Source organism: Vulpes lagopus, chromosome 9 (assembly GCF_018345385.1).
Source record: "Vulpes lagopus strain Blue_001 chromosome 9, ASM1834538v1, whole genome shotgun sequence".
Classification (NCBI taxonomy): Eukaryota; Metazoa; Chordata; class Mammalia; order Carnivora; family Canidae; genus Vulpes; species Vulpes lagopus.
In genome coordinates this window covers 7945075-8089253 of record NC_054832.1, presented here as the reverse complement: position 1 = coordinate 8089253, position 144179 = coordinate 7945075, and positions in this window count along the sequence as shown.

Genomic DNA, 144179 nt, shown 5'->3' with positions numbered 1-144179 from the left:
GGAAAACTGTGTGGAGGTCCCTCAAAGAGTTAAAAATAGAACTGCCCTATGACCCAGCCATTGCACTGCTGGGGATTTACCCCAAAGATGCAGTGAAAAGCCAAGACACCTGCTCTACATCATGGCTTCTAATCTCTCTCCTCCACCATCCTAAATAACTGATCCTACTTGATTAGGAAAGAGAAAGGAAATGCAAAATGGAAATAGTTCCAGCTCTGCATCCAGTGCAGAACACTGTTTATGTTTGCAGAACCCCAAGTAGGGGCAGGTGACTGAGAGCTCAGTGTGTGGCAGGGGATGATGGCCAAGAGGTGGAGAAGGAACACGAGACTGGATCGTGGAGGACCCCATGGGGCATGTAAGGTGCTCAGGTGTCCAATACCAACCACCAGCCAAATATCACACCCAACAGAGACATCCAGGCACCCTGCTTGCACTTGTCCCTACTCCATCTTCCCCCACTTTCGTCCTTTCGCTGCCAGACTCCCTCTTATTGCTTTTCCCCTTTAAATCTACCTAGCAGGGGGCACCTGGGTGGCCCAGTGGTTGAGCATCTGCCTTTGGCTCAGATCATTATCCCAGGATCCTGCGATCTAGGCCAACAACAGGCTCCCCGTGGGGAGCCGACTTCTCCCTCTGCCTATGTCTCTACCTCTCTTTCTGTGCCTCTCATGAATAAATAAATAAAATCTTAAAAAAAAAAAATAAATCTAGGGCAGCCCCGGTGACTCAGTAGTTTAGTGCCACCTTCAGCCCAGGGCATGATCCTGGGGACCCAAGATCGAGTCCCACATTGGGCTCCCTGCATGGAGCCTGCTTCTCCCTCTGCCTGTGTGTCTGCCTCTCTCTCTCTCTCTCTCTCTCTCTCTCTCTCTCTCTCTGTCTCTCATGAATAAATAAAATCTATAAAAAATATTAAAAAAATAAATCTACCTAGAAGAGTGATTTTAGTGGCATTTCACTGAGATCTAACTGTCAGAGGCAGAGGAATGCTGTAGACCTAGGCATCATCCCCATCCCATCATGTCACACAAGCAGAACACGGCTCCAGGCCAGAGTCCAGGCAGCTTTTATAGCATTAGATCATTGGCGGTCTGAGTACCCAGTAATTTAGGAATAATTGGTCAAAGAGGCCCAGGGAGATTGGGTAAAATCTCCAGGGCTCCTCTGGGTCTTGGTGACAGAGCAAAAATCTCGACAGTTTTGACTCCAATGCTGGTGCACCCACTGGGATGAACGCTGATGCAGACATCCTCATCCTTGCCCTTGGCCAGACTCTCCTGGAACCCGGGCACTATCCTCCTAGACTGAATGTCCCGAAAGAGCCAGAACTGGTCTTGGGCTTGCTTCTTCTTGAGGCTTCGAGCCTCCCAATGTGTTCAGGGAGCCCTAAAGAACAGCATGAAGTCTCCTGGTTGACTGGTACTGGAAGGTTGGCTGGTAAGAGACAGCAGAAGCCAGAGGGCTTGTAAGACACCTTGCTTCTTCATTCCTTATCTTCTTCTTCTTTTTTTTTTTTTTTAAGATTTTATTTATTTATTTATGGCAGACAAAGAGAGAGAAAGAGGCAGAGACACAGGAAGAGGGAGAAGCAGGCTCCATGCAGAGAGCCCGATGTGGGACTCGAATCCGGGTCTCCAGGATCACACCCCGAGCTGAAGGCGGCGCTAAACCCCTGGGCCACCAGGGCTGCCCATTCCTTAGCTTCTTTACCTGTAAAATGCAGAGGTTGGACAGTCTGGTTCAGCTCTGATTGCTTGTGGTGTCCACGATCTTAGAAACCCAAGGCAGAGAAAACCCGTAGGAAGGTTAGTTCCTGCTTCCCTGAGTCCACCAGTGGGCTTCTATCATGCCCAGTTTCTGAGCTGATATGGGCCAGGGGTCCATCCACATGGTGATGCGCTTCATCTCATGGGAACTCAACTGGTGGATTAAGGTTGCACAGAGAGTGTACTGATAGAATTTTGAGGCTACGTGGTGGAAGGAGTTTATCATATCTAGAATCAGAATAATTTTGATTCCCATTAGCCTTGAATCAGTTCTTTCACAAGTGAACTCTAGGTCTCCTTTTGCCTGGAAACCATACTTCATGGACAGATACGATGAGTCCTTTCTATATGAATAAAGCAACGCTCAGAGAGGTTGGGTAACTTGCCAAGGCCACACAGCTGGGGCTGGGACATGATGCATCCAGGACTCAAATCCAGATCTGTCCAACTCCAATTTGTGTTATTTGCATGCATTAGTGCACTCTGCCCCTTATGTTCCTCTCTGGCAGATGCGGGGTTGAAAAATGTGCGAGCGTGTACGTATTTTTTTTTTTTTAAAAAAAGGCTCAGTAAATAAAAATTAACTTGAAACTATCTTTAAAAACATTTCCCAGCTAAGGATAATACTTCTGATTTGAAAATTAAAATCGTAAAACAATTACAGGAACACTCATAAGGTCCTTCAATATTTGTTCCTGAGTTTGAAAAGGAGTAGCTCTTGAGAGCTGCTCTAGATGTTTGAAAAGGTGACCTCAGGCCTTTCCTGAGATTAGCACAAAGCAGATAGGGATAAAGTGTTTTCATTAAGGCTATTAGAGCTGGCAGGGAACACTGCCTCTGGGCCACTTTAGCCATAAGCCATTTGACAGCCACAGTGCCTTGAGGCAGAGGGAGGGTTAAGTTTGTCTCCTGCCACAAGGCAGGAAAACCCAACAGTGGATCTGGCAAAGAGTTCATCTTCCACGGGTCTATTTTGACATCACACACGATTTAGTATTTTTATTCCTTCCCAGCGTCTAATGTATGACATATCACATGGTGAAATGAAAAGCAAGTAGAGATGAGAAAGGCATTAAACACTGCCCAAGAGTTCATAGTCCTTAAACTATTCCCTTCTGCAACCTTCCTCTCTAAGGTACATTATGTGGGTCTCTGTTTTCAGAGGTGATCTGGGTGTGGCAGGTGACACATCTGAAAGGGCAGGGGCCCTGGGTGCTGTGTTGCAATTACTGGACTTTATTCTGTGGAGAACAGGGGGTGGACAATGTCAGGTTCTTACCATACACAGGCCGTTCTCGCCAAGTGCGGAGTGTGGAGAAAAGGGAACAAGGCTGGAGGCAGGGAGACCGTCAAAAAGCCAATAGAAAAATGTCTGACTTTTGCTCAACTGTCTTTAAAGAGCAGGGGTCATGCCTGACTTGTTCGCCACAGTATCTCTCAGGCTCAGAACATTCTCTGCCGCCTTATAGGCCCACGGTAAACACTGGTTCAAGGACCAAATTATATAATTTCAGTCATTTTTTTTTTCCCCCAATGAAAATGTTAAATTTCAAGCAGAGCCTTGGTAGAGGGAACTGAGAGAAGAGGGAGGATTTGAGAACAAAGGGATGAAAGTCTAGAGAGCTTGGTAAGTGATAGAATCTGGATGTGAGGGCAGAAAGGAGTCTGAGATATCTCCAGCCTTCTGCCTTGGAGACTGGGGGGCTTTCACTCAGTGAAGTGGGGCAGACTTGGGGGAGATGATCTTGGGTCAGGATAAGGTTGAGATGCCTGTGGACATGCAAATGGCGGTGTCTTAGAAGTGACCTCCCTGAGCAGCTGCCTATCCCGTCAGCGCCGGCCCTTTGCATTGCTGCCCCCTCTAGACCAGAAGCTCTTCTTTTCCTTCATCCAGTTACCTCTTCCTTACCTTGGACCCCAGGACAACCTCGCTTTCGCAGGGGAGCCTTCTCTGGATCCAGGTTGGCCAGTTGGGTTGATTGGCATCAGACTCTAAGCCCTTTCCTTCCAGCCATGCCTCTCAATTAGCAACTGACTCCCACGATTATCGATAATAGATTGATATCTGTCACCCTTCTGCAGGGTCAGCTTCATAAGAGCCAGGACAGTGTCTCTTTCTGGTCACCAGTGAATTCCTAGTGAAAAGTACTATGCCTGGTACATAGCAGACGCTCAACAAATAAGTGTGGGATGAATGAATAAATGCTTTGATAAATGAATGAGTGCATAAAAGGACAAGTGCCAGGGCTCTATCTCTTAACACCTGATATAATTCAAGTCACAATTAGCTTTCTAAATGGAATGGAAGAGACAGATTTGTAGAGCAGGAGTGACATGAGTTCCTGGGCTTGACTCCATGTGTCTGCCATACAGTAGATTCTTGGTAAATACTTGTTGAAGTATTCCTGGCTTTTCTTAGCATCTTTCTGAATATCTTTAGGCAAGAAAGACATTTGGGGGGGGGGGCCTCGATTTTCTTATTTATCAAAATGGTGGCGGGTACTGAGGTGGGCACTTGACGGGATGAGCACTGGGTGTTATTCTGTATGTTGGCAAATTGAACACCAATAAAAAATAAATTTATTAAAAAATGAAAATAAGAATATCTATCTCAGTTTGTTTTTCAAAAAATGAGAATTTGATAGGATAAGTTACAGCAACACCATGCAGGTTAAGACACTAAATGAATGCTTATCGTCATCAACTAGGGCTAATTGTGTAATGAAAGTACCCAAGAGTTTTCAGAGGAAAAGAAAGAAGAAATGAGCACCACACCAAGAGGCCCCAGGTCCTTACACACACACACACACACACACACCCCTAATCCTCCCTCCCCATTTCTCATCAGCTTTCTATAGGAGGTCACACTCCTACAAAGAAGCTAGCTTTCTTGCTGTGAACAGTTCACAACTATTTTCAGCTGTGAGTCAAGCAGAGGAGTATCTGAGCCTGTGAATCTGTGTGCGTGTTCAAGTGTAGTGTCCACCCCTCAGGAGACATTTAGGACATGCTTGCTTCCTGCCTGTCGCACTGACCCCAGGACTCTCAGCAACTTGCCCATAACAAGTGCCCTATGCAAGTTTGGGCCAAGGATAAAAGGAAAAGAAGAGGGAGGGGTTGGTATTTGTGTTCGTGTTGTGCTTTCTTTCCAGGCACATCAGTGCCACCAGTACGGGCTTCAGAAGAGAGGGAAGCCTGTGGGACAGAGTGGGTTCATTGTCTCAAGTAGGCTCACACCTTTAATTTACAATAAACACTATGTGGACCCCCCAAATGTTGGCTCAGGCGGGCTCCATGTTGCCTGCTGTGCCGGAATGCTGATCCTGCAGCTGTTGCTAAATCACCAGGGGATCCAGGCCACCTCCCCTCCACTTGCCAGCCTCCCTTAATGGATGCAAGAATTCGGTGATCTTCCAGTGTACGGTAAGACACGCAATGACAGCTCTAGAGTTACAGATCTCCCTCTGCAGCCCACAGCTCTCTCCTGAGCCACCTCCTGGACATCTCAGCATGTACAAAACGGTCTCTTGTTACCCATGAAAAGGCTGTTGTGCTTAAATTGGCAAGGTTTAAGGAAAGAGGAGTGCCATCTTGACTCCTAGTGACTATAATCATGGTACTCCTAATTAAAGGCTGCTGCTGGGAAGGCTTTCCTGGCATCTGAAAACTCCCTCTGGGACAGCTGCCCAAATGCCAGCAGTTGGTGGCTGGAGCTCTGAGAGGAGAGCTCCCTGAGGATTCCTGGGGAGCCTCGTTCTAGAAGATTCTTTGTAGTTGTAGCGCCTGATCAGCCTCAGAGAGCTGTAGGGGGGGAACCAAGGGGTTTTCAGCATTTACACCCCTCTGCCTCCCGGAATCTTTTGAAGGTAAGTTGTGCTCCTTCATCATCTTCTCTCCTGCTCACACTCACAGGCAGGTCTGGGTGGACATGAAGTCGAGGTGAGGGCTGCAAACACAGGTCCCCAAGCTCAAGGTGCAGGTTCGATTCTTACCCTTGCGTTGGCTATTAGATGTTTCATGAGCATTAAAGAAGCGACCACAAAATCCTCCATATGATTTCATTTGCTGCCTATTTAAAAGGTTTCTTGTTTCACGAAAGCTTCCAGAGAGCAGTAAAAGAAGAGGCCTGGGACTCAGAGAGCCAGGGCTGGAGTCCAAGGCGGCACTTGCCTTTCCATGGGGAGGCTGCTATAGATGGAGCCAGCCTGTCATCCCCCACTCTGCTGTCAGCAAGAGGGACGCCCACACCTAGACGGGGAGCAGAAGTGAATGGTCCCTCTGCTCTTCCGGCAAAACAACTCCAGCCATAACTCGAGCAGTCATCTAGAAATACAAAAATAAAACAGGAGATTATGTGTGTAGCTCCTTCTGTCTGGGTCTCAGCGGCTGGGTAAAATGAGGTCTCAGGGAAGGTTCTGATTGTATTCTCCTGATAGTCCCTTGCCTTTTTAACAGCAGGGCATGAGGCCCACTTTCAAGATTTCTCACCCCTCCTTGGACACCTCATTAAGTGGTTAAGATATACAAAGGCCTTTACATTTTGTTTACTTGTTAATTTATTTCTATAATTGAGATAACTGACACATAACGTTGTATTAGTTTAAGGTGTACAGTGTAATGAGTTGAATATATATATAATGAGAAATGATGACCACCTTCAGTTTACTTAACATCCATCCCCATGCAATAGTTACAAGTTTTTTTCCCTTGTGATGAGAGCTTTTAAGATTCACTCTCTTAGCAACTTTTTTTTATAAATTTATTTTGTATTGGTGTTCAATTTGCCAACATAGAGCATAACACCCAGTGCTCATCCCATCAAGTGCCCCCCCCCAGTGCCCGTCACCCAGTCACTCCCACCCCCTGCCCTCCTCCCCTTACACCCGCCCTAGTTTGTTTCCCAGAGTTAGGAGTCTCTCGTGTTCTGTCTCCCTTTTTGGTATTTCCCACTCATTTTTTCTCCTTTCCCCTTTATTCCCTTTCACTATTTTTTATATTCCCCAAATGAATGAGACCATATAACGTTTGTCCTTCTCCGATTGACTTCGGAGCAACTTTCAAATATACAATACATATTGTTAACTATACTCATCATGCTGTACGTTACATTCCCAGGGTCGATTTATTTTATAATTGGAGGATTATACCTTTTGACCATCTTCATCCATTACACACACAGTCTTTTTAATTTCATTTATTGTATAATTGCACCCTAAGGCTCAAGGTATATAAGATACACATACATATACACACATAGGAATACACATTCTATGCATATATACATGTATGAGTGTATATACAGGCATATGCATATACACAGTTCACTGACATGCACATGTATTTCTATATATACATATAAGACAATATGTATATTATTATATATAAATATGTACATGTATGCATATATCTATACCTCTACACAAATGCATATACACAACATTCAGCTACATACACACGCATATACACATACAAATACACATATACATGCACACACATAGATATACACATGCACATATACACGCATAGACATACACCCACACACGTGCACATACACATATGTGCAGATACATACACATGCATTGCACACACGCGTACATACACACACACATGCATGTGAACAGTATATGATCCGGAGTCGCAGGTGTACTGCAGGTGCTCTGAGAGGTCAGCTGGGCTCCCAGGCCGTCTTTTGGGCCATCACCAAGTGCCCATCGGCGGCTGATGTCCTTGCCACCACTGGCTTCCTGCCCCTGTCACCTGCTGCCTCACCTGCTGCTCACCTCACGGCCGCAGGTGATGGAGAAAGAACAATATGTGCCCTGTCTCAGTTGCTCCTGACTCGAGAGACCCCACAGCAGAGCAGTCTGGGTGATGAGATCAGCAAGCAGCGTTTCCTTTTCTCCCCAGCGTGATGGGGTGGGAGTACGGCAAGGTAATGTACCCCTCACTTTCCACCTTGGGCTGTGGCTGAGTCCCACACGTTAAGGACCTGCTGAAACCCCTCCCTGCGATGTGCCTTTCCCTCATGTTGCATCATCTCCCACCCCCATCCCACCCCTGCGCCACAGAAAGTCACAGGTGTCTACACGGGCCTGTGGGTGTTTGCATCCTAATTTTACCTCTGTTATTGGTTCTCTCCCTGGGAGGTTCCTTGGCCTCCATTTCAGGGGGGCATGGCAATCACCCCTAATGGAGATACAAGGACAGCTGGAGACAAAGCCTGCAAGGTGCCAGGCATAGCGTGGCAGGACCATAAATGAAGGGGGTGACACTGTTGTCCCTGTGTTACAGTCTAAAGAACAGAAGTGAGCTCACGTGCCTTGTGTCACCCGGCTGAGTCAGTGGAACACTGGGAATGAACTTTGAGCTTGCCCGTCTGGCTCAGAAGCCTGTGATCTTGTCTCTGTATGGCCTCTTGGTGTGGTGGCTGAGCTGGGAGGCTCCCCTGTCTCCTTTGGTTCCAGACCAGTGTCCTCTGTGGAATGCTGGTCCTCTCTGGGTTGAATCCAAAAGCTTGAAAGCTCAAAGCTTGCAGGGCCCAGGTTGCTGATGGTATTGGGAGCCAGAGAGACCCCAAGAATGGGACCAGCATTGAGACCAGGCCCAGGGACATGGAGAGGCCTGGCTGGCTGGAAGGCTCACACCCCACCTAAAATTAGGGCAGCTGCTCCTCAGCCCTGCCCCGTGAGCCGGCTGGGAGTGAAGGCCCAGAGTTGCTAGATCTGTGGATGCCTTAAGGGAAGCCATGCATTGGGGATTTTAGGTAAAATTTCCCAAGGGTCTGCAGCTAATTCAAGTACCGTGTGTGTGTGTGTGTGTGTGTGTGTGTGTGTGTGTACGTCCATATTTTACTGGGCAGAAAAAACCCACATATGTTAGCAGAGTCTTGCTGGCAAGCACCACTCGGCCCACTCTATGAGCCATTTTATAATTTAATGAGAGCATTTTGGATAAATTATTTTTCCTTTGCAGATGAATCTAACAAACCTACCTTGGCCACCCTGAGACCTCTTAGGACCAGCTTCCGATCAGGGAGATGGAGGCAAAAGCAGCCTGCCCTGTTATTGGGAAGGGCCAGGGTGGGGAATGAAGGCGGTTGGGGTTGGGGGGCCCTCTACTAGCCTCTGAAGCCACACCTCACCCCCCAGGAGTGAGCTGTTTGTAGAGCCACTTAGGAGCTCTGCCTCCACATCTGAGAGCACCACGCTGGTAATATCAAAGGGAAGTGTGCAGGTTTGTGTCTGCAAAGTGCCTAGGTAGTACCGGGCACAGAGGGGCTCCGTAAATGGTCACCACACGACCGGCTGCATAATTTGTGGGGCCCAGGGCAACATGAAACACTGAGGGCGCTTCTCAAAAAACTATTAAGAATTTCACTACAGCAACAGCAGAGCATTAAACCAAGCCAGGGCTCTGCTAAGTGCTGGGCCCTAAGTGGCTGCCGGGGCACAGCCCCCATGTCGCCCATCCTGGCCATCAGCATTATTAGCTAGCAGAACTGGTATTTGCTGAGCACTTACTGTGTGCTGGGCACCATTCTAAGTGTTTGTCATCTTTTTATGTAATCTTCGAAGGCAATTGGTGATTACTCCCATTTAACAGGTGAGGAAAATGAGGCACAGATGGGTTCAGTCCCTTGCTCAGGATCACACAGCTGGAGGGTGACAGAGTCGGGTTTGACACAGGCAGTCGGGTCCCAAAGCCCTGCCTTTATCCTCATGGTTCCTCTCTTCTGGACTTGAACAGAGAGCTGGGTCTGTTCAGGAGGGAGTGCCCAGAGACGCCCTGGTCCAGGCACTGGGGGGTCCTATGCTCCCACCCCGCCAGACAGGTCCAGGCACAGGTGGCAGGGCAGGTCCTCCCAGACCCGCCGCCAGCGCAGTGCTGCTGGGAGGTCTGGAACCCGAAGAGGAAGGGAAGAGGGTTCAAATGAGGACACTCCTGCTATTCATCAGACCAGAGGCCTCTGCAGGAGTGAAAGCTCTGAGCTTTATTCTTTGATCCAAAGTGTGGGTCGGAGCTGAGCAACTGCAGGGCAATTACTCACCTTACAGCTTCGAGCTGACTCAGCACTCCGTGAGCCCTGGCTGATAGCAGATGTCCCCCCTCCACTGGCATTCAGTTTCCAGGGAGTGGGGGGCGCCCTACGACATTGGAGGCTGCAGCACGCTCTCCGGAGACCAGACCTGTGCCTGCATCTGCCCCGGAGAAGAATACTTTCCTCGGCTGCTTTTCCTCCTGCCGTGGAGCAGCGAGCAGAGCCTGGGTGGTCTCATCTTTCTCAAATAATCTCCTAAATTTAAGATTTTAAGTGTTAAGAGAAAGGCTGATGTATCCATAATAGTCATGAAAATGTTAAAAACAACAACAAAAAGTATCCTGATTGTAACGATTCTTTTTTTTTTTAAAGATTTTATTTATTTATTCATGAGAGACACAGAGAAAGAGAGAGAGGCAGAGACACAGGCAGAGGGAGAAGCAGGCTCCATGCAGGGAGCCTGATGTGGGACTCGATCCTGGGACTCCAGGATAATGCCCTGGGCCGAACGCAGGCGCTAAACCTCTGAGCCACCCAGGGATCCCCTGTAACGATTCTTTTAGAGTAATGATTTCATTTCTTGCCCAGGAAATACAAACCACTATTTGTGTTTGTCCTAATCCATGGAATTAGGATGATGACAATAATAATAATAATGATAGGGAGCATATATCGAGCCCTTATGATGTCCCAGGCGCCGTGCTAAGTACCCTGTTCAAATTATCTGGTGCACGCATAGCTACTTGACACAGGTGTGATGCTACTGTCCGAGCCACTTAGCGTCTTTCTCAAGTCACCCTAAATTACAGCTCAGGCAATTTGCATGCACTTAGTCTCCTTAATTGAACGTTTATGGTTGGATAATATAACCAAGCTGTGGATGAGTGATAATTCAGCCACTCCTCTGCTCGAGTTGGATCTGGCCCATGCTAAGGGGAGTCAAGTGGAAGGGAAGGTCAGAAAAGGAGGCAGGGCTGGCTGGCTGACCCATTGGCAGGGACCCCCGCCTGTCCCTGCCACATCCCCTGCCACTCCTCCATCACCCAGTTCCAGACACGTCATCTTTCGGTCCTTCTTTTCTTTGTCCCTTAAATTCTGGGTGCTCCTCGGGGCCTTTGCAAATGCTGTTCCCTCTGGCTGACCACTTTTTCTTCCCTTTGTGGAGGCAATACCCTCTCCTCCTTTAGGTCCTTTGCTTGGTCCCCCATGGACTGTGGGTCTTCATGCTGTGCTTCCTTTCATGACACCCGTCAAAGCTACAGTTGGACATTCTTTTGGCATCTTATTTACCAGTGCTTCTCATGCATTAGACTCCTTACACTGCTAGGACGGAGACCACTTTTCTATCTCTATTTATTATTGTTTTTTTGTTGCATCCTTACCACCTGACACATGGTATGGATTCAACTAATGCTTGTTGAAAGAATGAATAAGTAGAAAGGTCTGTTCAGGCAGCAGGCAGATGTGGGCGAATTGAGCTGGACCCTAGTCCACACCTGGGGGAAAGCTAAGGTGTGGTGGCCTCAGCTAGAATTGGGGGGTGCAGAGATGAGCACATCTGCTACTGAGCCATCTGCAGGTGGCTGGAAACATCACAGGATCTGATCTTTCAGGGTTGTGGGGCTTGTCCTTGCATGGCCTGGATTTGAAGCTGGAAGGGGAGAGGAGCTGAACTTGGGTATTACACCACCCTGGCTGCTTCCAGGCAAGTGACAGGTGCTACACTAATGCCCCTTCCCCCGTTGCTGTCGACCCAGAGTCTTCTCCTGCCCAAAACACTAGCACTGTGCCCTCAAGGTCCATGCCAGGGGTTGGCAAGTGTTCTCCATGAAGTAAATATTGTGGTCTTTGCAGCCCATCTGGTCTCTGTTGCAACTACTCACCTTTGCCACCGTAGCACAAAAGCAGCCGTAAACAATGCAGGAGTGAAAGAACAAGACTGTGTTCCAACAAAACTTTATTTATGGACATTGAAATTTGAATTTCATTTCATGCGTCACAAAATATTTTCTTCTTTTGATTTTTATCCCCAACCATAATAAAAATGTTAGGAACCACTTTTAACTGGTGGCCTGTTGGATTTGGCTCACGGGCTGTTGTTGTTTACCAACCCTCCCTGGTCTGTATACTTTTGTTCCAGATTCCACAGTGTCTTTTCTGCCACTTTGCAGGATGATGGCTGGGTTCAAGCCCTCACTCTGTCCTTTACTCCTCATGTGAGGCAGGGAGCTCTGCTCCATTGCTCAGGGCCCAGGTTCCATCAACGGATGGGTGATAGTGATGTCAGGCGTCATGTTGGGGTCTCTGTCATGCAGTGGGGGCTCCTGGAGGGACTCCATTCAGCTTTAAGGAAGACTCTGAGCTCAGCGTAGGATCATAGGGAGTTACTAATAACTGGAGAAACAGATACCAGACCTCTAAGCTGTGGGTGCCCTCTGGGGTCTGGCTGACTTCCCATTCATCTGGAAGCTTCATATTCACACTTAGGACTGGATTTCAGCCACGTACTCATTCACTTGTCCTGCCAGCAAAAGTATCCAAGATTACGAGGAATCCGTCCTTTCTTTTGCACACTTTGTTATCATGAAATAGGATTTGCCTCCATCAAGGCTGTGGAGATAAGATGTGGAGTGGGGTAAGGGATGTGGATAGTGTTACATCACACAGTGCGTGGGTGAAAATCACAGAGTACAGCTGATTTTAAAAACCTAACCAACCTGTTTTTTCTCTTATAACCCTGTTCTCATAAATGACCCCAGTATGAACCCAACCAGGAAAGGTGGGTTTAGCCTGGACTCCGTTGCCTTCCTCCCACACAGATCTGTGCATTTTGCCCAGGACCATACTACCTCCCCTACGCCTTCTGCTTCGCACTCTGCCTTCCCTCACTTAGGTCACATTTTACCTCCCAAAGTCATCTCCCTAAAGTCATCTACCTGCCTATAGACATTCCCTAGTTTTTAAGTTATGATTTTTTTCCCCATAAAAGAAAATCTGATTGTATCGCTTACGTAATGGAAATTCCTCAATAATTCCTTAATTCCTTTAGGCTTTAGATGGACGTAGGGATGTTTGCACAACAGTGTGAGTATGCTGAACATCTCTGCACTGTGCACTTAAAGATGGTTAAAATGGTTGATTTTATCTATTTTTAATAGATCCCACCGATCAGAATGCCCTTCTTGTAAAGTTTAGAGGGACCTCAGAGAACCTCGCATCCCCTGTGATGCCTGTTTCATTCCGTACTCACTGATCTTAACCCTCACCAACCTGCTGATCCCATTTGCACCTTCTTGTCTAAATATGCATTTAGCTGATGCATATTTTGTTTTTCCCTCTTTCCTGCTTCCTGAGTAAACCCAACCTTCAAGATCCAGGTCAATCAGATCCACTCAGCCTTCCATCAACTTTTTCCTGTTGACTTCACTCCCTTTATGCAGGTAGAACTAAATGATTCATTGTTTAATGATAATATTGAATACTAGACAAGAGTGGGGCAAAGACTATTCATAAGCTGTATGTCAGATAAAAAGAACCACAGTGATATAAGCACCTGTATGGCTGCCACCTGGTCCAGTAAGTGACGCCATGACTTTGCATTCTTCCGCATGACCTTCTCCAAACTTCCACCCCCCCTCCCCTTTCACGTTGGAACCTTACTGGAAATTTTGCAATTGCCATACTGTTTACTTATTTTTTTTTAGGCTTTTACCATGCCCATTTGTTTCCCCTCCAAATATGCTATTACGTAGTTGTACCTGATTTTGAGCTTTATATAAATGGAATCATACTGCATATTCTCTGTGGCTTGCCTTTTCCCCCTTGAAATGACTCTTCACTTAAGTGAAGAGACTCATTCACTTAAAAAAAAAAAAGATTTCATTTATTTATTTGAGAGAGTGTGGGAGTGATTAGAGAGGAGAGGGAGAGGGAGAAGCAGGCTCCCTGCTGAGCAGACAACCCCAAGCAGGGCTCGATCCCAGGACCCTGGAATCATGACGGGCTAAAGGCAGATGCTTAACAGACTGAGCCACTGAGTCACCCCTAAGTGATTTGTTCATTCTTTTGCACTTTTCTGTAATTCCTTCATTTTCACTGTTGTATACTTTTGAATTATAGCACACTTGAGAAAAAAACATTTCTGCTGGTAATGGACATTTCTGTCACTTCCGAATTTCACTATTAAAATCTGTGCTGATGTGGCCGACTCTCTACAGGTGTCTTGTGGCAATCGCAAGACTCTCCAGTATCTACCCAGAAGTGCAATTGCTGGGGTAGACTCACACATTACCTACAACTCTATCCATGACACCAAATAGCGATCTGGGAGGAGGGATTGCCCCATTTCCTTACCTCATTTATTGTCAGGCTTTAATTTTTACTAATCTGGTGGTTGTGAAATGACATCTCATTGTGGTTTTATTTTATCTCTCCTTGATGACTAGAGAGGTTGGGTTTGTTTTTGTATGTTGATCGTTCATTCATTTTGCCTTTTCTATTGAATAGAATCTGTTTTGCCCATTATTCTACTGAGCTGTTTGTTCTTATTGATTTGTAGTTTATCGCATATTCCGAAAAGCAATTTGTTGTCAATTTCATATGCACAAATATTTTTCCTAGTTTTGGCTTCTCTTTACACCTCCTTATAGTCTCTTTTGATAAATTGAAGCTCTTCAGTTTAATGTAGACAATTTTGGTTTTTTTTTCCCCTTCATTGTATGTGTTTTTTTTTGTTTAATTTGAACAATATGTTTTATTTAACCAATATATCCTAAACAGTATCATTTCAACATGTCATCCACATAAAGCAAATTGTTAACAAGATGATTTACATTTTTTCTTTCACACTGTTTTTGAAATCTGGTATATATTTTATATTTAAATTAGATCTTAATTTGGTCAGTAGCCACATTCCAAATGTCCACTTCACATAACCTACGTTGGAGAGTGTAGGTCTAAGCCCTTAACATAATCTCTGGATCTCGCATAATATTGGTTGATAATGGGGTTGTACAAAAGACTATAGCACAAATTTTATGTCTTGTTTAATAAGTCTATTCCTAGCTTGAGGTCATAAAGTGACTCTTCTGTGTCATCTTCTAAAATTTCTATAGTTTTACCTTTACTCTCATAGTCTCCAAGCCTCTTGGAGTTGATATCTGTACATTATGGGACAAGGACATCTCAGCTAAAACATTTTCCTATGTGGGTAACAATGATCTTGGAATCTACTCTTTCCTCTCAAACAGCTATACTGTTTTCATAGATGGAGGTTCTGATCTCAGGCTATCCATTCAGTTCCAATGTTCATCCGGTATTCATTCAAAGACATTGCGCTGTCTTTATTCCTAGAGCTTGATACCAAGTCTAGATATCTCATAAAGTAAGTTATATCACCGAATTTTCCTCTGAAATGTCTCAACTGTTTCTGTTTCTTTGCTTTTTCATTCACATGTTATAATGTGTTGAGTTCCACCAAAAAAACCAACCCCCCCAAAAAAACTTATCGTGATTTGAATTATACAATCCTAATCGTTGCTCTCGTAATGTTTTATAGGATGTACATAAATCCATGTACACTCATTTATTCACAGAATCCACATCTTATCCTTAAAGCTTTTCATATTGCCTTATACGTAGCAAGTTTCTTGAGTAAATGAATACATGAATGAATGATCAAAGTCCTCTATTCAGCTGAGGTTCACTTTTAGATAAAATCCAAAATTCATAGCACCATGAATTATTCATCTTTCGAAAGGACCTTTCACTCTGTAAAAGGTAAGGGAAAGGAGTATCTGTCATTATGTGAGCACCTACTATGTGCCTGGAATGATGCCAGGGACGAAGAGCCATTTTGCAATCTTGTAAAAAGTCAAATTCCCTCAGTGCTTTGAAAATAAGAGACAGTTTTCAAAAAAGGGGATGTGTAACCATCTTCTCGGGGCTACGTGACTTGTGGAAGTCTCTTCCTTCAGCTTCCATGTGTGTGGGCTTTGTGAGTTACTCCCAGTGCCAACTTGCCCAAAACTTTGTGCTTGAGACCAAGAGTTTCCGAAGTTGGAAGCCTCATTAAACAAGGTTCACAAAAGACTAAGTGGTTTGGCTCTTAACATGTACACAAATTAAAGAGCCACTCCCTTGCAGGAAGTTGGTGCTTTTCTCTGCCTGGGAAACCTTAAGAGAAAACACATATGCAAACAGTTTAAAGAACACCGTGTGTGTCAGAGGGTAAGATTTATTTACAGATTTTTTAGTTCACTTATTGAGTATTTTGATACACAGACTTAATCCTTGGCAAACAAGAGGCCTTCTTGGTAAAAGGCACCGTGAACAAGCCACACCTCAGGCTTCACTCCCTGAGTTTGAAGATCCCTGCTTGTCTGGAAGCAGACAGATACCTGACCTCTGGGGTAGAGTCTTCATCTGCAGTGAGAATGGAATAACCAGATTCATCTTTGATCCGGGCATATGGTGGAGATGGGGTGACCTGGTAAGGAACACTTCCAAGAGTATGTCCCAGAAATCCTAGATTGCTTGTGCATTCACTCAACAAACAAGGGACAGACAGCAAGAGCTATAGGAGGTCAGCAGTGGGGCAACAAGACCTCTGCAGGAGACCTGATCACGCTTCACAGCAACCCCCTCACCCCTCAGACAATTCCTCATACTGTCCAGGTCATTTTTTCACAGAGACTTGGGGGCATCTCCAAGGGGCTCAAATGGCATCTCTTCCTCGGGAAATTTATAAGTGGAAATTTGGGGTGATGTGCTATAGTCCCCACCACGGCAGCTGGTCTCGGGCTGTAAAAGACAATCATCATCCCCCTCCTCCATGGCTCCTTCTAGATTCCCTTCTTCCTCAGACAGCACCTCCATCTCTATGGCTTACCTGCTGAGGTGACCCAGACATTCATCTTTGCAGGGTCTTGAGCTGGAGTCACCATGCTCTGCTTACAACAAGGCCACTGTGCTTCCATTTACAGTTAAAATAAGGAAAAGTATATCGGGAATCAAGGACCCAAATGAGTCAAGCATATGCCCTGCGACCTGTTGTGTAGCAGCAACATAGCACCCACCCCCTTGATTGGTCTGTAGTCCCGGCCAGCATGGTCCCTGCTCTTCTTGCCTAGCTGGGCCCTCGGCATGGAGAACCATAGCCTGTAATTCAACAGTCCTTCTTTGGAGGATTGCCCTGGCTGACGAGGGCCACCATGCCCAAGGTGGTGCCTCCTGCCAGGAAAAGCCTGCACCTACTGGCTGATCACTGGTGAGGTGCAAAGACTGAGTTCCCATACCCCATCTCTGAGAGCTCTGAGGGCTATTGCGGCTTCCAAACTCCCTGTGGGGCTGACTGAGCCTTTGTCAGGACATAATCACAGCTCAGCTGCTCCTTGGGCCCAATTCTTTCCTTACCCATCCTTCCACACATGCACTTTGGTTCTCACATCTTAGAAGGGTCGGTGATAGCAATATATCCATGGAACAGCTCACCATGCATTTGTTCCTTCATTTATTCATCTACTAATTTATGGTGCGGTTGTTTATTAAGCTCCATCTGCATGTCAGGCCCTATACTGAATGCTAGAGGAATTCATCTGTAAGACGTGACCTCCCAGAGGGGATGGATGTATAAACAGAGAAGTTAAACCATGACAGGAAAAAGCTCTCACAAAGTCACCTGTAGAAGTTGTAACAGCCTAGAAGGGGAAGTGATCACCTGCCTGGAGGAGGATCTTCTTAGGTGGAGCATTGTAGGTGGCATGAAAAGGCTCAGGAAATGCAAGATATGATCAAAACAAGACAAGCAGCCTAGAGAAGCCCACTATCTTTCTGCGGCATGATTTTTCCATAATTCTTCTAAGACTGGCTCTGGGGATGCTGGTAAAGTGAAAACAAAGGCCCTCAGGGGGTCTCGGAGGATTGTGTCTAGGAAGGAGACGTGCGGATGACAGGCGAGGGAGAAGGTGCTCAAGCAAAAGGCTGCCTAAAAAGTCATTATGGGCTTTTAAGTAAATTCTCAATTATAATTATTCTAATGGCTTTAATAAGTCTGCAATTTGGAGCTATGATGTTCTAATGTGTCAGCTGTCGTTTGCCTCAGTGAAAAACTCTTTTTCCAACTGAAAGCCAATATTAAGAGGGCACCTGCCATGGTGAATTCTGCCGATTTTTCACTCAACAGAGGTTGGGACCTCTTATACCGTATTTAAACCCAACTGAGCCCCAGCTGTGAGGTGTAGTTCACAGCCCACAACACTCCAAACAGGCTCCCCTGGGCTCTAGACCTCTGGGCCTTCAGGGACAACAGCAGAGATGCACTGGGGGTATCGGTTATCGTTTAGATTTGGATACAAACCCTGCCTCTGCCCCATGGTAGCTAGGGAACTTCAGGCGAACCCATTCCTTTCTCTAAGCCTCCATCTTCTCACCCGTAAAATGGGTGTAAGAGCAAGGCCAACCTCACAGTGCTGGAACAAACAATCCCACAGAGTAAAAGTCTCTACTTGCCCTTTTAGGGTTTTATTTTTTAATTTTAATTTTAATTTTTATTTTTATTTTTTTGCCATTAGAGCCAAACTCTTGTTTTTGCAGTTGAGGACAAAAAGATTGACAGTGTCCCTTAGCTATGAAACTGCTGACACAGCACACCAGCAAGATGTGGTCAGAAGCCAATACAATAGAAAGAGCTCTCTCTGAAGTCAGAGAATGCCTCTGGCATCCATCACCTGTGGGCTTGTGTTTTTTTTTTTTTTTTAATTTATGATAGTCATACAGAGAGAGAGAGAGGCAGAGACAAGGCAGAGACAAGGCAGAGATAAAGGCAGAGGGAGAAGCAGGCTCCATGCACCGGGAGCCCGACGTGGGATTCGATCCCGGGTCTCCAGGATCGCGCCCTGGGCCAAAGGCAGGCGCCAAACCGCTGCGCCACCCAGGGATCCCTCACCTGTGGGCTTGTAAGCAAGGTACTCGCTGGCCCCAGGGCCCTGTCACCTGCTTTCCCATTCCCCGGCAGCTCTTTCTCCAGATCCTTCACGGCAAGTATGGTCAATTTATTCAGGACTCTGCTCCAAAGGTGACTTTATCAGAGAGGATACCCTGAGTATCTTCCTTCAAAGAGCCCCCCCATCGCTGTCTATCTCCCATACCCCGACTTGTGGGCTTTCATCGTGCCCTTTGCCATCTGACCTACCGACTTGTCTATAAATTTATTATCCGTCTCCTCCAATTAGAATGCAAACTCTCTGGGAACAGAGATAACAGGTTTTTTTTAAAACATTTTTTTTAAAGATTTTATTTATTCATTCATGAGAGACACAGAGAGAGAGAGGCAGAGAGAGAAGCAGGCTCTATGCAGGGAGCCCGATGTGAGACTCGATCCCAGGACTCCAGGATCACGCCCTGGGCCGAAGGCAGGCACCAAAGCTCTGAGCCACCCAGGGATCCCCCCAGAGATAACAGTTCTATTCACTGCTCTACCTCCACATCCTAGAACAGCCCCTGGGACAGACTGGGTCCATAACACCTGTTTGTCATTCAGAGGTTCGAGTGGACATTTCTCAATTTCTCCAAGCTTCTGCTTCTTCCTGGGAATGGAAGCATCTCACATCCTAAGGGTTATGCAGGGATAGTTTATTTTAAATGCCCAGCATGGGACACGGCCTGCCATGCAAGAGAATATCAGTCTGATTATGATAATCAGACCCATTCAGCAGCCCCTGCGCTGGCACAGGCCTTCCTATTTGACCTCGCTGCAAAAGCCTTTGTCAAAGAAGGAGGATTTGGGCCAGCATTTCCCAGATCTGGCTGCAGATCAGAATCACCTGGAGAGCTTTGGAAAAACACAGCTGTCCCAGGCCTGCTGCGGTCATCCTGACCCATGTCTGCCAATTGGGGTCAGGAAACCACGTATTTTAAATACTAGCATGGCCCTGACATTCCCCATTCAGGCAGGAGGCGACTCCAGAGAGGGATGTCCTGATGCCAGTGTTTCATGAGAGGTCATTTTCATTATGATAAGGAATACACACTTCCTGAACCAGGGAAGGGCTGCGTACCAAAAGCACGGTTATCAGTAAGGGGGAAAAGGAGTAAAGGGCTGCAAGAACTTGCTGGAAGGGAGATGGCCACATGGTCAGATTGAGAGCCTACCCCAGCCACACCTACAGTCTGGCAGGCACATCTCTGCAGGCCACGCTGTCGGACTCGACCTGATGGCTACACTTCTTTTTCGGTGTCGATGGTGTTAGGCAGCAGGTAGGCAGCGGATGCTTGCAAGGCTGTTTGCATTTCTGAGTGTTTAATCTTTTAATTATGACTCTTGGAGTTTTTACAACATAAAGCTAATAAGCAAACACATGGCCTCTTTCTTGAACTTCATTTCGTGCACAGAGTGTTTACACAACTGTGAATCCCCACGCTGGAAAATACTGGGGCCAAGAGGTAAACCCACTAGGTAAACAAACTGAAATCGCTCCATGTTTATAATAAAATAAGTGTATACAAAAGTAACAGGGTGATATTTTCCTAGTAGTTATCTAGATGCGTGCTGTCCAACGCTGTCACCATTAGTCACATGTGGCTATTTAAATTTAATGAAAATTGAGTTAAAAATCCCGTTCCTCTGTTGTACTCACCCCATTTCAAGTACTCCGTAGCCACATGGGCCTGGGGCTCTGCCGTCGGACTGCGCAACTAGAGGCCGTTCCCATCACCACACAGTGATGCTGACGTACATTTTCAAGAAGTATGTGTTTTCGTCGGATGACAGCCAGGGCGTAGGAATCTATAACACATGGCCTGGGCCCAATGAGTAGTAAAGCCCAAGAAAGGACAAAAGCACAAAATACTTGGGTCATTGAGAAACTTCAGTCTCAGTGAGTTTTTCTAATGTCTTTATTATCTTGGATATTTAAGAAGAAGCTGTCATTTTTTTTTTTTTTTTAATGAGTGGGAAATATCAGAAAGGGAGACAGAACATGAAAGACTCCTAACTCTGGGAAACGAACTAAGGGTGGTGGAAGGGGAGGTGGGTGAGGGTTGGGGTTGGGGGAGACTGGGTGACAGGCACTGAGGTGGGCACTTGACGGGATGAGCACTGGGTGTTATTCCGTATGTTGACAAATTGAACACCAATAAAAAATAAATTTATAAAAAATATAAAAATAAAAAAAATAAATCACTGGGAAGGCGTAAAAAAAGAAAAAAAAAAGAAGAAGAAGCTGTCAGTTACTGATAGGAGAACATTGTGGAACAGATACATAAAAAGTGACTTGAGACAGATGTTTAGAAGTTTTCTCCCAAAGAGTGGCTTTGCCTGTAGAGGTCATAGAAACATGGGGCCCTGGTTCTGTGGCGTCTCCACTGAGAGGACGGCCGTACAGCTCACAGCCCTCAGAGGGCCTGGGCTGGATGGGAAGCATCCAGCATTAGGTCAGCATCTGCACTGCTGTCTGTAGGAAAGAAAACCGTATTGAATTTGAGAGTTCTGATCACCTGACCCCATGCTGTCTCTCTACCCCCCCATAGGAAAGACCAGCTGGAACTGGACAAAGGGGACAGTGTGCCCTCACATCTGAGCCTCAGGATCCAGCATTAAGATTGGCTGCAGTGAAATTGGCTCAGTGATGCCACCTCAGAGAGCTGCAGTTTGCTCGTAGTGATGTAGGGGTGGTCATGGCCTATCTGATGGAGCTGTTTTAAGAGGGAAATGGGACAGTGCATGCAAAGCCCTGAATTCAGCCCCTGCCTTGTAGGACACACGTAATCCATGGTTTACAGTAATGTGTGCTTGCGCTTGTAGGTCAGGTGGTCCTAGGCACCGAGTCTCCACTTTGCTAGTCATTACATTTTTTTTAAAGGATTTTATTTATTTATTCATGAGAGACACACACACAGAGAGAGAGAGAGAGGGAGAGAGAGAGAGACAGGCAGAGACACAGGCAGAGGGAGAAGCAGGCTCCATACAGGGAACCGGATGTGGGACTGGATCCCAGGTCTCCAAGATCAGGCCCTGGGCTGAAGGTGGCACTAAACCCCTGAGCCACCCAGGCTGCCTTTTTTTTTTTTTTTTTTTTAAGGTCATTACATTTTTGTGTTGATTTCCTCACCTGTAAACCAGGAATGGAGCTCCCTCTGTGCAAGCCAGTTATGAGAAGCAAATGAAACGAAGCATGTCAAAGAGCAGCGATGCGCTGGACCCACAGAACTAGCTCCCTCTCCCTTCATCTAAGACACATCATGACACACAACACAGTTTCAGTTCCCGACCTTTATCCCTGTGAAGGTCAAGACTGGGCTGGACCATGGTTAACCGCAGATGAATTTCCCTTCCACTGCGAGCTGCATTTCGTCTCAGCATCCCTTCTACTCCCTGTAGGATGTGGGAGGATGTGGGTGGAGAGGCCATTCCCTGTCAGAGCGTCCCTGCTGGCTAAGAATACCTGAGAACTGCACAAAGATCGGCGGATAAGAACTGAAAACTTGAGTTGGGCTTGTTGCTTGGTCTTTAACTTCTTACCCTGTGAGTGCCTGGCTCAGCATGAGGCTGAGTCCCCGCAGGAGCGGGACTTGCATGCAGGTGGGTGAGGCAGAGAGCAATTGAGAGAATCCAGAGCCGCCAGCTGGAGCAGCAGGTGATGGAGCTCTGGTCTGTTCCACCTTTCACCCCCAGAGTGCCAACCCAGCATATTTCCCTGGGCCTTTCATTACCCATGGGATTTCACTACGCCCTAAGGCTGCATGGGGGGTTTCTAACTCCACTGCACAGGAATGGAAGCTGACCCTCACAAAGGAGGATGACTTTCCAGAAAGGCACGGCTGCTCAGTGGTCAAGCTGGAACGAGGCCCAGGAGGTCAGGATCCTTTGTTGGTTTGTTTCCACTGTAAGCTCCCTCATGCCGTCTCAAACTTCAGGATTCTTTGCAGGCTTCCCCACCCTTCCCCTGTCCGACACCAGCTGACCTCTCCTCACAGAACACCTACCCGCACTTACTCCGCCTTCTCTAATATCTCACCTTTACCGTGGAGCTGAAAGAAATGTATCTTGACCAAAATAATTCTCTCCAAAGGCTTGATGACTAATAGTTACCAGCTCAGGAAGGTTTTGAATGAAAAGTTTGGTTTATTTTAATCATATCCCATGATGGTGAATTCATACACTTGCTGACACAGGTCCTGTGTCAAGAGGCAGAGTACGAGGCACAACTTTGCCCCTCTTGGCTGGTGATGTTGGGGTGTCTTCCCAAACCTGAGTCTCAGTCTCTTCGTGTATGAAATCAGAGTCCTGTGCCTTCAGAGAGCTCCAGGCCTAGGCTTCTGAGGCCCTTGGAGATACAGGCAAGCACCAGGAACCTTGAAGAGCAGGTTATCAGGTGGCTCAGTTGGTTAAGCATCTTCCTTTGGCTCAGGTCATGATCTCAGGGTCCTGGGATAGAGCCCTGCATCAGGCTCTCTGCTCAGTGGAGAGTCTGCTCCTCCTTTTCCCTCTTCCCCCCCTGCTTGTGCTCACTCTCTCTCATGTTCTCTCTCTCTCCCTCAAATAAATAAATAAAATATTTAATAAAAAAGAACATTTTTTGAAAAGCAGGTTATCTTGTCCATCCTCTTCCCCCTAGTTTTATATAAGATGTTCCTGGATTTGAAGACAATAGCAAGACACAGCATGGACAGCCTCCTTGACATCCTGTCTCAACTGCCTCTCTGGGGAGCTCTGGGCAAGCAGACCTCAAGAGTCTTTCCCCCTTGGAAATAGCTAAAAATTCTCTCTTTCTTTATCCTCCAGGGGGATTTCTCATTCTCTTCTGGACCAGAGCCAAAGATTTTTTACTGCTAAAAATCATGAACATTTATCTCCATATCATTTCTGGAAAGAGCCTACACATGTCCTTCTAAAGCTGAGTGGCATAGTGACTCTGTGTGTCTAGCATGTCTTCAGTTTTTGACGGAGCCATGACGAAGCCTTGAGGCGATGCAATCAGCCTATAATGGAGAAGAGAGAACGAACTGTAATGAGGAGGATAAAGCATAAATTAACCCTTCAGGTTCTGTTGTCTGCAGGCGTGTGTGTGTGTGTGTGACAGCCAGGGGCTGATGAGCACAATTCAATACTCTTCAAACACGCATCAAGCACCTCTCATGATAGACGTGTATTCCCACATTGCTTTATGGTTTACAGAGCATAGTTCAGGTTCAGACACTGAATTAGCCAAGGTTCTATTGACAAAAATCTAGAGCCAGTACTGCTCAACTCATTAGAAAAATGAATGTGTGCATGTGTTTCTCTCTGTATGCGTGTATGTTGGGTGGGGTTCACCAGAAGGCTACTGGGGCAGTTCAAAGAAACAACAAAAAATGTAAACATATTAGACACAGAGGGTAGGAGCCGGAGGACTTTGAGATAGAATCAGTCAGACCCTGACTGACCCTGACTGATTCTATGCAACTGGTAGAACCATTCTAGATCTTTATAAGACGGGGTATCGTGACATAATAAGAAATATATATATTTGGTCTCTGCCTCTGGTTCCCAACACAGAGCTTCAAAATCCCTCTGCGATGGCGCAGCTCCACTCCACAGGAACAGAAACTCCTGTGCTCTAGACTCGTCTAGACCTCGCCCTGTGTACCTCTTCCCCTGACTGTTCCTATGTATGGATATTACGTCCTCTCTAAGAAACTGGTCAGTAACTGTTTCCTGAGTTCTGTGAGCCATTCCAGCAAATTACTGAGACTGAGGATGGGTGGTAGAAAAAGCTCATTTCTAGCCAAGTTGGACAGAAGTTGTGGGAACCCCAGGGGCCCCACTGATTGTGGTTGGTGTCTGAAGTGGGGGGCAGTATTATAGGGTTGAGCCTTCACCTGTGGGATCTGCAGTATCTCTGGGCAGTTAGAGGCAGATCGTAGCACACCCAGTCACTGTCCAGCAAGAACCAGAGAACTGTTTGTAAAGCCATCCGCAGAGTTAAGTCTGCAGAAAGGCACATCATCCAGAATTAAAGACTATTGGGGGGAATACCCCAGGAGGGAATTCAGGTTAAGATGGTATAAATATAGCCCAGGGAGCAAGAAATGGAACAGCCTGCTCAGGCATCAGAGTCACAAAGTGTGTGGCCTCTGCTCTTGCTAACAAAGATAGTATCACTACACACATTGCTGAGATGTTTTGCAGACCTGGGCCAGGGAAGGGAAAGACCACCTGACCACAATCTTGATAAAACCAGAAGGACAGGCACCAGAAAGACAAATCAGTCTTGAAGTTTACCCAATCCCTGGCCAATCAGAAGAACCTACAACCCCCAACCTTCTACCTCTGAATTTTGCCCTTAAAAATCCTCACTTGCAAGCCATCGGAGAGTTCAGAGCTTAGAGCATTCGCTACCTGTGCTCCTGGGTGGCACCACACCAGTAAATAGCCTGTCTTTCTTCCCAGCAAAAGCCCAGTGTCAGCTTTTTATTGGCTTAGTGTACATCGGGTGGACGAACTCGTGTTAGGTTCGGTTACGCTTGGTTTGGAGAAACCCACCATTTGGGAGCCAGAGTATTGAGAGTAAAGAATCGTAGATAGCAATCTACTTCAGTATTTAATGCGGGGAATTGGTTCCACCAGGGGTAGAACAGTGGAGAATCCAGAGGGCAATGAGTCCACCTAGACTAATAATAGTGAAAAGCCTACCTCTCTTCTGCCGGGTAGAAAACGGGGAGAGGTGGTGATTCTCCACATTGGAGGTGGGGACCCTGTATCATCAGATGCGGGGGACAACAGGGTGAGAGACCCTCAAAATGCCCACACAAGAGATGAGGCCACTGCCAAAGACACGGCAGAAATAGGAAGGTGCAAGAAATACCCGATCCTCCCCTTTCTCTCGCCCACCAGCCTTCTGCTGGTGTTTCCCAGAGGCAGCTGGCATGGGAGGCTGAAAGCCCAGTCCCCTGCATACAGAGCAGAGGGACAGATCTGGGAGGAGACAGGCACATGACCAGCCTGGAAAGCTCAGCTCTCCCAGCTCCTTAGAGTGACTCTGGTCAGCCTGTCTCAGGGCCTGACTGGTTCCCTTCAAGGTTCAAGTTCCCTAGCCAGGGATGTGAGGGCCCCAGCTTGGTTCAGATGATTTGTCTGGATGCTCAGCTGTGGCCAGGGCCCTGGCGCACAAGGGTTTTGTTTCTGTGTTTGTTTTTGTTTTATTTTATTTTATTTAAATTTGATTAACATATAGTATATTATTAGTTTCAGAGGTAGAGTTCAGCGATTCAACAGTTGCATAGAACATCCAGTGCTCATTGTATCATGTGTCCTCCTTCATGCCCATCACCCAGTTGCCCCATCTACCCCCACCTTCCCTCCAGTGACCCTCAGTGTGTTTCCTAGAGTTAAGTCTCTTAAGGCAGCTGTTAAGACCCCCTTCCACCCCATACAGGGTCATTTGATGGCCCTGGAGATGGCCTTTATTTTCAGCTCTACTTTGCAAAACAAAGACACCGTAAGTCATGGCTTTCTGCTTCACTGGCTGAGGGACCTCAGGCTTACAATGTGACCTCAGTGCTGTCGTTTTGTAAGGAGAGTGGCTATATTCACCTCCTAGCCTTGTTGGGAAGATGCGATGAGAGACGAGCATGCACGCATCCCTGACAAATCTGGTATTCACAATCACCTACTCCCAGCAGAGCAGCTGCTTCTGTTTGCATGCCATGACCCAGTTAATTCATGGAAGGTTTCAGCCAGGTCAACGAGAGCCTCTCCCATCTCATCAAATAAGCCTGTTCTAATGTAAAAGGTCGCCCAGACCAATCAGCGTTACATGGGAAGACAGATTCCAGACCTTCCAATCCATGCACGCTCAACACAGAGTAGAGGTAGAGGGGAAAGTGGTTCTTGGAGAAAGAAAATAAATTATCTCACTCTTTTTTGTGAATAAAGCACACATATACATAGGGACTAGAAACAAATACGAAGTCTACCTTTGACGATACAATTTCATGGTGGGGAAGTGGGGGTTGGGGGAAGACATCCAAAAGGCTCCCTAAGCAGGCAATAAATGATGTGTCCTTGGGTCTCTCTGGATTTTCTAGAGAGTTTGGGAGAGAGGTGACTTAGCCTCTGACCTGAGAGGAGCACGGGGTATAGCGGACTTGGCATTAGGGCTTCCACATTAGATCAAAGCAGTTTAAAGTCCCTGCTGCATGATTTCCAGGGCACACACTCTTGGGACTTGGGGTGGTGATTTCTTCTCCCTGAAGCACAGGAGTGAAGGGAGGTGAAGCCTGCCAGGCCCTGGAACTGGTGTGTTGCTGCCGCTCCTGTCTGCTGCTCAGGTCAATCCTATTTTGCTCAAGGCCAAGTCTGGGGGCTGTTTCCTCCTTCTTGAGTTTCACTTCATGCCCGTCTCCCATCTCCTGACCCTGTACTCCCCTCTCCCATCATGTGCCTGACGACTTTTCCCTGGATCTGATCTTCTCCTAATGAATAAGACGCTCATGGCCTCAACCAGCCTTGTCCAATGCTGGGCCTGGCTTGTGTGCCCCTTGAGCCTTTAGAGGGAAGATTAGACAGTCTGTCTGTCCCCGAGTCCTGTTTACTCACCCTTAGCTGTGACACCGAGGCCATCAACAATGATCTCTGTTGCTCCCAGCAACAATTACCCTATGTGCCTCCATGGTGGTTCTGGCTCACCAGTTCTGAAGCAAGGCACCCTCTCTCCCCGGCAGCCTCAGAGCATGGTGTCTGTGGTTTGGCCCCATCTGGGCTAACTCTGCATTCTCTCATTCTCTGCCTCGCAGCTACCCTTCTGGCACAATTACAAGTGGGACTCTGAGCGAGGCAAGGGTCAGGTGAGCTCATGTCATTCTCCGCAACCACTCGGGATTTGTCTCCTCCACAGATGCCTGCCTCTGCTTTGTCTCAGGTCACCCATTGGCTTCGCCCACATCCCAGCCTCTGAACCTCTGTGGATTTGGTGTTTGCATTCATCCACTCATTTAATCCCTAAGCAAACATTTATTAATCTCCACCCTAATAAAGTACTGCAAAACGAGCAGCTTATATATGTATAGCAGAAATATACTCTCACACCTATGGAGGCTAGAAGTCTAAAACCAAGGTGTAGCAGAGCCCTACTCCCTCTGAAGGAGTCTTCCTTGCTCCTCCCTTGCTTCTGGTGGGTTATTGGCAATCCCTACAGTCTTTGATCTGCTAATGCCTCACACGGCTTTGCACCTCCTTCTTCACATGGCTGTCACCCTGTGGGTCCCTCTGTCTCTTCACAAGGCCTCTGTCCAAATTCCCCTCATTTTAGGAGAGTCGAGTCACTGGATTGAAGCCCACCTTAATCCACTATCAATTTTTTTTTAAGATTTTATTTACTTATTCATGAGAGACACAGAGAGAGAGGCAGAGACATAGGTAGAGGGAGAAGCAGGCTTCATACAGGGAACCCAATGAGGAACTTCACCCCAGGACCCCAGGATCACGACCTGAGCCACAGGTTCAACCCCTGAGCCACCCAGGTGTCCCAATCCACCATAATTCGATGATATTTACCAAGACCTCATTTCTGGATAAGGCCCATCCCATTACACAGGGGAGGGGTTAGGATAGCAAGATAATGGGAATGTGTTTATGGGAACACAATTCAACCTATAACACCGAGGATTTGGCAAGTCTTGTGTTAGGCACCAGCGTGGACCCGATGAGTCTACACCTTCAAGGTACATTCAAGCCACAAGCCTCATCAAATCGACTCTTTTCTTTCTATCCAGTTAGATTTCCCAGGCTTCACTGCCTGGATCTCCGGCTTTCTCTTTCCTCTAGAGCTAAATTTCCCAGGATTCTTTTTATTTTATATTTTTCAAATTACCACAATATCCGTGTCCAATCCCTAGGAAATAGGAAGTTTCGTGTAGTCGTGTATCTGTGCAAACATCTGAAGAGGCAAGGCCGAGCTGCCAGCTCAGGGTTTAATAAGAAGAAACAGGAAAGGAATTGAATTAAAGGGAACAAGAATAATCACCCATCTCAGGTTCTCTTTGAAAAAAAAAAAAAAAAAGATTTCAATCATTTTCAGGGGAATACTTTTTCCAATTCAACAGCTCTACTCAGTTTTCTCCTCCAGAAAACTGGCAGAGGCTACAGATTCCCGGAGAAATGAGTTACAGTGAGGGCTGGCAAACTTTTTCTGGGCAGGGCTCTGTGGGCCATCAGATCTTTGTCACAAGCACAACTACGCAACCCTGCCATGTAGTGAGAAAGAGCCACGGACTGTATATGTAAAGGAGTGGACGTGGCTATGTTCCAATGAACATTTATTTATGAAAACAGGTGATGGGCTGGATTTGGGGACCAGAAAGCACCCAGAGTGGAGCCCGGAGCAAGTGGCTGAACTACATCTGCAGAGCCGGCTGCAGCTGGCACATATCCCGCCAGGGGTGTCTCTGCTTCTCTGACCACCTGTTCTGCACATTCTCTAAGAAAGTCCTCTTTAAAAAAAAAAGAAAGGAAAGAAAGAAAGAAAGAAAGAAAGAAAGAAAGAAAGAAAGAAAGAAAGAAAGAAAGAAAGAAAGAAAAGAAAAAGAAAGAAGAAAGAAAGAAAGAAAGAAAGAAAGAAAGAAAGAAAGAAAAAAAGAAAGAAAAGAAAAGAAAGAAAAAAAGAAAGTCCTCTTTCATAATGACCTGCACTCTGTCTCCTGTGTCCCCACGCCCCCTTATGGGTCCTGGGCCTAGAGCACAACTTCCAACTTTGTCGCACCCAGAAACCCTTTGGATATTTGTGTTCTCCTGAGTCTTCTCTCCTTCAAACAAAACCTCTTGAGTTCTTATGGTGATTCCTTGGCCAGCATGGTTTTAATTTCTTTCCTTTTTCAGATCACCCTTGGCTTTTTTTTTTAATAATAAATTTATTTTTTATTGGTGTTCAATTTACCAACATACAGAATAACACCCAGTGCTCATCCCGTCAAGTGCCCCCCTCAGTGCCCGTCACCCATTCACCCCCACCCCCCGCCCTCCTCCCCTTCCACCACCCCTAGTTCGTTTCCCAGAGTTAGGAGTCTTTATGTTCTGTCTCCCTTCCTGATATTTCCCACACATTTCTTCTCCCTTCCCTTATATTCCCTTTCACTATTATTTATATTCCCCAAATGAATGAGAACATATAATGTTGGCTTTGTGGGACGTTGGCATGGAGTGTGTTTGAGCCGCTACCTCACAAACTTGCCTGCAGGGCCAGGTGACTGGCTTCTGGGAGACTTAGGCTCCTCACCTGGCAGCAGGAGAAATTTGCTGCTCTTTGGGGCTTTCTGCCAACAGGATGCAGGAGCTCTTTGCCCTGAGGGTGCCTAGCATTCTGTGGGTCCTAGGTAAATGATTAGCATCTTATCCTGAGGCACCCCAGGGGAATGGTCAAGGCAGATGAGGAGGGATGTGACTCCTGGGATGGTACAGAGAGTGGAGGAGATCAGCCTGACATGTAGAAATGGCCTTCATAGTCATGATACAGACCCAGGGGAGGTAAAGCCAGGCAAGTGGGAGATCTCTGCTGAGTCCACCTGCGTGTACCTCGCAGGGCATGTCTGGCAAGTATTACCAAGCCGTGCAGACATGCAACAAGCCAGCAAAGGCCGGGACAGAAAATTAGGGCATCGGGGACCCTATTAAGGAGATGGTCTCCTGGCCATTCTTCCTTTAAAGGAATAGAGCAAAATCTCAACCTTGCCCTTCACTCTGGGAAGTGTTAAGCTCACTTGTGTCTCCTCCACTGCGCTTATTCTGATCTTAATGAATTCCGCTTGCAAGGTATATTTGATTAGAAGAGTCTAGAAAGGTCTGAGCTGGGTTGGGGTTAGAGAAGGCCTTGGGTCTGTGTGTGTGTGTGTCTCTGTCTCTGTCTCTGTCTCGGTCTCGGTCTCTGTCTCCCCCCCCCCCCCCCCGCTTTCCCACACAGATCTGACAGGTCTGAAACCATTTATTTTGTTTAAAAAAAAATAAAAACTCTACACTCCCCTTCCACCCTCTGTTAGAACAGAGGCTTTGCAAAACACCTGTCCAGATCCTGAAGGAATCACAGGGACTGGATTCCGTCTCGCATGATTTTAGCAATGGATGCCTTGCATTGCTAATACTCTCAGAACAGGGCTGGCTCTGGGTGATACAAACTGCCCTATTTCTCCAAGAGAAAAGAATTAGTGGCCACTGCCCTAACTTTGTCCCCCCCTCTATGGAAGGAAAGAAAGAAAGCATTAACTGCCCCATGTTAAATCTAGTAAACACCAAACTCCATTCTCCTGGTGCTCCAACTTTGCGTTTATCCTTCTCTTGGTCCCTCTCTTGATAGATAAAATCAATGAAAGGATACTAATTTCATGTATTTTTTTTGTCACTTAAAAATATGAGTTGAGGGAAGCCTGGGTGGCTCAGCGGTTGAGCGCCTGCCTTTGGCCCAGGGCATGATCCTGGAGTCCTGGGATCGAGTCCCGCATCACGCTCCCTGCATGGAACCTGCTTCTCCTTCTGCCTGTGTCTCTGCCTCTCTCTCTCTGTGTGTCTCTCATGAATAAATAAATAAAATCTTTAAATAAAAAAATATGAGTTGAGAATCTACTGTGTGCAAGGTCCCATGCTAGAGATAAAAATATGAAAATATGATCTTGGGCTTATACAATGTTACGGTTTCAATTTGGTGATAGATGCATAAACACAAATTGTGATGTGACAAGGTATTAATGAAGGTAGGTGTTGGTGATATTGGGACCATAGGAGAAGAAACCCTTATTATTGGCAGGGATGGAGAAGCCCGCATGCAAGGCTCCACCCATGTGGGAGGCAGTGCCTGTGCTGAGTTTCCTGAGCAGAGATGCTTGTCAATGCTTGAAATGAGCATTAGAGCTGAACATCCCTGACCTGAGGATCATGATTTTCATGATTCATGTTCTCAGGAGATGCCTTTCATGGAAAATGAAAACCAGACTGGCTCCTGGTTGATCTCCTGATTAGCACTCTGTGGACATGCTGTGGGGTCTGATGTTTAATCTAGATTATCCCCATGCATTCATGATTTTTATTGAGAACTCACAATGCCAGGCAGTGTGGTAGGAAATGGAGATATCCTGATATCCCTTTGGCTCCTCTGGAAGCAGATGCTGAGGCTGAGTTTGGGATCCAAGATATTTATTTGGGACCAACACCTATGAAAGGAAGGGGCAGGAAGAATTTGAATTAAGAGGCAGACAGAATGAAGCTCCGTCCACCTCGGCACTAGTAGCATCTGAGGTCAGATCATTCTTTGCTGCAGGGGGCAGTCCCCTGCATTTGGCAGCATCACTGGCCTTCACTCACTCGATGCTGGTGGCACCTCCTGAAGTTAGGATAACAAAACATGTCTCCAGAAATTGCCAAATGCCCCAGCAGGGGAACTGTGCACAATCATCCTTGGTTCAGAGCCACCGGATGTTGGGCGCTTGGGCAAGAATCATCCATAAAGTTGCTCCAAGGTGGGCTGAAATGTCCAGGGCTACACGGCCTGTCCCTCTTAGTCACTGGAAGGAGTGGCCTGGCACAGAGCTGACAGCCACACTCCCCATGGCCAAGCAGCATGTCCCTCCTTCTGTACAGGGAACATGTGTGGCATCTCTCCTGTCTACCACGGTCCATTCTTGCACTCCACAGCTTTACTCAGCTCCTCCAGGGACTCAGCTTGCCTGTTGTTTCAAGGGGCAATTTGGAAGAAGGAGGTTAGTGGGATGGGCCACAGCCCCTGCCATGGGGGTTGGAATCAGGGCCACAGCGGATACTCATGCCCCTCCCCTGCTGTCCATTCTAGATTCCCCTCATCCTCAGTGACCACCCAACCCCAGCTGGTCATGAGTGATCAGAGGAGCTGCCCAAAGCTCTGCTCATTGTCAGAGATGTCTCTTGTTATTGTCCTTCAAGGTAACTGCTGGGTGGGACCATGGTCCGTGTTGGTCTTGTACCTACATAACAATGGGCTCATTCATACCAAGCTCAGATTTTTTCCCCTCCCCTTCTGCTGGCCATACAGCATCCCTGATGCAGGTGTGCACATGAGAGGGGTGTGACAGCAGCAGCGCCATGGCAGTCTACACCACCTGCTTGAGCTCTCTGGTGCTGCTCCTGCTTGGGATGCATGTCTGGGATGCATTACTTCCATCTCCTAAGACATTGCTGCTCATTTTGACCAGCTTATTATTGACTCAGTGGTTGTGACTGTATCCAGCTCAAGATGGGCGGTTCCATCCACACAGTCACATGGTGTCTCCGGGTCATCATTCTGTCTTTGCCAAGAACCAGTGACATGCTGGAGCTTTTAAAAGACATAGGATTCTCTAGTATAGATGGCATGGCCTTTGACTAAACTCTGGTGCTCTGCCCCCTGGAGAATGCCATGGGATGCAGGTGGCCTCTCTTCCCATCATGATACCCAACAGTACTGGGGCTGCGGGTCCTATGACTCACGAGGCACAGCTTCTTGCACCCAAGCCTGGACCTGCCACAGAACCCCTTTTGTACTCTGTCCCCACTCATGTCACTCAGTCCATGCATCAAAGTACCATCCTACACATGGCTGGTGCTCCAACAAGAATGTAAAGAGGCCCATTAGGTGCTATATTTCCTAATTTGCAGAAGGAGGTGCAAGATGAAACCATTTTTACTTTGTAGATGATGCCCAGGCATGTCCCTGGCCACCTTTTGACCTATAGATGTTATATGATTTTTGGTATTTATCCTATTTGTAGCTATGAGATTATACAAAAGGATGTGCATGAATGTCACTGATGTCCTTGGTGTCAAGGGCACCCCAGGGCTCATGAGAAGGTTCTGATGTCACCAGGGGATGAGGCACTCAGGAGATTGCCAGAACAGCCCACAGAGGGTCCACGTCTCCTGTGTGGCTGCCTCTGCGGGCTCCCCTATTTGCCCTGATGGTTTTCTCTCCTTTTTTCGGAGGAAGTGGGTTGCTATGGTGACAAAGAATGAATCTGAAGGGTCTGTAAAAGTAGAGTAACTGGGAAGAAAGAATTTTAACCAATATAAATTGTTTTCCAAATTATTCCTTTCAATGTACCTGAAAAGTCACATCTCATCACCAACAAAGGCCGCAGCGGAGGCCATGAAGGCGGAAGATGACCACAGGACCGTGGGGGACACATTAGCCTTACCATCCTTCGGTAATTCTGGTGGACCCTGGGATTCTGGGCTGGGATGGAGGAGGGAAGAACTAGTAAGAGCAAAGTCCCTTAAGGGTACACAGTGTTTAGCACCTGCCAATCCCATTCTCCCCACAGGGAACTTGGCGTGATGCTGGCTGGGAGGCATCACCACTCATCCCACCATCTCCCACGGGAATGAGCAGAGGCTCAGGGAGATGCAGTGATGTACCCGAGGCCGGACGGTCAGTGGGAGGCAGTGAGGGACCATTCCCCGGTCCCCAGGCTGCGCGGGCTCATTTGACGACCAGGCCGTGTCACGGGTAGCTTAGGGCCAGAGCTGGGACCAGAAGCCCAACCACCTTGGCATCGTCCTTCTCCCTGCAATGCAGAAGCAATGAGGGCATGCCCCAGATGCCGTCCTTAGCAATCCCGAGCTATCATCTCCAGGTGAGGAGGAAGGAGCAAGCCGGCCCAAGCCCCCGCTGGCTTCAGAGAGCGTGATCTGTTGTCATCTCAGAGAAAAGCAGTGGGAAAGGCAATCTGCGGCAGACACTGTGCTGTCAGCTGCCAAGCCAGAGAGGGGGCCTCAGGAGGAAGCCTGCTGCAGAGCACAGAGGTGCCCCCACCCCAGAACCGTGAGATGGGGCCAGTGCCCAGGGCTGCCCCGTCCCTGGGCCACTAAGCCCCCTCCGAGATTCCAGCCTGGCTGGAGGACAGGAGAGATGGCAGATCCAGAGAGGCTGGATCCACATCCCTGCTGGAGCACTCGCTAAGTGGAAGGAGACGCGGGTCTCCGGGTTCCCGGGCCGGAGATCCTCCCGTCCCAGCCCAGCGTGTCTCAAAGAGCCCTCAGCCCTTTGCTGCTCAGCTGTCATCTCACTGCTGTCCTGTCCTCCCTTCTAGCACCACGGTTCCCTTTGTGGGCAGTGTGCTGCTAACGGGTGCTATGCCGCCTCCGCTGGCCCCATCCCCATGGGCCCGTCCGCTGGCTCTGGGCCCCTCACCCCTAACTCTGGGAGGCTCCCACACCTGCTCTGCTCCCACACCTGCTCTGCTCACAGCCACGCAGGCTGGTACATGTGCTCATCTCTCACTCCCCTCCTGTTCCCCTCGACACCAAGCCCCAGCAGCTTGTACTCGTGCCATCCTGCGTGGCTGTAGCTCTACTTCCCTGTCCTCTGTCCCCTCGGACCCTTGGCCTGCATCACCCGGCCAGCCTCCTTCCCCCACGGACTCACAGACACCGCCCTGTCCTGTGCACACTCATTCACTTAACTCGTAGTGGCCGAGGGCCGACTCTGTGCCTGACGCTGCTCTAGGCCTCCTAGATAAGCCTGTGATTAAAATGGACAAACCCTGTCCTCATGAACCTGGCTTCCCAAAGGTGCAGGCACAGACAATAAACAAGCAAATAAATACAGTGTGTCATAGTGATAAACATGTTACGCAGAAAGAAATGTGTACACACGTGCACACGTACTTGCACACACACGTGCACATATGAACAGAAGAGGGGTAGAGAGTACCTGGCGTGAAAGGTTGACATCTTCAACATTTCGGTCAAGGAAATCCTTGGGACAGGGCATTTGAACAGACACTGAAGGAGGCCAGGCAGGGACCCACACAGCACCCGGGGAGTGCAAAGGCCCTGTGGTAGGAGTTGCTTCTTGTGACCAAGCACGTGGGGGGCCTGTGGGGCTAGGCTGAGGGGGACCCACATGGAGACTGCAGGAGAGGAGGTCCAGGGCTTGGGGGCGTGGGATTGAGACCCAGTTCCCAGGGCTGGTGCAGGGCATAGGAAGGCATTTGGCTCTTCCCCTGAGTGAGGCAGCAAGCATCAGAAGGTTTGGAGGTCAGGTCTGGCACGATCTGAGTCAGGCTCCAAAAGGAACCCTCTGGCTGCTGCTGGAAGACCTGAGGGAGGAGGAGAGATACCTGCCAGCAGCCCCGCAGCCACAGGACACGGGGCAGAGGGACCAGGCCGCCACAGAGCGGGCGGTGGGACACGGTCTAATTCAAGCAGACCATGAAGGTGATGCTGCCACAGTTTCCCAACTTTGGGTGTGGGTGGAGGAGAAGCAGCAGGGGGTTGGCCTAAAGCCTCGGGGGAACGGAGGCACCATTTACCAAGATGGGGAGTATGCTAGGAGCAAGTTTTTTAGAGGGAAATAAAAGAGTGACTTTCACTTCCTCCAAATAGCACAGCACATTTGCTGTTTCAGAGCATTTTCATTACACAGTCTTTCATGGGATTTTGTCCTTACAACAATCCTATAAAGAATGGGGGAGCACACACGTGTTTCTAAATATATCAGGGCACTTAGAGAAAGGGGGCAGATGCACTTCAGAGAGGGCAGTTGCCAAGGCAATTGCTTTTATCTTGTTGCTCTCCTTATTGCAAAATTATGGAAGTTTATTTCTCTCTCATGTAACAGGGCAGAGCTCAATGTTCCCCGGGCAAGCTACTGTCCCCCAGGGCTGGTGTCCATCTCTGTGTTGAGAACGGCTGCCCCACTTTCACCTGGAGCGAGGAAGAGCAGTGCAGGGCCTGCCCTTTTCCTCGCCCCCGGGCCAGCGGTCATCACGCAGCCTTTCCTTGCTGGGAGGTTGGCAGCCGCTGGCCACGTTCCCAGCTTCCCTTGGAGCGAGCTGCTTCTAGAAGAAGATGGGGTTGGGCATGGGGGGTCAGTGAGCAGCCTAAACCACACTCTCCTCCACTCCCACTGAATTTAAAACAGGACCTGGGCCAGGTGACAAATCCCCACATTACGGATCTGACTGCCGATGTCTTGAAGGTAATACTTTGCTGATTTTTTTTTTTTTTTTGTCCCCAGCAAAGGTTGGCGAAAGGAAAATTTTGTTGCATAATGTCCTAGAGAACCTTCTGAAAATCTTCCTTCCCCACCGCGTCTCGCTCCAAAATTTCAGCTGCGGCACAGTTTAGAAAGATCATTTTTGGGCTCTATTGATCTTTCCAGTTCCATCTAATCCAATTGCCAATTAGCAAACGAAAGCCCTAAGACAATCGCTGCAAACAGATGCCAGCGTAGCAGGTGGAGAAGAGGGAAGAGGATGAGTATTTGTAATGAAATGTTCTGTTGTGAGTGTGTGTTGTAACGTCTTGTTGGCCTTTTTACCTCTTGATAAAAGTATCTCCAACCACCCAGCTCCCACGCAGCAGTCTTCTTCTCCCTTCCAGCCCCGACATGCAGGCTTCCTTCTGTGTGTTTCTTTGTCAAGTCAGAGAAGAGGAGCATCGTTCAAGTGGCTTCTGCTGTTCAGACCCCGCTCTGGCCCCCTTGGGAAAAAATACACACGTCGCCTCTTTGGTTCTGCAGTCAAGTTCTATGCCCAGCAAGGAGGAAGCAGAGCTGAGGCTTTGAGGGCTGGGTGAGAATCCAGAGCACAGGTGGGCAGGTGGCATTCGGACATCTCAGTGCAGGGGATGGATCTCCGAGCTGTGCTCCACCTAAGTTCCCCTGATGCACGATTAAAAAAAATAAGAAGAAAAATAAATCTGATGCACGGTTGCTTGGGCCCATGGAACACTCTCTCCTTCTCCTTCCCTCCTATAATCCCCACCAGAAGAGCCCCGAACAACTCCCTTCCCATGCATTCTTGATGCCACCTGGGCCTCTGCAGAGGAGAAGCTGTGCTGGTGGCCGATCGTGCATTGAGAGTGGGCCACACAGTGGCTAGAGCACCTGCGCGGTGTCCCCGCTGAGAAACTCGGCTCCCACCTGAGGCACCACCCTGTAAGCCTGAGCCCAAGGTGCCAGTGTGGGGACAGTGTGTGTGGTCGGTGAGTTCAGATGGAGTGGGGTTGGAATCAGGGTTGGTGCAAAGGGGTACTGGGCAGGGGTGGGGCCCCCCGACGCACAGTGGGGTGAGGAGGGGACACCATGGGGGCAGAGCTGGCAGAGGGTGTGAGCCTGCTTTCTGCCTCTGTCACCTCACTCCATGTGTCCCTCCCCTGCTCCTTTGTAAGCCTGCACCGTCCTCCTCTCTCTGGGTCTCTCATTGGCTTATAGCATCTGCTCTTGTCCCCTCAACCCAATGGCTCCTTCCTGCCAGGGCTTGCTCAAGGCAGGACTGGCGACATACTTCATGGGGCCAGTGTAAAACGAAAATACAGGGCCCCTGTTCAGATAGATTAAGCACTGGAAGATTAAGCACTCAGGATAGTGAGTGCAGTGAGGGATGCTTTTAAGTGCTAGGCACCACCTGTTCAGGTGACATGCCAGCAAAGCTCCCATCTCTGTCCCCCAGCACCAATCGCACTGCCTGGTCTGGGACAGGGGTTTCACAAATATTTATGGAACTGAACAGATCGTACAGTTCCTCATCCGAGTCACATCTCCCTTACACTGTTATTGTCTGGATTCCACTTTGCAACAACAGCGAAGGGCAGTGTTTGGCACCTGGTACAAAATCGCCGTTCCAGAAATACTAGTTGCCATTGGATAGAATAAAAATATCAGTAATTACTTCTTCCTAGGGCTCACAGGGTGCCAGGCATTTGTGGAAGTGCGTCCCATAGCTACCAACTCACGTGGCGCTGTAATAATGATGCTCACTGTACAAAATCGAACTTGCATCCCCGGACAGTGAGTGAGGGCACCGAGATTTAAATGCAGGCAGCCTGAGCCCAGTAAGGACTCAACCGGTAAGCCACTGTCTTCCTGGCGACATGGTGGGAGCAAGGGCTTCCTAGGTGGGCTTGCTACCTGCCGTGGTCCAAGCCTCATTTCTTTATATACTAATAATACCCTTTAAATTATTTAAAAAATTTTTCAAATTAATTTTTTTCAAATTGTGGTAAAAGGTACATAACATAAATTTTACCATCTTAAGCATTTTAGTGGTCTTAAGCATATTCACATGGTTGTGCGGCCGATCTCCAGAAAGCCTTTCATTTTGCAGAACTGAAGCTCCGTACCCACTAAATAACTTCTGATTTCTTCCTTCCCCCATCCATGGGCAACCACCATTCTACTTTGTATCTCTTTGAATTTTACTACTCTAGGTACCTCATATAAGTGGAATTTTTTTAAAGATTTTTATTTATTTATTCATGATAGTCACACAGAGAGAGAGAGAGAGGCAGAGACATAGGCAGAGGGAGAAGCAGGCTCCATGCAGGAAGCCCGACGTGGGATTTGATCCCAGGTCTCCAGGATCGCGCCCTGGGCCAAAGGCATGTGCTAAACCGCTGCGCCACCCAGGGATCCCATATAAGTGGAATTATACAGAATTTGTTCTGAGTTCATTAGCAAAGTGTCCTCGAGGCTCATCCATGTTGCAACTCGTGTCAGAATTTCCTTCCTTTGTTGAGGCTGAATGATAATCTGTTGTACAGATGCCACATTTTGTCGGTCCATTCATCTGTTGAATCCTTGGGTTATTTCTCCCTCTTGACTATAATGCTTAGTGCTACCCTGAGCACGGGTGTACATGTGTCATCGGTTCAATCCCCTGCTTCAATTTCCCAGATGTGGAAACACTGGATCATATGGTGATTCTGATTGAATTTTGCGTGTCAAACCATCCTTGCATGCCAGGAATAGATCCCACTTGGTCTTGGTGCAAAATCTTTTTTAATGGCAACATTAATTTTGCTGGATGCATATGGTGCGCTGCTACTAATATTATGGGCAACTTATGAACATTATTTCTACTACTAGAAGTAACATTATTATTATTATTATTATTAACACCTTATGGGACATGCATAGTACCTAATAGCAATTGATACTATACTATTGCAAAGATTTGATCCTCTCAGTTACAAAGAATAGAAAGCAGTATTATCTCTGTTTGATAGACGAGAAAACCGTGAGACAAGAGACGCGAAGTCACTTTCCTGGGGTCAACAGCAAAGACTGCCAAAAAGCTGCATATAGATATGGATCTCTGGCCAAGTCCCTTCTGTGTGGCCTACAAAGCCAAGCAGGAGCTGTTGGGTATATGACATGTGAGGACAGACTTCAGTGAGAGAAATTATAGCTCTGTGATTGTCAGAACTGCCTAGCGACAGACTGGACCACACTAGGCAGTGTGGCCTCCACTGTAGGGGGTTCACCTGCACAGCTGAGGAGCTTTCTGCCAAGGGAAAAGCTGCGAGGGAGGTGGCTCAAACATCAGACAGGTATTCAAAATAAATGCATGTTATTTAAAAGCCCCTTTAGCTTCTAAGACTTTGTTATCTGTGGTTCTTTTCAGCACAAAGCACGAAAGATAAGCACAATTTTGGAATGACCGCGATGTTCTGAAGCTGCACCTATATCCTGAAGAAGTATTATTTAAGTGAAAAATCTAGAATCTAAAGATAATTCTTCCACTCTGGATATTCTTAAGGACAACAGCTTTGTCTTACACATTTACCTTTTAGGAGCACAGGATATGGTCCATGGATAAATACTTAGTGGATGAAAGAACAGTGGAATGAATGCATGAATGCATGAAATGAAATGAATTTTCCTGCCCCCAAAGCAGATTAAAAGGGGCATTTGTAGCTGGTTAGGGAAGGAAGGGACCGTAGAGATCCCTGAATCCAGTTCCTCCCTTTGACACTGAGGGACTCAGAGGCCAGCAAGGTGCAGAAGCTTGCCCAGAGTCACCTGATGATGTTGTGTTCCTCACCTTTCCGACTATAGCTTATTATCAGCTAACACTGATGTCGCTTCCATATTCTAAGATCTCCTGTAAACAGCAACAATACAACCACATTTCTGTAGGATTGCTGAGTGTATGTACAGAGGGATTGCTCTAGGATACACAACGACCTCGGTTTCATGGCAAAGATAACGTTCACAGTTAGAATCATCTGCTTTGGAAGGAACTTGTAGGGCTTAATCTGCCACTGGGGTCCCCCTCTTAGCTGACCCAAGTCTCTCATGCTGTAATGTGCCAGTTTCTGAAATTAAGTGGACTCTTTTCTCTGGGCTCTCTCAGGACTATGCCTCCCTCTGCTATTAGAGGCCTTAAACTATGTTTAAGATGCAAGGTGTCTTGTGCTGCTGCCCTCACGTAAGCACAGGCCGGGCACACAGCATATGCTCAGGAGATAGGCTGGATCCACACCCTGGACACCACAGAGCTCCAGGCCTTCATGTTACAGTCAAGGACCCCGAGGACCAGACAACATCAGTGAGTTATTCAAAGTTACTTTGCTGAGTCTTGGCAGGGCTGGGCCTCCAGAGACTTCGCACACTTAAATGACAAAGATGGTGACTTCACCAAGAAGGACTGGGCCAGTCGCAGAGTAGCTGTGTTTCCAGGGCAGGTGGCCCCACAATGACTTTATGGTTATGATGAATCAGACAAAGTCACACCCGACACTCACGGTGCGCAAGGGTTGTTGAGGGGAAACCCTTCTCAGACTTGACTCCCCCATCCTCCGTTTCCCTGAAACTCCTGCCCATCCAACAAGGAAACAGTAGCCCTTCTCGGTGGCATGCACCGAACCTCCTCCTCTGGGCAAAACCAAGTACCCCCCACATCTCTATCCTCTTTCCTTTCTCTGCATCCATTATCCCATACTCTCACTTAGAAAAAAACCTCCAGAAAGCATTCTCCTCTCCCTCCCCATTAACCGGATTTCATTTACCGAACTTTCCAGTTCTTTGAAGATCATCTTAAATGCCTTCATGGATTGCCTACAAGTGTAAGAACCTAGCCTCCGCTTAGTAATAAAAGGTAAATATTTTATTCATTTTCTTGCATGACAAAGTCAGAAAACGACCATCTCCTGGGAATTCCATACCTTGACCACGTTCCTTCTTTAATCGCTGTCTTACACTCTCTTTTCTGGAGCTGCAGATCCAGAGTGAAACCCTCACTGTGTCCCTGACCTGGAGTGGGGCAAGACGGGGACAAGCAGCCTGTCCTGCCCATATGGGTCCACAAAGACTATAACATACTTTGTGATGAGGAACAAAAATGCTGCCCACACTTTTTGCACACATGCATATTGAGGACTGATGTAACTGGCCAGATGCCCTGGGAAGAGACACCGAACTTGTCGCAGGTGGAAAGACAGGAGGGGGAGAAAGAATGCATTTGCTCTAACTGCTCCCACACCTTTTCCCTTGATGAGGGAATCCCAGGAGGGAATGCCAGGAGGGAATAGGGATAATGCCTGGCACCTCAGATTCAAACCATTAAGCCACACTGGGCGGCCAAGGAACAGAAACCAAGATCCTTCCCTCTTCTGCTCTCCACTGGATGTGCCCCCTGGGATGTTATCTGGGAAATCAATGGACTTAGCAGGGGAGGGATTTTGCACATGGACTCCAGAAACTCTTCTTAGGGGAATGTGACTCCTTTTATTATACAGGGAGATATAAAAATGCATATGAATAGGCAATTTTATTGCTTGATTTGAGCATTACATTTTATTAGCGTAGTGGGTGGGTTTTGTCAAACCATTAGCGACTGTTGGCAGTGAGGATCAGAGAGCTGGTGCGCATGAGGAGCAGTGCTCTGGGGGGACCTTGCAGAGCCCCACTGCTTCTCTGGAAGCACATCCAGCTCTGCAGGAATGACTGGACATAGTGATCTTTGAAGGCAGAGGCCACTTCTTACTTTATTCTCTATCTAGAGTGTTGCATACAGTCGGTGCTTAATAACTTTCCTGATCTATATTTTCTGCTTTTAATTCTGGTTACATTATTCTCCCCTCTGCCCTGTGCTGTCCTTACAGCCCTTCTGCAGGCTGAGTTCCAGCCTGGCCTGACAGATTTCTGGGTGACCAGCCTAGGAAATGAATTGGCAAGCAGGTGAGGAAATGTTACAAAATGAACGGTCACTGATCACTCCATCAGGAGCTGGAGCCAGAGCCCACAGAGAAATCTGTCACCAGAAACAACAACACTAGGACTCGGTGACAGGCATTCTCAGATGCTGGCTCCTGTCCTGAGGGCTCCTGTGAGCTGTCCCAGCCATGGCAAGAGACGTACCTGCAGTCATAGAAGATGTGGAGAGTGATTGCAAGTTTTGGGGAGAAAACAAGCCAGGAAGCCAGGCTAATCTGGCTTAGATGTGACCCCTCCACTTACTAGGTGAGGTTTGAGCAAGTTGTGAAAGGTCTCCAAGTCTCAGTTTTTTCTATCTGTAAAATGGGTATACGGACACTTTGTTTTGTGAGGTGTACATGATTAGCAGAGATTTGTACATAGCTGGTGATAAATAACCTGTTGGATGAGTCACCGAATATGAGTCACCTTTTCCAGTGACTGGCCCATCATTTATGCTTTTAATAAATGACTACATGAATGAAGGAGTATAAATTTCCTACCATAGTGCATGGCATATAGTCTGCTGTTAAAAATAAAGTTAGCTCTTGGGGTGCCTGGGTGGCTCAGTTGGTTTAGCATCCAACTCAGTTTTGGCTCAGGTCATGATCCCATGTGTCATGGGATCGAGCCACAAGTCGGGGTCCACACTCAGAGGGGAATCTACTTAAAGATTCTCTTTCTGCCCCTCCCCTTATGTCCATGCTTTCTCTCTCTCTCAAATAAATGCTTGAATCTTTTAAAAACAATACAGTTATTTCTCTCGCCTATCAAAGTTTCATCCCCTTCCACCTGTTGGCTTTCATGATTTATACATGCTGGCCCAGAGAGGTGAAATGATCTCGTCAAAGTTACCGAGAGACAACGAGCCAGAACTCCTACCTACTGCCCCCCATTTCGCTGCCCCATATGGCTCCAGCTGGCTCACCCTCCACACTGATTCCAGCATCATGCAGATCAGTTGTCCAATCTCTCCTAAGGAGATCTTCCACACCCACGGGGGTAACACTGAGCCGGGTCCTCCAACCCTGCTTCTGCTTAGCATCACCTCCCCTCTTCCCATCATCAATGGTTAATTTTATGTTTCAACTTGGCTAGGCCACAATACCCAGATATTTGCTCAAACAGTATTCTAGATGTTTCTGTAAAGGTGGTTTTTAGATGAGATTAAAATTTAAATTATTACACTTTGAGCAAAGCAGATTATCCTTCACAGTATGGGTGGGACTGATCTAATCTGTTGAAAGCCTGAATTAAAAAAAAAAAAAGATGAACCCCTCCCCAAGGAAAGAGGAATGCTATTGGCAGATAACCTCAGCTAGGTGGTCAAGGTGAAACACCAACAGTCATAAATGATGTTGATTGTGTGCACTCTTGATGTCTGATGAAAATGGCACTTATCTCTTCTTCCCAGAAACTCATAACTCCAGTCTAAGCATGAGAAAAACATTAGACAAAGTCCAAGAGTGAGGCATCCTGCAAAACATCCTCAGAACTTCCAAGGACATGAAAAAAAAGTCAAGTCTGAGGGATGGGCTAGAGGAGTATAAGGAGATATGATGAGTAAATATAATGCGGTGTCCTGGATAGAATCCTGGAATAGAAAAAGGATATTTGGTCAAACCTAAGAGAATCTCAATAAACTGTGGACTTTGTTGACAATAAGGGATCAAGACCAATTCACAGATTATAAACCAATGAGCCATACTAGTTTGAGAAGTTTGTGCAACAGCTCTCTTATCTGAGCTTTTGTTTTCAGTCCTTTCTGTTAACTGCAGTCAATCAAGGTCCAGAGGCACATGGTCCTCCTTTGTAACCCATTGTCAGAAGGTCAACCGTAGCTACACCACATGCCTGTGTCATTCCTCTCACTCCATCTGGTCACATGGGTCTTTCCTCATCTCACATCATCCTAAGGGTGAGCACAGTTCAACAGATATTTGAGAGAGACCACATTCACATAACTTTCATGATAACATATTGCAATAACTGTTCTATTTTATTATCAGTTATTGTTAATCACTTACTGTGGCTAATCTTTAAGCTTTATCATAGGTGGGTATGTGTGGGCAGGAAAAACATGGTCTATGTAGGATTTGGTCCTATCTGAGGTTCGGCTACAGGATTTTATTTTCTTTTGGTGCCCATGGTTCTTGGTCACACCACTTAGAAGAATGAAGAGGTGGACCAGATGAAGAGTGGTGGGCAGCAAAGACATTTTTTGAGCAATTGTAGAGTTTATTGAGTGATAGTACAAAGCTCCCAAAGAGGGAGGGGACCTGAGAGAGTTGCATCGGAGTTTTTAAGTCTAAGGGTTATCAGCTTGTTGGTGGGCTGTTTTAATCGGTTAACCCTCCCTGCACCTGTCATCCAATCAAGTTTTTGTCATCTATCACGTGGGAAAGGGTGGAGGGCTCCTTCCAGGGTGGTGTAAAATCCTTTTAAGGGTGATTTCCTCTTTGGGGGGGGGGGGGGTTGTCCCTGCCTGTCTTTCCAATCATCCTTGATCAGTTTCAGGCATCCACTTGGGGTCTTGCATTGCACCCTTCAAAGGTAAGGGGGGACCGCTGTGATAGGGGAAATTGGGTGTGGAGCACATAGTATCTTCTCAATTTTTCTGTAAATCCAAAAGTGTTCTAAAAAATCAAATGGGGAAGTTATTAAACATCAACAAAGCTCAATATCTTGTTCCTACTCGGATCCCTACTCACAAAAAACAAAGAGAAAACTGAGACTCAAACCTAGGGCTGAGCCTTTACGGAAGGTTTTTGCAGATTACCTGGGACACTGCGGAGGGGTTTTTGTTTCTTTCACTGATTTACCCTTTTCTCACAGAACAAAATCCCCAAACTTAGTTTAAGTGGGCAACTCCCCCCAGCCTTAATCTTTCGGGACTGGGATAGTTACTTCTCAGGAATTCATTTCTCCCCGTTTCCCCCCACCCCAAGCCCAGATCATAATAGTGACCTGCATGCTGAAGAAGGAAGTCAACTAAGGGGATTATTCTGGTGGGGACAATCAATATGCAGGTAGCAGGTACTCATTTGTCAGAGCCGCCTACTTCTCGCCTGCCATGGGCAGCTCGTGTCTGCTGTCTAGCTCCACCTACTGGGCCTCGTCTAAACCATGTTGATAAATGCACACGCTCTGCAAGACCCAGGGCGAGTCTCCCAGGAGAAAGAAAAAATCCATTACATCAGAGAATACTGGGATTGTAGAAAACTCCTAAGATGAATGTCTTCTCTTGTTGAAAGGAAAACCAAGTGTCAGATGCATTGGGCATTACCAGGTGTGTAGCCAAACTGACCAGGGTTTGAACCCCCGTCCTGCCGCCTCTGAGTAATGACACCCTAGCAGGTCACTGACTGGCTTTGGTGTTCACTTTCCTCATGTAAGATGGGGATGATGAAACTATCCTCCATGGCTGTTGTCAGTTTAGTTCTTTTTGGTTTTTACTTTTAAATTCTGAATACGAGGACAGAAATTTTGGTAGATATTTCTTGGTTGATACTCCAAGCTATAACCATCATGTTTAGGTGTCCTACTACATACACATGTGCATGCACACAGGCACACATATGCTTAGATGTATACAACCGTCCCTGGAGAGGCTGGGAGAATGAACAGAGGGAAAGAACCAGAACCATTTCAGTCAGGGCCAAGTGAAGAGGCAAAAGGGAGGAGAAAAGGAGCTGGGACCAGTAAGGTTAGCAAAAGGGAACATCTGCTCCATCCTGTATCATATTCCATGAAACCCATTCCTCTGTTCATCCACTCATCCTTGCCAAAGCTGGTTACTTCATGCTACTTTGTACCAGATGCTGGAGAAGCAGCAGCAATCTCTGCTCTCATTTCTCCTCATTGTTAGCTCTTGACTCTGACCTTGTATTTTCTTTCTTTCTTTCTTTCTTTCTTTCTTTCTTTCTTTCTTTCTTTCTTTCTTTCTTTCTTTCTTTCTTCTTTCTTTCTTTCTTTCTTCTTTCTTTCTTTCTTTCTTTCTTTCTTTCTTTCTTTCTTTCTTTCTTTCTTTCTTTCTTTCTTTCTTTCTTTCTTTCAATAGTTTATTTATTTATTTGATAGAGTGAGAGAGCACAAGCAGTAGGAGTAGCAAGGGAGGGGGAGAAGCAGGCTCCCCAACTCCCCAATGCACGGGAAGCCCAATGTGGGGCTCAAAGCTCAATCCCAGGACCCCGGGATCATGACCTGAGCTGAAGACAGACACCTAACCGATTGAGCCACCCGAGTGCCCCTCTGAACCTTGTACTTTCACTGACAAGAAATTCCTAAAAGAATGTCTTTGGTTTCTCTGGTAATAACCACGGGAGATGGGTCCCCAAACCTACCCACACATATATCTGGTCAACTGAGAAAGTCAATAGCAAAGGCAAAGGTGGTGTCACTTAGTCTACCATTGTTCCAAGTCCACAGTCATTAAAATTACCCGACTAACTCCCCTCACTCCAAATCCATGTTGGCAGTGATATGCGGACTCCTAATATGGACAGAACTTTGTGTAGTTTTGTTTTGTTTTGTTTTCAGAAAGCAGTTGTTCTGCTCAATGGATGCACACATTCTGGTCTTCCTCTTGGAGTCTGGCCCTTGTCACATGATAGGGACATTTTCATTTATACATGGTAGGAGCTTAATCGATCTCTGATGAATAAAAAATGAATGAAAGCTACAGCCTCTAGGGGATCAATTAAATGTAATTAACAAGAGATAGGTTGCCTACCCATGCACTAGTCAAGTGGAATTTCTAACTTACAGATTGCACCTTGGGTTTTGCTAACAATACCAAGACTTCACCCTTTTGTTTGTAACTGAAACACACAGACAGCCTCATTTTCTTATGCCCTAATACAATGCACACAGTTTATTATACACCTTTGAAAAGTCATACTGTAATTGTTCCCTGTATATGTGACTTACATTCCTAGCTAGATTGTGGACATGTTTTGAGAGTAGAATCCTTGTGACGCTTTCTCAAGGTAAGTCACCAAAATTCCTGCCCTCCACTCTGACTCTTCCCTATTTCCCTTTATTCGGCACTTACCTACTGAGAGCCTGCTGTGTGCCAGGCCTTGTGCTAGGCTGTATGAAATAAAGATCGATGCTGTCTATCTTAACACTATCTCCTCAGATTCTCGCTCTAGGTCACTACAATTAATTAGGTGGCTTTGCCTTCCAAGCATATAAATGTATCTGACAGAGGAAAACCTTGGCTTCTCTAAATTCTAAAAGTTCAAACTCTAAAAAATGCATCCCTTTATTACTATCTTGGACTTCTCTGTTGCATCTGATTCCATTTACTTTTCTTTCTTCTAGAAATCCCTCACTTTTCTCTACCTTTCCAGATGTGGTTATCTCTCAGGCTTCTTCACTTTCTTTCCAGAGCTTTGAACCAACATATCCAATTGTATCTCCATTTATAATCCTCAAGGATTATAAATTCAATGTATCCAAAATTAAACATGTCATTAGGGTTCATCAAAGAGGAATACTGAGGGTCACAGAGGGTTTTCTGACTTGGGCATTTAAACTGGGGAGAGATACACATGGTTGTATTCTAAAAAAGGTTTTAAAGGTGAAGGTGGTATCACAACTCCAAAACCAAGTGGCCAGTGCAAGGCTCTAGATGTAAAATGGGACCCCAAACTGGAGGAGATGTCAACACAAGGGGGAAAGCAGAAGAGGGAGGAGCAGCTGAGTAGTGTTGGAAGGTAGTGAGAGAAAAATATGAAGTTGATTTATATGAAGCTGCAAATGGAATGATCTTTAAGCTGGTTTGGATGGATGCATGAAGTTCATTTAAACGAGTAGTCTAGGGGGGCCTTGGTGGCTCAGTCCGTTAAGCACCCAACTCTTGATTTCAGCTCAGGTCGTGATCTCACTAAGCGTGGAGTCTGCTTGAGGTTCTCTCTCCCTCTCCCTCTCCTACTCGCCACTCCCCCACTCACACACTCTCTCTCTAAAATAAAAAAAAAAAGAATAAATAAGTAATCCATCTGCCTTCAAAGCCCATGACCTTTTAATTACTAGAGATCCCAAAGAGGAGAAGATAACACAGTCAATGGGAATGCTATCTATGGGAATCACAACAGAGTCATCCTTGGAATGGACCATGCAAACCCTATTGGAAAGGGAGCTTAGAATTCTCAATGCAGAGAGAAAAGCACATTAGTAACCATATTCATGGTCTTTTCCTCTTCCAAAAAAGAGTTTAATTCAAGTACAGAGGTCTGTATAGCCATATGCTTCAGACTTGTAAGAGGTGGGATCAGGAAAGAAATTATGACAAGAATTGTCCTACATGTCGAACGGTTTTGCTCTAGGGGAGGGAGAGAGAGAGAAAGACAGAGAGAGGGGGAGAAAAAGAGAGGGAGAATCATACAACTGTGAAAGGTTAATTAGTATTTAAACACACAATTGTGTTTTCTATTTGGTCTGACTGGGAAAATAAATTATGTTTTTCAAAGCACAGGCTTGCAGGCTATAATTGAAAACGGGCATGGGGAGTGCAGCTCAGCCAATGTGGCAGAAAACAAGAGAAATCTAATGGATGCAAGCAGAGGTGTTCCCTCCCCCTGCCTGGGGCTGAATGAGAAAGAAGGGGCAGGGGATGGGGCTATGGGGACAGAGAGAGCTGGCTTCTCACCCTGCCCCATCCCTGATACTTCACCCAACTCACCTTTGCTTTTCTGAATTCCTGGGTTTTCATTTGTAAAATGAAGCTAAGAATAGTGTGTTTCAGTGTGTTTTTAAAGATAATAGGATAATGTTTGGGAGAAGGGCTGGTCTAGTGTCTGACACAAAACAGGTGTTCAATAAATGCAAATCTTCAATAAATGCTTATTCAGTCCACTTTAATCTCTCTCTTCTCTGAACATCTATAATATTTCTACAAAAGCCAAGAAAACAACCCTTAATGAGATGGTGTCTTCCATCCTATTCTAATTATATTATGTTTAGATTGTCAATTCAATCCCCTTTCATTTCATTTACTTCAATTAGGTAACATTTGTTAAGAGTGTTCCTAGCCCAAAACTAGGGAATACAAAGATAAATAAGATCTAGCATGTGTCCTCCAAAAGCTGAGACTACATTGAGCAAAATAAGAAACAAAGTTGAGGGGTCTCTGATCAGTATTTGGATACTTATTATTGATTAGCAGAGAGCTCCTACAAAGGGGTGATCATGTCCATTATCATATGTGATTTTTCTAGTAACCTTGTGGATTGGTGATTTTTCCAGATGAGCAAGTTGAGGCTCAGAGAAGGTAACTGACTTGTCCAAAGCTGCTCAGCACTAACAGACAAGAGGATGGAGCTTGGATCTACATCTGCCCACCCAAGCCGGCTCTGTACTTTGGTCTCCCTAGGGCCCCCTATACCACACCTACCTGGCCCCACCCATGGCTTCCCTTCCAGTGTTCACTTTTGTCTGCATGTTAAAGCTCAATTATTTGCCACCCCTCAGGTTAAACCCATGGGAAGAAGACATGTGTCATATGTCAGGTTAACCGCCAAGGATTGTGAACAAAATCCCATTTCTGGATGACCAGCAAGATCTTATTTACAGTTTATATGAACCACCTATTTCTGGAAAGAAAATCTGAAGTGGGTCTCAGGATTGGCACAGACGACCAAGGTTATTGTGGGAACACATTTCAATTTAAATGAATAAATCCATGTGAAAGGAGACTTTTTTCTCCTTTTCTTCTCTGTATCATCAGAGCCTAGAAGAGGGCTACCCCCAGAGGAGGTGCATGATTGGTATTTTATGTATTTACTATGTGATGATGAATATTTCTATTCTTTGTGTTGTTAATCTTTATTTCCAATATTAATGCTCAACACATCATTTTTCCAAGTTCTAAATATATTCTTTATGTCACCCATTCCCGTGAGGCACAAATTATCTCAGACACATTACATATCCTTGTATTTTCCTTCTTATCATTTCAATACTACCCGTTTTAAAACACAAAGTGGAAATTATTACTAATTTCTTACAATTAACTGTTAAATAGATTTGGCAATCTGGTTTTCTCAACCCCTACCCATCCTCTTGCAGATTTTGTTTCCCCACGAGAGCCAATGGTTAATAAAATTCTTTGTATGTCTGAAAGTCTTTATTTTATTTTCATTGATGATTATTCAGTTGAGCACAGACCCCCGGGTTACCATATAAAGTGCTCAGAAGTTGGTTCTTATTATTTATTATTATTTATATTAGATAGAAGTCTCAGTACCTTCGAGATGACACACTCTCCTTCCTGGCACCTGTCCTTAGGATGACAAGTCTGTTGTAAGTCTAATTGCCATTGTTTTGTGGGGACCCTTTCTTTTCTCTGAGGACTTTTAATACTACCTAGTTTTAATTTTGATGCTTTGAGGTGTCTCTCTTGAAAGTCTAGGCAGCAGGAGGGTGGTGGTCCTTTGGATTCACCCTTTTGGCATTTCATTTGTTCTCCCCACCTGTGGGGTCCATAGGCACATGCTCCCAGCACTCCTGTCTAGGGGCTGCAGTCATCAAAGTCTGGTCTCAGCTCCCCAAATCCTCTGTCCCTCATACCATGCACCCCTTCCTTCAGCTGTACCGAGGGACCCACTGCACCCAGCTCTCAGACCTTTCCAACAATCCTCCTCAGGGCTCTGGCTTCAGTGAGGTGAGGGAAGAATCGAGTGTGCAATTTGAGGAAGTTCTCACCCTCAGGTGCCACCCCTGCACTCAGACAACCCTAGGAGTGAGGTCCATCTTGGGTTGTATACCCTCAGCACCTAGCCTGCCTCATCCTTTCCCAGGACCATTCTTTACAGTTTTAGAGTCTGATCCCTAAGCTGAGAGGCATTATTGTATGGTTGGTTTTATGTGTCACCTTGAGGGACCACAGGGTGCCCAGACATTTGGTCAAATATTATTCTGGGTGTATCTGTGAAGGTGTATGGGGATGGGATTAACATTTGAATTGGTACATTGAGTAAACAGATTGCCCTCCCTAATGTGGGTGAGGCTTGCCCAATCAGTTGAAGACCTGAATAGAACAAAGAAGTCTGAGTTTTCCATGAGTAAAAGGAAACTCCAGCTTTACTACTTTTATTGGAATGTTGATCTTTTCCTGCCATTAAACTTGAGTCTGAAACATGGCTTTCCCTGAGTCTTAAGCCTACTGACTTTCAGACTGGAATTTAGCTGGTAGCTCCCTGGCTTCTCAGACCTTTGGACTCGGACTAGAACTTACACCATTAGCTTTTCTGGGTCTTCAGCTTGCCACCTGCAGATCTTGGGACTTCTTGGTTTCCATAATCACATGAACCAATTTCTTATAGTGAATCTCTCTCTCTCTTTCTCTCTCTCTCTCTTCGTCCCACCTGTTCTCCATCTTATTGGTCCTGTTTCTACGGAGAATCCTGACTAATACACTTACTCTTTTGCTTCTCTGTTGGGAAGACTTTAAGATGGCCCCCTGCCCTCCTCTCTTGGTATCTGCACCCTTCTGTTGTTCCTTTCCCTTGGGTGTGGGCCTGGCTTGTTCTTCTAATAGATATGGCAAAAGCATTGATAAGTCATTCCTGTGATAACATTACATTATACAACCATATAATCCTCTTCATTTAATCACCCAGAATCTATGATCACAAATGACCCTATGACAAATGACATAGTAACTACTCAATAAAAAGTTATTTTCTGAGAGAATCAATGTATTTCACATCTCTATCTCATCAGTCTATGATAGCATATTGTTCAATACTCTTTGTGTGTATGCCTGTGTCCACACCACTTAGCTGTCAACAGATACCGGCTTCCTTCCTGATTCCGGAAGGAGTATCAGGGGCTCTGAGCCTACATAAAGATTACACAGTCTAAGCTTGCAGGGGGTATGGACCTCTTTCAGGCGGCAACACTCCACTCCACTTAATTGATGGAAAGTCTCTAGCACCAGGCAATAGTCCCACTGGGGGTTTTATTTGATGCAGGAATGAAAGTCAAATTGTAGCTAAGCAAAGAGCAGCAGTGTGTATGCATTCATGCCCATTAACCCTCTGTATGCTGTAGAAGAAATGGGGAGACCAGGAGCCCTCTTGCCTCTTCCTGTCTGCTGTGTGATCGATCACCGATCACGGCCGCGGCAGCTATGCCAGCCTCACTGCAGCAAGCAGGGACTGGATAACGACTTGTGCACAAGCATGTTAGAAAGAATACGGATTTGGGCTGTAAATTGATTGGGCTTTAAATCCCAGTTTTGCCTCTGACAAGCTGTGAACTCTTGGGCAATGCATTTAATTCCCCTCTGCTTTTGTTTCTTTATCTGTTAACATGCGATGACAGCAGCTCCCTTCCTAGGTTAGTATGAGGATTAGAACACAGTGTCAAGCTCCGTGAAGACTGGTTATTTATCTTAAGACCACTGCGCTGTCGTTGTGAGGCTGTTGTAAGCCTTAATGACTGTTAACCATCTATCTTTGTTTCCCTACTTCCAGTTTCTCCTCCCTCCTACTTGGTGCTACCGGATTCATCATCTTTTTTTTTTTTTAAGATTTTTTTTTTTTTTAATTTTAGATAGGGGCATAAGGGGTAGTGGGAGAGGGAGAGAGAAACTCTAAGCAGACTCCACGCTGGGCATAAAGCCTGACATGGGGCTCCATCTAATGACCTTGAGATCGTGACCTGACCCAAAACCAAGTGTTGGACACTCAACCAACTGCACCCCAGATTCATCTTCTTAAGTTCAGGTCAATAATGTGGTTCCTCTGCTAAAAAGATTCCCTGGCCCCCTATTGCTACTTGGTTATATTCAGATGCTCTGGCATGACTCACAAGCCCATCTGTCTGGGAGATCCATCCTTCATGAGGCTCTTCCTAACCCCCACCACCCTCCCGCCCCAGCTAAGGAGAAGCTGGATGCTACACGACTCAGATGTCAGAAGTATTGTTGGCTGAGTGCCCATGGAGGAATTGCTCTTTGCTTTGAGAGCAAATACATGCAGTCACTCATTGAGATGAAGGAACAAAACCTCTGTTTTTTTGCCTAAATATGTGATGTCCTCAGAAGGCCCTCCCAGCCTCAGAACTCCTAGGAAACCAGCTAAGACCTCTGTTTTCACTATGCTGCAGGCCAACCTCACCCTCTGCCCATTTCGGTGGACTTAAGGACACAAGACAGATAAGACTACATTTTGCAACAGGAATTGACCAAGTAGCCTCACCTCCATGTAACCCTCCTGCTCCAAAATTTCCAAAGCTTTGTGGAGCACCTTAAGATGGAAGAGATTGACTCCTATCTGTCTGGAAGGCTTTGAACCCTGGCATTGGCCAAGGCAATACTGTACCGAAGAGTTAGAACTGCCCCTCCATACAGGTGCTCCAGTTTGCTCCATTGGCACCTCTCCCATTCCTTGAGTGCTCCTCTGTTCACATCTGTCCACACTTGGCCTCTTCTTACTCACGTGGTCCACTTGGGCTCCTGCCCTGGTGACTATGTCCACCTCATGCCAACCTTGATCCTCAACCTGCAAGACTTCCGGCTTTCTCACCTGGCCTCCTGAATAGACCCTTGCTCTGGACTTTGGCCAGCCTGCTCCCCCTCTGTCTGCCTACCAGCCCAGAGCACAGGTTGTGAAGGCCTGGAAGGCTCACAATGCTGCCTTATTTTATGACATTCCCAGTCTGAATTTCTAGCTTCAGACTCCTAGGTCCTACTGACTGCAGGGTATCTCCACCTGGTGGATCCTCAATGGGATACCCCCAATTCACTGTGTGCCAGCACTTCATTTTCTCCTCTCACCAAACTTTTGTCTTCAACTGTGCTTTGCGATTCACTTGGGATGATTTTTTTCAGTAAATTAAATGCCCAAAAGATGTTATAAAACTTTGATTTAGGTGTATGTTGCCTTTTCTAGCACACACGGAGTGTCCATTATACATCAGATGATGCTGAGGAAAGGTGTGGACCTGTCCCTTGAAGAGGTCAGAGTCTAATAAGGGGACCACGTGGTCAGCAGCACCGTGTGCTCATCACCCAAGACCGAATCCATGTGCTTTCCTAATTTCCTTTTGCTCCTTCCCTGCCTTCACCCACCGTGCAACTGTCATGTCCTGTATTGCAGACCACCTTGCAAAGCTCTCATATGCATTCCCTGTCTCCAGACCCTTCCCTGCTACCCTGGCAGGATCCCACAAATGCAGGGCTAATTCCAGGCTGTTCAGCCACGCTTAGAAGGTCCTTTCCTCATTGTCTTCCCTTTCTGGCTCCTTTGCATGTAAAACTCAACAGTATAGAACTATTTGGCTTCACAAAACATGCTAGACTCATTTATTCTTGTGCCCCCCTCTGGAATATCATTCTCTCCGCATGGAATTTTCTCCCTGACATGACCACTGGGCAAAGTCCTCTCTTTCCCTTAAGCTTGAAGTTAAACATCCTGTCATCTGTGAAGTTTTTCTAGAACCTTCTAGGAATGGTTGCATTGCTCCTTTATTCTTTGCTTGACCTTGCACACCTGTCTAATGCCCAGATATTGCCAGGCCCTTGTGCACGTTTGTGTCTCTAAAGAGACTCCAGGTTCCCTGCAGGGTGGGCATCCTTGGCACCCCACTGAAAGACTGCCTATACAAACAAATACACCGACATAGAACTCTTATCTAAAACTCACAGCAACACATTATCAACAATATAGCCCAGGAAGCCAGCCTGCCATAAGTCAGATTTGTAGGAAGTCAAACCACTATCTTTGGCAATAATCCAGGGAGCTAAACAGTAACCCCTTTAACAATTGGCCCCAAACAACTGGCACTTGATTAATAACAGCTTCCCTGATTATTGTCCTCAATTCCAATTAGAACCAACTAGAGAAAGCCAAATAGGCATCCCTAACCCATCATGAAGGATGGCCACTAGCAGCCCACCTGCAGCTCCCCCTTGCCAACAGCCTAAAGTCAGGGCTCACCTGAAGCCTCCCCTTTATTCTGCTCCAAAGCTTTCCTGCTTGTCTGCCTGCCTTTGAGTCTCTGCAAAATGCAGCTTTTGTTCATTCTTACTTGGTTGGTCTTTGTTTATTCCCATACAGCACATTGAAGACCTTTGATGAAGTGACCGCTGAAATTTTCCCTGTTGCATCAGAGACATGAAATGATATTGAGTGTCTACTCTCTTTCCGAGGCAAAAGTTGCATGAAGCCAACGCACCAGCCCTGTGCATGTTCTGGGGCACCTGCCAATCTGTCTCGCGTGCCTGCACCTCTACCACCATGTGGTCAGAGCCCCAGTCTCTACCTGCTGCTTCACGGCTACAGGACCCCAAGAAATTCAGGATCATTTTGTTCCTCAGTTGTTTCTTAGGCTTACGCCAAAGTCCACTGCCCATAAGGCAGCTTTTGTTCTTTCAAATAACTTGGGAATAGTTCAGTTTTCACAGTTAAATGAATATAAACCTTTGAAATACATAACATAAATAGAATGAAAGGGCAGCCCATCAGATTTGGCAGCTTCACAGAACTGTGAACCTTCTTGTGACTCTTGGATTCTAGTTTCCAGCTTGAGGCAGGGAACGGGAGACACGCTGATGTATTTAATACTCATGAGAACCACTAGAAGGTGGGGAGGGTAGCCCAAAGTGAAAGATTCTGGGAAGAAAGAGGAGGTGAGAGGGGAATCTTTCTGCCCCCTGAAACTTAACATGCATAGAGAGACTGAGCTTTAGTTTGGAGCTATTCTGCGTTTCTTCATGGGACAAACTAAAGAAAGAGGTTTCGGTTGCATCCATTCCCTGGATGATAAGAGTGAAACACTCTCTGATACCTGCTCCCTTCCATCTACACTGCTGCCACGGCCTCAGGCAGCTGTAATCAGATCTCTCTGGGGTCCAGCAGAGCCTCTCACTTGGCCTGTCTCTCTCGCTCTCCTTGGATCAGATAACTCATCTCTTTCTTGCATCGGGGCTGTGGACCCAATAAAATGGAGACTTCCTGACCTGGTCCCCAGGCTTTCTGAACTGTGGTCCCCTCTTGACACCCCATCACAGCTCCAGCTTCCTCTTGCTGGAAGCCTTCAGCAAGTCAGTGACTCTCTCTGCATCTGTGTTCCTTTTTAAAATGGAGACATAAGATTGCTTTGAGAATCAAAGGAAATAATGGACATGAGCATTTGTAGATTGCCAAGTCTTAAAAACATTGCTATGGTTATTATTATTGTTATAAGAACTCAATGATACATGTTAAAATGAGTTTCTTGGTTGGATAGTTAAATATTGTAAAAGTTACTTAAGAGACACGTAGAGCCTCTTTGAGTGGATCATAAAATCAAACAACTAGAAAGACCTGCCATGGTGATTAAAACTCCACCATGAACCGTGGCTTTATGGTGCGTATCAGCACCTTGGTGTTAAGAAGAGTGTATCCACATCAGTTCTGTGAATACCTGGGGCCTAAAGGAGGTAGAGTTTCTTCCAGGTTGATCTTGGTGACTCCGAAATGGGGACATAGAGCCCCCAGGAAGCTGGATGGTTTTCCCAAGGTTGTTCAGCTAAAGAAAGCTGAAGTATCTTGGGAGGTTTTTGATGACTGCTTCAATGACAGTGTGGTACTGGCACAAAAACAGACACATAGATCAATGGAACAGAATATAGAACCCAGAAGTGGACCCTGAAATGTATGGTCATCTAATATTCGATAAAGGAGGAAAGACTATCCATTGGAAGAAAGACAGTCTCTTCAATAAATGGTGCTGGGAAAATTGGACATCCACATGCAGAAGAATGAAACTGGACCACTCTCTTTCACCATACACAAAGATAAACTCAAAATGGATGAGAGATCTAAATGTGAGACAAGAGTCCATCAAAATCATAGAAGAGAACACAGGCAACACCCTCTTTGAACTCGGCCACAGTAACTTCTTGCAAGATACATCCACAAAGGCAAAAGAAACAAAAGCAAAAATGAACTCTTGGGACTTCATCAAGATAAGAAGCTTTTGCACAGCAAAGGATATAGTCAACAAAACTAAAAGACAACCTACAGAATGGGAGAAGAGATTTGCAAATGACATATCAGATAAAGGGCTAGTTTCCAAAATCTATAAAGAACTTATTAAACTCAACACCAAAGAAACAAACCATCCAATCATGAAATGGGCAAAAGACATGAAGAGAAATCTCACAGAGGAAGACATGGACATGGCCAACATGCACATGAGAAAATGCTCAGCATCACTTGCCATCAGGGAAATACAAATCAAAACCACAATGAGATACCACCTCACACCAGTGAGAATGGGGAACATTAACAAGGCAGGAAACCACAAATGTTGGAGAGGATGTGGAGAAAAGGGAACCCTCTTACACTGTTGGTGGGAATGTGAACTGGTGCAGCCACTCTGGAAAACTGTGTGGAGGTTCCTCAAAGAGTTAAAAATAGACCTGCCCTACAACCCAGCAATTGCACTGTTGGGGATTTACCCCAAAGATTCAGATGCAATGAAACACCGGGACACCTGCACCCGATGTTTCTATCAGCAATGGCCACAATAGCCAAACTGTGGAAGGAGCCTCGGTGTCCATCGAAAGATGAATGGATAAAGAAGCTGTGGTCTATGTATACAATGGAATATTCCTCAGCCATTAGAAACGACAAATACCCACCATTTGCTTCAACGTGGATGGAACTGGAGGGTATTATGCTGAGTGAAATAAGTCAATCGGAGAAGGACAAACAGTGTATGTTCTCATTCATTTGGGGAATATGAATAATAGTGAAAGGGAATATAAAGGAAGGGAAAAGAAATGTTGGGAAATATCAGGAAGGGAGACAGAACATAAAGACTCCTAACTCGGGGAAACGAACTAGGGGTGGTGGAAGGGGAGGAGGGCGGGTGTTGGAGGGGAATGGGTGACGGGCACTGAGGTGGACACTTGACGGGATGAGCACTGGGTGTTTTTCTGTATGTTGGTAAATTGAACACCAATAAAAATTAATTTAAAAAAATTTAAAAAAATAAAAAAGAAAGCTGAAGTATTAGCATTACAATGATAGTGTAGGGCCACTAAGTTGTGCACTTGAAACTAATGCATCATTGTGTGTCAACTGTATTAAATTTTTTGAAAAAAAGTAAACAATACTCTTGAAGAGCACCCAGATCATAAAAGACAAAGACTGAAAACTTTGTTAGTGATTGAAAAAGACTGAGGAGACATGACAACTAAATGCAGTGCGGGATTCTGGATTGAATCCTAGAGCTGAATCAAGGACCCTCATGGAAATACTGGTGAAATGTGAATCAGGTGTGTCATTTAGTTAACATAATGTACCAATATTAATTTCCTACTTTTATAATTATGCTATGGCTATGTAACATGTCAGACTTTGGGGAGCTGGGTCAAGGATGCGCAAGAGTTCTGTTTTCCATGACTTTTCTATAAGTCTAAAACTATTTCAAAATAAAAAGTTTTGACCTGTTTTCTTGTGAAACAAGAATAGAAGAGGGCTGTACGGATCACAGTGAAGACACAGGTCATGCCCTCTCCCACTCAGGTTTCAGAACTACTCAGTGATGGACAGGACCTATCTTGCCATCGTATCTCAAGTACTGATTTTTCAAACCAGGCTGTAAGGATAGGTTACAGAGGTTCCTAAAACCAAAAGAAAGCAATGCTATTATAGTTATTTTCCCCCCTTCAAACAATGGTGATTTAATGCTATAAAAACCCATTCATTGTTTTTATCTGTTTTATATGTTGGGATGTTGTTAAAGATTTCCTTTGAAGTCAAGGGTTCAGCCACTGAAAATGCTTGAAAACCACATACCTGGAAGAAAAATCAAATGTGAAGGAGTAGGGGCAAAGTGGCTCAAGGGTGGGTTTGTGTGGATGTGTGGAGGTGGGCGTGTATTGGAACAGAGACAGAGGAGAGGTAAGTTCATTCATTAGATATTTTCCACACTCCAGTATGTAGATATGACACCCATGGGAAGGGACTTCCTGTTTCTGAGTCTGCTGACAAGTCTTTATCACTCTTTGTTTCTAAAAATCTCTCTGAGGACAGTGACTCCTGTCCTTGCACACATGCGTGTGGCTCTAGTCTGTAAGGACAGATTGCTTCACCATCAGGGGGTGGCTGTGAGCACAGGCTGGTCTCTGTATTCCTAGAGATGATGCAGTTGAAGTGCTCAGATGAGGAAACACATCAGGGAGGATTTTATTTCATTGATTTTATGTTACTTTGCTATTTTAAAGGGCTTCATAGAAAGAGAGAGTTGTGGATAATTCTAGTCATTGAGCTCCCAAAAATTTCATATGAGAAGGACTTAAGAAAATGCCTTTTGATTAACAAGGCAGGAAACAACAAATGTTGGAGAGGATGCGGAGAAAAGGGAACCCTCTTACACTGTTGGTGGGAATGTGAACTGGTGCAGCCACTCTGGAAAACTGTGTGGAGGTTCCTCAAAGAGTTAAAAATAGACCTGCCCTACGACCCAGCAATTGCACTGTTGGGGATTTACCCCAAAGATTCAGATGCAATGAAACGTTGGGACACCTGCACCCTGATGTTTCTATCAGCAATGGCCACAATAGCCAAACTGTGGAAGGAGCCTCGGTGTCCATCGAAAGATGAATGGATAAAGAGGATGTGGTCTGTGTATACAATGGAATATTCCTCAGCCATTAGAAACGACAAATACCCACCATTTGCTTCGAAGTGGATGGAACTGGAGGGTATTATGCTGAGTGAAATAAGTCAATCGGAGAAGGACAAACATTATATGGTCTTATTCATTTGGGGAATATAAATAATAGTGAAAGGGAATAGAAGGGACTTCTATTGGGAAATGGGTAGGAAATATCAGAAAGGGAGACAGAACATGGAAGACTCCTAACTCTGGGAAATGAACTAGGGGTGGTGGAAGGGGAGGAGGGTGGGGGGTAGGGGTGACTGGGTGACGGGCACTGAGGTGGGCACTTGATGGGATGAGCACTGGGTGTTTTTCTGTATGTTGGTAAATTGAACACCAATAAAAGTTAATTAAAAAAAAAATAAAATGCCTTTTGAACTGCCCCATCCCATGATGTAGAGGAAGCATACATTTGACATCATGCTCCAGTGTGCACATACACACACACAAATGCATATAAAGATACATAAAATTGAACTAAGTATATTACACAATACTTAAACTCATTGCATGTCATGCATTCATTTTGTATTCTGTTCCATTTCATTCCATTTCATACATTCTATACTCCTTTATTTAAGAAAACTATTGACTTTAACACCTATTAATATATTTGTAGTTTTTAGAAATAGATGTAGGAAAAACAGTCAGGAAGATGGAGCCTAGAAGACTTATTTTAAAGCTGGCTTAGCATTGCAGGTGACAGTAGATTACAAAAATGTCAACTAACCATATCAATGAAGGGGACAGGTGATAATTATAGTGGAGCTTTACACCCTCCCCCCACCATACACACACACCAGCTCCAAATCTCTCCTTGGGGTAGCCAGTGATGTTGGTGATGTCTCAGATCCTATCGACTTGACAAACATCAGTTCCCTGGTGTGTCCCCAGAGCAGCGTGACTAGATAGGGCTGGTAGTCACATCCTGTCTTAGGCAGAACTGGGGACCGAGGAGAACAGGAGGCTTCAAGAAGTTGAGCAGGATTTGCACATGGGCTCCTGAGGACCGGCCAAGGGCAGAGTGTGGGCGCCCAGGGAGATGGACTTGAGGACACATGAGGCTGCACGGTCTTGCGGTCCATCACAGCCTTCAGGGGCTGTGTGCCCAGGGAGCAAGTCAGTAAGCAAATGAGGAGGAAGAGAGCAGAAGCCAGGAAGGGGCACTGCTAGGAAAGCTTTGTTGCCTTTAAATATCCATTCCCTGCCTTTATGACAGTGGTCTCTCTGTGATTGATAATATCAGCTGAGTGTTTGTAGAAGTTATTAGGCCTAAGTGCTTTACACATAAGGACTTACTTAATCCCCGTAATAACTCTAGGAGGCTCTATTTCTTATTACCATCCCCACTTTGCAACCGAGGAAATCAAGGACTGGAAAGATTAAGGGAATTGATCTCAATCCAGATTTGGCCCCCTGCATCTGGCTCAAGAGCCTGCCCCTAATCTCAGATCTGCATGGCCTCCTGCAGAGCAGCCATGCTCTCGGCCTGCTGGCTGACATGCTTCAGGGAATCAACTCTCAGAGAAGATAGATTCAGCATTCCCAGTGACGGGAATGCTGTGAATCACCGACCTTTGGTGGAGGAACAGAGAAACATGATTCCAGGGAGAAGGAGGACAAAGAATGGTCAGAGATACCTATGGAGCTAGGAGAGGAACGGGAATTCGAATATATGAGCTGGGAGAACATGAGTTCTTTAGGGTTCAATCCACTGTCCACTCTCTTATACATTGGGTTCCTGAAACTCTCAAAGTACGAGAATTTGTGGTTAGGAAAACATGTAAAATTGAGCTGGAGGGGCAAGATCCTGAGGGACATTCTGACATCGCCTGAGATCCTATTTTAGCATTTACCAATGAAACCGCACGTTATGTCAAATAATTTGCATCTTGTATTCACAAAAATACAGTTAACACATCAACTGCTTTTGTGTTCCATGAACAATACCTGGTCCTTTCAAATGTTAAATGAAATCAATGGTATCACTAATACTTAACTTTCCAGGGCAAATACTCTTTGATGTCCATTTTCCAGATGAAGCGCGCACGGCGCACACACAAACACACACACACACACACCCCACAGGCTTGGCATAGTTAAGTGCCACTCCAGTAGTAAGTAGCAGAGCCAGAATTCTCACATGGATTTGTCTACACCCAGAAGCTGGGCTGCAGGCCACCTCGCTGTGCAATATCTAATACAGAGGATTGTAAATATCTAGTGAGAATTTCCTCCAACACTAGAAACTCTTCAGGATATACCTCTCTCGGAGTCTTTCAGTGAGATGCTCATTCATTATGCTCATCAGAACACACACACCAAGAACTAAGCTTTAGCTTCTAACTGACTGTTCAACACCTTCTGAGCTTTGCCACTTAGGATTCTCTGTCTTTCCTCCTAAGATACCTTGAGGAAGGCCTTGACATTTGCCTAAACTCCATCAGAAATGCTTAGGTAAATAGAAGGCAATCTGTATACGCTACAATTAGGTAGTGGTATTTGAGGATGGGGAGGGACTGCAATATTTTTGAATTTTCAAATGTGATCATTTGTATGTGTTGGGAGAATGAAACAGATCGAGTTGTAGCAACCTATAGTGAGGATAATCATATTTTGGGGCCGACCGTTTCCCAGAAACAGAGCATGTGAGTTATGGTCTCTTTTCTCTCCGTGAACATTGTCAGAAAGCAGAAAAGACAAACCTCTTCCTTGCACTTGCCTTCCAGGCATCCTGTCTGACCCCCGTCCAGGTGGATGAGAAACTAAGGAGCAGATCCCCTGACTTCACTCTTCCAGAGAGAGAGAAAGGACTATATTTCCTTACGATGTCTGTCAGCTTGAAAGAGCCATGAATCACAGCAAAACGGCATTTTATATTTAGTAATTCATTTCCCGTTCAGATCAAGGTGACAAAGCATATGAAAATAGCTCCTCGTGACTCACATCAGCTTTTTAAGATCTTGGTAACAAAGTTTGACGACTTATTATCAATCTGGCACCAAGAGCATGTACAACGTATCTGGGCCCTTAGTAGGATATGCAGCCTTTGTCTGGTTCAGAATGTGATTGTGATTTCTCCCTCTCTCAGCAGACCCCTCACGAAAAGGGACAAGCCATGTTCCAGATTTGGTAGAACACTCGGGAGCCACACTGAAAGCTGGCTTCTTGATGTTGCCACACCTGGAAAACAGGATGCTTTCAAGGCATAAGACAAAGGTGCAACACACACGAAGGGTTCATTAATACCAAAATTTGTATAATGAAAAGTGTGAAAGGCTGAAAAGCTGCTTATCATTTAGAAGGTTCAGGATGACTTCATTCTTGTTTCCTGTGACTAGAGCTTGGAACGTATCTGTCACTGTCCTGCTCAGAAACAGCACCTTCTGGTGATTGTGCTGAAACTAACCTCTGTTTAATTAACTCTTTTTTTTTTTTTTTTTAAACCAGAATCCATTCAGACAGCATCCGAGGCACTGGGGTATGGAGCGCCTAGGGTATGAGGCTGGATAGTCTGGTCGCTGGCTGGGAAGGTGTCAACAGCTCTGGAGAAATCTATGATGTAAGCATTGTATTTTGATCCCGTGTAGGTCGAGGCAGGCATGCAGGACCACAAAAGAGCCTGAACTGTTTTGTGTGTAGGTGGGGTCTAATCTGATTTCAGAGAGGACCAGGCATTTGATTTGGGGTATGACACAGGAGTTAAAGCTCCCTGGGAGTCAGTAAGTCCTGGGCTTGGGTGTTAGGTCAGCCACTTTGGACATGGTGTGTGCCTTTTGTGTTTTGATTTTCTCATCCATAAATGGGGACAGGACACTCCAGGACTCATGCCTCAGCAGTATTGAGGGGATTAAGTGAGACCATGCATAGGGAGCACTTAACAGTGTGTTTGGAAGATGCTCATGTTTGAGACCTGTCTTCTGAATGAGGGAGTACCCACTCTGGGCCAAGCACAGTCTCTTGAATCCCTTGAGAATAGCCAGAAGCTAGAGGAACAGATGGACTGGGATGCAGAGCATGGGACCCCTGTCCTGGGTAAGCAGCTCCCCTCTCTCTGCTGCTCACTCATTCGTGCATCCTGGCTCATCACAAGACAGCTTCCCTTAGCAACTTTCTCTCCTGCATCCCAGTCCATCTGGGATTTCTTTGCCTCACATGAAACTCTCTTGTGGTGGCAGCCATTACGAATGAGCCCCTACCAGCTCCCTGTTTATATCCTCATGGTCACATGGAGGCTGGTGCATTTCCAGGCCTGGTGTCTCCATCTCAGACAGAAAGAAGGAAAGGTGCAGGAGCAAATGCTGGTGAGTCTCTTTATAAAGAGTGCCACATAGGGACTTCTGACATCCCACAGGGCAGACAGGGCCATGAGGCCACTGCAATCCACAAGGGAGTCTGGAAAAGAAAGGCCAAAGGGAAAGGGTTGGGGTGACTTTAGGGTTGCCCTAACATGGTGTATGCAGCTCTAGCCATTCTTTGCTCCCTAACATAACTACCTCTGGTCCCATGAAAACTATCTTGACAACCACCATGTTCACTGCTACCCCTGTCCCATGAAAGGCACAACACACTGTTCCCCACTGATAAGCCTTTAACACGAGCACAGAGAACACCATTCCTGAGCATATCACTTCACAGGTTACAATGTACTTTCTATCGTGACCTCCTATTTGACTATATCAACCATCTCGGGGCGGGGGGCGGTGTGCATCCTTTCTGAAGGGGAGACTGGCTCAACTTAACACAGCGAGATGGTGATTTGGAGATTTGGAGGCAGAGGTACGAATTTTTAGTCCTAGTTCAGAAATATTTTGGAGTCATGTGGGATGGGATTTCTTTTTTTTTTTTTAAAGATTTTTAAAATTTATTATCGCGTGCATGCATGCTTATACTTGCACACGGAAGAGAGAGAGAGAGAAAGAGAGAGAGAGAGAGAGAAGGAGAGAGAGAACATATATGAGTTGGGGCAGGGCAGAGGAAGAAGCAGACCCCCCACTGAACAGGGAGTCTGATTTGGGACTCGACCCCAGGACCCTGGGATCATGACCTGAGCCGAAGGCAGACACTTCACTGACTGAGCCACCCAGGTGCCCTGGAACAGGATTGCAGTGCTCATTTGGCCACTTATTAGCTGTGTTAACCTGGCAACTTCCTGAAACCCTCTGAGCCTCAGTCTTACTATCTGTAAAATGGGGATAAAAGCACAGGCCGCTATGGATTGCTATAGGGATTAAGTGATAAAATATAAGCAAAGTGCAATCCCTGACCTTAGAGCAGGCCTTCACAATCTGATAACTATTGTTAGTTTAACTGGTTGTTTGACCTTAGGCAAGATGAGTAAACTCTTTGGAACTCAGTGTATAATCTCTGAAATAGAGAGACAGTAAGGATTTCATAGGGTACAGAGCAGCCTGGGTGGCTCAGTGGTTTAGCACCGCCTTCAGCCTGGGGTGTGATTCTGGAGACTTGGGATCGAGTCCCACATCAGGCTCCCTGTAGGGAGCCTGCTTTTCCCTGTGCCTGTGTCTCTGCCTCTCTGTGTGTGTGTCTTTTATGAATAAATAACTAAAATATTTTTTAAAAAGCTCAGATACTAGGTACTGTCTAATCCAGCTTCGTCTGACTGACCATGAGGGCCTCAATCTCACCACATAGGTGCTTTGTTCAGTTCACCCTATGATGCCATGAACATGATACGATTGGAACTCAGGTCCCAGAATAGCAAGCCCTTCAGAAATAAAGCCACACCAGCAGCTGATTCCCAGAATGTATCTCTCCAGCTTTGTTCAAGAGAAGATATGTAGCCATTTGTTCAGATTTGGTAGCTGGGACCCCAGAATTGCATGAGCAGTTAGGAATAGCATTGCTAGAGCCCTTCATTCATCACTATTTAAGTACCTACTATGTGCCAACCATGCTGGAAGGCATGGGGACGCCTTAGCGAAAGAAAGGAGCCAATTTCTTTCTTTCTTTCTTTCTTTCTTTCTTTCTTTCTTTCTTTCTTTCTTTCTTCTTCTTCTTCTTCTTCTTCTTTCTTTCTTCTTTCTTTCTTTCTTTCTTTTATTTTATTTTATTTATTTATTTGACAGAGAGATAGAGAGAGTCAGAAAGCACAAGCAGGGGGAATGGCAGAGAGAGAGGGAGAAGCAGGCTCAATGTGGGGCTCGATCCCAGGACCCTGGGATCACGACCTGAGCTGAAGGCATACGCTTAATGGACTGAGTCACCTAGGTACCCTGAAAGGGACCTAACTCTTATTGTAGAGCTTAGAGTCAGCACAGAAAGAGATTAACAAATAAACATGTCATTACAGGTGGGAAAAGGCATTGGGAAGGAAGCCCACGTTACAATGTGACAGAGGGGCCATCCCCATGGTGAAGGTCTGGGAAGGGCCCCCTGAGGAGGCAACTTTCAACAGAGGGCCGGGAAGGAGAAGAAATTAGCTTGACCCCCTGACTCTGTCTCCCCCCACAGCCACACCACGTGGGCAAACTCCCTGTGGGGCTGGGGCTATGGCTGGGTGGGTAATCCAGAAGCTTCCTGAGTGACAAGAGCTTGGAATGACACAGTTTCTTTCATTCTCAAACACTAAGCTGCTCTGTAATGGAAAAGATGCGCACATGCCATTCAGCAATGGATAAGGTGGAGGCTGGCTGTCGAGGAGGCAGGTGGATGGGATGGCTCTCTGGCAGGAAAACCCTGCTTCCCAGTGGGCTTCCAGGGAGACCAGGTAGGGACATCCTGGCATGTATAGCACCCTGGTCCCAACTCCTTTCCGTAGCCCTGACCCTAAGATATTGTGCAATTTACTTCCACATCTGAGTCCCCTGGATGGAGGGGATTTCTCATGTGCGAGGCTAACTCACCTCACAAATGTGTACTGCATAGTCTCCATGATCGCTGTCACCATCTTCCCCATCTTTCCAATACATGCATCATCCCAAAAAATCCCCATTGCAATGGTAACTGAGGGGTAACCTTCTACAACCATTATTTTCCTTGAGTCTTAGAGAAGGTGGTGATGTAGGCATTTGCCAATGAGTCTTGCTCTACGGAGAAGCAAAGGACATTCAGACCTTGCTTCATGGTGAGTCATGGCAAGGTTGACATTTGAATCAGGTGCTCTAAGGCCTGTAGAAGACCATCCGGTCCTCAGTATACATGTCTTTGTAGCTACATGGTGTAGACACCATGCCTGGGAGCACTTACTAGCTGTAACACTTGTAGCCACACAGCAGTAGGGATGGACTCCCTCTTCTCCAGCAGGCCCTAGGGACACAGAGGAGACTTTTTTATGTAACAGGAGCAACAGTCATTAGCCTAAAATTAGCTCCCCCAGACCCCTACCCCTCACCCCTCCACTCTTCCATCCTTCCACCCCCACCCCCTGGCTCAGGACTTAGGACTCCTGCTTCCCTCCTCCATGTGGGAATAATGTAAAGAGCATGATCCTCGGTCATACAGACTTGATTTGACCCTTGGCCACCTCACTCTTAGATTGTAATCTTGGGCAAGGCTCTTGACCTCTCTGATCTTTCCTCCCCTCAACTTTGTGCTGAGTATTTGGAATACCGTGGGGGGCTTAATAAATCCAAGCCACCATCCTTTGCCTTCATTGCCACTAATTCATTCCGCAGAGACTGGCTGAGTACCCACATGATGACAGACAGACACTGCCCCAAACGTTAATTAGACAGAGTTACATTTTACTTTCCGGGACCTACACTCCCATGGTGTAGGGACATTATGCTGTAACCCAAGCACAATCAGTGTCACAGGTGGTCTGGCCCTGGTATAAAGTCCCAGCCAGAGAAGCCCCGTGCAGACATGGAATGCCGTCTTCCAAAGCGATTCCAAAGATTTCTCATGTCTCCCAGGGAATTTTGGTAGGGATCCAGTTTGTAATCCACACCAGCCTTACACAAATCTTCTTCCCTGAATCTGTTCATTCAGATTCTGCACCTGCTCAAGAGTCTCTCCCATGCCCATCCCCCCAGCATCTTCTATAAGCTTCCAGGCCATCATTTTCCTTCTCCCTCTTGTTCTCTTTATCCCACACTCTTTAGTATAGACATCGGCTTAGGCTCTTGAGCTGAAATCTCTCCCCCGACCTCTCCTCTCTCATGTTGGGATTTTCTTAATCTGCTCCTTTTACTTGACATGCAATTTCTTATAACTAATTTGGCAAGTAGTTGCCTTTAAATTAAGAAAAACGTTGAGTACTGGGGTGAGGGTGAGGAACACATGCACGAGTGGGTCCTGCCGCTCTGCTCATGCAAATACAATGTATGTGCTGATAATTGCTTCTAATAGTTAATAACTCCCCAGAATACCTCTGCTTCGCCCATGTTGTCCTTCAAGCCTCAGAAAACTCATGCAAAGTAAGTGTGCTGTACTGAGCTACATCCATTTACCTCCAATTTCTTAGCAGAACCTAATTAACCCACCCAAACTGTACAAGACTGTTGTGCTCTGGATATCGGCGGGGTTCTTCTCCCTCTGCCACTGGAGATAAACCAGGAAGCACTTGGCTTCAGCTGCAAAGAGATGCTGTCCTGGAGGCAAAATTTTGAAAGGCAGGCAGAAAATCATAATGAAATAAGTGGAAACTGATCACCTCATGCCTGGGCTCATATTTCCTCTTAACTTCCTGCCCAGAAACTTGTTTATTTTCCAAGTCGCAGTGGTTACTGGGAATAGCACTTAACTAGTAAGGTTTCAGGTGATCTGAATTTCTTCTTGATAAATGTGTATTTTCCATACTTTGGGCACGAAGCACGTGAGTTAAAGAAAACAAAACAAAACGGGGGGGGGGAATTGTAAAAAAGAAGCAATTTTTATTTGCAACTTTCAGTTTGGAAGCATATCTGAAGCTGGACAGGGTTGCTTGCTGCTGACTTCATCGTGGCTAGTTATAGGGGGCTGACATCACTGTTGACTTTGGAGCATATTCTGGGATCCAGAAAGGAAAGAGAGTCTCCACCAAGTCATTCCCTGGAATTACAAACGACCGCAAGCAACGGTTTTCTTGGAACTAAAGTCTGCAGAGAATTCATTCATCATACCATCAAATTAGATCAGAGGGTGAAAGAGAGGCCCAGCAGAGGGTCCTCACAGGCTCTATTTATTTGCCCATGAGTGTGAGGAGTAACTGAGCAAACACTTGCCCTGAAGGACAGAGAAACTATAAACATAGACAATTGGTTCTAGGACAAAGATCCCGTGTTGGAGGGGAACAGTGACCAGAGCTCAGTTGGGGAATGTCACTGAGGGTCACCGAACCCCCAGCTCTATGCCTTCTGGTCTCAGTTAAGGGTTGGGGGACTGTTACCCTAAGACATTGAGATGCTAGTAGCACAAATCAGCTGTCCTTTAGAGTCAGGGGTGGGGGCACAGCAGTGGGGGGTTTCCTGAGCTCCAGCAGAGGGCACCTAGCAGCTTTGTTGTGAACCCTGGAGGGGTCTAAGCTGCCAGTTAGAGAGGGAGGGGATAGCGATTGGCGGGTTTTAGCCACAGGGGCCCAGACATTGGGAAACCAAAACCACAGCAGGAAAGATAACTGAGGGGCCCATGCTCATCAGCATGTGGCTAATTCTGCTCCTTACTGGACCCCCAGAAATGAGTGGAAATGGTTCTCTGAGAAGAGGCCAAAAATAGTTACTGACTGACACCCTCTTTCCACTCTCCAGCTGGAGAAAACTCAGGTCAAACTCAGGTTAAAAACATAAACATGCTTTCTCCACTTTAGTAGGAAAATTAGGCGTCATCTATTGTGTTTATTTATTTTCTCCATCTAGACCCCTGTATCCCCAGGAAAATTGACACCCCCACTACCCCCCTGCAACCTCCCCTCAACCCCCACCCCACCCCCACCCAGTTTGCCTATCAGTCCCCAGATCCCGCCTCTCTTGGCAGAGGGGAAAGAACAGGATCAGGGTACTGGGCAAGACCAGGACCATACGCCCGGAACCAGTGAGAGACCCAGCAGGGCTAATCAGAACCTTTCTATAAAAAACAGTGTATAGATGCTGGGTAATGAATGGTCTTCATGTTTTCAGGGATCAGGGCTATAAAATTAGAAGTGTGAGATGTGCAGAAAGCTTTGTTTTTGCCATCACTGAAGAGAGACTGGAGAGAACGAAGCTGACACACTACACACAGGCCAACAACAAAGTGCTGCTAGACACATGGAGCCCAATGTCATTGGGAGTCCCTAGATCTGGATTTGCCCCTCATCGGTTGCTAGCTTGGCTTTTCTTTAACGTTAGACCTTCCTTCCCCCTTCCCTTCATTCCCTCCTCCCTGACTTAATTTACCTGTAGGTGACTCCTTTTGAAAGAGCTCTGTGAACTGGGGGATGCATGCTGGGAAGCAATGGTCCCTATGCTAGAGGGGTCACTGGGTCAGGCAGGGTGTAAGGTTTGAGGAGTCATCTGCTGCCCCCAGGAACCTGGCAACCTCTCTTAGGCAGTCAGTTAAATTGTTGAAGTGGGTGTCTTAACCCTCAGACCCCCAACTTTCAGAGGCTGGCATTTCAGAGACCTCGGAGAAAATGTCAGAACATTGGGAAGTATTCCCTTCCTCTTTGAAACTTCCACTTTGCACTGTGGTCAAGGGACAACCTTCCATCCAAACTGGTCCTTTAAAAGGAAAAGAGTGGTAGGCATCTGTGCAGAGGCTGGAAAGGGCAGGGTACACAGAGGGTGCTTCTGAAGAAGTACAAGGGTCAGGATGCCTGGGTGGTTCAGTGGTTGAGCGTCTGCCTGCAGCTCAGGGCATGACCCTGGAGTCCCAGGATCGAGTCCCACATTGGGATCCCTGCATGGAGCCTGCTTCTCTCTCTGCCTATGTCTCTGCCTCTCTCTCTCTCTCTCTCTGTCTCTCATGAATAAATAAATAAAATCTTAAAAAAAAAAGAAGAAGAAGAAGAAGTACAGGGGTTGAGGGCAGATCCCTTCTGGTTGTCTTTCCATGCCAGCCACCCAAGTGGATACCATCTAGCTGAGGCCGGCTGGAATGGACAGAACTTTGAGACCAGTTAGGAAGCAATGAAAATGTCAAGGGTGTATCCAGATGCATGGACTCTGACTCAAGCCCTGGTCTTTGGTCACCAGCCAGTGTTGTTTCCAAAAATCAAACCAACCGACAGATGACTGAGATCTTAGGGGAGTCATACACAGGAGAAAGTTCAGTTCCAGAGGATGAGAGTCTGGTTGCACAACTCCCAGGTCTCGGGCAGCAGGAAGTGGGCCACTCAGTCACTGCAGGCCTGGGAGGGGAATCCTCCCTGGGACCTGACTCAGAGGTAGTTGAGAAGAACAGTGGACAGAAGAAAGCCTTTCAAAGATCAGAACTGGACAGGCCAGGTTGGCAGATCAGGAAACTCCCTGAATTGAAAAAAAAAAATTCATTCTCACAACATTGCCCAACAAGATGGCTCTGTGAACATAGGTCACTGTTCTTCTTTTCTCCTGGCCTTATTCTTATTTAGCCGTGGCACCTAAAAGTATTTGGGGGTTGTCTGTCTTTGGGAGGAAGTGGGTCTATTTCCGTTTGGATGTAGAATAGTGCTCTTTTTAAAGAAGGGAATGTTACTTGGACATGTAGAAAGAAGGGTATGGATGTGTAGAGGGGAGCCAAGGGGTAGAAGGTAGTAGCTACGGTACTTCTGTTTTCTAGAAATGCATGACTGCCTCCATGTTCTGAGCAGTGAGAGTGACCCTGCATGCCCCTCAGCTTCCATCTATGTGCTCTCAGAGCTGTCTCACTCATGCCAGCCCCTGATGGCCTCCCAGGGTTGAACAGCCACATGACCCACGTAAAGCAGCAGCAACCCACACGTTATGAGATGTCTAAGTTGTTTTAAGTCACTAAGTTTCAAGGTCACCGGTTACCTGGGGTCACTTTCACCACATCCTATTGGTCAGAATGAATCACGAGGCCAGCTCAAATCAAGGGGAACCACACTGGGTCCCCCCTTGAAGGAAAAACTTTGGTAGACCTCTTTGCTGTTAATTTGCTATATTTCACCTCCCCAGGTTACAAGTATTCACATCTCTCCTGTGCGCAAAATACCCTTGGGCTCTCCCCCTACCCCCCGGGGTCTCACCCAATCATGGCAGGAAGCTGAGGCTGCAAGCCCCAATCCTCACCATCGAATGATCCCCATGTAGGCTGGACTTAGGTGTGATTCCTGAGTGTAATTCCACAGCTGCCATTTCTATTGACCTACAAGATCCAGCACGAAGAGTCACTGCTTTGCCCTCCTGGCCATGCAGTTAGAGCAGTAATCATGCCCATTGTCCTGTCAGGTGGCTGTTGACACACAGCTGGAAAATGGTGAGGCCAGGACTGAATCCAGTTCTGCCCCATTCTAAAGGCCATGCTCCTCCGGCTGAGGAATGACACACAGACAAGATGTTAGGGAGGCTGATATTAATTACAATATTGAAATGGCATCATAGTGATTTGAAAGTACAGAAAAATGTCAAATTCTCTCCTGTTCTTTTGCCATAGTAGGCGCCTGGCATTTTCTCTTCAAAGCAGAATGAAATTTCAAAGCTTTGGATGATCAGAGTTTTTTTCCCCGTTTGGTTTACTCTTTTCTTTTTCGTGACTTTGGTTGCCCCACTCATTTCTTGGTAGTACCACTGTTATTTCCAGAATCCTTTCTCTAGAATGAATGCCCCTCCCCTCGTGTCTAAAATTATTTAATTTTTATTGAATTTTATTGAATTTTTAGTTAGGTCACTTGGAAAGCTGAATCCATCAATTGAATTGTAAATTTTGGGATCTCAATGATAAGTCCTCTGAATGAGTTAGCATTCAGGACTCTGATCCTGCCCCAGGTAAGCAGGCTGCTGGTAAGGTAGAGGAGGTAGTGTTTGGGAGTCTCTCTAGGACACTTAGTGGCAGTCTGTTTTATAAGACCTTCATAAAATGTCAGTTAAGCTAAAACTGGAATATTACCTAAATGCCACGCATACCTAACCCTACCTAGATTAAGAATTAGAACATCCCTGGAATCCCATAAACTCCTCTTAGACCGTGTGCTCTAACATCCTTTTCTCCCTAGAGGTAAGTGTGATCCTCACTTGTAATGCTGCAAATTAATAATGCTGGCTTATGTTTAAAAATTGTTCCATAAAAGTAATCATATGGTATCTATTTAACGTGCCTCATTTCTTACCTAAATAACATGATTGTGGGCTTCATCTGTGTGGTTGCTATAGCAATGGTTCGCTCATCCCCATCAATATTTTGTTTCACACTGTGTGGGCACATCATGAATTACTGATCCATTTTTCTATCATGGACATTTGGGGAGCATATTAGTTGGGGTTCTCCTGAAAAAACAGAACCAACAGAGGATGATAGATAGATATAGATAGATAGATAGATAGATAGATAGATAGATAGATAGATATAGATATAGATGATAGAAGATTTTTTACAGGAATTGGCTCATCCATTTATTGGGGACCAAGAAGTCCCATGATCCCTCATCTGCAAAGGGGAATGTTGAAACCCGTGGTGTGATTCAGTCTGAATCTGGAGGCCTGAGAATCAGGGAAACCAATGGCGTAAGCCCCCATCCGAGTCTGGAAGCCTAATTGAAGTAGAGGTTTCTCCACTGTAGAATTACTTCTTCTCTTCTTTTTTCATCCTGTACCCTTTGGAAATAAGTTACTAAGCATAGCCAACAGTTATGGGGAATGATACTACACATCCTTGAGGGTAGAGTAGCTACAAAATCTACTTGAATTTCTTCTGTATGGGAGATTTGAATCTTCTCTCCCGTTTATTCCATCACTTATTTATGTTGGCATGGATTCATGGATATTTAATTATAATTTGGACTATTTATTTCATTCCAGTTTTGGCCACTAGTTCTTCTTGGCTCCCGTGTCCCTTGGATGTGGCCCATGATCCCCGCCCCCCCCCCCTTTGTTTAAAGCTCTGGCTTTTTACTTTCTGGCACTATAAGATGACTCAGACTCTTTCTGTATATTCTATTCCCCAGCCCTAGAATCAGCCATTTCTCCAAGAAGCCCTGATTTCTTTTATTGGAGAATGGTATTAGAGACCAAAGTCTGGATTCCAAGTATATTTGTTGCTATGGGGTTTTGTCAGGGGGCAGAACTAGGAAACGTGTGTGTGTGTGTGTGTGTGTGTGTGTGTGTGTGTGTGTGTTAAAACCAAGTATACATGCATACACACTTATCTGCAATCACATCTATGTCTACCCCGAGTATCCATATGAAACTAATTGCGAATTCTGATGGATGTCTCAAACCTTCATCTGATACTACGTGGATCATTCTAGTCTTCCTACATATCTGTAACCTCCCACCCCAAAGTGAGAAACCTGGTTTCTGACATTAGTCATGCATTTACTTCATTCCAGGACAAGTTTACAGGTTTCGGAAGTGGTAAGCCTGTACCCCATGGGAAACAACTTTATCAGCTAAAGTGCAGTGCTCATGCGCAGTTCCTTCTGTGGTGAGTCTGACATGTTTTCTTCCCTCCTAAAGTTTCAGCACCTCTCTTACCTCCACTCTCCTCAGAGGGGTTATGTCACCCATTAGTAACAGAGGTTGATTCTTTGGCTACAGTCTGCATCCCACCTTGAGATCTTCCACCCTCATACTTTTAAGCCATTTGCATACATTAAGATTTGCAGTTTGTGCTATAAAGTTCCATGGATTTTGACAAATGGGTAATGTCGTGTATCTACTACCACAGAGCCACACAAAATAAAAGATGTCCTGTACTTCATTGAGTCAAATCTCTGCATCCCTAAGCCCCGGCCACCATGATCTATTGTCCATCTCTACAGCTTTGCTTTTCAAAATGTTATATAAATGAAAACATTTCTCGGGTTGCCTTCTTTCATTTATCAATATGCATTTCAGCTTCATGCATGTTGTTGGTTCTGATGATTGGACAGATGTTAGTGTTGTGGCTATGCCATAGCTTATTTGTTCATTCACCTATTAAAGGGTTTCTAGGTCGTTCCCAATGTTTGTCAATTATGAATAAAATTTCTGTAAATATCTATGTAGAGTCTTTGTGTGGATATAAGTTTTCAAGTCAGTTGTGTCAATATCTAGAAGCTGGACAGTTGCTGGATAGTATGTTAAAGAATATGTTCAATATTATAGGAAACCACCAAACTGCACCAGCAGTTGCTCTGCATATCCTCATCAGAACTAAATTTTGATGTTGTTTTTCTTTTTTTACTTGTAGGTGTGTAATGGTATCTCAATGGTTTTTTTAAGTTTGCATTTCTATAGTGATAAAGGAGGTGGAGCATCTTTTTACAGGATTGTACAGGATTGTACAGGCCTGTTACAAGATCTTTACATCTTCCTTAGTGAGATTTCTCTCCATATCTTTCCCCCATTTTTAAATTGGGTTGCTTGTTTCCTTTCTGAGTTTTAAGACTTGTTTGCATATTCTGCATAAGTGAAGTTCAATGTGGTTCCCAGTATGTGCTTTCTCTTTTTATTCAATTAATATTGTCTTTCGCAGAGCAAAAGTTTTCAATGTTAATAAGTCCAACTTATCAATTTTTATTTCCTAATAAAATTAACTTTAATTTTACATTATTTTTTGGTATTGCATCTCAAAACTCATCACTAAACCCAAGGCCATGAAAATTTTCTCCATGACTTCTTCCAGAAGTTTTATAATTTTGCATTTCATATTTAGGTCCATGAAATAGAAGCTTTCTTTTTTTTTTTTAAGCTTTTACATTTAGACCTCAAAACCTCGTGGAACTGATTTTTATTTAGGGTTCAGAAGAGGGGTCAAAATCCATTTTTTGGCATATGAATTTCAGTTGACATAGCACTATTTATTGAAAAGACCGTCCATTACTCACTCTGCAGTGTCACCTGTGTCATAAATGAAGTGTCCTTATTTGACTGGGTCTATTTCTAGACTCTATTCTGGCCCATCGATATATTTGTCTGCCCTTGCACCAATGCCACACTGTCTTAATTAATGTGGCTTTATAAGAAACATTTATGCTGGGTAGTGTAAATCATCCAAATTGGTTTTCCTTCTTTAAGGTCTTGGCTATTGTTTGGCTCTTTGCATTTCCATATATACTGGAGAATCAGCTTGGAGTTTCCATAAAGAAATTTGGGATTCTGATTATAATTGCATGAAATCTATGGATCAATTCTGGATAATACAATATTGTCTTACCAATAATAACTCCTTCAAATCATGAACATGATATATCTCCCCATTCAGGAGGGTCTTCTTTAGTTCGCCTCAATAATGTTTTATAGTTTTGTGTGCAGATGTCTTATTCATTTTTAGATTTATTTCCACCTATTTGAAGTTTTTTAGTTATATATGTATATGTGTAGTTTTGGATTGCTCATGTAGTATGTAGAAATACAATTGACTTTTTAAAAAACACCAATTTGTAGCCAGTGATTAATTATAATAGTTTGTGAATTCTTTACTTGGTTACTGGGCTGAATACCTCATTTGTCTCTCTATATACAGTTACTCTTCTCCACACTGATCTCTGCCCTAATGGATTACATATCAAAGAATCTACTGCCCTTTTGGCTTTCTGCTGAGTTTAGCCAATGGATCCCATGGGACAGGGTTCTGGAGAAGAGAAGAGAGTATAGCCAGGTTGTTTTTATTTCTCTGTTTCCAACTTGCCATCTCTCAACAGAGGTCATGGCTCCTTTCAAGTCAGCTGATTTCTTTAGGGATCACTCTCCTATTTCGCTTTCTTTCTTTCTTTTTAAAGATTTGTTTTATTTATTTGAGAGAGAGAAAGAGCGAGCGAGCACATGTCCATGAACATCGGGGGGGTGGGGAGGGTTTGGGGGGGAGAGGCAGGGAGAGAAGCATGTTCCTTGCTTATGGGGGAGCCCAACACAGGACTTGATCTGAGAACCCTGGGATCATGACCCAAGCCAAAGTGAACTGACTGAGCCACTCAGGTGCCCCTAGTCTTCTAGTTTTCTAAGACCCTTCCATCCCCTTGTTCCATTGAGCTTAGTTAGAAGTGCTGAAAACCCTAAAAACCTTGAATCCTTCACTGTCCCTTGTCATTCCACTACATTTTGCTTACAATGTTGTAACAGTCCTCTTATAAATAATAATAATTTACTTTTAAGTGATAGCAACTTTACTTGAATTATCCTACTTTGCATGTGCTATTTCTTTGCAATCCTGACTGAAACAGGCACAGAGACTCCTAAAACAACAAAGTCCATAATTTCTGGAATGGGAAGCCAAAACTCTGTAAGCAGGTTGTTAGGACAGTCAGAACTGCACCATTTCCACATTTGTCTGTTGATTTCTATTCCCTCCATTCTAGCAATGAGAGAAATGGCACCACACATTGGTTTCTGGATCTAAGCCCATTCCACATATGTAAGATGTGCCCCTCCTTACAGGATGTTGTCTCCAGGCTGACTCCAAGGGTGAGCCATCAGTAAACCCCTTCACCTCTTTATTAGGCCGTGTGCTTGCTTTTGGGCAATTAGGTTCATTATAAAGCAATTAATCCCATAGGCATCTCTCTCCTGTCCTACTTCCTTGCAGTGGCAACTGTTTCTTGGTATGAGATACTAGAGGAACGAATAAGGCATTCCATAAGTCTACAAATGGAGTAGGCATCAGAGACTGGGAAAGCAAATTCAATCTAGAATAGGCATCAATTCCAGTGAGAACTAGTTCCTTTCTCACCAAAATGAATGAGGTTCACTTTAATCAGCTAGGCTGGCAGATGCTTTGAAGGAATGGCACCATAAGCAGCCCCAGACTTACCTGTTGTTTCTGTGCTGGGCAGTGACAGGAACTGAGTCAATCCAGGTGAGGGGCAGTCAAGCTTTTGAGAATGACTTTTGTCCATAAGTCCTTTGAGCAAGCATAAGTATTGTAGAAGGAAGAGGCTGCATATTATGAGTCAAAAGCCCTAGCCACATGATCCCTGAGGACCACTTCTGCACAATGCCATTTCAAGGGAGCACAACTCAAGTTTTTGTTATTATTGCAAACAAGACACAGGCTTTACTCACCTGTGCCAAAAAATAATGTATTGGAGAGGTCAGAGACAGCTTACATAGTGGAAGAGGATGTTGACAATCCAGACATCAGAAGGCATCCAGAATAGGGGAACTATGGGAACTTGGGTAGTAGTTAAGGTGACTATATAATTTATCATCTCAACCAGGACCCTTTGGGGAGTGAAAAACACTTATCAATAGTAGTGTTGGACCAGCCACTCACAGGGCTGGTCTCCGTAGATGTTCACATGAAGAAGCTTTAATCCAGTTGGTTTTCACTGTTAGCCTCTCCACTTAAGCTTTAAACTCTAGGGGGAGGGATCCCTGGGTGGCGCAGTGGTTTGGCGCCTGCCTTTGGCCCAGGGCGCGATCCTGGAGACCCGGGATCGAATCCCACATCGGGCTCCCAGTGCATGGAGCCTGCTTCTCCCTCTGCCTGTGTCTCTGCCTCTCTCTCTCTCTCTCTCTCTCTCTCTCTCTCTCTCTCTCTCTGTGACTATCATAAATAAATAAAAATTAAAAAAAAATAAACTCTAGGGGGAAAGAGATAAGTTGTAGAACTTGGGTCACATGTCCACAGCTTGGACAGGAGAAGGTAGGAAGATGTGATTGATGGTCTCACTGAATTTAAGAGCAGAGAAGTACCTGATGCCTATCCCAAAGGGAAGTAAAAACAACCAAACAAACAAAACCAGAATGGACGAAGAAATGGGATATTACTCAGCCATCCAAAAGAATCAAATCTTGCCTTTTGCAATGATATGGACAGAGCTAGGGTGTATTATGCTAAGTGAACAGACTTATTCACTTAGCATATGATCTCTCTCCTTTGTAGAATTTAGGAAATGAAACAGATGAACATATGAGAAGGGGTAAAAAGGGAGAGAAGGAAGGAAACCATGAGACACTTCACTACAGAAGGTTGATGGAGGGATGCGGGTGGAGGGGATGGATTAAATGAGGATTAAGGAAGGTACTAAAAAGATGAAAAAAAATATAAAAAAAAAGGAAGGTACTTATTCTGGGGCACCTGGGTGGCTCAGTTGGTTAAGTGTCTGACCCTTGATTTTGGCTGGTCATGATCTCAGGGTCCTAAAACTGAGACCCACGTCAGGCTCCACACTGAGCATGGAATCCTGCTTGAGATTCTCTCTCTGTATCTCTCTACCTAGTCCCCCCTACCCCCTAGACTGCTCCCATATGTGCATTTTCTCTCTTTCTGTCTCTAAAAAACCCAAACAAACAAGGAGGGCACTTTCTGTGATGAACACTGGGTGTTATGTGCAAGAGATGAATCACTAAATTCTACCCCTGAAAATAATACTATGCTCTATATTGACTAATTTGAATGTAGACAAAAATTTGGAAGAAAAACAAACCTCTTACGAGCTTACAAAAAGTTACTAGGCAGGCAAAACAGTGCATATATACTCCTCAAAAGGAGGCATATAAAACTAGCTGATGTATCTTCCTATAGACAGATTCATGCTGGAAAACTGCCATGTGACATCAGACAGTGAAAAGAACATGGCACTTTGGGGTCAGGAGGCCTGCGATGAGGCCCCAACTCTATCTCTTTTCAGCTGGTGTGACGTCGTGTGAGATGCTGGGCCACTCAAACTCTGTGGCCTCGGCTCTAACACGGAGACCAAGAAGCCTGGCAGGAGTAGCGTTGTTCCCAAGTGTGGGGGGGACCGACAATGCAGGAAATGCCCGTGGGGCTCTAGAACACGGCAGATCCCCAGTGACTCATGTCCTACCTGTACCTTAACCATACTCTCTTCCCAAGGTGTCAATTTTCTTGCAATGGAAACGGAACTCTCTCAGTTTGGGAGATGGATAAAACTGGATCTGATGCCTGACGCTGTCACATATAACTCTATGGCCTTGGGCAAGTTTCATAACTTCTCCAAGTTTCCTCGTGGTCAGAAGGGAAAGCAATATTCACTCTGGTGGGGGTGGGGTGGGGAGGACGGTGCTTCTGAGGCTTAAACGGGATGAGAGTTTGAAAGCACCTGGTGCCCTCTTCAGCACCAGTAGGTGTTGGAAGAACACGGGAGGACTGGCACGTTCATTCCTGGCTCTTCAGAGCTGCTCGGGGCTTCTGAGATAAACAAGAGCCCCTGCAGCCAAAGAAAATGTTCTCAAACCACAGAGCAAATAAGCAATTTGTCAGTCAGTCCAGGAGGTAAGAAGGCATGAATAATTTCCAGGGTATCCTCTAAGGTAGAATAGCAGTCTCCAGTGGTTCTGGAAGACTCTGTTAAAATTGACTACCAGAAGGAGCCTGCATTGGAAGAGAGAAATTCCTCCCATCCTCGGATGAAACTCCAGAACCCACTAGATTTGGTTTCCTGCTCCTGTTTCCCTCCAGTGGCCACCGGTGGCTGGGGAGCTCAGGGAAGCAAAAGCACACTGAGAAAGCTGGCAAGGAAAAGGGTCATTTCCATCCTCATCGCTTTGTGTTTGACTTCGGGAAATCACTGCCCACCTCTAACCTCAGCGCTGTCATCTGTGAGAGAAAAGGAGACTTTGGAGCACTGGCGAGCACCATGCACAGGTGCCCTGCCCTCCGCCGGCCCCGTCCGTGGTGTGTCATGAGTGTGTGACGCTGTGACACTGTGAGTCAGCGTGGGATCAGGAAAGAAGCCGTGTTTACGGCAGCAAAGTAACAACAGATGCAATTTACGTGCCTGCTGTGTGCTTTCCACACTTACGCTCATTCACGCCTCACCCCAGCGGAACTCTGAGGTGCTACTATCATCTCGGTTTTACAGATGCGGACACACCGGGGCCTGGTGGTTCCTGAGACAGGAACTGATGTGAGACCAAACTCAGTGTTCGATCGTGACTGGGGGCAAAGACGAGGGAATTCCTGCCAATGCTTCTAGCCTCTCAGGGCAGTGCTAGAAAGACGCTCCTGTCCCCACCCTCTTCTCTAGTGCTGAGCACATTTGTCTACTGGGACGGGGGGTGTTGGAATCCATTAGCTAGAGTGACACCAGTCAGTGAAAAATTTGGATACAGGGGCACAGAGATACCCAGCAGGTGCGTGTCACCTGTGTCCCTCTGCCAACTGGTCAGGCCCTGGGCACAGCCTGGCAGCACCAGCACCCTGGCCCGACCCTCCCACTCCCCCCACCCCATGTTCCTGCTCTGGTAGTCTTCTAGGAGGGGGTGGGGGAGGAGGTGGAAGGCCCATCTCACCTGCATATGAGATTCTAAACTGGATCAACTCCAATCTAGCTTTCAGTAGATTTCGCTGTTTAAGGAGCAAGACTGGACGCCTGCCTGAGACTTGGCACAACGGACACCTCAATCACAATTGACCAGGGATATACTCACTTTGAGGCCAGAAAGAGGCCTGGGTATTCAACCCCAAACCCCTTAAGCTCTGAGACCCCTCAGAGCACTTACATTGTGATGCCACCACCCGAATTTCTCCTAGGGGACTGTGATCCCAGGTGATTCCCATTCTCTCCGCATTCCTTGCTCTCGGCCAGTCTTCTCCACCTCTTCATGTCTTGTCTGGTCACTGTCCCTTCAGTACGTGCTCTACTAGCTCATCAGCAAGCTGTATTGTGCAGGTGGATGCTCAGTTCTCTTCATGGTGTGAAATGTGCCAAGATGCCTCCGTTGACCCACGGTCTGCACAGATGCCTGGCCTCTGGCAACTGGTAACGACAAAAGGAAGGGTTTGGGGATCGTTGCTCCAATGATATCATCAGATTTCATGTGTTCTTGTAACAGAGCTTTTGGACACACATTAATTTGTCTTATTTGCACAACCCTCTGGGGTTGTGCACAGACGGCTTTTGTCGCTTTCCATTTTATAGATGGGGAGACTGAGGCTCGATGAGGTAAGCCCTACTCAGATTCTAAGTCACAGAGCTGGGTTTCTAAGTGAGGTTTTTGACTCTAAAATACATGAAGGGAAGAAAAAGGAACTTTCCAAATCGTCAGAGGGGATCCAAGGCCTCAGCAGTCAGCACTGCGGGGAGGAAAACCCCCTAGTCGAGGCGTCAGCAGATGAGCGAATCTCATCCTGACTCAGTGGCTAACAGGGCAGCCTTGAGCAGGTCCCTGGGCCCTCCCAGCCTCAGGCTCAGCCAGTCTCTGTCGATTTAAAATGCTGACAAAAGACACACACAGCAGGAAACTGCTCTGTGCGCCCACAGAGATGCCCGCCGCTGCCCTTGTCATTAGTGGTTGTTCCCACCTTATTCCTGCTGCTCTTTGAAAATGATCTGTCTTGGCCTCAACCTCCCTGCCCTCACTCCCTCCACTGGGCCTGGTGTCACCTTCTAAGGGGTCTTAGGCAGAGCAGGATGGGAACAGGGAAGGAGCAAGAAGCAAGAGTCCCCGGGCTGCCCTGGGATGCATGGCCAATGCTCTTTCCTGGCTGGTACAGGGTTTTGGGTGCAGATGGGTGCAGGTGGGTGCATGGGCAGAGAGCAGGTGGGCTAGAGATCAGGGCACTGGCCAAGCAGACTGCTGCTTACTGGGCAGTGTTCCTGTGGGCATGGTGAGGGCCTGGGAGAGCTCACTCAGGAAGGCGGTGACAGGCACTGGAGGGTCCCCAGGCATCAGGGGCTATCATTAGGAATCCTGCTTACCAGGAACCTACCTGTCCTGGTCCCCAAGGGCTCTGTGCTGGGGAAGCCGAGGCCAGAAGGCAGAGATGGTCAGGGCATAGAACCGGGGCAGGGACGCCCTGCCACAGCCGAGCAAGAGGGCCGTCCTCTCAGCCCCTCGGCTGTCCTATCTGTCCGCAGCATGCAGAGCTGATGAAGGCCACTTCGGGGCTTCTTCCCCACCCCCACCCTGTCAACCACGTTACGGCACTGGATTTGGCCATCTGTCTAGATAACTGTGGTCCCTGAGTGACTTACAAGTAGATTTTTCATTTTGGGTCACATTACATGGGGATGTAACTTAGGAACTCCTCCCAAATCCCTTTGGAAAAGATCTGACCTCCAACAGGGGGAAGGCAGCATAATGAGCCTTTGGGGCTAGAGAACCCCGAGCAAGAAATAGAGGCTCCTCACCAGGGCGACAAGAGCCCCATCCCCAGCATTCGGAGGCCTCTCTGCTCACTCCCTGGATGATCAATGCTCCAAAGAGACACGCTACGGATCTCCTTTTATTTTCCCAACAGATCTCTCCAAAGGAGTCAGGCGTGATTCAGCGGGTCCCAGGGCCTGCCCCCACACCCCCCTTCCCCTTGGCTTAAAGGGCAAACTGTAAACCCCAGGCATTTTCTGCAGAATTCTTTCTCCATACTTTCTGAACTATTCCACACATGGCCACACTTCCCACGCCCAGGCACACCACAGTCCTCTCCCTCCCGGGGACTTGCTGGATGCTGTCATAGATCTGCATCTCCCACACGTATTTACTGTCTCAGGTGTACCATCCTGTGTCCTAGGCTCAGGGGAGAGAGGACAGGGCAGTCACATTTCTTCCATTCTAAGGGAGAAACAGACGACCAACAAACCAGTAAGCATATAAACAATGTCAGTGATAAACACTTGTAGGACGGTTAATGCCAGATAAAGAAACTGAGACATCAAGGCAACCGTTTTAAAGCATGTTGATAAGGGCTGTATCTCTGAAGTGCGGAGGCTCGGGCGGAGACCTGAATTAATGAAGGGACCAAGGCATAAAAATATCTGGGGGAGGAGAAGGGGCCTCGGGCTGGAGTGACAATAGGACGATTGGTGCACAGGACCGAGAAACACCCTGCTTTTGCAGGGCCTGGACTCCAGCAGCGGAGACAGGCATGAAGGAAGCAACCGTGGGACATCTGTCACACACAATCACCCAAACAAGAAATGATAACGCAGTGTGATGCATGTGACAAACTAGTCCAGGTATGTTGGATCGGTTCTCCCAGTCATCAGGCTCCACTTGCCTCCTGAGCCTCGTCTCTGCTCCACATCTAGTAGATCTTGGTGGTGGTGGTGGGGGGGGTACAACCTTGGTGGTCGTCCAGCAGGAACATGTCCCACTCATGTCTCCTCATCAGGATGGTCTGGAAGGCTTCCATAGTCTACTCATGTCTGGCTTTGCCATATCTCCGTGGAGTCCAACTCTCCAGGGACAGGTCCAGGCATTTTCATTTGTGGCGGGTCTGATACAAAGTCACCCCCTGCCCCACCGCAGCCCCAACCAACGCTTCAACGTTTCTGTCTAGTGTCCTTATGCTTGAGCATCTCTGATGCAGGGGAACTCACGTCCCCACTCCAGCCCACACTCAGCAAATCCTGTCCATTTTGAGCCACTCCAGTCACTAGAAATCAGTCCTTTATGTTGAGCAGAAATGCAACTGCTGGTACTCTGCGGGTCTAATCAAAGGTGCGTAGTGGATGCCTGTGGCCCTTACAGATGTTGGCTCTACTGCCTGGAGTTTTCATGTTTAAATTTAATTATTCACAAGGGAAATAGAGAGTTTTTATTTATCTGGCCTCTCTCAAAATATCAGATCTGTAAACGGAAGGCTGGTTTCCGAAGGGGGAAGATGGGCAGGAGCCGGACAGCTGCCACCTGACGTGAACTGGAGCACAGGTGACCACCACGCCACTGTCCCCAAATGCCCTGGGTCACCTCTACCTGGTTGGTTCACATTTTGGTCACCTGCCCAACCTCTCTGGCTGGTGACTTTGGGACCTCTCTCTCCTGCCTCTGCTTCTGAGAAGCTCAACGATGCTCCACTACCCTCCGTCGAACGACCGGCCCACCCAGGCTGACGGCCACCCGGCACCCTCAGCACGTCAGCCACCCACAGACTCAGGTTCCCACCATCCCGGCTGCTCCTCTGGATCCTTCAGTTTGTTAAAATTTCCCCAAATGTCAGAGGCAAAATTTGCCTCTTGGGTGGCGGATACCTCTGACTCGCTTTGGATGTTCAGGTTCATTTCCTCCTTGAACACCCTGGGTTGGCCCCTCGTCAGATTCCTTCCAGGCCTTCTCCCGCCACTTGGTTTTGTTTTACTCAGTGTACCTTTGGCTTTTTAATTTTACCCTCCTTTCATTTATCTGCTGCCTGCTGAATTCTTCCCCACATCATTCATGATTTTATTCAGAGATGATTGCACACCTATGAAATAAATCTCAGATCTCAGTAGCTGCCAGTTCAGGCTCTGTTAATAACGTCCTCCTTGATCTTCTGCAAACGGTTTCACACTTCATTAAGGATCTTAGTAAACTTTCCCAACACACACGCAAGTACACTTGCCCACACGCTAACATGCAGCAGGAGGCTACCTGATGGGTTCCTGGGACTTTCTGATGTGTAGAAAATTGTCTGTATGAGGAAGGAATATGTTCACAAGCGTTTGGATACACAGAACAAAGGTGAGGTCCAGACCCCAGCCCAGACTCCCACCAAGCAGCGACCTGGGGACTAGCTGCCAGCAAAGTCACCCAAGAGAAGGGAAACCTTGTTTTGCATAACAGATGGAGAAACACTTTGAATTTCTTTCTTGCAAACCAAGGAGGAAAGAGAGAGGAGGGAGCTGGTGGCCACACAAGGCATATTGAACAACAAACCTTCACCGCGTGGTGGATGTGGGTGGTGAGTGGGTTTTGTAGATTCACAGAGCTGAGAACTAGGGAGGGAATTTGTGATTCTATCCTCAAGCAGTGTCTGAATCGTGTCTGCTCCATCCCCATATGCCTGTCCATCCTTGGGAAACACCCTCCTTGCTCTGAGGCAGACTTCTACCCACACAGCTCTATCCATTTACTCCGAGCCCACCCTGGTTGCACCTAGAACAGATCGCACTTCCCACACAGTCTTTGGGAGTCCTTCAACAGGACGCATTCCCAGACTCACTTCCTTTGTGTTAATTACTTCCACATTCGATGTTCCTCTGGCACCATGCTTTCTATCCTCCTCAGCATCCCTCCCATGGGTGAGCCTCTGAGGTGCGTATTCCGGAACAAGTGACGTACTTGGACCTAGGTGTAGTGTTCTGCCCTTGTAGCCAGCCTCGTCCCACTGATTCCATATGTGCAGTAGCTTTGCCCTTGGCCGTGCGGCCAAGGAGAGATCTCACACTTACATGTGTGCACCTCCTCTCCAGTAAAAGGCAAGGCAACACAGAGCCAGCTGCCTTTCAGGTTTGCAACATTTGTAGTTAGAACAACTTCCAGTTCAGGGATCCGCCCACAGGTCAGGGAGTCTTTGTAGGGACCTAAACTCTGAGGCCACATGGATCCCAGACTCTTGTCTACTCTTCCAGTTCCTGTGAGGCCTCCTCAAAGCCATCTGGGGTTCTGGTTGATGACTGCAAGAAGTCCAGTTTCTGGAATGAATGTCAGGAGAGATCATCAAATTCAAGACAGGCTCAGCCAAAGGCAGTCAGTTCTCCTCTCCTGATCCCTTTTCATAACAGAGGTACTCAGTGAAACCGCCATCTCTTCAGTGTGTACATTGCCAGCTCAAAGAGTCCAGGTGTCGTGTATATTAAAAAATTAATTTAGCGTCCTCCAAATACAACTCTGCTGAGCCTGCAACAAGCAGTCTGCAAGGAGGAAAAGTAAGAGGGATGAACAAACGGAAAGTGAGAAAGTGGATTTTCCTTTTTTTTTTTTTTTTACTCAATTAGATTGCCACTTGGTTTCCATGATTTTCATTGTCCTAGAGACGCAACCATAGTGAAATGGCGGTTGTAATGGAGTCATACTTGAGCGCTTACTGTATGCCGATACCATCCAGGTATTTTCTCATTTAATCCTTACAGCAACTCCATGGAATGAGTGGGGAGAGGTTTGGGGCAGAGACGTAACTTCCAGAGATTATCCAACCAGATGTGCTGCTTCTGTATCTTACCAGGTATAGGCAATGGGCAGCAGGGAGAAAACCATCTCCTCACTTGACTGAGCTATTTATTTATTTTAATTTAAATTCAATTAGCCAACCTATAGTACATCTTTAGTGCCTGAGGTATTTAGGGGAGCTTCTCTCTCCTTAGCACCCTGGTTTCCTCTGTAGCATGTGAGTTCTTATTATATAAGGCATCATGGCAGATGCAGAGATGAAAAGAATGCATGTAGCATAGCTTTTAGCACACAGTATATACTCAATAAATATCATCTGAAGGAGTGTGGAGTCCACTGGGATAGGCAGAGCTATACTATTAATGGTCATGCAAGACAATATCAAGTAGGGATGTTCACTTATTCAGCAAGTATTTGTTAAACACTTAATATGTGGGGCACCTGGGTGGCTCATTTGTTGAGTATCTCCTTTAGCTTAGGTCATGATCCCCCGGGGTCTTGGGATCAAGTCCCACATCGATCCCCCAGCTTCTTTTAGAAATGCGGTGAGGCCCTGGGGAGTTAGAACTCCACAGTCCTTGTCTCTCCAAGCACCTGCACGAAGCCTGCTTCTCCCTCTGTCTATGTCTCTGCCTCTCTCTGTCTCTCATGAATAAATAAATAAAATCTTTAAAAAACAAAAACAAGAAAAAAAAACCCCACAATATATTCTGGGCAGAAATAAAGGAGTAGAAGGGAGAGGAATCTTCCAGTGCAAAGTCCTTGATAATTTCTTAGCATTTTTGCCACACTTTTTCCTAGACAGGAAAAAGGAGACCTAAAGCAGGCTAGTAACTTATTCAAGGTAACTGGTTACCGGAAGACTCAGGTTGAACCTATATTTTCTCAATCTGCCCAAATGCCAGATGTTTCTCCCACCATCCTTTAGCTTCTCAGGGAAGATTCCAAATTTCTGGCATTTGATCTGGAAGCTGCAGAGCTTGGGAAGTAAGGGCAGGAGTGGGCGTGGGTGATGGTGGAGAGAGGAGTCAGGGCAGGTGCCTCTTGTACTTAAGGGCAGGGATGTCTGCTAGACCCAAGGAAAGCTGCTCAGGGCTTTGGTAGTCATAGAGCATCTCTTAGGGCTCAGCTCTGCCACTCTCTCCTCATCTGAGACCTTACTGCTGGACTCCCTGCTGTGCAGTCACAAACAATCTTTTATCTTCTAGGTCACAGAAGGCAGGAAAACCTATAGAATGGAAAATTCTATTTGGGAATTAAGGTAATCCTAAGAGCAGGAGCCCAGTTTTGAGGTGAAATTCAAAATCAATGGCCCCTAGAAAGGTATTGGCCTGCTTCCCATGATATCAATTCAAATATCTCAGAAGAGTCTCATTGGTTCAACACAGGTCACGTGCTCACCTCTGGACCAGTGAACTGTGGCCGGGTGGGCAGGATTGCCAATGGCAGGCCAGGGCAGAGCTGAAGTGGAGGCAGGAACAATTTTCCTCCAAAGATTATGAAGCTCTTGGTAAAGAGGTCAGAGAAAAGGCAGATGTCCTCATTGCTTGCTATATACCTTAGGGAATTCTAGTGAGCCTCAGTTTGCCCATCCATAAAGCTGGAATAATAGCAGCTATCTTGCAGATTTATTGTAAAGATTAGATGCAGTCACCCTTGAGTACCTGCCACGGACACAATATGTTTTTATTATTCATGCATTAAAGGACTTTTCTCTTTCATACATTTTTTAAATTTTTTCACACATTTGTATAATTTCCTCCATGACCTAAAGTAAAAGTAAAGCTCCTTATTAAGAATATAGGAAAGTGACAAAATGAGTAGAGCAAATATCCCAATTTCCCCATCTGAGTTCAGGTTACTCGTGCACAATGATCTGAAATATCTAGCTTGCTCGCCCGGTGCAGTGTAACTAGAGTAGGTTTTTACAAGTTCTCGCAGAGAAAGATAGAGCTCGCACGTGGTCAGGGACTACGGTGAGTCATGCATGCCTACGAGAGAAGGAGCACATCCTCAGGTACAAATTTCCATGGGTCACTTCACAGACAACAAGGAGCCTTAAGTGAGGAAGGAACTAGAATGCAGATGGCATGGTCACTCTTACGGTTTTGAGGTGGTCACGTGGACTTACCCCTGAGCTTGAGGGACAAAAGACCTTTAGGTAAAGTTCAAGGGGGAACTCGTATGAGGGAATTTCATGGAAGGGTTGATCCCCCAGCTTCTTTTAGAAATGTAATGAGGTCCTGGTGAGTTAGAACTCCACAGCCCTTGTATCTCCTGGCACCCAGGAGAGCTACAGTTCCAGAAGCATCAAAGACAGCTGTCGTGGGCCAGGCTTTTGGGGGAGCGTGGTGATACTGGAGGCATGGTGATCCTGAAAGCAGGGTGAGCCTAGAAGCAGGGTGAACCTAGAAGCAGGGTGAACCTGAAGGTGCCATAAGCAAGGGATCAGGGAGGGGGAACGCGAGGGGAAAGAGAATGCCCCTTGGAAGCTTCCATACTGACTCCAGGGGTGAACAGGTGGTGTACCCTCTCTGAGGACAAGCAGAAGTAAGACCCAGTAAGACCTCTTAACCAGATGGGGAGAGAAGCTCTCGACTTTGACCTGCCACTAGATGTACTCAGGTGAGGGGTAGGGGAATTCATTACCAATGCTGGGTAAGCGTCAGCTTTTATCTTTGTGCTGTACTCTCCGGGAGAGGTGCTCGATTCTCTTTACTCAGTGTCCTATTATTTACTGTTTGGACGGCTTCCAGGTGTTCATTATAATAAATTCTGTGGTAATGAACAGTGACCTACTAAGCCTTTTGTTGAGTCATGTTAATTTATAAATGCAGTATAAATGAGGGAAAATAGGCTTTTTGTGCCCCCAAAGAAGAAAAGAATGGGATCATTATGTAATGATTGATCATAGTACAAATTGGTGAATGAAGTAATTATAGTGGATCAAGATGTACAATGTTTTTAAATTTTCTATATTGTGTTTTTATATTATAATGCATAAAAAGTAATAAATATATCAGTGCACATACATATGCACTTATAATTACATACGTACTTATATATAATATGAATATGCATACTATATGTATATTCTATACGCAATTATCAATGACAGTGCCAGGACAGTAATTCATTACATCTTGGGCTATTCTTATGTCCTTGTGCCACCAAAAATAAAGAAGAGTCTACTTCTTACTGGCGTTTATCATAAGCAATCACTACTACGGATCTGATGGCAGGGTTTTCCTTCTTTCTGACAAAATCCTGAATCTGTAAGCCAAGCTGCCAACTAAGAGTTGGACCCCAGAAGGGATCTATGGTCTATGGCAGTCTTCTAGAAAAGGGGTCTGAAAACAATGCTTCTTAGAAACCTATGGATTTTGCAAAGGCCCTTTGGGAGCTTCCATTTGAGTTGGGTGGAACTCAAAGTCCCCCACTCCTACTTCCACCAAAACAGAACGTTTTCTATTTGTTTTGTTTTAATGTCCCATAAAACATTTCCTTGGAACCTAGGACTTACAGATAAAGCTATTCGTTCTAAACCCCTGAAGGATCCCTATTGATCCCCACTGCTTTCTGGTACTCTCACCTGGTCCTTCCCAGACTTGAGGTTCTTCTGGAATCCACAAACAGTTTAGTTTGTCCCTTGGACTGTAGCATTTCCCATTTTTTACGTATTATATTACATATTAAATGCAATATGCATTACGTGTTATATCGCATATTGTTACACATTAAATTACATTTATTTTCCCCACCTCACTGGTCAGCCTGACTACCCCAGCTTGAGGGAGACAGAAGAATTCATTTTTAAAATTTTCCTTTGTAAGCACCGTTAGTACAATTTCCCCACAAAGAATGGAGCCTTACCGTCCTTTCTTCCAACCATATAAGTAGTACATACTCGTGAAAAATTTGAACTATACAGAAAATTATAAAAAAGAAAATAAAAATCAAATAAAATCCTAGCACTCTAAGATAACCATCATTAAAATTTTATTATCCATATTTCAGAACTCTCTTTATGCAAACATAGAATTGGAGCCTTATAATTTTAAATAAATGGGGGGAAATACTGTAATACTATTTTTCCCTTCCTTCCCCCACCATTTGCCAGATAACACATTCTGTTTTCCTCTCTCTCCTTTGTATTTACACATGTATGGAGGTTTTAAAAAACTTGTTATCAGGGCTGCCTGATTGGCTCAGCGGTTAAGTGCCTGCCTTCAGCTCAGGGTGTGATCCTGGAGTCCTGGGATCGAGTCCCACATCGGGCTCCCCACAGGGAGCCTGCTTCTCCCTCTGCCCATGTCTCTGTCTCTCCTTCTCTGTGTCTCTCATGAATAAATAAATAAAATCTTAAAAAAAACTTGTTATCAATACTTGATTTTTAAATCAAATATATATGTAAATATATATGTGTATGTATACTGTCATTGAATATATGAGTTCTAGACAAACTGCCTTGGGTAGCTATGGATAATTGTTAAGGGGGAAATCCATATTGAGGGTGTACATTATTTATTTCCCTATATACTTATTTATTGATGTCTATATATGTATAGATAGATATACATATTGTCAATATTCCAAATACATGAGGGAGGCAGGACTGGGCAGAAAGGGAAAAGAAGACAAAATACAGTTGCAACAGAGTCCTCAGCTCCACCGAAAAGGAGCTCTGGAGCTGGGGATGCCATTCTGAGATGTTTTGATTTGGGATAAAGGTGACAGGCCTTGTTGCCTTCAGTGGATGGGTCCCGGGATCTGAATGAGGCCCTTTGGGAAATTCCCAGGCAGAGACTCAGCTATGAGCTGTGGGCAGCCAACACTCCATGCAGCTGTGAGAATGAGCGCCTTGGCCCTGAGCAGGGAATCTGGGTGACTTGCCTCAGCACCCACTCATGGGAAAGATGAAATTCACCACAGGCTTCAACAGCACGGAGGTCATCTGTGATCCTCACATCAGCATTTTGGCCGGAGGGGTAAGAATGAAAGCCAGCTTGGCGTGCACTAAGAGTAAATGAGTAGTAGGGGATTGAAGGAGGCAAATGCCCCAACAGCCACTTTGATATATTTCAATGCAGAGAAGAGCACAGATATGCTGTGGTAGCTGGAGGAGGAAGCTGGGGCAGGAAAAGTTAGTCTTTTTGAATGTTGATGGTCCTAATGCTGGAGGCGTAGAACAATTAACAGTGTAAGAGTGAAGTTTAAAACTGTTGGAGCAGGGGTGCCTGAGTGGCTCAGTAGGTTATGCATCTGCCTTCTGCTCAGGTCATGATCCCAGAGTCCGCATTGGGCTCCCTGCTTAATGGGGACCCTGCTTCTTCCTCTGCCCCTGCCCCTGCTCATGCTCTATTTCTCACACACTCTCTCTCTCAAGTAAATAAAGAAATAAAATCTTTAAAAAACCAACAATGTAGTAGGGAAGTTTAAAACTCTTAGAGCAGGGGTGCCTGAGTGGCTCAGTTGGTTAAGCATCCAACTCTTTTCTTTTTTTCTTTCTTTCTTTCTTTTTTTTTTTTAATTTACATTCAATTGGTCAACACAGTACATCATTAGTCTCAGAGGAAGTGTTCAAGCATCTGATTCTTGATTTCAGCTCAGGTCATGATCTTAGCATTCTGAGATCAGGTCCATGTTGGGCTCCATGCTCAGGGGTAAGTCTGCTTGAGAATCTCTCTTCTCTGCCCCTCTCCCTCCTCATGCTCTCTCGAAAGAAAGAAAGAAAGAAAGAAAGAAAGAAAGAAAGAAAGAAAGAAAGAAAGAAAGAAAGAAAGAAAGAAAGAAAGAAAGAAAGAAAGAAAGAAAGAAAGAAAGAAAGAAAGAAAGAAAGAAAGAAAGAAAGAAAGAAAGAAAATCTTTTTAAAAAGTGCTGGAGCAGTATCTTTGAGGATTCTTTTACTATGTTTTAAATTATTTCATTTTATGTTAAATTGCTTTTGTGAGAACCTATAAAAATGTTGCATATTGATAGTTAATGGACATCCCATCTTGTGCTTGGTTTTTAAGAGAAATGGCTGCAGAGTTTTACTCTTTTAGAATGATGTTTAAGAGTAGATTTTCATAAATAATGAATCATTGCCTAGTTTCTAAATTATTTTTAATATAATCATAATAGCTACCAAATTTTATCAAATTCCTTTTCAGCACCTGTTCATATGATCTTACCCTACCCCCCCATCTTCCTACAACATAGGCCTTTATTTGCAGTAGAATGGTCAAGAATAAGCACTGAGATTTCCAGGCCTAACACTTACACTATGTGTGATCATAGGAGTTTAACTTATCTCCTAATGCCTTCGGTTTTTCATCTTCAAAATGCAATTCTAATTATGATTGTCATGACCAAAACAGGACTACAGTGACAAGGCCATTGTGTTAATACATGAAAATCATTTAGCAGACTACGTGGTGCAAAGTCTGTGCTGAATACACATTCACCTTCAATGTTTTTATTATTCTTATATTAACAGATTTCTTGGTAGACTATCTTTAGAAGAAACCTTCCAGGTCACGGTGTATGGTCCTATTTGTTAATATTGAAATTGTGCATCTCAATTACAAGTGAAGTTGGCCTTGTAATATTTGTCATTATTTCTTTTTTCAGGACTTTGTAGGCTTAGTTAGTATTAAGGTTATGCTGGGTTTTTATTTAAAGGTTCTATTTATTTATTCATGAGAGACACAGAGAGAGGCAGAGACTTAAGCAGAAGGAGGAGAAGCAGGCTCCATGCAGGGAGCCCAATGTGGGACTCAATCCCGGGACTCCGGGATCACACCCTGAGTCAAAGGCAGTCAGTCAACCACTGAGCCACCCAGGCTTCCCAAGGTTATGCTCTTTTAAAGAGTTGTGTACTTGAGATGTTTTTTCTTTCTTGGATCATCACAGGTTTCTAGTTAGGACTCAATTGTGAAGCCATCTGGTCCTCAAGGTTTTGTGTTTTGTGTTTTTTTTCTTTTTTGAGTCAATCTTTAATTGCTTTTTAAATCTTTTTTTTGGGGGGGGGGAATTAATCGGCTCATATTTTCTACTTCTTCCAAAGCAGTTTTGGTAGTTTGTATTTTGACAAGGAGGCATCCATCTCTCCATATTTGTTTCCATGCATATTTATTTATTTGTTATAGATTTACATGTCATTCATTTGACATTCTTAAAATTCTCTTTCATATGTGTGTTTCAACCTCCAATTTTATTTTGAACCAAGACCATTCTACATTTTCCTTGCCAATAAGGCACTTATATATTTTTATTAATCTTTTCAAAGAACGAGAGTTTTGATGTATTTATTCTAAAACAATTTTTTTATAGATGTCTTTAATTTTGTTGTGCCTCATGGGTTTGTTATAAACTTTTCTCCTTTTCATTGTTTTTTTATTTTTTTATTTTTTTATTTTTATTTTTTTAAAGATTTTATTTATTTATACATGAGAGACACACAGAGGGAGAGAGGCACAGACACAGGCAGAGGGAGAAGCAGGCTGCATGCAGGGAGCCTGACGTTGTACTCAATTCCAGGTCTCCAGGATCATACCCTGGGCTGAAGGCGGCGCTAAACCGCTGAGCCACCCGGGCTGCCCTCATTGTTTTTTTTTTAGATAGTCTGTAATTACAGTTGAAATTGTCACTTTGAGTTTTAAAATGTTAAGTAATTAATAATTTTTGGTGCTCTTTTTTAATTAGTTATAGTCATGATTTTGATCGCAGTATGTGGTCTGCTTAATTTCTGTTTTTGAATTTCTTAAGTTTTTTTGTACTCAGGAATATAATCAATTTTTGAACATGTTTATTAGACATATGTAAAACGTGTAATGTATTCAAAGAACAGAGAGTAATATGCACACACATATAATTTATAAATATGTATATAACATGCAAATTGAGTAATTCTAGTACATATAACACTGACGTTGCCACTTGGCTTTCTTATTGTATGCCTGCTAGATTTTTTTTTTAGATTTTATTTATTTATTAATGAGAGACACAGAGAGAGAGGCAGAGTCATAGGCAGAGAGGAAGCAGGCTCCATGCAGGAAGCCTGATGTGAGACTTGATCCCGGGACTCCAAGATCATGACCTGAGCCAAAAGCAGACGCTCAACCACTGAGCCACCCAGTGGCTCATCCCAGTGCTCATCCAGTGCTCATCCCATCAAGTGCCCCCCTCAGTGCCCATCACCCAGTCACCCTCACCCCCCGCCCACCTCCCCTCCAACCACCCCTAGTTCGTTTCCCAGAGTTAGGAGTCTCTCATGTTCTGTCTCCCTTTCTGATATTTCTCACTCATTTTTTCTCCTTTCCCCTTTATTCCCTTTCACTATTTTTTTATATTCCCCAAATGAATGAGACCATATAATGTTTGTCCTCCAATTGACTTATTTCACTCACCATAATACCCTCCAGTTCCATCCACATCAAAGCAAATGGTGGGTATTTGTCTTTTCTAATGGCTGAGGAATATTCCATGGTATACAGAGACCACATCTTCTTTATCCATTCGTCTTTCAATGGACACCGAGGCTCCTTCCACAGTTTGGTATTTTGGACATTGCTGCTAGAAACATCGGGGTGCAGGTGTCCTGGTGTTTCACTGCATCTGTATCTTTGGGGTAAATCCCCAGCAGTGCAATTGCTGGGTCGTAGGGCCTGATAGATCTTTATACATCTTTTTATTTTCAACTCTCTTGATTACTTTGTCTTAAATTCACTTTTACCAACAATATGGAAGTAAGTTTATTTTTCAAACAAATTGGGCAGCCTTTGCCCCTTCATCTATAGTATTAAGAACAACTGGATATGATTTATTCTTCTCACGCTCTTCATATTTACTGTTTATTAGACATTGTTATTTCTAGTTTTTCCTTATTTATTTTTGTCGATCTGTTCTAGGCACTACACATATAAACTGCCTTGTTTGTACCCTTTATTAGTTCAGAACTTATGCTATTCTGTTGCATACTCCCACCAAAGATCTCCCCTTCCTTCATGCCCAGAACCACTCACTATTCTTCTATTTTTGTGATAAAGTGAGACAGCAGTTATTACTTCTAACCGAGCTTCTTTAACCTGCCTGCCCATTGTTACCCTCCTACATCAAGGCAATGAACACTTAGAAATATTTTCATTTCTCCTCTCTGGTCTATGCCATATCTTCATGGTTTTATTCACAGAAGGAATTTCATTCTCCCAGTTTTAAATATTTTCTCTGGTAGCATGTGACTTCTATTTCAGGAATTCTTTGATATGTATGCTATGCATACCAAGGCTTTTGGTAATTATGTGTATCTGTCTCTATTTCTATCTTTATTTATTTCATACTCTTTCCCTTCCTCCTACCCTCTTCTGTCTTGAGGTCTCTTGTTAGATTCATTTCTTGGTTGATTAGAGTCCATACTTCGGTCTTCTCTTCAGTGAAGTGCCAGTGATGTGTTCCCGGAATCCTTCTATATCTGCAGACATATTTCACACCAACAGATGAATACCATCTTGGTTGGACATAGAATTATTGGTTCAGAATTCATTCTCTGAGCGACCTCACAATGTGATTCCATTATCTCTAATTTGGTGCTATGCAGGAGAAGTTCCATGCCAGTTTGATCCTTTTTTACCTTTGCAAATTTTTTCTCTTTCTGTGTGGAAGCTTTCAATGTTTTCTTTGTATTCCCAAGATAAGAAAATGAAGAGCATTTTCAGACTTTGTCTTGGTATGTGACTTCTTTATCCATCTTGCTTAGAATTGGTTGAGGCTTTCAGGATTCAGACTCAAGCCTCTCTTTAACTCAATGAATTTTTAATATATTAACTGTTTTATTATAACCCATTCTCCATCTGTTCTTATTCTGTTCCCCTGGAAGCACCAGTATATGCAAATGAGCACCACCCCCATCTTATCTCATCTCTTATCTTTTCCCTCATAGTTCCCTTCCCTTAGTTTTTCTCATGATTTAAGATTTTTCTTCTATTAGGTGTTCCAGGTTCTAATGGTAACCACATTCTCCTTCAATTTCTGAGATTTTTAGTTTAAAAATATATACACTTGATCTTCATTGTTGATGGATTTTGTGTTTGTGAATTTGCTTACTTGCTAAAATGTATTTGCAACCCGAAAACCAATACTCATGGTGCTTTTGCAGTCATTTGCAGACACGTTCATAGTGGAGAAAAATTTGAGAAAGCCAACGTGCATGCCTCCAGCTGCCTTCTTACTAAAGCTCTCATACTACAAACAAATGTCTTTTTCACAGTCTATGTAGTGCCATATTTAACCACAAACTTTGTGGGTCTTTTTTTGTTGACTTTGTTATTTAATATGACCCCTAAGCACAGTGTGGTAGAGCTGTCTAATGTCCCTCAGTACAAAATGGCCATGACATGCTTTCCAGGGCAAATGCATGTATTAGATAAGCTTAATTCAAACATGAGTTATAATGGTGTTGGCCATGAGCTCAACAGATGAATCCATGATATGTACTAAACAAGGGGTCTTTAAACACAAACACACATGAAACAAAGGTATGTATTGATCAGTTGGTGAAACACTTTGACTGGAGGCTCACAGAAACCTATCCCTGTATTTCTTCCAGCAGCATGGCCCGCTATTTGCTAATTCAATATTCAGAGCAACTGTGTAAAACATCGACCGTGAATCATGAGAATCGCCTGTATCTGGTCCTGTGAAGTCTTTTTTTTTTTTTTTTTCATGCTATATAATGTGATCTTAAGTGTTGATAATTTTGTCTCTTTAAGTTGCCTGTTATTCTCCAGTGTTTTTCTCTGGCTGTTAGATCTCTTTTGAGTAGATGTAAAATTTCCCTTCCCATTTAGTGGGGCTCAACTTCAGCCATAGGGTTCCTTAGCATTGACCTTCAAAGATAAGAAAGGTACCTTGGTCTCTGTCAGACTAATTATCAACAATATTTAGCTATAAAAAGGACTCAGCCTACCTGTTCAGTTCCAATAAAGCTGCTCTGAAACCAGGGAGATCAACAGGTTTTTCCAAGAGTACTTTTTCCAGCCCTTGAATCTTTGGGGGGTAAGGATGTCCAAGGTCTCCATAGGTCCATACTCTTTGTAACGCTGCCATGTTTCTCTCCATTAATTTCCAGGCTCTCATTTGATCTAGGAGAGCAGAGATCTTTAAGTGGCATTTCCTGTCTTGACTTCTGCATGCCCCCAAATCTTGCCAGCCCTCTGGTGTCTATGGACACCACATTCAGAGAGGTGGTTGGCAGTGGGAGTTGAGAAGGGGATGCAAATACGTTATAAAGTTGCCATCTTTCTAGAATTGGATTCTAAAAAGTATTAAATGTTAGAAAATGCCACTAGATTCAATGAGCACAGTCTTTCTCTAGAAGTAAATTATTTGTAAATCTTGAGCTTGAACTAAAATGCAACCACATCCACTCGACTCCACATTGTCACAGGAGACTTCTGTCCTACAGTGGTGGTTGTTTTCATGCACTGCTGTTCATAATGCATAGGCGGATTGGTTTATCTCTTTTTTTATTTTTTGGCAAGTGGCTTGCATCACATGGAGGCAGCTGAACTCTGTAATTATGAGCATGGAAGGGAAAGAATCTCCATAACTGCCATATGTTTTACCAACAATGCTTCAGATGAGGCTCGCCCATGAGATTTTGATCCTGCACTGTGATAACAATTCTATTATTTTACAGTCTATTATTTTCAAATGAGGAAAATGAACATACATTTTCTGGCCCACTAATTCTTGTTAACACACCAAAAATCAATAGCCTCTCCTATTGCACACATACTTTCTATTCAGGGTGACCCGTTTCAAGCAAATTCTCACCAACAGTTTTTATATCCACTTGGTTATATCAGTTTTAACTGATATCAGTGTGGGCTTACTTTGCCACCTGTTTCATAGTATACTTTTATATTTATTTTTATTCATAAAAGACTTTGTTTTAGAAAATGTTTGTTTCACTTAAACACGGTACTTATAACTCCTTACTTTTGTAAATTCTTTAATTTATGTGGCCCTAACCTGCATAACATGTATCTTTAATAGTTATACGCTGAACTAGAACATTTCAGGAACATTATTATATGTAGGTTAAATCTGAATTTTGTTAAATATTCATGATTTCTGTTGAAATGTATTCCGTTGGCTAAGTATTTGATACTGTAATAAGAGCACTGGATTTAAAAGCAAAAGGTTTAGGTTTAAATTTCTCTCCTGCTGAGAAGTTAGTTTGTTCTTTTTCTGTGTGACTCTAAGTACCTTACTTAACCTCTATGAACTTTGATCTTCCTTTTAAGTGAGGATGAAAGCACCAACTTTACAGAGTTCCCATACTGAGTGAAGGCTAAGAAAGTGGCTGACTCACCACAAATACTCAATGAAATGTTCGCTGAATTGGAAACCACAGGAAAATGCCTTCTACATATAACAAGTAATATAAATAATTTTAAGGAGAAAGTTTAATTCTCCTAAGTAAGTAAGCAAAGCTTCTGCACCATTTAAAGAAATCCATTTTGAGGCCAAAGTGTTAACTCACATCACCATTTTTATCCATAGTATTATGTCTGCTTTATCGCTATTTCAGGAAGACTTCTTAATTCATTTTCCTATTTCCTATAACTGTATTTATTCTAAATCATAAAATAGCTGTTCTTGAAAAATAGTCCTAGGATTTAGATTTTTTGCTAAATTAGATTTCCTTTTGCCTCAAATTGGGGATACCTGGCTATATTTCTTTTTTAAAGGCAGAAAATTTTCAGCTGAGAATCAGGAGTCTGGGGAAAATATTGCAATACTATATAACAGAGTATTAATGAAATATGTATATATCATTTGTAGGGCCAATTGGAAACAAATGGGACACCCAAAGCAGTAGTTGAACAGAGCTTAATAATATATCATAGTTTGTAGAGAGGTAGGTAGGGTGAAGAAACACACAAGGATAAAGAAGCATCCAGAGAAGCAACAGCAGAATCCTTAATGGTGCAAGACCAAAGGGGTGTGAGAGAGAGCAGTGTTACCAGAACTTGTCCGTGAAAGACAGCTTCCAGACAAGTTCTGCGGCCACAGGCAGAGAAATACAGCCACTGCCAAACCCTGGACCTGACCTGATGGAGGGGAGCATGGAGATTCGCTTGCCCTCTGATGTCCTTCCTTGGAAACAAATGCAACAGGGTAAAGGAGGATAAGAGAGCCAGGGTGAAGCCCTCCCATGGGGCATGAAGCAGAGCACACTGAGAATGCAGTGAACGGCACAAGGAGAAACACTGGAGATAAATACCAAAGGCTTCTGAACACAGGAAATGTTCAGAATCGCTAAGCTGGTAATGGGTGAAAGAATGACAGTATTTGGTGAGGGAACAGGTGCTCTTATACTTTTCTATACTGCTGAAGGAGGATGGATTGATCCAACTTTTTCTGGGAAGCAGTTTAACAGTATATAGGAAAGATCTTAAAAATTTGCATTTCCTTAGACCTAAGTTTATCCTGGAAAAATCTATTCTAAGGAAATACTTGAAACATGGTCTAAGAAAATAATTGCACAAGTTCACAAACATGACTGTACAAGAAAGTTTATCTCACCAACCATTATAATAGCAAAACTTGAAAGATATCTAAATGTACAGTAATGAGGATTAGTTAATTACCATATGTGCATGTATATATATCTAATGTTCATAACTATATAAATTCTTTAATATATGTGTATATATATTTAATAGTGGCATTGATTGCAAACACTGAGAAAGATACTGTAAATTAACATTTATTTTCATAGAAAAAGACTCACAATTTATTGTTAAAAGTAAAAAAGTAGATTGACACAATATTCCTAGTTTGTAGATAAGCTGGAGTCAAAGATAAAGGCATTTCTCAAGCCCACAGAGTCAGAAAGAGAAGGAACTAAGGTTTCAAACCAAACTGAAGCAATACCTTGGGCCATGTGCTTTCCACTTGCTCTACGAGTCACTGCCTTCCAGCAAGTTCTTTGTGACCCACCTTTGGGAAACCAGCTATACCCAAGATTACCTGAAAATTAAACAAAATTCTCTTGGATGGGTGGGTGGGTAAGGTCTGTGGAGTCTCCTTGGCATCTGGTTCTGGTCTCAGTTGTTTCTCAACCTGTCTTAAACTGTGAAGAAGTTCTAGAAACATTTGGATCCCCATCATCCTGAAAGCATTTCAAAAGTAAGAGATGTGGAAGAGAATATGGGGAGGGGAGGGAGTAAAAAAGGAAAAGGAAGACAGAAGGAGAGGGATTGGAGGGAAAGGAGAATCTGCCCATGTCAAGAGTTCTTTAAGCACCTGCCGCATACCAGTCCTGGTTAGGGTCATTGGTGACTGAAGCAGACATGCCTGGCCCCATGGTCGAGTGGGCTAAGTTAACCCATAATAAAGTTGTAATCACTGTACTGGTTTGGAAGGGCTGCCAGAAAACAGCACCACAGAGTAAGTGGATTGAGCAGCAGGATTTGATTACCTCACGCTTCTGGAGGCTGCAAGTCGAGATTAAGACGTCTGCAGGGTTTGTTTCCATGCCTCTCTTAGCTTCTGGTGTTTTGCTGGCAACCTGTGGTGTTCTTGGCTTGTAGAAGTGTTTCTCCCATCTCTGCCTTCATCTTCATGTGGCTTCTTTCTGAATCTGTGTCTATGTCCAAATTTCCCCTCCTTATAAGGACACCAGCCATACTGAATTAGGGTCCACCTGATGAAATCTATGTCCAAATTAGGTCACATTATGAAGTCCTGGGGGTTAGGGCTTCAACATGGAGATCTGGGGTGAGGGAGGGACATAATTCAATCCATAACAATCACAAATTGGGATCATTGGAGGGAACTCGGAGGGTCATTTATAAAGCCTCCTTGAGGAGATGGCATTGAAGCAAGCCCTGAAGGAGCTTTGGAAAGGCACAGAAGTACATTTTAGGCAGAAGGAAGAGCATATATAAAGGAGACTGCAGTCAGGAGAGATCTTGGCCTGTTTAAGAAACTCTGAAAACAGGCAACTGGGATGGACCAGAGGGAGAACAGGAGAATGTTCCAGATGAGATCCTACTTGGTAGCCAGGGCCAGACCCTTCTCAACTCTGGAAGCCACAATGAGAAGGGTTCGTTTTGTTCAAAATGCAGCAAGGCCTTAAGTGCCAAGGCCTGATCAGGCACACCTACCTGGCTAATTCCATCCTCCTCCTGCTCTCACCTTGAGGCCTTGAGGCTGCCCTGGCTCCTTGCACTCCAGCAGCACAGCGACCCCGCTTTCTTACTGCCACCAGTTCACTCACTTCATGCCCCACTCAGTTCATCTCTGCAAGGGCTAGAATGGGACCTTATTTGTCTTGTTCCCCATTGTATATCTAATGGCCTTGCCTACTGCTGGCCTGAAGGAAGTATTTAGTGGATTTGTATGAATTAAATTAAAAGACACTTCCCAGCCCTGGCTCTGGCTCTATGGATCAGTTTCCTTTCTCAGCCACCATTTCCTAAGCTATAAAACCCATTTCTAAATAAAAGGGTTCTGTACTGGCCAAGAGCTTATATTCTGGGTTCAGACTATTAGGTTCACACCCCAGCTCTGCCGCATGTTTGGTATGAGATGTCATGGGGTTCCTCAACCCTTCTGTGTCATTGGGCTCTTCAGTGAAAGGGGGATGCTAATAGTACCTAACTTACAGGATTGTTCTGGAAATTAAGTGAATCAGTACACACAAATCACTTATATTGTGTCTTGTACATAGTTAAATTCTAAGAATCATCATTGTTATTAATGAAATTCCTCTTGGAAATTGAGTAGATTCATCTAAACCAGGTTGTATTCATAAATGACCAAGATAAAGTGGTTTAATAAGATACAACCTCTAATTATACAGATCAATTTGTTCATGAAATGATCCTGACATACATCCCCATATACTCTCCACAGACCCTCTTCCCTCCAAATTGGAGAGCTGTGCATTGAGATATCCCCACTCATGTGTGTGGGTCTGCCCTACACATATTTGTACTCTCAGTGGCAGATAGAAGACACCAATCCCAATAATATTGTGGGTAATTGCTTCATTTTTACCAGTGGACTTTTTCAGTGGAAATACATCTTTTGGAAATATACCTTCTCTTCTTTTTTTTTTATTTTGAAAGAAATATTGAGTATGAATGTGTGAAGTTCAAGAACTGAAAGTTAAAAAGCCAGTACAGAGCTTTATTCTGATCATCCAAGTAATCTATAAACATGTATTGAAGACCAAGTGAATAATGATTATTGATCCCCGGGCTGGAACACTCAACATTATTGGGTAGCTGTCCGTCTATCAATGTGTCTATATTGATTTATTACCCACTTACCTATCCAGCTAGCTAGCTAGCGAGCTATCCTCTGCCTCATTCAACAAATGATTGAGGTATTAATCCACCTTTAGCTTTAAAGCCCTCCAGTGAAGAAAGTACTATTATTATCCATTTTACACATGAGAAAACAAAACCACCTGGAAATTAACTTTCATTTTTCACTTATTAAAATATTTATAAAATTTAGAAACAGACACTGCAGAATGTTGATAAATATCTTTGTGAAGGCCTCCATGTGTATTTCTGAACTTCTGTGCAAAACCCACACTCTGAATCAGCCAGAATATGATTGGTGATGGAGCTCTGCATACATGACCGGTCTATATCTCTGATATCCCATTAGCAACCCGCGTGCAACTTGACAAGTTTGAATGATAGCAAGCTATGTTCGAAAGGGGATGGAAATTATATTGGAGAATTTCTCTTGTCCTCACTTTCCTAAAATCCTAATGATTATAGCTATCACTCTGGAGCCCTGGACACAAGTCCAGCTGGGAATAACAAATAAATTTCTGAAGCTGTAAATGAAAACTGGAGGTTGTGTGTTCGAGAGAAGGCTCCAAAGAAGTGGACAGTGGACTCCAATTAGTGCATCTGGTATACTTATGGAAATATATTTCTGTGTTCACCCTCATGCCTTGAAATAGCCCAGTCCTTGCCAACTGTGTCTCTCACACAGACTGCAATGGAGCACTGAGCCTCCCTCTACCTTCCTCCCTTACTGAGGTTGTACCTAAAGGCTATAGTTGGAGGCCAGAAGGATCTTCTCTGAGCCAAGTTAGCATAATATTAAACATGAGCCTGTGACCGCCATTTCAGAAAGAAAAGCCACCGTGCACCCATTTGCAAATCTGGGAAGTAGCTGGGTAAGAAACATGAAGACTAGAAGTGTCAAAGTATTTACTAAAACATGTTCCATCACGGTGTAGTTGGGGCTAAAATATGCTATTAAAATCATAGCTTCAGGAAGGCACCGATTCTGTTTTTACTCAGCCACTTCTATTTTGAAATTGTCCCTTGGTGCAGCTTTCTTCTGCTGAATCCCTTGGGTGTGACTTCCTGCTGGGATACTGAGCAATACGGAGTCCATGACTATGGGCATGTGGAATGACCACGACTGAGAAGACAATGAGGCAAGACCTCGTTCCCCCTTCCTCACACTTCCTGGGTAAGTTATTGCAGGATCAGGTGGTGACATGCTGGGATCACTGAGTACAGGTCGAGGATGTCCTCTGGAGACATAAGACAGCATCTGCTTTTCAGCAGTGTAACATTAATATCAGTGCAGCACAGAAAGGTCCCCAGTAGACTAAATTTTCCAGTTTCCACTCTGCATGGCAATTTGAAACTCAAACTGACTCCTGGGACCGAGTGAACCCCTGGGGCTTGGATTTGTCATGAGGTAGGAGACACTTGCAGAGGAGAAAATTAATGACCTTTTCATGACAGAAAATATGGAGTATGAAACAATTATATAATAAAGCAGATTTTTCTTGGAAAGGTCTTATATTAAACACTCAAAATGAAACATGCCAATGGAGAGTTATGTTGGCTACAGAACGTCTTGGCCCAGAAATAACCATCCATAGCTGAATAACATTCCTGTGTGTGTGTGTGTGTGCATGTGTGTGTGTGTGTGTGTGTGTGCACACGCATGTGTTTATATACCAGATCTTCTTTATCCACTTACCTATTGATGGGCTGCTTCCAGTTTGGCTATTGTAAATAATGCTGCAATAAACATAGGGGTGCATGTATCCCTTCGAATTGGTACTTTCATATTTTTTAGGTAAATACTCAGTAGAATTAAAATAAAATATACATTCATATGTCTTAAACTTATTTTTCCTTGGATTTATTTTGAAGAATTCCAAATTCCTACTTGTTCTGTTCCTGCTATCCTGCTAAGTGGGAAGGGAGGGAAATTCAAAGCCATTAAATGACCCATATAATTCAATGGCTTTGAATTTCCCTCCCTTCCCTTCCTTTATTTTTTATTTTTTATTTTTTTAAAGATTTTATTGATTTATTCATGAGAGACACACACACAGAGAGAGAGAGAGAGAGAGAGACAAAGACAGAGACAGAGACATAGGCAGAGGGAGAAGCAGGCTCCATGCACGGAGCCCAATGTGGGACTTGATCCCAGGACTCCAGGACGTGCCCTGGGCCGACGGCAGGCGCTAAACTGCTGAGCCACCCAGGGATCCCTCCTTCCTTCCTTTAATAAGTTTTTACAATCTTCAGTTCAGCAGGAATTCTGCCAAGAGGAATAGATAAAAAAGCACAACACATTTCCCATACTCTGGAAGAATAGTTTAGTATTTATTCAAAACCATCAGTATAGTTAAGTACTTTATGTACAATATTCCAAAATATTCTTCCCAACTATGCAATATTAGTAGTGTTATTTCTGATTTTAAAGATGAGAAGATTGAGAATGAGTGAACTGGTGGGATTTATTCACTTGGCTAGGAGAGATGGATACAGGGGCCTACCTGAAATCTGCCCTGAACCCTGTGCCTTGCCAAGACACTTATGCTGTTTGACTCCCACCTGAGCCCAACTGTGTATGGGCAAGAAAGTGGCAAAGTGCTAAGAGCAGTGGGGAGGATGACCAGGAGAAGGCTACTCTACTTGGGAGGATCAGGAAATACTTAATTAGAAAATACATGAATTGAATAAAGTCAACCTGTAAAGGTCCTCTCACCACAAACAGCCATGTGCACTGAGTTGGACTCTTGATAGTTGCTCAATTTGTTAGATTAATTGGATTTGCTCAAATAACAGCAACCTAATGAGGGGAGCATTAATGTGCTTGGTAATAATGTGTTCTACAGAAGGTTTGGTGATGATGGACCGTCCCTGTCTATATGGATCATGATTCATAAACCACATGTGCAGGGACCTTGTGATCCTCTGAAGAAAGCCAGTATATGAAATCAAAGTACGATTATGGCCAATCACTGTCTCATCAGGTAACATAAACTTGTGATTGTTTTCCCCTACATGCAGTTTGTGACAATTCTTATGGCTAGGGATCTACGTTTTATTGCCCATAAATCTTGTATATTGTACTAGTTGGAAGCTAAAGCTACCATAAGTTAAAAAACAATAGCCCCACAGACCCTGCCAATTAGAATTTCTTTAATGTTTAGGGGCCATTAAGTGGCAGAAAGACATCACTATGAAGTCATTATACTTCCAACATTCGGACTTAAATGGCAAGTGTTTGGGGCCATTATGGATGAATTCTTCAAAAAGATTGAGAGCCAGCTTCATACTGAAGGGCATGGATTATTAAGTTATCATAGGAATAGGGTATTAAATGGATATGTGAACACACTACCTTCATGTCATCATCCTCATTAATTCAGAAATGTATATTTCCTTAGCAAGTATAAAAAAAAGTACAGGGTGCTATAAGAAGGGGACCTTCTTGAGATTTGAGGGGCTGCCAATTATCATGGAAAAAATGCAAGGCTAGTGTTGTCATTTCAGTTTCTCAAGAGACACCTGATGTGCAGATTTTTATACAAAATTACCAAATTAAAATTTCAAAAAGTTTACGATATCTTGAAGGTCACAAATCTAGTCACAGTCCAGGTGTCCCCTATGTTCTCTCTTTTTACAATCTCTGCCTTTAAATCTAGGATAATGTCATCTTGGAAAGGAAAAGACCAGAACAGAAGATCAGGAAAAGGTATCAAGCGTCTGGGTCAAATTCAGATTCAAAGGAGAAAATTCAGGAGCTTGGATAAACCAGACCAAGGACAAGAATTTGGCATTATTTTATGTTTATGACTTTCTGAGTCATTTTTATATCCTTGGAAGGGGCAGAGGAACAGTAGTTCCCTGTTTGGGCTTTGGGGTCAAACAGACCTGAATTTAGATGAGTTTCTGAAGCTCCCTGATCTTTAATTTGTTAGCTTTAAACCAATAATACATCTATCTCATGGGGTTACAGGAGGAGTAAATGAGATCATTCACCTCAAGCACCTATCACAACACTCAAAGTGTGGTAAGGACAGAACAAATGGCAGCCAATAACAACTGTTCTTGTATCTCATTAATTTAACTTGATAATTCCAATGAGTTAGCAACTTATCCAACATCACAATAAGTAAGAGAAGAATCAGCATTTGAGCTCAGGTCTGTCTGCTGCTTCTTTTTTAAAGATTTACTTATTTGAGACTGAGAGCAAAAGAGATAGCAGTGGGAGGGGCAGTGGGAGAGGAACAAGCAGACTCTATGCTGAGTGTGGAGCCAGATGTGGGACCCAATCCCATGCCTCTGAGATCATGACCTGCACCAAAATCAAAAAGTCTGACACTCTACTGACAGAGCTACCCAGGTACTCACTGTCTGCTTCAAGTTGGTTAGCTTCTCCTGACTGACTCACTGTCTAGGATACCTCCACCTGCCACAACATCCTGGTGAACATCATGGTGATTGGGCACAGAGACTCTCTAAGACCCCAGGTTCTCTGTGGACTTTACGTTCACCCACAGAAAGTCCTTCTGGGTAACATAAGTCTTTCATTTCATGTGAGCTACTCCATTGGCAGGAATCACATTATAGCTATGTCACTTCACATCACATTTCCTCATGAGGATGGTAGACTCACTGAAAGAGTTTAGATCATATGTATGATACTCTCTTCTCTCATAGGACCTAATACGCACGACCATTTGTTATGCAGATCCCATATCCACCATTCTGAAACCCAAAGAGTTCTAAAAGCTGTATTTTTAAAAGTTCATTTGATAGGGAGACCAAAGCCGACTTTTACTAATTTTTTTAGATTATTTATGTATTCATGAGAGACACACAGATAGAGAGAGAGAGAGGCAGTCCTACTGATTTAACCATTGGTAGGTTCCCTGCAGGAAGCCCGATGTGGGACTCGATCCCAGGACCCCGGGATCATGCCCTGAGCCAAAGGCAGACACTCAACTGCTGAGCCACCCAGGTGTCCCTGACCTTTACTAATTTAGGGGAAAAACTTGACCTGAATTATTGAGAGGCCATGTATGATCTTGATTGATCCCATGTAGAATATTAATATGTTTTTGTGCAGATATATTAATAATTTTTAATAGTGGGTTTAGTTCAAATGTGTCAGTCCCATTATATTACCAGCCACCCTGTGTATGTGCCACCAGTGGGGGATCTCCTGGCAGCTAAAGAGGCTTAGACTTCAGGGCTTTTTTTTTTTTTTTAAAGATTTTATTTGTTTACTCATGAGAGACAGAGAGAAAGAGAGAGGCAGAGACACAGGCAGAGGGAGAAGCAGGCTCCATGCAGGGGGCCCGACGTGGGACTCGATCCTGGGTCTCCAGGATCACTCCTTGGGCTGAAGACAGCGCTGAACTGCTGAGCCACCCGGGCTGCCTGTCTTTTGTGCCTGATATTGTATTCGAAATTTGGAATCTTTTACTTGAAGAAGTTTCCCAAATTGCATAAGCTTCAGCCCTGCAAAGGATCAGCCCTAGTACACTACAGCAGTTTTGTAAAATTTGAGAAGTTTTCAATCTTCAATCAAACTTCCTACTTGAAGGATTATGGGTTTGTGCAGTTGGAAATAGAAGAGCAAGTCAGGAAGACAGAAAGAAAAGAAGATATGACAGAAGGGAAGAAAGAAGGTAGATATATCTGGCTCATTTTGGGTAAGAAAATGCTCTAATAAATAGGCTCTCAAACTCCATAGATGAAGACACAACACAACACAGCACAGTACAAGTAGTTGATGTGATGCTCTGTTAAGTGTTCAAGGTGGAAGTTCATGGTTAGGCCCAGTTTTGCTCCACCAGATCGTGAAGGGACCCAGGCTGTGGTCATTACCATGTGGCGCCCAGGGTTTCCCTCATCAGCACCCTCCCAGGACATGAGGAGGTAGGAAAGCAAGAAGTGGACATGGGAGATGTTTTTCTTTTTTCTGTACTTTGTTTTTCCTGAGGGCCAGGCCTAGAAGAGGTGCATTATCTTTCTGCTGACACTTCACTGCCTATAACTTAGTCTGATGGCCATAGGTAGACAGTCTCATTGCAAGGGACACACAGTGTGGCTGTGACTTGGGAAGAAGAAGGGAACAGACTTTGGTGGAAGAGAAATAATCTGTCACCCCAACCTATTCTCCAAATGAGGCTCCACAGACAACATATGACTCACTACCTCTCATAGTCTGAGAGTCCAGGCAAGTATTCTGGTGTCTCTTATCCTAGACCCCTGGCCAATGGTTAAATCAGCAGGATATATAAAAACAGAGCTGATGAAAAAGAACATCAGCTAGTGATGCTTGGAATGTTCTTAAAGTCCGTACTGGTATACTGGCCCAACAGAGTAATTTCTTTCCTAATTTGATAATTTTCCATTCCTGACTTTGTAATGAATGAATGAATGAATGAATGAATGAATGAACACAGGCCTCTTCTGTGGGCCCAGGGGTTGAAGTATGGAAGAAAGCTAGAATCTGAGCCTCGTAATAATGATTATGATAATATTGACTAGCCAGTCAGCCAGCTTTGGACTAGCAAGTCTGCTTACCAAGCAACAGAGTATGTGATACCACTGTGATCTTCATCCAAGTCCTCCAATGCAGGCACACGGCTTAACTTGTAAATGAAGACACTGAGGTTCTAGGGGGACATGGACACCCTTGACTACACAGCAAGAGTCCAGGTCCTCTGACATCATGGACAGCAGCCATTTCGCGCTATCACATGTCCTTGTGTTTTGGCCCAAGCAAGAAACCCACAAAATATAGCTTCTGGAGCAAAAATCACATGCAATAGGCCTTTCTAGGCTTCTCTTTGCATCCAATGGGCCTATCCCAAACAGGAGCAGAATACACAGGTGGAAGAGGACATTTCAGAGCCAGGTCTGAGCCCATAATTTAGAAAAAATACATTTTTCCAGTGTTTGCTTTGCCAAGCTCTGTGCTACATGAGTGGGACAGAGCAGGAGTCAGGAACTCTGGCTCATCGACCATCTCTGGCCCTGCTGCCTGTTTGGTTAAATAAAGTTTATTGAACATACAGCCACATTCATTTGTTTACCTACTTCCCATGGCTGTGTCTGCAGCACAACAGCACAATGGAACAGCTACAACAGAAGCTGTATGGCCCTAAAAAATCTAAAATTATTTACCATCAAGACTTCTACAAAAAAAACCCAGTGGATTTCTGAGGGCAATGACTAGCAGAGGAGTCAGAGAAACAGTGAACAACTGTCCTTGAAGGGAAGCCTGACAACAGAAATACGACCAGGACACAGAAGTGGAGCATGGGACGGAAAGTTATGCAGCACCGTCTCTATGAGGGAAAGAGGGGCGGTGGCCTTCCACAAAGAAACAATGAGTGACATCTGGGTGGCACAGTGAAAGACCGATAGTAGTCCTCATAGTAGGAGGACACTGCAGGCATTGGGAGCAGCTCACACAAAAGTGCTGAAGCAAGAATCAAATTGCTTTACTGGGAGCATCCTCTTCAGCAACAGAGATGAGATTCAGAGAAGACTCGCCTACAGTGAGTCAGACGAGTGATGCGCATTGTCCCGTGCAATCCTGAGAATAGACCTGCCGGGCAAGGCTTACCCCCCATTTTACAAAAGAGGGGCCCAGAATGAAAAGAAACCCAGTAACACACCTCTGTTCTCAGAATAAGAGGTGGCTTTTTCCCAGGCTCCCAAAGTCTCTGCCTGGCCCTCTGCCACACAGCCAGGCAAATCACCTCCACCAGGGCCACCTGGCCTTGTCCCGGCCCCCGCCAGCCGGTGGCCATGCCTTCTCACCTGTTTGGGTGGGAGCACCATGGTGGAGGGGAGCATGCCAGGGGCGCAGGGAGTGGGGGGGAGGGACCTCTCCAGGCCAGTGCAGCAGCTGTCACAACCACTTTAACTCCTGTAATGTTGAGGCGGGCTCTCTTCCGTGTGGGGGAATAAGCCTGGATTGATGTGGGCAGTGGCCAGTGACCATTAATCACAATGAAAAGCAGCCACAGTCACAAAATCAAGGAGAGCTCATCTTCCCTGCACTCCCGTCATCCCTTCACCTTATTTCGCCGAGGAGCACTGCATCCGAAGTCTGCAATCAACCCAGGCCCCAGGCAGCTGAGGGAATCTGAACAGGTTTGATTATAATCCACTTCACCTTCACACTCCGATCCGCAGTGGGAATGTGCGAAGGAGCAATGCCTAATCCTATTACATTAATGCATATTTAAAGGACCATCAAGGGAGGGAGACAGTGTCTAAAGCAATGGGCAGAGGTGATAAAATTATTTTTGAGAAGCTTAGCTCATTTGAGCTTTGCAAATCAACTGATTGTCTGAAAATCTTTGCAATCACCATGGTGAGACAGGATACAATGGTTTCTTTTTCCACAGAAAGAAAAAAAAAGTGGTCATCATGGCAACTTTTTTTTTTAATAATTTTTTTTTTTTATGATAGTCACAGAGAGAGAGAGAGAGAGAGAGGCAGAGACACAGGCAGAGGAAGAAGCAGGCTGCATGCAGGGAGCCCGACGTGGGATTCGATCCCGGGTCTCCAGGATCGCGCCCTGGGCCAAAGGCAGGCGCCAAACCGCTGCGCCACCCAGGGATCCCCAATCATGGCAACTTTTGAAGAAGAGCCATGCCTATGTATTTTATTTTTTTATTATGGTAAAATACACACAACATAAAGTTTAATATTTTAGATATTTTTCAGGGTACAGTCAGTGGCATTAAGCGTATTCCTATTGTAGCACATCCACCCGTCTCCAGAACTTTTTTCATCTTCCCAAACTGAAACTCTGTCCCCACTAAAGGAGAACTCCCCATTCTTCCCTCTCTCAGATTCTGACAAACAAGATCTGCCTTCTGTCTCAGACTCTGATTTCTCCTACTACCTCCCATAAGTGGAATCATGGAGTGTTTGTCCTTTTGTAGCTCTCTCCCTTAGCATAATGTTCTCAAGAATCATCTATCGGGATCCCTGGGTGGTGCAGCGGTTTGGCGCCTGCCTTTGGCCCAGGGCGCGATCCTGGAGACCCGGGATCGAATCCTACGTCGGGCTCCCGGTGCATGGAGCCTGCTTCTCCCTCTGCCTGTGTCTCTGCCTCTCTCTCTCTCTCTCTCTGTGTGTGACTATCATAAATAAATAAAGAAAGAAAGAAAGAAAGAAAGAATCATCTATCTATGCTGTTGTGTGTGTCAGAATTCTCATCCTTTGTAGCCTGAATAATATTCCGTTGTATGCATATATCACATTTTGTTTATCCACTCACCTGTCCACGGACAAAGGGGTTGCTTCCACTTTTTGGCTACTATGAATATTGCCGCCATTAACATGGATGTATAAATATCAGATTCCTTGCTTTCAATTCCTTGGGTCATATATCCATAATTTCTGAAGAAGCAGAATTTCTGAATATGATGATATTATTTTAATTTTTTGAAAAACCTCTATACTCTTTTCCATAGTAGCTGCACCATTTTGCAATCCCATCATCAGTGCACAAGACTCAGTTTTCTCTACATCCTCACCAGTGCTTGCTATTTTCCATTTTTTTTTTTGACAAAAGTCACTCCAAGTGGTATCTCACTATGGTTTGGTTTGCATTTCCCTAGTGATTAGTGACAATGAGCATCTTTTCTCATACGTAGTCGGCCATTTGTGTATCTTGAGACTTACTCAAGTTTACTCAAGGTTTTTTTTTTTTTTTTTTGCCCATTTTTTAATTGAATCATTTAGGGTTTTGTTGTTGCATCATGACACGGAGGAACAAAGTTTGGGCCAGCTGCATCACTCTCAAGTGTGAGAGACACAGCAGGAGAATCTAAATTACCAAAGGCATCAGTAGTGTTATTCTTTAGGATCTTGGACCATTTGCCCCGGGAAAAGGAAGTGCATCAAAAGCTGAGAGATCCTGCTGATCTGGAGAGAGAACCACACTTTAGGAAGAAGAGATGATGCTCTGCTTCACCCTTGAGGAGAAAGAATTGTCCTGAGATGTAGTTAGCCTGATGGAGGGAATCCTCATTCTGCAATCCACATGCCCAGATCCCTGAACTATCCTAGCTGAACATGCCTCCAGCCTTGGTGATCAGATAACCTGGAATTTTGAGTCTCTGCCAAGGTTTTGAAGACATTTTTACAGGAACTTAAATGAGTATCTGCTTCAAGGAATTTTGCTCTGCTATGTTCATTTTCTTTCCTTTCTTTTCTTTTTTTTCTATGTTCATTTTCTTTTCTCAGTTCATTGGGGTTTCTCTGACCAGTCTCACCAACCCTGAACTGTCAACTGGCTTTACAAAGAACTGATGAATTCTTCCATTTATTCTTAGACCTATAGCTCATTTTCTATAGTTTTCTAACATGTCAGGGCAAGACTCATGCTTTTATTTGCTTGGGAAATTTCTCCGCTATCTCTAAAAGGTCTCTTCCCTCTAGAATTCATTTCCTGTAAGGTTCCCCTTCATTTTCCTGAGTGAGTCCATTCATTCACTTAAGCTTCTGCTAAAACATTTAAACCTCACCATAACCTTTGGATTTTGTAATTTCCAAAGATACATTCTTCCTTTGGAAAATTTTGCTATGATCCTTAGGAACTTTTTTTATTTTGTCTTTTCTAGCTAGCAATATTTATTTGTTTACTTTCTTCTATTTTTTGTAATAAAATTGTATTATAATAAGTTATATTAAATAACAAGTTTTATTATATTAAGTTTTGTCATCTATTATAAAGTTGGATTTGAGCAATGAGGAAGTCAGACGTAGCTGCCCATACTACTGGATCTCTGTAAAGTTCCGGAGACCTGAGCCTGGATTTAGACAATGATGTATCCCTGTGTGTCTCCCAAACCCTTGTGTGGCATTTCCAAGATGATCCAAAGGCTAAGCATTGTTATCGACAGGCTCTTCATGCATCTGCAGCTTGCTCAGAAACAGACTGACCAGCTTTAATTTCCTAGAACTAAGAATTTCCTCAGAATGAGGGACTTTCAGTGCTAAAATCAGGAAAGTCCAGGCAACTTGAGATGGACTGGTCATCTCAACTCAAATCCAAGCCCACACCTGGCCACCAGGACCAATCAGCAGGTGAAAGTTTCAAGATAAGGGGCAGGAATTACAAAGCACAGCTTTTTTTTTTTTTTTTTAACATTTTCAAGGTATACCTAGAAACTGGAAATAATTTTGACAAGGTCTGAGGGAAATGAGTGATGTTGTACATGAATGGAGCTGACACATCCTTGTCATCCTGTGTACCTTCCTGGGTCACTGTGAAATGTTCAGACAAAGGGCATTCTCCTTGGTCCACTTGATCCCCTAGGAAACCAGGATCCTTGATAAAGGGTGGGAATGGTTACAAAGAGGACTCACACGTACTGCGAGCCTTTAAACCAGGCGGTCATACCACTCTCTCTGCTTCCCACTTCACAGGAGCCCACACCAGGCTCCCGAGAATATGGATAGGACATTCCCTCCATCTGATGTGGCTCCCTCCCACACCAAAGATTAAGCCCCAGAACATTTAGTACAAGATGGCATGGCTGAGCAACTTGAGACCCTATAGAAAGATGCCAGGTTAGAGTAGCAGAGATTGAGTGGGTACAGGAGCGTAAGATAATAGTGAAGCTCACTAAATAAGACAAAATATACATATTGCTCAGTGCTTACATAAAAACGAACATTTTACAATGTACTTTCATTTACCATCCTTTGCTCATTTGTTTCAATGAGATGCTTGTGAATAATTTTATGTATTTTCAAAAATGTACATATGAAGAACCATTTTACACCGTTTTCTTGATCACCACATCAGGATAATTGTGATCTGGAGTTGCAATCACCGTGGCAACATTTTTGTGTTTCAGAACAAAAATTAGGCAGAAATAACTCAGTGTGTCTGCACCTGAATGTCCCTAAATCACCTAGAATTTAAGAGATTCTTTATTTCCCAAATAGTCTGATCCTCCATTGTAGAGCTCCTAAAGCAGGAGGTCCAAGGTGTGTGTGTGTGTGTGTGTGTGTGTGTGTGTGTGCGCGCGCGCGTGCACCTGCACACAAGTGAGTCTCTTCATTTCCTGAGCTAGTACGGGCTACTTTCCATGCTCCCTGCTCTCACTTTGCTCCCAGGCACTGTCTGAGCTAATGCTCTTCCATCTTCCTTCATTTCCATATATAGCCCTGGCAAAGAGTTCTGGTCTGTAACAGACTTTCACCAAACACTTGGGAGCAATGGAGGTGAGATTATTTCAGACTAGATTGCATTCAACTACGAGAAAAAGATCTATCTTACTCATCTGCTCAAGGGTGTCAGGGCTAAAGTTTGTGTAAATCTCTCAGCCTTTCCCTCATGATCACAAGATAACTCAAGCCATCGCATTGAGGAAGGAAAAGGGAGGAATGAGGGAAGCAGAGAAAGAAAGAATAGTTTCTGTAATTAGGGAAGCAAAAAATTTTCTCCAAAATGTTTAGCAAACATCTGCCTCCGTTCTGCTCTCTGAACCACGGCCTCTAGATCTGTAAGTCTTTAATTCCCCAGACTCTACAGTAGAGGAAGGAGAGGAAGAAAATAAAATGTTGGAAGGAATATTGAGTAACCCCCTCTCCAGTATCTGCCTTAGAAAGTAGCTCACTGGTCATGGTCCTTACTCTGGAGTCCGCTTTGTGTAAAATTGCTACAGCTCTGTCATCTTTCTTTTGATTAGTGTTCGTGTGGTATATCTTTTTCCACTCCTTTATTTTTAAAATATCTATGACTTAGACTTAAGGTGGGTTTCTCATAGACAAGATTAGATGAGTCTCATGTTTTATCTACCCTACCAATTTGTCTTTTAATTGACATATTTAGACCATTAACATTTAAAGTGATTATCGATATAGCTGCATTAATATTTATCGTATTTGTGGCTGTGCTTTATTTATTGTCCTTTTTCTTCTCTTAAAAAATCATCCTCTTTTGCTGCCTTCCCTAATTTTAACTGAGCATTTTATATAATTTCATTTCCCATCCCTTCTTAGCATGTCAATTTTACTTAAAAAATTTTGTTTAGTGACTGTACCAGAGTTTGTAGTACACATTCACAACTATTCTGTCAACTTTCAAATTACACTATACCACTTCACTGGTAGTGCAGAAACTTAGAATATTCCCAATCTCTCACTACTTTTTCTTATTGCATTGCTGTCCTTAACTCCATTTATCTATAAGCTACAGTCACCCAACACATTGCCAATATTATTATTTTGAACAGTTATCTACTACATCAATAAAGAAGAAAAATAAAAGATTTTATTTTACCTTTCCTTATGGACTGAATTGTGTCTCTTTAAAATTCACATGTTAAAGTCCTAACTCACAGTCACTTAGAATGTGACTGTATTTGATGGAAGGGTCTTCAAAGAGGTAATGTCTTAAAATGAAGTCATTAGGGTCAACCTTAATCCAAAAGACTGGTGTCCTTATAAGAAGAGAAATTAGAGCACACATACACACACACATGCATGCAGAGGTAAGATGTGAAGACGGGGAGAATATAGCCACCTACAAGCTAAGGAAATATTTCTCCACAGAAATAATCTTGCCAACACCTTGATGTCAGACTTCTAGCCTTTGGAACTGAGAGGAAATACATTTCTGTTAAGTCGCCCAATATTTTGTTATAGGAGTCTTAAAAACCAGTATCTCCATATATTCCTCTAAGGTTCTTCTCTTCTTTATGTAGATTTTACCTTCTGAGCTACATCATTTTCCTACTTTTTGAAGAACTTCTTTCAAGATTTTTTGCAAGACAGACCTACTGCCCACAAATCATCTCGATTTTTGTTTGAGAAAGTCTTTGTTTTTCCTTTACTTTGAAGGGTGATGTTGTTTTATACAAAGTTATAGGTTTGTTTGTTTTTTTCTCTTTCAACACTTTAAATATTTAACTTCACTCTCCTCTCACTTGCATGGTTTCCGAAGAGAAGACGGATGAAATTATTATCTTGCTCTTCTGTAATTAAGGTGGACTTATTTCCCTCCAGCTTTGTTTTTTCTCCAATTTTTTATTGTGGTAAAATATACATAATAGAAAATCTACCTTCTTAACCATTTTTAAGTAGATTCATAATGATGTGCAACCATTATCATCATCCATCCCCAGAATTCTTCATTTTGTAAAACTGAATTCTATACTAATTAATTCCATACCAATTCCATACCAGTTCTATATCAATTCTATGCCAATTAAATTCTATACCAATTAAACAATAATTCTATACCAATTAAGCAATAATTCCCCCTCCTCTGGCAACCACCATTCTATTTTCCATTTCTATGATTTTGATTACTCTAACTACCTCATAGAAGTGGAATCATATAGTATTTGTCTTTTTGTGACTGGCATATTTCACTTAATATCATGTCCTCATGGCTCATCCATGTTATAGCATCTGTCAGAGTTTCTTTCCTTTTTAAGGATGAATAATAGTCCATTGTATGTATATACCATATTTTGTTTATCCAGTCGTCTGTCAAAGGACCCTTGGGTTGTTTCCACCTTCTGGCTACTGTGAATAGTGCATAGAACATGGGCGTGCAAGTATAGGATTGAGTCCTTGCTTTCAACCCTTCTATATGTCCACCCAGAAATGAAACTACTGAATCATATGGTAATTCTACTTTTAACTTTTTGAGGAAACTTCCACACTGTTGTCTACAGTGACTGCACCATTTTTCATTTCTATCACCAGGGCACAAAGATTCCAATTTCTCCATATCTTTACCATCTTTTGTTATTTTCTATTATTTTGATAGCACTCATCCAAATGGGTGTGAGCTTGTCTCATTATAGTTCTATTTTTCATTTTCCTAATGATTAGTAATTTTGAGCATTTTTTCATGTGCTTATAGCCTACTGTGTATTGTCTTTGGAGAAATGTCTGTTCAAGTCCTTTGCTCATTTTCAAATCAGGTTATTCATTTTTTGTTTTGAGTTTTAGGTGTTCTTTATATATTCTGGATATTAATCCCTTATCATATGTATGATTTGCAAATATATTTTCCATTCTGTGGGTTGCCTTTTTATTCTGTTGATAATATATTTTGATGTATAATTTCAAAAAAATTAATGAAGTCCAATTCATCTTTTTTTTCCTTCTGTTTCCTATGATTTCGGTGTCATATCTAGGAAATTATTGTCAGATCCAATGTAGTGAAGCATTTTCTCCACATTTTCTTAAAGTTTTATAAAAATTCTATACTTTTAGGTCTTGTATTTAGGTCTTGATTCATTTTGAGTTAATTTTTGTATATGGCTTTAGGTAAGCATCTAACTTTATTCTTTGCTATATGCATATGCAGTTTCCCGAAACCATTGTTGAAAAGAGTTTCCTTTCTCCATTGAAATATCTTGGCACCCTTATCAAAATTCATTTCACCATACATGTGATGGTTTATTTTTACGATCTTTATTATTTCTCATTGGTCTATGTGTCTATCTTTATGCCAGTACCATACTTTTTTTTGTAACTGTTGCTTTGCAGTAAGTTTTGAAATAAAGAAGTGTAAATCCTACAGATTTGTTCTTTTTCAAGATTGCTTTGGCTATTTGCAGCCCCTTGAGATTCCATATGAATTTTAGTATGGATTTTTCTGTTTCTAAAAAAGTAATTGGGTTTTTTAAATAAGTTTGTTTGTTTGTTTGTTTATTCATTCATTCATAAGAGACTCAGACAGAGGTAGAGACAGGAAGAGGGAGAAGCAAGCTCCCTGCAGGGGAGAAATACCAGGACCCTGGGATCAGGACCTGAGCCAAAGGCAGATGCTCAACCATTGAGCCATCCAGGTGCCCCAGTAATTAGGTTTTAATAGAGGTTACATTGAATCTTTAGATATCTTTGGATAGTAATACACATGTTAACATTATTAAATTTTCCAGTCCATGAACATAAGATGTGGTTCCATTTGTTTATGCCTTTTTAAATTTCTATCAGCAATGTTTTATATAATTTTCATTGTGCTAGTCTTTTGCCTCCTTCATTAATTTCTAAGCATTTTATTCTTTGGTGCTATTCTAATTGGAATTATTTTGATAATTTAGTTTTCAGGTTGTTCATTGTTATGGTCCAGAAATGCAAGTGATTTGTGCGTCTTAATTTTGAATCTTGCTACTTTGTTGAATTGATTTACTAGTTCTAGTAGGATTTTTGTGGGATATTTAGGGATTTCTACATATAAGATCACATTATACATGAGCAGACATAATTTTACTTCTTCCTTTCCAATTAGGATGACTTTCTTTTTCCTATCTAATTGCTCTGGCTAGAACTTCCAGTACTATGTTAAATAGGTCAGTTCAGCTTTAGTAAAATTCTACTGAGTTAAACTTGGATAAAACAGTTTCCCCTAAGAATAACTTTATTAAGGATAAAAGAAATCTCTGGGCAGATTTCAAATGTTTACTTTTCCTTTCCCTCTGCTGGAAGCATGAGGGGATTTTTCTCCAAAATTCACCCTGAGAGTCTAGTGAAACTCTTGGAAGTAAAACTTATTAAAGTATGAGTCCCTGCTAAGGCTGCCTCCACCCTCCATTTTCTGTCAAGCTAGTCTATACTGAGCCTCCAGCAAATCAACAAACAGCTGAAAGTGTCCCCAGTGATACTGGCTCTTGCTGTGGGCTTCTGCTCCCTGTAAGTCTCAATTCTCTGTATTTACCTTTTGATTTCTCTTATTTTGGTGACAGCAGATTGCCTTGGGACCTCAATTCTCTGATGAATCTAAGAAAAGTTGTTGATTTTCAGGTTTTTTGGCTTTTACCTTGTCGTGAGGATGGTAATGATAACTCTGAAGGTCTTCATGTGTCAGACTAGGAACTGCAATTTCCTGTGTGTGTTCTAATTGTGTTAAGAAAATCTGATTATTAGTTCAATTATTTTCTTAAATATAATAAGGCTGCTTTTTTCATTAATGGCATTAGTTTGGAGTAAATTAATCAAAGCTTCCTTCTGAATTTGAGTTGTGAATATGGAGCTTAATTACAAATGACTTGTCCTTTAAAAAAAAAAAAAACAAAAAACAAATGACTTGTCCTCACATTGTCTGGTCTCTTGGCTGACAGGTGCAGAGGGAGTGAAACAGGTTTCTCTGGACATGCAGTTGGGTGAAACTAGGCTCAAATTTTAGCCCTGCACTTTTGATGTGATCCAATTTCTCTGGTCATTCTGCTGGCATGTAGTTTAGCTCAAGTATCAGTTTATAGGTTTATAAGAAAAGGAGTCTTTAGAGCCCTAAGCAGAAGCTTAGTATCCCTCAAGGAGGGAAGGAGTGAGCACAGGGCCTGACACAAGAAAGGCACTTAATAAATGCCTGTGGAAGTGAGGGTGTCTACTTTACTCACCATATTTAAATGTGCTTTACTCACCGTATTTAAACATGCACTGTTGTATACTGCACAACCACAGAGTGCCCTTCCCAGGGATGGAATAACTACTTATCTTCACTGAAACTACCCTCTGCAGGGCTGGGTTCTTCTCAGAACTTGGTAAATATGAGCCCTATCGATAAATTACAATATTTAGTAAAAGATTTGGAGAGGAGAAGAAAAAGAATAAAGTTAGTCAATTAAGGTAACGTGTGTATGTGTGTGTGTTTACTTCCTTAGAGAGTCAGGGTAGAGTAACTAGAAGGTAGAGATGGGGAGGAAATTCATATTCACTAGGAAAACTCCTGTTCTAGGTGCCATATGTATATTTTTTCTCCAGTGGCTTTTTAGAATAAGAAATGTGACAATGACAGACACTGCCTGGCCCCCACTAATCCACTTATATTAATTGAGCACCTTCAATGTGACAGGAACTATGCTAAGTGCTTAGGAAACTAGCGTAGACAGAATGAAGAAAGACCCTCTTCTCACACGGCACCCAGAGAGACAAAAATCAATGAGAGCACAGTGATATAAGCTATAAGCACTATTAGGAGGGAAGCACAATGTGTTTTAGGAGCACATAAGAGGAGCACCTACCACAGACATGAATACTATATGCGAATCTTTCCAGAAAGGTGACATTTCATCTGAGGTCTCACAGGCGTGTAGGAGAAAGTGAGGTAGGGTAGGCATTCAAGTAAAGGTAGAAGAATGTATAAAGGCCCAAATCACAGATGCTAATTATTAATGCTACTATTATTAGATCTTTGGTGTCATGGGATATGGAATCAGTAAGATCCAAGTTCAAATTCTGGTTTTGTGACCTCCTGTCGTGTGGTCTTAGGGAAGTCACCTGATCTTTCTAAGTCTGTCTTGTTCTCTGCATCACACATATATCAACTTGTGGAAATGTTATAGGAAGAAGATGAACAGATAGCAGCATGGAACCTAGCACTGTGCCTGGCATTTAAAAGTTCTATAACACATTTCTCCTTTTATTCTCTTTAAAAGGTTTGACTTTTTTCATTTTATGAATTCCCAAGTCTTCTGGACACCAGATAAGTTCCACCAACTAACATTTTCTGAAAGGTGTGAGATGCTGAACAAATATTCTATGTAATTACACGAGAACAACTAGCTGGTAAGCCACTCAGTGAGATCCCCCTGAGACATTACATGGTGGGGTACACTGTGAATTCTAGAAAGAACCCATAAAACAAATCTGCAAGATAATAAAGCCATATTATAAATCAGTACTGCAATTCTAGACTTTTAACTCAAAGTCGGCACAATACTTAGACCTCAGCTTACTTTAGACTTTTCTTGAAAATGCATTTTCTAAATCTGGAAGAAAAAACAAACCAGCTCTAAAATATTTTTGGTTCAATGCTACAGAAGGAGGCCAGTGGTGGGTCAACCCCGTTCAACTGGAGTTTGAATCTGTGCTTCCCCCTCAACTCCTTTTAGGTCCACGAGTAAATTGTATTGTGTTTGACAAAAAATCAGTATCTGTCATGCACTCTTAGGCAAATGATAATTTTCTACTGAAAACTATTTCCTCAGTGATGGTAAATCTTCAACTGCTGTTGACAGATTCAATTTTTGCAAAGCACCAAAAAGTCTAGAAGGTGTGGGGAAGTATAATTCAGTTTAGCAGATATTATTGGGTACTTAATACCTGTCATTTGCTTGTTTGTTCTCAGGTTTGACCCCCTTCCCACCCTTTCTCTGCAAACAAACCCTCCATGTTTAACTCCATGAGTTAAAGTCAACCAATAAAAATCATGTTAGGAAATAGTAATGTTAGGAAATATGGTGTAGACGTTATTGGTGCATCATTCAGATCCCTGAGGCGGGGGGACCTTTTAAGTCTGGGGTTCCCATCTCCAAACCTCTGGGTGCTGCTGATAAGGGGCTCAAGCTTACTATCTTCTCTGTGGGACTGCCCCCTTACCTCACCTGGAATTGGCTCCGAGTTATATAGCCCTTTGGAATGCTTATCCAACCACTGACTTAAATAGGGTGTACAAAAGCTCATCTCAATGTCTCAAGGCAGGACAAATACTGAGATGCAATTTGTACCCGAAAGCTCCCTGCAGTATGTCGCTGAAGTTAGATCTTACCCAGAACCTCACCCCTGCTTAAATCCCTGTCTTTCTCCATTATGCTCCCCTGACCATACAGATTTCTCCTGGGAGCTTCTCTTAGTGGATGATTTGTACACAGCTCCCTGTGTCAGGCTCTGCCTCCAGACAACCTGGGAAGGACAGTGGGAGAAGCCTTTCCCACTCTGCTTCTTGCAAACTGTCATCAGTGGTTCTGGCTCTTTCCCTATTCCAGCTCTAACCTTAGTCACTTTTCTAGTGCCAGCTCCCTTCTGGTCATTCCAGATCCTGCAAGGTGACTCTGTTCTCCAGACCCTCAGCTACCTTCCAGAGGTTTCACCTCCTCCAGGAAGCCTTATATGCTCAGCTTTGGCTGAACCCTTGAGAGGCTCCTCTTCCAAAGATCATACTCCCTTGCACAGTGCCAGCCACGGAGCTTTGGCAGCACTGCCACCCATGGTCCTCCAGCCAGAGGGGTGGTAGCAGCTTTCCCTACTTGTTAATCTTTCTGGGTTTCCTCACTTTTCCCTGTTTTCTGCTTTTCTTTCTTTTTTTTTTTAAATTAACTTTTATTGGTGTTCAATTTACCAACATACAGAAAAACACCCAGTGCTCATCCCGTCAAGTGTCCACCTCAGTGCCCGTCACCCATTCCCCTCCAACACCCGCCCTCCTCCCCTTCCACCACCCCTAGTTCATTTCCCCGAGTTAGGAGTCTTTATGTTCTGCTTTTCTAACACCTCTGTAATTAGTTCCCTGCATTAGATTGATCATGGATCCCTCTGTTGAGCACGGATTCTCTGTTCCCGTCTGGATACTGACTGGTACACTAAAATTCTTACATTGTGTTAAATGCAGAAGAAAGGGCAACAGTACAACTTTGCTTTGCCCTCAGATTACTCACAGGCATTAACTTGACCCTTGCAACATAGGCAACCCCTGTTCTGATTGATAGAAGGTCTATGGCAGGAGGGTAGAGAGACAGTGCACGAGCATCCTAGGCAGAGCTGGTTGTAAAATGGGCACTTGGCAGGGAAAGAGTCCCCTGGGAGGTGACTCTGGAGCTGAATGAAGGGTAGAGATTATGCAGGATTGCAGCCATAGGTTTTTTATCCCCCTGCTCCAAGCCAATTTTCCTCTTTAATGATAACAGAAAGGTGTGCTGATCCTACTTAAGCCCCTCTCTTTACTCCCTCATCTGGCTGCTGGTAAGTCAATTAGACTTGTAGCTACCCAGCACAGGGATGTGAGGAGACTGGGCTCATGATAGTGAGCAGGTGCTCTGAAGCCTGAGATGAACATGATGCAAACTGTGGCAGCGGGGGCAAAGGGGGGACAGTAAGGTAGCAGGTAGGAGAAAATGTTTCTAGAATGAGTCATTTCCAGAATAGCCAGTCTTTCTCCCTCTCTGACTAGGCTTTCTAGGCTACACAAGGAGTGGTTCTCTCTACTCTAGGTGTCTCAGTGTTGTCTGTGGCTGGGCAGTATCAGCATCACCTCAGAGCTTATTAGATACGCACCCTCTCAAGACCCTCCTGGGCCCATTGAATCAGCAAGTACTGGTTGGGTGCCTTCAGTCTGTGCTTTAACAATATTCCAAGTCATTCTGATCCATGCTAACATTTGAGATGCACTGGTCCAGATGACCTCAAGGTCCAGATGACCTCTTCGTGTTCTAAGGGCCTAATGGAGCCACACTTGGTATCTGGTATGGGAGAGAAACAGAATCACATCACAGCCAAGGAGGAGGGCCTCACAGAGATAAGCACTCACCATGAGGTAGGCACATGTGTCTCTGCTTTATTTGAGACTGACGAGTCCTCCCTTTCTGAGCTCCTATTTATGGTACGAAAGCCTCCTACTTTTTCATTCTCATTTTCTGATTCTTGCTTCCTGAATTCTACCCAAAGACTTGTTTCTCTGTCACTGCTCAAATTTTGTTTTTCCCAAGCTTTCTGGCCTTTGGTCTCTCCCCAGCTCAACAACCAGAATTCCAGTTAAGGGCTGGAGCCTCTCCAAACCAGCAGCCTCCATGACCTCTCCCAAGAGGCCCATGCTTCCAGCCACCTTACCTATTGCCTCCACTGGGAGTTCTCCTGAATGCATATCTGAGGCATCCATGTCCTACCAAGACACTTGCACAGCTCTCTACAACCACAGAGGAAATAAGTGTGCACCCAGGTACATGAATTATGACATCCTCCCTGGTCTAACCCTGAGCCTGGTCTGCTTCTGCTCCTGCCTCATCTTCTGGCACTTCCTGTTCCACACAATGTGTCCCCCCAATGTCACTCAAGTCCCCTTCACTTTTGCTCTGTTCTCCTGTCACATTTTTCATGCAATCATGGGGAATGCATCCACTCATCCACTCATTCTATTCCCCATATGAGAGAGACTAGCTAATTGTCCATCAAACAAATTTTTACTCCAGACTCTATTTTTCAGTCTCCCTTGCAGTTAGGTAAGCTGCATCTAGACTGACTTTTGGCCAATAGAATGTGTGTAGAACCCATAAGCCTCTCTTCACTCATCTGCTGACACACGTGTAGAATTTAGGGAAGGATGGCACATGAGGCAGCTGGGCTCCTGGGAAGCTCTGATTCAATATGATTCAAGCTCTGATTCAATTCAATATTGACCCACAATATGAAAGGAGCCTGAGTCCATGGGTGACTATGTAGAATGGAGCCCTTCCTCACACCATACCTCCTGCTGATCTTTAGTAGACTATGTCATGCATGAGAAATCATATAACTTTCATTTGTGATGCACATGGGAAAACAGTAGCAAATAAAAATTAGAATAAAAAACAGTATCGAATAAAAATCAGTAGTTGTGAGCTATCCCTGCATTGATACTGCATAATAAAACAGTCCAGAACTCAATAGCTTACAAACACATCTATTCCTATGCTCATGCATCTGCAGGCCAACTGCAGTTTGGCTCATGTGAGCTGGTCTCTGCTGGGAAGACCTGCTTTGGGCAGCCAGCTTGGCTCCAGACTGCAGTTGAGTTTAGGTCTGCTCCACCTGTCCTTATCTTGCGGCCCAGGTTGAAGGGACAGGAGCTTTCTGGGCAAATCACCAGAGTCCAGGAACTGAGCCAAACTGTGCCAGCACTTTATATAGTACTTGAATTATCTGCTCTTATTAAATCTGCTCACTTTCTATTGTCTAAGCAAAAGTTAGTGAAGCAGGAGAGTACAATCCACCCCAAAGGTGGGAGGGAGTGAAAATGTACTTAAAAATAATTTGATAAAAGATGTGGAACCTCACAGAATTGTCACCGTCACCACCCCTGGTCTGAGGTTCTCAGGTTCTTCCTCAGAGTACTACTGGTCTCACCCTCTCCTCACCCTGAAGGAAAGAATTTAGTGAATTCCCCTCCTTTCTAGACTCTGCATTTCTTTAATTTTTAGTTAAAATTAAAACTTGGGTGGTTTCCAACCTCCCCAGCCTCCATGTGACATGAAAGGCATCTGAAGCATTACGAGCTCTCAGACTCTGCTACAGATAAGGCAAACTGTGACCCCCATGTCACCATGGCCCCTAAATCATGCTGAACTGATTATAAACTGACCCATTTCCCTCCTACACTATAAAGCGTATTAATAATGCAAGTGTAGGAATTCAAATTCATACAGGAAATGCTCACTCTAAATATTTGTATTGTAAGAGTAGTAGGTGATTCCTAACACCTCTCATAACTGGTATATGCACATCAGAGTACTTTCTCCCAACAGCAGGTATAAGTTGCACTAACCCTTTTCTCTAGAAAGATCTCTTTTTCACTGAAGTTAAGTCTGACTGCACGGAGAAGAATCAGAGCTTCCCAGGAGCCCAGCTGTCTCATCATAATTCTCATTTTAGCAGGTTCCTGACATGTACAGAAGCTGACTGAGCAGAGATGTCTAAGTGTCACATCAATATTTGTTTCTACTTCCTCTATGGTAGTTAAAATTTCAGCAGGTCCAATGGTTCCCCAGCTTGTTGTAGTCATGGTTCTTCAGAGAAATAGAACCAATAAGAGACGATAAATAGAAGATAGATGAGAGAGAGAGATACAGAGAGAGATCTAGAAAGAGATGTATTATAAGGTATTGGCTCATATAATTACACAGGCTGAGAAGTCCCATGATCTGTCATCTACAAGCTGGAGATCCAGGGAAGCTGAGGGTATAGATTCTAGTCTCGTGCTGAGGCTTGAGAACCAGGAGCGTGAAGGGCAGAAGTTCAGTATCCTAGCTTATGTGGTCAGACAATGAGCGAGGATAAATCCAAACTTCCTCCACATTTTTATTCTTTTCAGGTTCTCAGTGGATTGCATGATGCCCACCCACACTGGGGAGAGCAATCTGCTTTACTCAGCCCACCCATACAAATACTAGTCTCTTCCAGAAACACCATCACAGACATGCCCCAAAATAACGATTCATCAGACTTCTGGGCATTCTGTGGCCCTACCAACATGACACAGGAGATTAACTGTCACACAATCCAAGACTACCTTCCTCCACCTCTCTCAAAGCTAGCTCCTGGGTACTGAGAAGAGAAGCTCCTTCTCTTCGCCATCCATAGCACATGGGGATAGCAGGGTGAGAGCTGGAGCAGCCAACCTGGACCTAGAGAAACTGAAGCTATGTTGGAAAAACAGAACAATGAGATATAAGAAGCCCAGGTTCTCAGTGCCACGGAGCTGCTATATCCGCCCTAACCTATTCATGTTCAGGTTGTCATAGGAGACAAAAGTAAACGACTCTCAAATGTAAACCATGGTTCTTTTTGGTCTTTCTTACCACAACCAGAACCTGTAGCTAAATAATATACCAACATTTGTGTCTATTTATTCATACCAAGTACTTTGTATTCCCCTTGAATATGAGCACTGGCCTTTCATTTGACATTCATGAAAAAATACTGGACAGCAAACATCTGCAAAGGCATTGAGCTATGTACTTAAGAGACAAGAGTATCTACACCAGATTTTGTCTCCTAACCCGCCTTGTACCATACTTACCTGAGCTTCAGCCATATCGTTAATCCCTAACACACTCCCATGTCTTTACACCTTAGCACTTACTCTCTCATCTGCCTGGGATGCCTGCCTTCCCCCTTTTAGCCAGCCAGAAGAACTCCTACTCACCCTTCAACTCCCTGCAACTAGGAAGATTTCCTCCATGGCCAGGGTGGAGTCCTTTGCCTTTTGAGATTCTCCAACACTGTTTATGTATAACTTTATCATAGAATTTGACCCGTTTGATAACTCTGCCAAAATGCAAGGTTTTTTCAAAGAAGGTGACTCTACTTCCATTCCACATTCAACAAGTAATGACTGAGCTCTTGGCATGAACCACGCCTTGCACTAAACATTGGTGATTGAGCCAAACAGCCAGAATTCCTGTTCTCATGGGGCTGATGGTGTAGCAGACGGAATAACAATTGAATTAGCACACAGAGGAAATGTCTAACAGTGACAGGTGCTGAAAAGAAGCAGCCCTGGTTTTATAAGAAGTCATGACAGGGGATCTAACGTGGTCAGAGATTAAGCGCACAGAAGGCTCCCCTTCGAGTATTGTGCCTGAGCTGAATCTGAAGGCTCTAATTCATCTTTGGGCCATGACAAGTACCTAGGAGGGCACCTGACACATAGAGGATGATCATCAAATATTCGTTGGAGGAAGTAATAATAAGCTATTGATAAATGTTTTAGGTTATAATTACATTTTCATAGTATTGCATGGCATAAGCCTCTAACACATTTCATCTCACAATAATAAAATATGTTCTATGATTAATATTCTTATTTAATAGATGAAAGAAACAGAAGCAAAAAAAAGTTATGTAATTTTTCCAAGGCTACACAGCCAGGAAGTGAAGCTGTGACTTGAACCCAAGCAGGCCGGCTGGCATCTCAGCAATTAGCCACTACATTACTGTGCACCTGCTTCGTGCCAGCTGTTTTGCTTGCATTATTTCTTCTCATACCTGAGAGAGTTGCTTTGTTTTGTTTTGTCTTCTCTTTTTGTAGATGCCAGAATTAGAACTGAGGCATGAAAATCTCTCCATCCAAAATAATTAGGTCAAGAAGACAGTCGAGCTTGGTGCCCCACAGACCTCTACCTGGATTCTCTTCACAGCACAAAAGTGCCCTCTGGGACCTGAGAAGGTGACAGTGATAGCCAAGGGTTTATGGGAGAGGAAGAGGGGGAAAAGAAAGAGGAGAGGACGAGGAGGGGCACTGGCCCCTGTTAAGATCCTCTACCCTTTTCTTGGGACTCAGATTTGGGGTGTTAGAATAATGCAGAAGTTAAAGGCAGTCAGCTCTTCACAAACACCCTGGAGCCCTTCTATTTCTTTATGGCTCTCTACCTTTGCCGTGTCACTTTGCATTTGTAAAAAGCATCGCAATCACTTGTAATACCGCCTGATTACAAGCTCAGTCTATTTTCCTATGCAAATAGGACGCTGCCCATAGTATGAAAATGTTATAGAAAATTACTTGCACTCAATGGATTTTTTTAAAGAAAGATTACAAGTTGCATCTGCAGATTTTCAATCCATTTTTCCCCCAAATGGATGGAACTAATATTGAGCTATTGTCAAACGCTCCAAAAGGTGTGTGAGCAGGGAACCCACCAGAGAGTGGGAGGGGTCGCAGAAATCTCTGCTGACTCAGCTACCACAGCTGCAAGATGCAAAGTATAGAGACCTAGCTGTCTGTGCACATTCCATACCAATCATGTTAATTGGAAACTGGAAAGAGGAAATGGTCACAATCAACACATTTATCACCCAGAGGGCTGAGTATTTCATAAATTTAATCCAGCAAAGGAATTGGAAAATAGGATTGATGCCTGTAAGAATCAGGGGCGGGGAAGGGGCCCCTCTAAACAACCCTTTGCAGCCATATGGCTGGGATTGCTGGCAAATATTTTATTTGGAGCTATTAGAAATATGAAAAGGCAGCTTCCTCCTGGCCCCTGGCTGAAGTATTGTAGCTTTTTTTTATGGTCTTTATAAAAGAAGAGCAATAAAGAGACACAAACAGGGTAGTTAAGTTTAATGGCGGTAAAAACCAGACACCTGAATCTATGTAATTTATTTTCCTAAAAACTCACCCGACTGAGGCTGCTATTAATTAGCATGGAAATGTATTGCAGAGCCAAGATTGCAGGAGGTTTGCTATCTTGGCTACTTTATAAAAAAGGAAAAACACAAAACAACCAGAAACATCTTTGTCACTTCATCGTAAAAGGAGGTGGAGAAAAGTCATCCAAACAGCTTGGAGGCTTCATCTGGAAACATAATTGTGAGAGGTCCCAGCTCTGCAGAATTCCGGCAGGAGCTTTGCTCCACTGGTGGGGGGGGGGGGGGGGCGAAGGGGCAGCGTGGGAGAAGGGGGAGGCACACCAGATCAGCTAAGAGCCTGGTCCATGGGATCCCTCCTGAAAGAAGAGTCAAGATCAAATGCAAGTGTGCCAGTTGCAAGGCCCATATTTGATCGGTGGTTGGTTGGTTCTCAGTACGTAGGCCACATTCCACTACCTACTGTGTTCTGTTGGCTTCTCAACTGCCAAATAGACCATGTGCCTGGTTGCTGGAACACCAAGAATTCAGAGCCCGACAACTAGCAAATTACAGTAACTTCTCTAAAGCCTTCATTTACCTGTTTGTGGAATGAGTCGGGTTCTCCACTTACTGCTCATTTTATTTGCACTATTCATCACCACAGACCTGGGTGGGGACGAGTCAATAAAACTCAACGGAACCACTACAGTTTCTACAGCAAGCTGTTGCTCAATAAATATTTAACAAAGAATGTGGCCAGATTACTGAAGGTGATCTGATCGAACCACATTCTATCTGCTGCACGTCTGAAAAAGATATCCAAGGAGTTGCTTGCTTGCTTTCCCTTTCTTTCCTTCCTTCCTTCCTCCCTCCTTGCTCCCTCTCTTCCTCCTCCTCTTCCTCCCTGCCTTCCATCCTTCTTCTTTTTTGGGAGCGGGGAGGGGAAACATAAATGAATGTTCATTTGGCTTTATGAGTATGGTGTAACAGAACTAAGTTCTCTTGTTGGGAAGACAGGGTCAGACATTACTTCTGCTGTCCATTTACTGCGTATCTTTGAGCAAGTTACTTCACCTTCACACTCTGGCTTGCCCTACATAAAACAAGAGTACGACCTGGCTTTCCATAGGATTCAGATGAGAGAACTCGGGAGAGAGTTTGGAGCCCGGCCAGGTCATGGCAATGCTCACACTCTAAATGCCAGTTCCTTTCTCATGAGGCTCTCCTCAACTCCTAGAATATGACAGCAACTTCTGAGATTCTGAAGGACAATAGAACTGGCTTCACACGAGGTTATTTCATATGGTCTTCATCTCAAACTTGTGAGGTTAGCAGGACTGGGCTGACCTCCCCACTTGCACACATTGATGAGTAAACTAAGGTATAAGGAGATGAAACGTGCTCTGTTGGGGTTCCATCACCCCACTGCCATCGCCCCCCACATTTGCTATTTGACAATGTCCACCCCACCTCACCCTTCATGCTGCCACCTTATACCCTTGGCACCCCTAATTTCTTCACGTACAAAATAGGAACAGTAAGGTCACCCACACAGAGTTACTGTGCAAAACTGAGTGTGTACTGTGTGCACTGGCCCCAGCATGGTGGCGGGCAAATGCTCAAGAAAAGGCAGGGTTGGACTTGTGATAGCCTGATGTGACTGTGACTGTCCTGTCATGATCCCAACAAGTGCCAGTGAGTATGGGCACTCGCATTTAGACTGGTAGGTGGTAGGAATATCTCATTTACAAGTATTCTTTTGTGTACATGAATATATACACACAGAAGCGGCAAAAGAACCAAAAAAAACCAAAAAAAAAAAAAAAAAGAAAAAGAAAAAGAAAACCGAAAACCCCAGTCTGTTTTGGCAGATACATGGAAAAATCACTGTGAAACTCTTCTCTGCTTCCTCAGATTGAGGAAATATTAACAAGCAATGCCACAAATTGAAGGAATAATACAATGGCTGCTAAGGAAGCAGTTAGGGAGCTGACGGGTGGCCATCACTTGGTATGGAACTCTGATTTGCCAAATGGTGTCTTCCTTTAGAAAGCAGAATTTCTCTTCAAAAAGAGGCAAAGGAAACATCCCCGTGATTAACAAGGTGCCGACATGCTGGCCAATGATTCAGAGAGTCAGCAAACACGGCTAACAGCTGGCCTGAAAACACTGAGAAAACAATTTATGAGCCTCGGCTTGAGAGGCAGGCTGCAAGTTCTGGCATAATAAGCATATTTCTTACTTGCTTTGTCCCGAGAAAAATCTTACCTGGGATGAAGAGGTTTGTTTCCTTTGATGCTCCTACATCCTGATTAGAGAAACATAAACCCTTTTGTGATTACCTCTGCGATCCAGTGGCTGCTGGCCAGGAGACAAGGCCATGCTGTCCCGATGCTGTAAACAGTGGGTCCCTAACAAACCGACTATGTATTGATGTGCACCGGTTCAAAGGGCCCTGGAACCCGGCTGAACATTTCAGATGGATGATAATGTAACTTCTGATCAAGCGGATTATTAGGCCATCACCAGAGCTGAATTACAAAGGGGGGATGAAGAAGAAGGGAGGGAGAGAGGAAGAATTTATGAACTAGAAAGAAGAAAGAGTCCGTGGGGAAGAGAAAAGACAGAGAGGGGACCAGAGCAAGGGCAAGGATCAAGGAATCAGAGCGGAGATCAGCCCCCAGTTATGAAACACTTATTAATTAAGCCCTAGACAAGCTGTCACGGACCACCCACACATTTTTCTCATTTAATATTAAAGATAGACTTAGGGTGCCTGGGTGGCTCTGGTGGTTGAGCGACTGACTCTTGGTTTTGGCTCAGGTCATGATCTCATGGGTTGTGAGATAGAGCCTCACATCTGGGTCCATGCTCAGAGGGGAGTCTGCTTAAATAGTCTCTCCCTCTGTCCCCCCCATTCTCGCAGATGCTGTCTCTCTCAAATAAATAAATGCATCTTTTCAAAAAAAATAGAATTGTTAGTGGAAACTGTCACTTTAGACAGAAGGAAATGGGCACAAGCAGGTTAAATAATGTAGCCAAAGTCAGCCAACAAGTAATTGGAGGAACCAGGATGCGAATCCAGGAGGGCAGAGAGGAGGAAGGAAAGGAAAGGAGGAAGGGGGGAAATTAGTTTGGGAGAAGTAACTGGCAGAGACCGCCAGCGTCTGTTTTGGAAAATTAGTGGCCTTTCCATCACAGGCAAATGGGCATAAACAAAGAGATACTTGAATTGTGCCAAGCTTAGCTTTTCCGCCCCAGAAAGTAAGAACTCCCATTAGAAGTGAATCTGGGTTGGAAAATCATGCTAATAGGGACGGAGAACATCAGCTTGATGGGAGCAGTTCGTTAGTGGGGGCCACTGTTTGTTAATTCAAAAACTGGGGAGGGGAGGGTTTATAAGCCACTGCAGCCCTGGGCTGTTTTGCATGATAGAAAGGAAAACTTCAGGGAACAGGAACATTCCACCACCCATTTGGTCCAAAGACCTAGGGATATATCACAGTTCTAAGTACTCACCCTTTTACCAGGCTACAAGAGAGGGGCACAAAATAAAATGATCATATTAGAATCACAGCAGAAACATATTTTTTTTCCACTAAAAGTAAATAGGAATGCAAGGAACAAAGGCAGTAGGACTACATAAAAGTGGCTCAGTCTTTCTATGGCCCAAGAGCAAAACAGCTAGTTGAAGCAAAGACATGGGAAAGGAAGAGGCGCAAACATGCTCCCTTATGCATTCTTCAAACACTCAGTGCTGCTCGCTGTCCTAAGCACCAGAACACTCTGTGCTCGAGAGTTTATCATCGAGGTAAGTACAGAGCCAAAATTCCCACCTGGAAAACTCCAACCTCGAGTCCCAAGGATTTTGCTTCCTGACTGTCATTGATCCTATCAACCCAAATGCTCAGCTTCACTTCAACCAAATTCTTGAGAGTTGTGGTTTTGGCATCTTTGACGAGAAGCTTCTTATAAAAAAGAAGAGACACATTTAAAAATACATCAAGCATGAAACTGGAAGCACTCAATGCATGTTTGCAGAGCCCTGGACAACAGGGGCTCTGTAGTGGACAAGGTCTTGGTCTTCATGGACAGGGACCCCCAAAGGGACCCAGACAAAGCCCAAGGGACTGAGAAAAAAAAATGCAAGCCTGAAGTGTGCTCGGAAATTCATGCACACAGTTCCGGAATGGAAGCTAAGAGGCATTTACCATTAAAGCGTTACCAGGATGAGAAGAGAGGCTGTGGGAAGTCCCCATGTTGCAGCAACAGCATGGGTGAGGTGCCAAGGATGGAGGGGTGAGTGCCCTGGGCTGGAACCAGGGACGGTGGCCCATTACATATTTTTCTACTTTAGTCCTCAAATCAATTTAGACTCAGGGACTTGTTGGAGATGACCCTAAGTTATAAGCTTTCTGAAAATACCCTATAAGTTGGTAGCCAGGAAGTAGTGACTCTTAGGGAATTTTTTTTTTTTTTTGAGATTTTATTTATCTGAGAAAGAGTGAGGCAGGGGAGAGGGAGTGAGAGAATCTCAAGCAGACTCCCAACTGAGTGTGGAGCCCCACATGGGGCTCCATCCCAGGATCCTGAGATCATGACCTGAGCCGAAATCAAGAATTAGGCACCCAACTGACTGAGCGACACAGGTGCCATGATTCTTAGATATTTTAACACTGCTGCTGTGTCTGAACTCCTCACAGCCATACTGCCTCCAGATACTGATACTAGGCTATTTCCTACTTCCCATCCAGCAGTTCCTCTCTAGCGCTCTGGTCATCCCAGTGTCCCAGTTAGGAATGTGGGGTCTGCTACTTCCATCCTCAGCTTAGGTTCATCCTTCCCCTCACCAGCCACCCCATCCCAGTGCCACCTAGAACTCTCTATATCTAACTACAATCACTTGTGTCCCCCACTGGGCTCTGAGTGCAATGTCCCTCTGTCTGTTCATCTGTCCCAAACATAGTGTCTGGCATACGACTGACTCCTGGCACCTCCGGGAAATGAAAACATGAAATATGAGCCACACTGCATGAGCCCCACCACCCCTCTCACTCCTACCTGATCCCCAGGCACACATTGCAGGAGGCCACTTTCCATGCAAGCGGAGAATGGGAACTTGCAACATCTGGGCCTTGCCTCTCCCCTGCCTGAGAGCGTGGCTGCCACACTGATGAACATATTCCCTTTATCAAAATCATCTCCCAAGTCTGATTCTGCCTTCACACACTCTGCTCTTGAACCTTCAGAGCTATTCTGAGCTGGCAACTAACTTCCTTGCACATTTGGTGATCAGCTTAATGGCATCACTGGGAACCCATCCATTTGTACAGTTAGAGGAAGCTGGGAAGGAGGTCTTGGCATCACCACAGGTCCAGAGGTAATACTGAAGCCCAGCCCTTGTGATGGTCTCATACATGGCTGGAGCTCTTTCACCCAGGAACATGGCAGGCTCGCTCTTTTTGTGATATTGTCTGGAGGCAGCCCAGGAGGGGACTTTGAGTTCTGGTCATTGTGGTAGGCAGAACAAAGTAAACCTTCCCCTGACAGATATGCAGAGATGTCCAGGTCCTAATTCCCCCTTAAGCCCCTTCCAAGAGATATTCAGGTCTTATTCTCCAGAATCTGCAAATGTATTACCTTACACAACAAAAGGGACTTTGCACATATGATTGGGATGGATAAATTATCCTGGATTATTCAGGGGCTCAACATAATTACAAGGGTCCTTATTAATAAAAAGAGGGACTCAAGGAGAGGGATTTGAAGACAAAGGAATAGGCTGTGAATCAAGGGATACAGTTTCTCTCTAGAATCTGGGAAAGACAAGGAAGCGAGTTGTCTCCAGAGCCTCCAGAAGAAAAGACACCCTGACAACATATTGGTTTTAGACCCAATGAGACTCATCTCTCCAGAAATGTAAGAGAATAAATTTGCATTGTCTTAAGCCACAGAGTCTGTAGCAATGTGTCACAGTAGCAGTAGGAAACACACAGGAATCTTAGTGGAAATGTCTGAGGACTCTATTTGGGGGTCTTCATCCATCCATTGAGCTGTCTTCCATTTGGTACATACTCAGACCTGGAGATCAAACCCCACCCAAGGCCCACTGTCAGATGCTGAGGGAATTATGATGACCAAAATGTGTTTGCTGTTCCATGTTGTTCACAGTCCTCAGGGGAAAATGATAGGATGACACCAGCACATCTCCTCTTCTCATGGGTGCTCTGTCACTGGTGTACCCAAGATCAAAGGCCATCAGTGGAGAAGGACAAAAGAGGGAAGCTTAATTCCACACAGAAAAATCCAGGAGGTTTTTGGAGGAGGTGAGACCTGAGTAAGGCCTGATGGGATGACTAAGGACAAGTTAGGTGGGCAGGGAACAAAAGGGACCCAGACAGCAGGTACAAAGGTATAGGGACACAGTGGGATTCATTTTTTTAAGGATTATTTATTCATGAGAGACACAGAGAAGCAGAGACATAGGCAGAGAGAGAATGAAGCTCTCAAAGGGAGCCGGATATGGGATTCAAGCCCAGATCCTGGGATCATAACCTGAGTCCAAGACAGACACTCAACTGCTGAGCCACCCAGGCATTCCTGAACTTGGGGTTCTTAAGGCTACTGGAACCACAGGGACATAGAGTGATGGGTAGAAGGGGAGTAAAATAGCTAGATCAATAGGCAGGGCCACATCAAAGATGGTCTTGTTCAAAAAGCTATAGTCTTCCCATCTCCCACTAAAGTACCCCAGAGCAGAGATGCATAATCACATTTGAGAAGTCTCAGAAAGAAGTAACCCAAGCAGCATAATGCAAGCTTAAAAAGTATTTGAAAACTCGTGTTTATTCTTAAAAACAAAAAAAAGCATATGCATCAAACCTTTGATTTCTTCAACATAACTGGTTTTCCACCAACATCTTTCAGGAAAATTTACAATCCAGCAATATTTGCCTTCTTTCCTTAAGCTTCATATCCTTGGTCTGTATCATCTCTTTGCTGTCCCAGTTTGAGAACTATCGCTGCGATGGGGGTCCAGGAGGGTGTTAAGCAGGAAATTGATGCAGCACAAGAAAGTGAATTATTTCAAAGTCTAAGATCTTCCCCATGGAAGACAAGAGGGCACACAGTGGGGCAGGGCAAGTGGAAAAAGAAAGCAAGAGTCACACAGCATGAAGGGTAAATGTTGTTCAGAGCACAGAAGCTCAGTAGAGGAAAGGCGGTGAGTGTACAGAAAGAATGCAGAGGTGTCCTGGTTCAAATCAGTTGGATCAGATCTGCCCACCCAGGTGTGGTGAGTTGAATAGTGCCCCTCCCAGCCATGTCCATCTGAAAACTCAGAACCCTCCTTTGGAAATCAGGTTTATGGAGATATAATAAAGTTAAGAGAGACTGTCCTGGGTTATTGTGAGCCCTGAATCCAATGGCTGGTGTCCTTATCAGAAGAGGACATGACACACATAAATGCACCCAGGGAAGAAGTCATTGTGAACATGGAGACAGACACAGGAGAGATGCAGCTACAAGCCAAGGAAGGCTGAGGATGGCTAAGAAGAGACCAGGGAGGATTCTTCTCTAAGAAAGCTCACAACCGGGATCCCTGGGTGGCGCAGCGGTTTAGCGCCTGCCTTTGGCCCAGGGCGCGATCCTGGAGACCCGGGATCGAATCCCACATCGGGCTCCCAGTGCATGGAGCCTGCTTCTCCCTCTGCCTGTGTCTCTGCCTCTCTCTCTCTCTCTCTCTCTCTGTGTGTGTGTGTGTGTGTGTGACTAATAAATAAATAAAAATTAAAAAAAAAAAAAAAGAAAGCTCACAACCACTCCCTTTTTTAATTCTAATTTTTTTTTAAAGATTTTTTTGCATGGTTTTAAATTTTTCATTAAATCTGATATCATGATTCCTCTTCCTCTGGCCATTAGTAAGTCTAAGGACCTGTTATTCCGGAAAAAGCACAAAGGCAGAACATTTCAACATTATGAAATACCCCCCTTTCTTTTTCCAAGAAAAAAAAAATCATCACAGAATCATAGAACTCAAAAGGACCTTAGAAATCATCTAGCCCAAACTCCTCATTTTAGAAATAAATGATAATTTTAGGCTCAGACAGGAGAAGTGATTTCCTCAAGGTTGTAAAACCTAGTCAGTTCCAGACTCAAGATCAGAATTCAGATTTCCAGACTTGTAGTCCAGGGCTCCATCTTTTCGCAAACCAGTAAGAAATGTCTGCACATGAGCGATTAATCCAGAACATCCTCAAAACTGAGTGTGAGAGAAGCGAGTTATGCGGTGGTGACTGAATAGAGCATTTCATACCAAATAGAAGTTGAAAGGAACATGGCTTGTTGACACCCTGAGATCAGGGTGTCAGAACTGTGGGAGAACACCTTCCTACTCTTTAAAGTCCCCCAGCTTGTGGTGATTTGTTATGACAGCCCCAAGAAACTCATATACTGGGCAAGAGGCTAGGCCCCTGCCTCTGGGAAAAAGATGTCAAGGAAAGTTTCCAGTTCTGTAAAGACTACCGGAAATGCTTCAGAGTGATGGGGGTTCTTTCATTCAACTACTACTCACTGAGGCCCTGTCTATGTCAGGCACTGGGCTGTGAGCAGGTAGGGGGCAGGGTGTGGGGAAAATACGTAAGCCGGAGCCTACACTAAGTAGTTGTAGTGGAGAATTCATCCAAGTGTGGTCCCAGACCACCTTCATCTGAATCTTCTAGGACAGTGCTGGTCAAAGTGTGGTCCATGGACAGGAAGCATCAGCCTCACCTGAAGCTGAGCCCCATTCCAGACCTACTGAGTCAGGGTCTTAAGGTGAAGGATCCAGAAATCTGCATGTTGAAAATGCTCTCAGCTGGTTCCAGGGAATCCCAAGGTTTGAGAGCCTCAGGCTCAGTGATGGCAACTTAGTAGCATGAGGCAAAGCAGTCTAAGGCAAGGGACAGTATCTCCAGGGCTGAAATCAGCTAGACCCTTTCTAGAATACCCCTTCCTTGCTTCGGGGTGTGTAGTCTGGACCTGGAATCAGAACCTGCTCAGATGACAGGTGATGACATCAGTGTCCACCAGCAAGGGACACAGAGGGGTGAGGGTGGAAGTGGGAGATGCGTGTTGGTCAGTTTACGCAGCCTTTGTCCAAATCTGGTGCACCTGATTCATTCCCTCTTCCCCACCAACCCCTATTTACTTCCCATAGAGACTTGCAGCTGAACCCCCTAAGGGAGAACTTCCAGGGGCTGCAGTGGATGGTGATGGGGATTACCAGCATCACTAGTACGGCCACTCCCACATGTGCCTCCTATCTGTCATTTCTTAGGCACCATATGAAGTCACTTCATACATGGGGTACCGTGTTAATCATCCTTCCAATCACAGGAAGTAGAGTCTACTGTGCCCATTTTACAGAAAAGAATATCAAGACTGAGGCAGGCAAATTAATTGCTCAAGGTTATTTACCAAATAAGTGACGATGATACAGCACACCCAGTCTTCCCACCCAAGTGCTTTCTTGCATCCTGTGTTGCCGAAGAATCTGATAACAGAATACTGGACAGATCAGTGCTTCTCAGTCACCTGAGTCAGTTGCCAAACACAGGTTCTGATTTGGCAGGTCAAGGGTGAGGTCCTGAGGTGTGACATTCCTTTTTTTTTTTTTAATTTTTATTTATTTATGATAGTCACAGAGAGAGAGAGAGAGAGAGGCAGAGACATAGGCAGAGGGAGAAGCAGGCTCCATGCACCGGGAGCCCGACGTGGGATTCGATCCCGGGTCTCCAGGATCGCGCCCTGGGCCAAAGGCAGGAGCCAAACGGCTGCGCCACCCAGGGATCCCAGGTGTGACATTCCTAACAAGCTCCCAGGTGATGCTAATGCTGCAGTTCCACTTTGGGTAACAATGGGATGATTTCCTGTCAACTGCTTTTCTAAACTAGGCAGACAAGTAAACCACCTCATAACTTGGTGTGTAACACGATTAAGGTAACTGGGCCCATTACTTAGACCACTGGGTGGATTTCAGGGAAGGGTCTGTTGGACTTGGGGAAAGGAAAACACATCAAAAATGAATGAGGTGGCACTTGACGGGATGAGCACTGGGTGTTGTCCTGTATGTTGGCAAATTGAACACCAATAAAAAATAAATTTATTATTTAAAAAAAATGAATGAGGTGCAGAAACCCAGATCTGGCCAGCTGTGTAGACACTGTCACTTCCCCCTTCACCATCCCTGCCCAGCCATAGGTAGTCAGGGCCTGCCCCCTGCAGAAGTTGCCCCAGCTGGTCCCTGAGCCAATATTGAGCAAAGTGTGTGCAAGATGGCATTGACCCCACTCCTCCAGTTGATGGATCCCAGATAACTTCTCAAACCAGGGCTGCTGACTTTGGCCTGGCCCATCGTCTCTTGTGGTATGTCTGCACCAAGGACTGGCCACTGAACATTTCCTTTGGCTTTCATGACTTCATTTCTAATTTGACTCTTGGTTTTGTTGGTCTCTTGCCCTTCTACTCTCTGTAAGGCCTACACTGGCCTGTGTTCTCCATCAGGAGCATGATGCTCCTACCTGCCTTGCTCAGAGCATGGATTCTCACCTGCCCAGGGGCTCTTGCTGCCAGCCTGGGCCCATTATATCCAACCTCCTTCACTGAGGAGTCCTCCTACTTCACTGAGAAGTTGCTACTGGGCCCACTCATTCCCTCAACAACCCCAGAATCAGCTGCCCTAAACTCCCTGTCTGCCCATGGATTGTGGCTCTCCTTTCATCCCCAAAACACGTTCTTAAGTGACAGTCTTTGCACTTGATGCCACACCTCTAGGCATAATAAAAAGAAATCTCTTTGTTTCATCATGGGATTTCAAATGAAAAATATTAGAAAAAAAATTCCAAACATCCCCTCCCTCAATGGAGAGAAATAGCTGGGAATCATGCTTACGTATGAGAGTGGTAATGTGTGGTTAAATCTACAGGAAGTTAGATTTTATTTAGATTTACTTGTCATGCTAAGTTTGTGTGCAGACGGTGATTAAGTTTGTCATTTTATAAGATAAGGACATCTAGAGTCAACATCTCTGGGCAAGACTGACTACATTCCTTTGGGTGAAATATGAATGTTATTGGACCAAAGAAGGAAAGAGGACAGGAGTATTGGTTTTTAACTCTGTAAATACCGTATCTCATATTTGATTAATTCATGACTAGCAGCAAATACAATGATAGAATGAACAAATATTGAATGGCAGGCTATGGATCAGAATTATTAAGCTCAGGCAACTCTCACTCCACTTTGTCAATTCAAGTTCAATGTCCTTCAGCTCAAGTGTTGTGTCAACATGGCCCCAGACCCAAGATCAGCCTCATCAGGAGCGGGTGTGACAAAAAGACTGAAGGTTTGGGTCTGTGTCCATGAGAATTTACATTCAAGTCCTACCTTGCTACTAGGAAGCTCTATCATCTCATCCAAATCATGTAACTTCTCTCAGACTTGGTTTCCCAATTCCCCAAACTACAATGATCATATCACTAATATCACTAATCTCAGAGGTTATCTTGAGGGAGAAATGAGTTTTTCAGCAGAAGGACTCCAGACCATACCTTGAGACTTTGTTGAACCCCATCTAACCTGTCTTATGTGGATAATCAACCCCTCTTTTTTTTAAGGACTTTTTCTTTCTGTAAGGAAGCCCAAGATGGGGTGCTAGTCATGCTGGGAGGTGACAGTGACTTGAAGGCTCAGGTAGGGTTGGGGCAGAGCCCTAAGCAGGACCAGTAAAAGGCCCATGTGAAATCTATGGTAATGACTATTCTTGACATGGATGAACCATAGCCTTAGTTTGGGGTTTAAGTGTCAGATGTCTTTTATAGCACCCTTAAAAGTATAAGATACTATTTGTGAAGAGTGGAAACCAGTAAGAGAGGTGGAGCAGCACCTCCTCATCCAGCAGAGTTTTGTGTGGGATCCTATCAGCACTGTTTTTGCGTGCATACCTTCCCTTGCTTACTTTGTTTGGCTCTCCCTGTATCTTTGAACTCATTTCTAGCAACTCAGAACCATCTATTAACTCATACATCCATTCAACCAATAAGTGATTACTGAGTATCTACTGCTATGAGCAGTGAAGAATGTGGACTCTGATCCCAGAATGCCTGGGTTCAAATCCCACCTCTAGCAGAGCCTCCGTTTGGATCTTTTCATTTGAGCTTCTCTAGGATACGGTATTTACAGAGTTAAAAACCAATGCTCCTTTCTTCTTTCCTAAGACCTAGGAAACCCTGGCAGGTGGGTTTTGCTACCAGCACCCAAGTATGATCAGCACACCGGGCTGCTCGCTGTTACTGAACATGCCTACAGACTGTGTCCCATGGCCTTGCATTTGGCTGACCTCTTCTTGCCTCTCTAACCTACAGGAATCCCTATCTATAAAGGGCCAACTTAAAAGCCTTCCTCTGCGTCACCATAGACTTGTGATTGGTTCCCCAGTGAAAGGATCCTGGCCACCGGCAGCAGGGTGGTGCTGTGGGGTCAGCAATTCTCCATTTCCCACTGCCGTATCGAGCACCAAAGCCACAGCACCTCCATTATTTCTCCGAGTCTCTGCGGTCATTCTGAACAGTATTTTCACTCTGCCAAAAATGTATTTCCTCATTCCCCCATAGTGGGGGCAGTAAGTTAATAAACTACAAACAGGGAGTTCAACAAGCATATCCTCTTTGTTTTCTGCATTTGACCCTCTCCATTCTGGGCCTCCATCCCACTGGGAAGAGGAAACACACACTCACTTCACGTACTTCAACTTGCCAATAATGGCTAACTCATCCACTAATCTTCAAAAATGTTCTGCTATGTAGAAAATTTCTCAGTCTTTCTGAGATCCACTCCCCTTTCCTCCTGACTATTTTGCGGTCTTGCAAAGAGGAAGTGTCCGTTTTTTAGTGGTGGCCTACATAGAAAAAATTTGGGTCCCACAGTGGAGCCTGGTGTTTTTAGGGGTCCTTGCAGTCCAATTAGGGAGGTTGCTTTCTCTGCTCATCACAAGGTTGACATTTGCTGCTAAGATGTGCAGCTAGTGATGCAGACAGAGGGCAGTGAGGAGGCTCTTTGTTCCCTTCCTCTCCTGTCCTCTCCTCTTTTCAGGTAGGCCCATCTCAGCTTTGCTTCTCAGCTTTGGCTCAGGATGGAGGTGAGTGGCCTCAGCAAGCAGCAGGATGGCCTCATGCTGGCTCCTAGCTCTCTAGCCTCAGCTACTGAGGAGCAAGCAGAGATGCATGCTCCCTTCTGCACAAGTAGAGCTGAGAGGCCTCAGAGTGCTCTCTCTGGCCCCCTCTTACCTCTTCCTGAATCCACACTGGGCCCCTGCCACATGCCCAGCTGCCCCAGGACCACAGGCTAGTGTGTAGTGCCTGTGAGGAGTCTTGTTCCAAAGTTCTAGAGGAGAAGTGGGTCCTAAGACCTGGGCATCCTGCTTTCCCTACACCTTCTCTAGATTTTCTCTCCTGGCATTGCCATCCTGGACTGAGTTCAGACAAGTGAGAGATCTGAGCCCTGAGGTCTAAGGCAGACCCTTCCCCAACTCCCCTCTGAACCCATCCCCTGCCCAACACAGAGGCTTCCCTCACCTTAGAGCTTACAGATAAAATGTAAAATGCAGTATTTTTGTTTCCAAAACCTGACAGCCCCGCTCAGCCTTCTCCCTGGCGTGGGTGTCAAAGTGAGGGAGGAAGCTCTCTTGAGTCACATGTTGCTTCACGGGCCTTTGTCCTAGGTGGGGGCCTTCTCTTGCCATGAGTCACTGAATGTCACACCTTCATAGTGGACTGTGACCCAGAAAAAGAGGCCAGCTTCCTGAAAGATGAGGTGCTGCAGGAGGTTGTAATGCACAGAGGCGCACAGGAGGTCATTTAAAGCTAACTTTTTGGAATCAGACACCTCCAAATTCCAATCTCGGGCCATTTTGCTGGGCTTGTCTGAGCCTCCACTTTGTCATCTGAAATGGAAGTAATAACAGCATTTATCTAGTCAGGCTGTTGCAAGAACTCAA